Consider the following 103,325-nt stretch of genomic DNA (forward strand, 5'->3'; position numbering starts at 1 on the left):
ATTCAGCGTATTAATAACTTATATGAATCTAACGCCAGGTCTCATAATATATCAAGCGTCTACAAAGTAAAACAAATAAATAAACATGCACATTATTAAAATAAGCATTTAGTTTAAATCTCAATCTACAATAATATTAATCACTTCTTCACAAATTAAACCCGAATTGAGATTTAACATTCCACATTATTGTAATACGTTTTTCTAAAATAAGCCCCTAAGCTCTGGGGTAAAGGCACAAACTACAAAGAGGGATGACACTGATAGATCGGTGTGAAGCAACAGTTGCTCAAGTATGGACAAAACGGTCCGATTACCAAAACTTCCCCCAATTATCTCTAATTATATGGAGTGCTCTAGCCTCTTGTTGTTTCAATACTTAATCTCTACAAGACTTATTAGTGGAGTAATTACAAAATGCGATTTAAGAACGAAAAATTTCACCATTTTGTCAAAGCATAACTTTTGACAAGTTTGACAGGGCGTCTGTCCGTCCGGCTCACGGCTAATAAAAGCAGTGGACATTTTAAATTATACGATTAATTATTGTTACAAAATAAAAAGTGATTTTGTCAAATTTAATGGATAACCTCTTAAATTTTAGTGGTTTAGATCGTTAGTATTTAACTAGCTGTGTCCCGCGGTTTTACCTGCAGTGCTCTGCTCCTGTTAGTCTTAGCTTGACGATGCTTGATATATACCTTATAGCCTTCCTCGATAAACAGGCTATCTAACGCCGAAAGAATTTTTCAAATCGAATCAATAGTTCCTGAGATTAGCGCGTTCAAACAAATAAACTCTTCAATATAATAAGTATCTAAAGATACTCGTAGAACGTAAGAGTCAGCAGTTAAAATCGTTAGATCATACAGGTCAGATTTAGTTATTTGCTGAATTATAAAATACAAATGATGTCTTTAACTACCGTATCTACCATTTTCAGAATTACCAGAAGCCTAATAATAGTTAAATACAATTTACAGGCGTGAATTAATAAACCAAGAATTAATAAGCCAAATAGAGTAATCGAATAAGTGTGATTAAGTTTCCAATTTCCATACATTTTCGCAAAATCTCGTGTTTATTATACAAAATACTTAGGAGTTTCTTGTGCCTAAAGCGAGGGTTCAATACCATAATACTACATTTCAATATAAAGGTCACTGGATTTAGGTTTATTCAGACCTATGTACCTATTTATTAAATCTCAGCAGTAAGTTAATCAAAGGCAACATTAAATAGTATTCAATAAGACGAAAAAAGAAGGGTTATTTCACATGTATTTCCATATACTTACAATATGTTTACATTTCATCCATAATAATTATGTAGGTACTTACTAGATTTAAGTCCGCGGCTTCGACCGCGTTTTCAATGAAAAACCCGCATAGTTTCAGTTCCTGTGGGATTTCCGGGATTGTAAGTAACCTATGTCTTATTATGGGTCTTGAGCTACCTAAATACCAAATTTCATTGTAATCGGTTCAGTATTTTTTACATGAAAGAATAACAAACATCGATCCTCACAAACTTTCGCATGTAATGATAAGTAGGTAGGTATGTCTGCAGATTTATTTATTACCTACGTTTTTTAAGAGTAAATCACTAAACAACATTTTAACATAATTGATTTAAATCCAACACTTACAAGTATTAAACTGTTAGATAATTATAACGTAGATTCGATATAGTGATTAACGCCAAGCCATAAATTATTTCAAACTGGATATAAGTACGATAAACAAATTCGAACGCTATCATGGCAGAAATCGACGTAAATTCGTGTGGGTGATGTTATTTGAGCTCATGTATGTAAATCGATGTTAAAATAACGAAGATTCTAGACGCTACCACATCCAATAAACTCGCTTGCGATATTTTATTCCCGAATTTTACGTGATTCAAAAATGTTTCAAGTACACTGCTTGTTAGTTATGGTTATCTATACTGGTACTTGGTATATATGAAGCAATGTAATCTGACGAACGCGCAAAATACACGCTTTTCGGAGGACATACAATTTAACACGTGGTAGCTCGCGAAGACTCAATTTATTATAGTAATTTAATGTTTCAAAACGAAGTTGTTGTTCAAATAATACGATGAAGTATGGAAGCGTTGTGAGAGGCATAATTATTTATATGTAATAACCATATACGAGGAACGTTTCTGAGAAACATACGTAATACATTTCTTTATAATGGTTTTACTTTCATATACAACTGTGTACAAACATTAATTTTATTAAAATTCAAACAATTATTTTCTTTTTATGAAGTTCTTATGTGTATTAGATCGCCTCCTTGGTACAGTGGTTGACGCGTGAACGTCCGTCCGTAGAAACGTCCGTAGAACCGTCGGTTCGATTCCCAGTGGAGACGAAGAAAAAAAATGTCTCGGTCTGGCAGAACACAGAAGGCTGATAACCTTTTTTAGATCGATTTTCTTTAGGGACAAGTACCCTAAAGAAAATCGATCAGTGAAACAGATGTATGCATAATGCATCTGCCCTTTACCCCACTTGGGGACATGGGACTTCACTTTCACTTCACTTATTACCTACACATAAGAACCATAGCACAAAAGAAACAGCACGGAACACGGGAAATAAGGTTTTCGATTAATCAAACCACTCAGTGGCTACGTAGTTATGTGTCACATACTTAGATATTACAGGGCAGATTTATATCTCATGACAATCATTTAAAATTGTAGTTTTTCGTTGAATTCATCTCAAAAATAAATTAAAGCTCTCCAATACTGTATTATTATTGTTTATCAATTTCAATAAATAGACGATTTAAATAATTCATGATAATTACATTTTTGTTCCCAAGCCCTAAACTATAAGCGTGAAAATTAGCATTATTTTAGTACCGATAATACCTTCTTATTACATTCGTGTTTCGATCGACGATCTCTAGACAGACTAGACTTAAAATCATTTTAAACCGATCGTTGCTTAGAAAAGCTATACTTTTATTCTGTCTAGAACATATTTTATTTTTCTGCTTACAAATATATTTTATTATGTTGGAAATACTTTGTAAATATTCACAAAACTCAGGTTAACGTAGAATGTATTTTATGATTCGACACCCACCTTTGTGTAGCAGACAGGTCACTAGCCTTGTGCTTTTTGATACCAAATATTAAATTAAACTAGTATTTTTCAACTTTTAGCAACTTTGCGTGCTGATATTTTAATAAAATATTTCTGGTTGGCAGATTCAAAATAGTTATCAAAGGAATAATTTATGAATTAGATACTTAACTAGTTACAATAGTTTAGAAAATTTCGAACGATAAAAAAATATTTCTTCACTAGATTTCCGCCCGCGGCTTCGCCCGCGTTTGCAACGGAAAACCCGCATAGTTCCCGTTCCCGTGGGATTTCCGGGATAAAACCTATCCTATGTATTAATCCAAGTTACCCTCTATATGTGTGCTAAATTTCATTGTAATCGGTTCAGTAGTTTTTACGTGAAAGAGTAACAAACATCCATACAAACTTTCGCATTTATAATATTAGTAGGATGTACCTATGCTTGTATATTGTGAACGCAATTTATTGCAATGGAGCTTTTCTAAAGCTAAAATTTAAAAGTAAACTAAGTATTTCATAACCAAATCAAGTAGTAGGTACTTATAACTTTTTTTCTAATCTAGATAATACATTACCTAACAGTTGTCCTAAACAAACAAAGTTGAATACATAACATTATGTTTTGAAAATGAAGAATAATATAAAATAACGATCACAAATTTTCGCTGAAAATTGCAGCAGACTATTCAATACGCGTACATTCAATTAACCAGCTATCATAGAAATTGCCTGAACCTTAGCTCACCTCCGAACGTTTTGCGTAATTGCTCGTTCATTCATATCTGTACCTATACCTATCTACTTGATAATATTGATGCAGATTTTATACTAAACTATTACACGTCATGTTTAAAAGTTATTAGTTATTATTATGTACCTAATTTTTGATAGTGATTTTGCCAATTTATGTGTTGACTGTTGGTGTACATAATACTTATTACAAAATAACTACATACCTAATTACCTACCTAAAGAAATAATTAAATGAGCGTCTGAAAGAATAAAGTGCATGTTTTTAAAATACTGTATGCATGTGTATGCTATAAAAAGCATGCTTTTAATTAGTAAGTATGAAATAAATGATAAACTTTCCTACTACTTACTTAAGTATACAACATAATATCTTAGAAGTAAGCTTGCTTTAAATTTTTATCTCATTAGAGATGATTATTATCTATTTACCCGTTTATATTATAGCAAACGTCGGGAAACATTTCCCTAATCGATGTTTAATGATAAGGCTTCCAATACGCTCAAACGAAACGAAAATAAGCGCACAATAAAAGCTCATAGTAAAACAATAAATAACCAATAGAATTTCTCGAAACTAAAACAACTATGAAGTATGAAGTTTCATACTTTCTGTAAGTACGTAGTTCGTTCAACAATAAGGTTTCCAGTTGTGCATGTTATACTTATGTTATATGATTGGATGTAGGTATTTATCGGAACAATGGGCAAACTTTGCCTTTTACGAGAAGAATTTAAGTCGACAGTCGTAAATATAAGTAGTCCCAAACGGATTTAGTGGGCTCGAATTAATCATTGGACATTCTACTTTGATTTCCCTGATCGACTCTTCGATTAAATCGAATCAAGTGCATTATGGATTACCGGAAAAGGTAACATTAGATAACTGCTTATATCTGTAGCCTATGTCACTGCCACAATAATATTCTGTGAATTACAACTATGATTACAACCATCAGGGCGTATCTGTCGGAAAAACTGTCGTACTAATTTTTACAAAAAGTTTTAGCTGCTTTATTTATTTTTGTAGAAAGTAGATAGTAAAATTTATAGAAATATAATAACTTAGTAGGTACTTACTTAAAATCCCATTTTGTTATTCCCAAAAAAACATACTTAGTATAAAATCGCTATTCATATTATTATTCATATTATTAATAATAACATTACATTTGCCCCAAAGAAATAAATCCAATCAAATAAAGCAATCAAGAAAAGTAGTTCTTTTACAAAAACTGCCTAAAAATAAATGATGAAAAGGCAGATTATTATGTATTTTCTTTGCTTGCTCTTCAAAGATTTGTTATTATGAGGTATATTTCCATCGTCTCTACTAGATAGGTATCTCTACAAAGTTGCTTTATCTGTCCCTATATCCTATCTTTAAAACTGCGCAACGGATTGTGATTCGTTTTTTTTAATATTCAAGAGGCAGATAATAATAATTAGATTTCAGACAAAGCGGACGAAGCCACAGGAGGAAAGCTAGTATTATTAAAAATCTGTTTTTATTTCTGTGAACTTGCTAATCTCAGGAACGGATTGAAATTATATTTTTGTGTTGTTTGACCATTTATCGAGTTTATAGCATAGATTACTACTAGATACGTTCTATAACATTACGCGACAACAAACAGAAGCGGAGCAACAATGATAAATGCGGGTGTAACTTCGGCCCAAATTTAGATTTTAATAAAATATGTGTTCCATAGTAAGTATTTATGCACATGTTACACGTCACCTTTGTTTAATGTCCAATAGTATTTGGCTAGGGGATACTGCAACTTGCAATAAAGCCTACTCCAATCGATCTATTTCCCCAATCCATTTTAGAGTAAGCGGCTTACTCAATACTTTGTTTTGGCAATGATAGATCCCTAACATTTGTTAAGTGCTGCAAGAGGTAGATAAATGTTTAGCTTTTTGGTATATTAGCTTTAAGTAACTTTCGGCTGAAGGTTACTTTGCAGATTATGGTCTGTAACGATTATATACCTATCTTTTAAATATAAGAATTATATAGGTTACCAAATCCAAATTAAGCTAATATTATGGTTGTGTCAATAATCGTAATTATAAGTAGGTAGTAGTTTTTTTTTCTGTATCAATTTTTTTTTCTGTATTTTTCAGTCTAAATTTAATTCGTGAATGTGGTGTTTACCTATCTAATTGTACCTATCTAATCTAATTGTACACTTAAATAAATAAATAAATAATAATAACATGCAATATTTAATCGTTTGCTGTTGTACCTTCTAAGTACGATATAATTGAATGAATTCAAAACTAATCAAAGTTAAATCTGCCGAAGAAAGCAATTAATACTTATTAGGTTAAATCAAAAAGTAATAGCAAATAACTTTGCAGTAGCAAGAGGATGTCTCTACAAAGTTTTATTACTTCTAAACTCGGATCTTGTTAATGATGTCTGAAATATAAGAACTTGTAAAAATGTTAGCTGAAGTTAAAATAAAATAACTCGACTTGGAAAATTATTAAGATCAGACTGTCTATATAAATATTGTCGTAGGTCATTACGTTTATGATAAAGGTAGGTACATACCTACATGTAAATATTAGCTCCTATAGTACATGAAAGTAAATAGTCTAGAAAAAATAAAACTCGTTTTAATAATAGTTCGAACTTCATTTAATAATTATTATTCATTTTCTTTAATTTTTACTATCGCGATAAAATGCGCGTTAGTAGCCATAATAATTATAACTCTAATAAAAACTCATTGTGATTTATTCAGCGTTATGAATAATTAAGTGATAAGTTTTTATTTAGGTAAATGTAAGAGAAATATACAATGGTAACTAGATAAATGATGAAAAATATTTATTTTGAATTGGAATAAAAATGTTTCTGTACATTGCAGTAACCAGCAGTAACAAATATAAATTAAGCTTTCTTTACACTGCATAAATTAGCTAACCTACCTGCAAACAATCATCATTAGTTCTCACATATAATAATAAAGTCTGTAGTTCTCTCTGTAGGAGCAAATAGTGAATTAGTTAATTCACCAAGCCTTCTATTTGTGATAACACAAGTCTTCAAACACTTTAGTTTTACCATCTTCATCACAATATTTTGCTTCACCTATCGGATAAGTCAAATATAGACAGACAAACAACCCAAACTATCCTACAGAGTTCAATACGGTCTCGAACTCTGCCCGCCCTATAATCCGTAATCCCATTTGAAGTTGATAACACATTTACAACTTTGTACCTACGCTAATTCCTCGAACATTGTAGATGGAAGGAAACAGCTGTTCAACAGGTAATGTCAATCCGTTCAAATAATACCTATAACTAAGGTTTATTTTGTAAAGGTTATATTATAGCTTCTTTTTATGTGTATCGCTTTAGGCAGACGCGTGCTTGATTTAATAATTTTAAACCATTGAGCCCCGAGCGGCCCGATCGGACCACGACACAATACATTTTCTATTGTGTCTGTGATTCCGGGGGCTGAGTTACTAATAAACTAGACTAAAATTTCTACACTTGATTGTGTATAATCGCTACCTGAAAGTTTCAAAATTATGTACCCCACAATAGTGTTTGTCAAATTGATAAAAATATTGGTTTTAACTCTGACATTATATTGATGAAGGTAGACGTGTCTTTTAGTTCGGGTTCACTTTCATATCGGAAAATTGTGAACATCAGCAGTTGCGTGAATCGATATTACGGAGGTAATTTATTCCAAGGAGGTTGGAGGCAATATCGTCTTTAGTGCGATAGGCTCCTTACTAGCAATCATGAGCGAGGATAACAGCCTTCATATAGATTTCTTCCGAAGACTTTTATTTCATTTTGGGGTCGGAATTCTTGAGGTACCTAGTTACTAGTTATTAAATTTAATAATTATAAAGTCTATGCCAGTGTTTTTATAATACCTATCGTTTTTTTGTATCTAACTTACAACTTTATGCATTTACCTACATTAAAAGATATATTTAATTGGTACATACCTATATTAAAAGGGACTAAAGAAATTTATAAAAATTACACTCATTTAATTAAATATTCTATCCCACAACCCACTAACTGAAAAGTCGATTTTAAATTCAATACTAAACAGCAAATATTTAGTCGTCCTTAGAATACACTAGATCGTGGTTGTATTTCCAAATGTAAACAGACTATGCTCAAGTAGGTCGCGTAGATTAAAGCTTGACTTGATTGAAGATCACGGTACGCCTTATTCTCAGTATTTAATTAAGACTACCTATTTCAATTTTACGTATGGGACTTTAGTTTCCACCTCGGTGCTTCCTTAATAAATAACTCGAGGTATTTAAGGTGGGGTCATATTAGGTATTATAATGATAATTAAAAAATGTCGTCTGTAGATTACCTATCTACATCACTGATGTGCTGATTCTATGAGTCATTATAACACATTAGGGTCAGAATTAATTTTCGAAAAAACTCCATGTTCGTGCTGTTGATTGCGACATAGAGTAGGTATGTAATTAAACTGACTGCAATAGTAGATTTTATAGGAACGGCATTTCTCATGATTTGCCCATTGGCCTTTCTTAGGGAAATAATATTTACGAAATGTTTTAATAATAATATTATGTCCTCCTTCAAAATGTTTAGTTGTTACAGAGCAACAGCAACTATTTATATGTATCTATACTAATAATTACCTATATCTGTACGTGCGGGCATGTTAATGTTATCATATTATGTAGGTGTCAGCAGCAGCCTGAAGACGTCATCAAGATATGAACAACACACCTGTGCCACACTGTGCGCAAATCGCACTTAGGGAGCACCAAAATTGCACCTAATTTATCTTTAACTAAACGGTGTAAAACTCTCAGAACTAAACTGATCAGATTACCTTATTATGATACTGTTAAAGATGTTTAAATGCAGGTGCAACTCCAATTACATTCAGAACAATGGGACCATAAGTAGCCCTTAGATGTAGCCCGGATTCTGGAGTAAACACTGCTATTGGATATAAGACCGGATTTGGAAAGCGCTGTCTCTGCAATTCTGCAGATATCACGAAATTTCGCTTTGTTACACTACTGTTGCAGAAACGGTCCAATTATTTGTTTTATCTACTAATAATCTGGCTTAGTTGCTTTTAGCGACAGTTAAGTTTTAGAAATAGAAATCTTTTGGTTTCGATAAAAGCATAGGTAGGTAAAACTAGGATTTTATTGACATAATGTACCTAACAAGGCAATAGAAATTATATTGCTTATGCTGATAGATTGGCCGTACCTGAGTTATGAGATAAATCACGTGTATTGTCTTCAATTACTTCAATTTAATGCCCTCCTGGTCAGATTGCGGCCACAGCAATTAATCCTATAGGAGACTAAGTGCACACGAGATACAATGTAAAAGCATACATAGGTAGGTATAACATAGGGCAGGTGAGTCGGAATGTAAGCCCAGCTATTTGGCCAATATGAATCACATTTTTATCACAACGAATCGCATTGTTAAAATAATAAGTACTACAATTAGACTTCAGTGGCTCTTTATATAAGAAAGAAAATAAAAAACACTTTACCTATCGTGTTATTACGGTATCAAGGTTAAATGTGTAAATGCATATTATAGGTAACTATATAAGCTTCGTAGATTTATAGTCACTGTTACCAACATGGAGTAATTTAATCAAACATAACTAATATCCTAATATCACAACTTCATTGATATTTCAATAAGATAGAAGAGTTAAACACCTACGATTTAGCGACCATAACTGAAAGTTATAGATATTATGTGCCACTTATCGATTCAAAGCACGTCCGACTCAAATAAAAAGCCCAATAGACTTAATGCATCTAAATGTGTTCATTTTCGATTGGATCTGCGATTAAAGGTATAAGATCTTACTTATCTTACTTCTTTCTATGAAAGTCTTGATAGCAGATTAATTAAAACGTACATATTATAGGTGCCTATTTGTGTTGCTAGTAGCGTTAATTACGTGGTAATGCTACACGTATAATGCATCGCATAATGAGTAATATGATAGGTACTTAGATAAGCTGCATCAGCTTTAGGAACATAATTGATTTCTAGCCTCAGATAGTAACTAGTCTTCCTTCTCTTGATTCTCCATATATGATATTATACCCAATCTTTCAAGGGTAAAAGTTGAAATATAATTAGGTGCCAACGCGTTTACTGTATTCCTTGCTGGAAATCATATTATTAGCATAATATATTATAATATTAAGGGTGTTCATAATATGGATTGTTTACATTTCGCGTAGGTAGGTATACAGAGTTGTTCTCAGAACGAGTAATTTGTAAATACAAAGCTAGGTGACTTCGCTGAAGTGTTTGCAATTTATTCAGTATTGTTTACCATAACAAACGGCTTGAAAATATGAAATAAAACAAGTAAACTCTTTGAACAAATCCCTAAGCTTCAGTTATTTAAGCTCCTTCTGAAAAACCGGTCTGGGAGCAATGGTCTGCGTTTTTCTTTACACCTCCCTCAAATGCTTTAACTGCAGTTTAAATAGACGAACGATAAAGGATTTTCCGAGTAATTGTTTACCAGTTTTTGTCATCGTAAATCTTGGTACCTAAACACTGAGCTTCTAAAGACTTCTAGAATTTTCTAGAGCATGAATGTTTGGTAAGTATTACTTATGAATACTAATGATTCGCTAAGGTAAATATACCTACCTTCTTACAATAAACAATGGACAAAGGATTATACTAATAAGTCTGTATTAAAGGGACTGTTTGAACAAAGCTTTAATGCTACATATGTAGGTACCTACTTAATACATCGAAATAAATCTGGAAGCATATCTAAACAATACAATCTCAAATATACCTACACATTGTACGTCACCGCTTAATCTTTTTGCACAAAGAACTAAGCATACCTAAAGGGAATTGAAAAGGCTAAAATATATGGATAGCTCTTATATAAACATTGGGAGGCTTGACTTGCGTCTGACGAAGGCTTAAAAATACGAGCACTTTCAGCAATGAATTTTTCATCAACCTCGTTTCGGCATCAAACTAAATACTAAATTTTTCATTTGTTCTATTGATCTGTGGATGTAACATTCGATGATACGTAATGTCAGGCAATAGCGGATTTCAGATTTTCAACGGCGTAGGTACATTTAGTTAAATTAAAAGAATTAATTAATTGCCACTTTTCTTGTAAGCAAATACCTAAATATAGGTAGGTAAATACATCTCCCATACATACATTTCCCTGGGGTAGTTATAAAAAACAATTTTCCATGACACTAGCATTTAAAACGCCTACCTGCTTCCTACAGGATAACTACAAAGAAGTTTGGCACGTGTTTCCTACACGTGGAGAAACAAAAAGCTCTGTACCCATACTTTTTAGCTATATATGTATACCTACTTAGTTTTCAGCGTATATCTTTGTAAACGCAATAAAAATACAAATTGTATATTATTGTCACTATGTAGGTACCTACATTCTGTGTTTTTGTTAGATAGCACTTTTTCTATTTTATCAACATAAATTAATAACTCAGCCCCCGGAATCACAGACACAATAGAAAATCTATTGTGTCGTGGTCCAATCGGGCCTCAATAGGTTAATGACTGTCATCACAATTAACTTTGCGGTAGTAGAAATATTATAATACCTATTCTAGATTTATTATTATTATCTCTACCCAGGTCAAGCTTAAATAATTTCTCAATGATCTCACCCAAACTCCACACTACCCACCGTTGACCGTACGTAGCTACATTACCATACAATCTTATCAACAAAAACAACAACTAATCAACAAAAAAAAATAATTTTTAAGCCTTCTGCAAATAATCCAAAAAGTTAAAGAAATGATCGAGCCGCCAAGAAGGGCTAATTCATTATGCTAACGAGACATGCTGCTACCGACGGTGATGGATTAGCATTTTTCCCGCGCATAAACATAAGGACAACAGAAAAGAGAAAAAATGCTCCAAACCGCTGAAACGTTGATGGATACTTCCTTACCGAATTTAAGGAACAACGCTTAACTAAGACTGATGGAAAATTTGTTTCAGCGGAGCGGATATCGAAACTTGACAAATTCTGCATTACTAATCAACGACTGACGACATAATAGAGGTATACCTAGCGCACACTAAAAGTTTTGCGTTTCTGGCCACCCATAAAGGTTTGAATTTCGAATGTTATATTTTAAAAACAAATAAAGTCTCATAAGTTGAGGGAAAAAAATTTGGCGGGAAGCGCTTGTCAATTTTTTTTTTATCTCAAGTTGAAGTTCGTTGGCCGTAGCAAAAACGTAACTAGTACGAAACAATTTTAGGGCGATGATTTTTGATGATTTTAAAAGTTCGCTTTCTCCGAAAGCTTGCACTGCTCGCCTTTAAAATACTTTTGGGAGGGAAGCACCTTATTTGAGAACTGTAAGGCATTGATATGCTAAATTTCATCGCGTTCGTATTTCTCTCCATGATGAAATTTGTGAAAGTCGACCCTCAACTGCGATCACGGAGGAAAATATGGCTACCGTCGGACGACTAATTTAAGAAAATTGCCATTTCACTTATTAGGAGATTCGAGGACATTTGGAAATTGGTATGAGCCAAATTCAGAAAATTTTACATGAACATTTCAAAGTTAGGAAGCTTGGTTGCCGGTGGATTGCTACCAAACTCACTCCAGAACAAAAACGACATCGAGTAGATTGGTGTTAAGAAATGCTATTAAAGTACAATTACGGACATTCTAATGCCGTGTATAATATCGTGACAGGATGTGTAATATGAATACATGGTTATATTCCAAAAAGAAAACACCAATATTCTTTGTGGGTGTTTGATAGTGACAGCAAACCAACCAAATTGAGGCAGGCGATAAGGGTCGGCAAAAAATTAATTGCTTTATTTTTCTCTAAGACGAATCCTGTCTGCACTATCCCACTTGAGTAACAAAAGACTGTTAAAGCCGAGTGATACACCATTATTTGTTTGCCCAATGCCTTAGAAAAAATAAGAGAAAAGCGACCTAGAAGTCGCATCTTGTTGCACCATGACAGTGCTTCGGCGCACACCGCGAACAAAACAAAGTCATTTTTTGCTTCTGAAAACATAGAGCACGTGACCCATGCCGCACGCAGTCCCAACCTAGCACCTTGCGATTTCTTCCTTTTCCCAAAAATCTATGATTCAATGAGTGGTTCGATATTTACGTGGCCAGAAGAGGCCGTGGTTGCTTTCAAACAGCACGCAGAAAACATACCCTAGGACCAATGGTCCTCATGTTCCCAGAAATGGTTTGAACGGATGAAAAAGTGTTTTAAACGTAACGGAGAATACTTTAAAAAGTAGTAAATATAATATTAGACAAATAAATTGTTTTATATATTAGTTACGCAAAACTTTCAGTGTGGCCCACGTAATATAATATATCTACCTACGTAATTCATTTTTTTTTTTAATTAAGAAATTAGTTATTCCCTCTTTTTAAGATGGATCTGGGCAAAATAAATAATTCAAAATACTTTGAAACGTTAACGTGATTTTTTTTAAACTTTATCATTAAACACGACTGTTTGATACCAACAAGTGATAACTGCGTTAAAAACAACCGACTTCAAACTTGCACTTGCAAAATTTACAAATACCTACAGACAAAAATGCTCATAAAATAAAAACTACTGGGCCTATCCGAATAAAATTTTTATGGGAACAATTCGACACCATCCCGCATCGAACAAAAAAAGAATCACGTAAATCGGTTCAGAAACCTCGGAGTAATCGGTGTACATACATAAAAAAAAAAAAAATATACCGGCCGAATTGATAACCTCCTCCTTTTTTTTGAAGTCGGTTAAAAAGGTTGCATTCACCAATTAAAACAACACCAAATACTTCAACATTTTATTCTCCCCAACCCTTCCGCCTTAACCTGCAACTCTGTATGTTTCGCAGCATGCGCTTCCAATCTATATCGTTCGTTAAAGCTCTTATCACAATGCGAACATTTAAACTTCCTCACACCTGTGTGTATAGTTGAATGCCGTCTTAGCTGTACTGACGTCGTAAAAGACCGAATACACTTCGAACACTTGAACCTATAAATTCCCAAATGCTTCAATTTATGGCTATTCAAACTGCTTTTCGTTTTATACTTCAAACCACAGACATCGCACTCGAACGGTTTCTCTCCAGTGTGAAAGAATAAATGATTTTTCAAACTTGAGGGTAGACTGAAACGCTTGGAGCATATTTCGCAAATGTACGGTTTGTCCCTTGTCACTTCTTTCATGTGGACATCCAAGCTCTCTTGGTTCTTGTATGTTTTATCACAGTGGCCACATTTTACGGGGACGCTTGAACGGTGTATATTATTTTGGTGGCTCTAAAATATTAAAAATATATAAAATATTCCGAAGCTGACAGTATCTTTACCTAGCATGTACCCACATATTTGAATTAAATCTTTTTAAAACTGAAAAGACATGTAACCTCACTTCTGTTATAGATCAACACCCACACCAAATGTGAAAATAGTATTTTTTTACATTTTGTCTTTAATCCGAAAGAACTAAAAAATCAGCCAGCATAACATAAACATCAAGTACATTAAAACCACTTTGCATAATGAATGGGAGCTTGCAACACTTAATGTAAATACGTCTCGCAATTTTCATTAAAAAGTTGTGCAAAGTAAACTTTATAGAAGAGAAATTCAAGTGTAATTGGAATATTTTATGCACACACTGAAATTGGTAAAACAAAACTCAGTCAGCGTTTGAAAACAAAGCTAGCGAAATATTCAATAAATGAGAGTTGTTGCGGCGCCAAACTACACCCTGATAATGCTTAATTAAAAATACCAACTTATTTTCGTATTAATGCTTCAAACAAGTTTGTGTGCTAATGATAGGTATTAATTTAAATTATTAGCTGAAATGAATATTTATTTCTCGTTTGCATTGTTCTTTGTATTTTTTATTCATAATGTGATTATTTTTTTACGAAATAATTTCAGACATTTAAACACTTAAATAAAGTAGATAATTAATTACGTTAAATATTAAACTCACCTTTAAATTAAACTTCTTTCGAAAACCTTTTCCGCAAGTTTCACAAACATATTGACTTTTCCGTAAATGGTGTATTATGTGCTCTTCTATTTGGTATTTATACAAGAACCTGTAATATTTTCTTCATCAGTCTGGATTTTATAAAAAGTACATAAAAAAGGAATAAAAATACACTAAGCAAAAAAGAGTCGTTATAATTTTAAACTGCATAATATTCTACTAATAATTATTCATATAGACCTAAAATTTTACTCTCAACGGGCCTAAAGAAGTTTCACTTCAAAAAAGAGCGTGTATCTCGAGCACAAGAGTCAGAAGTGAAACTTCTTTGGCAACATTCAAAGATGCAAAATTCGTCGCCTTACTCCAAGACGTGACGGTATTGCCATGACGCGACCTTGAAATTTTTGTAAGAAAATTCAATAGCTAAGTAACTACCTTTTTCCACAATAATCACACACTAACAGTGTCTTAATTGGTTTATGTGCTAGCATATGTCGTCGCCAAGTGATAAAAATCTCAAAGGACCTCCCACACTCCCTGCACCACCCTCCAGCCTTATTTAAATGTGTGTGCCTAAAATGGAACTCTAGAGAGAGAATGCTCCCTTTCCTCACTTTACAAAGGAAACAAGAAAATACTTTGCTCGGCTCGTGTTTGTACCTAAAACAATTTTAAGTATATCAACATAATATTATCTATACTTGAACATAAAACCAATGTTCATATTATACAGAGGAAATATTTATTTTATTTGTGGGTAAAACCATAAACTCTAATTGATTAAGTAAATATTGTTACTTAATAAAAGTAACAGTAGAATTAGTCAAAATTATGCTGAGTGACGTTTCATTTTTAAAGTTTTTTTTTACTAGAGTCAGGTGAATCAGTAATTAAAATGAATTATTTCTGTAAATAATAATTATAGAAGATTATCTTGTACCAACAAAGTTTGTATTTATCAGTTTAAAATATATGATGTAAATGCTCACCTATGTGTTGCCAGATCAGCAAAGTCCTGTCCTAAATAATCACATATTTGACATTTTAAATTACCTTCAACCATGTGTTCGTTTAAATGAGAATTTAAATCTTTAGAATTTGAACATGAAATATCACATAAACCTACAAAGAAACAATAAAAACTATATTATTCTATTAAAAAATAATTTAACATATTGATTTAAAAGCATCTGAATTACCACAGGACGTATTTCTTTCTTGTTCCTTTAACGGCACTGTTTTTAATAAAGCTAAAATGAAAACAAACATACAATTAAGTATATGATTTAAAATATTTAGTAAAAAAATTTTTGGAATATAATAGATTAGACCTCACTTTTCTTATTGATTTTTAATTTGCCCAAACGTTTTTTACTAAATTTATTTTTAACTATAGCAACTTTTGACTGATTATAATCTGTAATACGCTCAGTGAATTTATTATCTGTATCCAAATCATTTCCATTATCACATGGCTCATAAAGAACAGATTCTATTTTCAAATCACATTCTTCAAATAAATTCTCTTCTGTTTTAATCCTATCATTTTGATCTTCATTTTTCTGAAATTTAAAATAAATTACAGCCACAGCAAATAATTAAACATTGATTATTGATAGAAAGTTATTGCAAGTTATTGAATTAAATTAAAGTGAGAATAGAACATTATTAAATAAGTGTGCGCAGACTTTTTGGTCGTAGTACAGATATTTTTATCTTAGGACCATCACACAAGCTTATTCATTCAGCTATGTTCATATTAACAGCAAAAAATATTGTACAAAAAAGATTGATTAAGCTTTACACATGCAACACTAGTTGATTTCTCACTTGATATAGAATTATGACACCTAACCGTCAAGAGAAACTTACAATATTATACTATTATTATATAACATTTTAATTTAAATGATAACTTATTATGTGTTAAAAAGGAAATAGTACAACATATAATTCATTTAATTTAATAAATATATAATTAAGCATGTACAGAACTAGGCTTTCTGTTAACAACTAAAATATTTATAAATTGGTTAAAGATATGACATACATAACAAAAAAAAAATTACCCTCCTTATTATTATAAATATAAAAATAATACTTAACAAATCTGGTTTATTCTATGTATGTACTTACTACTGTATCACAGTTTCTTAGAGATTCCCAAAACAATTCAGATTCTGCACATTTCCTCTTGAATTTTGCAAACCTTTGTAATTCCTCTAAACACATTTCACACAATAATCTGGGAGAACTTCTTCCAATCTATTGAAATTAATTATATTTAAAAGTTATTGGAGAAAACATTGAAGTAAAGTGACAAATTCTATTTCTCTCAATTTGTTAAGTTATTTGTTAGTTTAATCGTAGATTTCAAAGAGAGTTTAACAAGTGTTTTGGGTTGAAGTTATTCAAATTATATACTCACAGTAAGACCACTACAAAATTCAAACAATTGCAATAAATTAACATCTTCATCAAATGATTTTCCACCCACACAATTTTCAATTAAACAAATTCTACAAGACTGCAAATTATTCGGCGTCATAATTCACAATTAAGTGAATAAATGAGGATGTTAAGCTAGACTAAACGTGATACTGTTAATTATTTAAGTTCATATTTATTATCAAAATAAATCGCACGATACAAACAAACATTTCAATCGAATAAATGTCGAATAAATGGCAACTGTCAAGTGTCAACTGTCAGTTGCTACAGATCTAAGATCCGAGTCGTTCGAATACTTATTGCTCTGAGTAAGGCCGCTTGTCCACCTGCAAGTAGACTTGCAAGTTGCTGTCAGACAGACTGTCGGACATTTCTCGCGGAAGTTTTCTTGCAGGTGGAAACGCGGCCTTAGTATACCTTTTTAAGGCGCATATCCACTTGTCACGGATGAATTCTACCTATACCAGTGGCCCTGTCGTTGATGCGGCTTGACGGAACACAGTGGGGTTTTGGTCGGTAGAAATCCAACATAACCTGTGGACATGACATAACCCACGGCCTCTTCCCCGGAGGCAACTATGCAAGATTTCCCCACTTACTAAAAAAAAGGCGCATATCCACTTGAAGACTTTTGCCGTACCTTAGGGACTTTTACAGTGGAACACTTCTGAATTTTATGTGCATCAAACATACCTAATTTTCAGAAGCTTCATCAGCAATATATTATATAGAAAAAAGTTATGAGAGGTGTCAAGGGACACCCGGATGGAACGAAGTTACTGAAATTATAGGTGACTTGCTTTCCATGAGAGAGAGCGAGAAGGAGACAGAGAAACACGTGCACGTACCGTTCGGCGTGCACGTGCTTCTCTGTCTGTCTCAAAAAGTGTCACAACTTTTCGTGGGATTTTTTTTCCGTCTAGCCCCCTTTCACAACGCGCGATAAGGAACTTCGTTCCAATGTTCCAATATTTAACCTAATGCTTGTATTTATTTTGAGTACGTTAATTAAGTATTGCTGTTCAAATTAAAATTAAAATTGAAGGTCGTTTTATATCGGGATCCTATACTATTACAGGATTTCTTATTCTAGAGTCTAGATCATATCCTTTGATCTCTGTGCACAGGAAACTAAAAAGCTTAGCTGTCATAAAATATTTCCTAGAACGAACGTGACGTCATACGCATAATGGCAAGGAAAAAATTCCCAACACGTATAAAGTGTCCAGTAATACGTGCTTAACTATACTTCTTCGTGAACTATATTTCCTACGTACTTATATTTTCTTCGCAATAAGATGTATAGGTACTGATAATGTAATGTAACAGTTTAAAATAACACTTTTCATAATTACCTACAGCTATAACTTCAAAAATAAACAGGTAACTAGGTAGTGTACAGCCTACATTTGCAATCATAACATTAATTATTATTGACTTTCATACTCTATAGTCTCTATATCTCCATTTTATTATTTGGAAAGTATAGACTGTAGGTAGAGCTGACACGGGTCGGTGTATTAAAAAGTTTTTAATATAAAAATATTATATAATTTAAGGTTCAGTTCCACACTTCCTCCAGTCAACGTAAAGTATAAACCACACAGTGCCAAACTTCTCGACCAAACCATAAAACTAACTTCAGGGTGTTAAAATACGCTGAGTCATTGAATTGAGAAACAAACCAGAGGAAGAAAATTATATTATTTCCTTATAGATCACAAATTACAAAAATTACATTTGAACTAGGTAAATAGGTACAAATAATATCCAAGTGGTTCTGAGTAAAATATTTTTTTATAGCAAAAATCAATAGGTATTAATTACATAGTTAAGCTTTCCGTTAATAAAATGAGTCCGAAATTTTTTGTTCAACCTAAAACTTGATATTTCGTCGATATTAAGTTTCACAAAACCCACAACTATTGTTATTTTATGTATATAGAAGAAAAAGGAATTTAGCAAAGATGAATAATTAATTATTATAAAAATAAGGTCCTATGGTATGAATGGCGAGGATGAGGTGTGGCGAGGATGAGGAGGTCCTCCTCATCCTCGTCATACCTGGTCACGCGAAAATATTGCCCAAAACCCAGAATTTAAAGTTGCGTTAACCTGCATTGACTTTAATATATACTTCTACTGTACATAATTGGACAATTTACATGACGTAATACGTCGTAATACGTATATTGTGGCAACATTTTTATTAGAACAACTTGCGGCAAAGTACGGGAAGTTCTAAACAATGATGTCTGCTTCATCGCTCCTAAAAGTCATAAAGAATTCATAATCTGCCTGCCTGAGGCGTTCGTGGAAGCTTTGTGTTTGTGTGTATGTGATAAGCGCATCACACATTTCAATAAAATTAAGAGCATTTATCTTCTAAACGTTTATTCCGTTGGTTATTCAGACTTCATTCCAAGGATTTACTGGTATAAAAACATTATAGGTACGTAATACGATTATTTATACGATTTGGGTGCTAAATTTGAGGAAAACTGTTTGGTTGATTGATTATAATTTATAAATGAACTGATTTTGTAACCATCTCATTACAATAGCTAACCCATAATAAATATAATACCTAACAATAATTATGTTAAAAGCGCATCGAAATCTTAATAGGTACGAAAAAAATTTACGACTTTATAATATAAACTGTAGACCGAACGTAGGTATGTATGCAATTATTAGCATCAACTCCTATTTGATGGCTAACAGGGAAGCACTTGACCACAATCTCGCCTGATGTTTTTAAGCTAAGAAGTAAGAAGTGGTCTAAAGACTCTAAGATGGTACGCGCTTCACTAGAACGTTCCCGTTCACTTGAAGTTCGCTTGAAGACTATTGTTCTCGTCGTGGAACACAGATTCAAAAAGCATGTTCCAGTTCCTTGCGGTTCGGATAATTTTGTTTTCTGAATGATTGCTTTCTTGAAAACCGATTCTTTCTAGTTCTCTTCAAAGTATACTTTCTTGGTATTATTTCTTAGACCAGGATTTCTTTATAACGTAAGGAATTATAAGACCAAATACCAACTTGAGATTGGTCCATTTCTTATCACAATATAGCGGCTATTAAGTTCAGTTAATGACTATGAAACCAAATAAACGATACCCTTGTGGCGTTGATCAAGCGAGAAGTTAATTTTAACTCACGGTGGACGATCAAAGGACAAAGTATGGCCGTTGATTAACTGTCGTCACCTATAAACCTCACCTATTAACATGGAGCCTGTAACTTTTTGCAATTTCAAAAATAACCTGGAAAACTGAAAAAGCTGCCAGTAGAAGCTATCTTTCTCGTTATAACAATACAAAAAAAGCCATAATGTTAATAATTATATCTGTAGGTAAGTTACGATAAACAGATAATTATAATTATTAATCCTCCTTAAGATTTTCTAATACGCCAATTAGGTTTCCTACTAATTACTTGACTCGTGGAGAGATATTATTACAACCAAGCGAAGCATAGTAATATGTCGGTACATATTATTATCTTTTTAACTGAAGAACATAGGTAAATTATTAGGTACCATGCGTATTTAAATATTGATTATTATGTTACCATGTGGGATGTGGATATGGTATAAGTGAGTATATTTTTACAACCCCTAACGCCTACATTACCCTGACCTTTAAATGAGCGTAGGTAATCTATACTAATATAAAGCTGAAGATTTTTGTTTATTTGTCGCGCTAATCTCAGGAACTACTGGTCCAATTTCACAAATTCGGTGTTAATGTGTTAGAAAGACGAAGGAAGGCCCTTGTATGTATATGTGATATATAGCCTATAGGCTATATATTATCATCATGCTAAGATCAACAGGAGTGGAGCACTGCGGGTAAAACCGCAGGGCACAGCTAGTATTCGTATAAAATTTACTTAGAACCGTAGATAGTGCTTGAAGTGCAGTACACTACAGTACTACACAAATATTAAAATAATTATATTCACGGTTGAAAGTTACGGTATGTGTTCTAGACTCCTCCGTTGGTAAATTTATAGCAACATAGTTCAGAATAGTTCAAGATCGTTACACTATCTCACAAACTCCACACTCCTGAATTAGGCACTTGTTAAAAAATAACCACACCTCTCTTGATTGCAGTAGAGTTCGTCTTTTACATAAAATAATATTTTATTTACGATACGATATTTGATGAACAATTACGGTTTTTTTAATACATTTTTAGAAGCCACATTTTACTTTAAAATTGAGAATTACGTAAAATAAAGGAGGAAAAACTCAGACCGTGCCTTTAAAAAGATTTTTCGTACCTATGCATTCGAAAAATTGCAGCTATTGGTGAAGCTATTAAAATATGTGATTTATCACTTCAAAAATTTTGTATTTTAAACTTTAACATTTATCAATACCATCGTGTGCAAAATACACACGAATTTTATTTAAACCACACGTAAAAGTCTGACTTTTTGATGAAAAATATCGTTTTCATTGCTTGCTTCTACCGGAGAACGCACGAAATCAAATCAAATATTCATACAACTGAAAGTTTATAACCGTTTCAATTCAGTGATAAATTCAACTTTATTCATTGAATAAAACATTATCCCGATACTCGAATTTGAGACATTTGATACATTTCTAAAACTTTTCCAGTTGGTCACTCGATTTATTCGAACAAAATATAAGATCAAAATATGTTGACCTGTGAATTTGTGGAATGTAGAATAATTTTATAAGTAATCGCAGGATTTAATAAATAAATATAGTTTGAAAACCTAAAAAACACGCTTTCAAAATAGATAAGTAACTACTTACAACTAAAAATTAGAAAATAATTCTTAATCTAGGAATCAAGCAATAACCAATACATAGTATTTTTGTGAAAAAAAGCGTACAGTCAGAAGCATAAATATATTACTATTTGCAGATTAGCAAAAATATCTGTCACAAGAACGAGTTCAATAATATCTGTCTGCCCGTATACAGCAAAAATATCTGACATTAGTAGGCAGCATAATAAAGTGGCATCAAAATTATGTGACGAAAATGTACAGCAAATAATTGTGATAACCTCTCACAGCATAAATATGTGACATCAACTAGGACGCAATAATATCTGACATCAACTAGGAGGCAATTAATATCTGACAAAATTTCATATTTAAGTATTTTGCATTGATTCCTCACAAAAAGCATAAATATTTGACATCAACTAGGAAGCAATAATACCTGACATCAACTAGGAGGCAATAATATCTGACGCAATTTCATATTTCTGTATTTTGCATTGGTTCCTCACAAAAAGCATAAATATTTGACATCAACTAGAAAGCAATAATATCTGACATCAGCTAGGAGGCAATAATATCTGACACAATTTCATATTTCTGTATTTTGCATTGATTCCTTACAAAGAGCATAAATATGTGACATCAACTAGGTGGCAATAATATCTGGCGTCCATGACATGTTTGATAAATATTATAACATAGAGCGCCGGTATATGTCTAACGCGATCATTGAATGACGACATTCAATTGAATGACTAGGCCGAACGTTGATTTTGCAACCGTCACTCAACGTCCAACTAGTTAGCGGATTATAACATAGCCTAAGGGCTATGTTATAATCCGGATGTAAGGCTCGGATGTAAGGCTCGGCATATTGTTGAACTAGCTTCCGCCCGCGACTCCGTCCGCGCGGATGTCGGTCTTCGCGTGGATGGTTTATTTCTCCATTTTGAGTAACTCTGACAATGACATCTTATAAATATCTATTGGACCCAAATACGGCTAGGCCTATAATAATACGCAACGTGTGTTCGCGGTTCTACAGAACAACGTCTATGGATAAAACTGAAAAATTAAGATTAATTTTTTTCTGCGTATTTTTCCAGGATAAAAAGTATCCTATTTTACGCCCAGGATAATAAGGTATAATTATACCAAGTTTCATCGAAATTGAACCGTTAGTTTTCACGTGATGCCTGAACATACATACAGACAGACAGACAGACAGACAGACAGACAAAAATTTTTTTAATTACATATTTGGGTTTGGTATCGATCCAGTAACACCCCCTGCTATTTATTTTTTCAATATTTTCAATGTACAGAATGGACCCTTCTACAGATTTATTATATGTATAGATAGATGACTATTGCGTTCATTGAAAAACAAAAGTTGCTGAGAATTTACACTATCCACAAGAAGACGGTTGCGAGCAGCGCTGGCGCCTATTTCTGTGTATTTAAAAATTATATCGAACTCAACCACACCACCATATCCAGACCAACGACTACTGTGCTAAATGACGTTTAGAAATTGACGAGTTGTCCTTTAGTCATTAAATAAATGTCGCCATGAATGAAATGAACGCGCCAGTCATTCAATCAAATAGCACATTCTACCAGATGACTGCGACATAGGTATATAATTATTATGTCAAAAGCCGCTAACGTCAAACAAAACAAAATAAATTCGAAATGTGACATGCTAGCCGCGGATAGATCATAGAAAATATATCACTTAGTGAATATTTCAATTTAATCGTGATATAATATTATGATATATCTACACATAAATGTAGTATGCATACAATAAATAACGTAAATAATATTTATTTGTTTTGTAAATTTTAAATTCAACTGAAAATATAATCGTGTCAGATATTATTGCCTCCTAGGCGACGTCACATATTTATGCTGTGAGAGGTTATCACAATTATTTGCTGTACATTTTCGTCACATAATTTTGATGCCACTTTATTATGCTGCCTACTAATGTCAGATATTTTTGCTGTATACGGGCAGACAGATATTATTGAATTTGTTCTAGTGACAGATATTTTTGCACATCGCCCCCTAGGCATATATTATTGCTCGTGACTGTACCTATCTATTATACAATCAGCTCATGAAAAGCGCCCCACGCTTTTTTTGCAGACTGACATTGTCTGCATTACACCTTCACAGAGAGGAGACCTTTTTACAAAGTAAAGAAATGGTAAAGTATTAAGGGCCGATTTTTCAATGCCCAGATAAACAGCTAGATAGACTTTATTCTTCAGTTAACTAAATATTCAATTTTTCAATAGACGAATAGGACTTATCTATCGAATAACTACGTTATTTGTGGAATAAATCTATCTGCTGCTCCAACGGCCAGATAGCGTGCTATTCGACGATTAGACGTTTGAGTTGACAACTGACGCGTCAAATTTGGGATATTTTCGTATGTAATAACATAGAGCGTAGAATTTTTACAATAAAGCCTCTTTCTATAAAATAATTATCAATTACTTAAAATCATATTGAAATTGATGTTTTTGATAGTACTGATGATCATGCCATTGAAAATTTGCCGGACGCTGCCTTTATGTCGTTTCCATCGTAAAATATATAAATTTTAACACAAATTTAATCAAAACTCTTTACTCGAATCAAAACAATAATCAACAATCATAGAACACAAGATAAACTTAAAATGCACTCCTGACGTGAGTCATAATGACGGTTGTTGACATATTGCTAGTTGACTGTATCCCGCTCTAACCTGACTAATTTAATATGTTTGTTTCGCCACTCCAAGAGCAGAGCTGCCAATATGGAAATATTTGGTCAGATAGTTATTCATCAAATAAATCACGATTGAAAAATAGGCGAGCCGTTATGAGTTAGATAAGCAATTGAATAAATCTATTCGAGGGGTAGTTATTAGACTGTTTATCTGGGCATTGAAAAATCGGCCCTTAAACGTATGGATTTTATTCACTAACGCCCACTACACTAATATAATTTGATAGATAAAAATACCAAATTTATACCAATAACGAAGGCATTTATTAAAAGCCCATTATAGCGGAGGATGCTCTAGTACTAATTAAATATTAACGCTTAAAAACGTCTAAAAATAAATGCAATTTGTGCTCGAATGGATTTTCTCTGCGATTCATAAAACGCGCAGGCTTCAAAGTACTATGGATTACTTTCATTTTAAAGATATTTTGTTTGTGTAAAATTGAAATTAATTTAAACATGATTATTACCTTATAAAAATATTTATGTTCTTTACATAGTTACTAATAAATACTACAGTTTCAGATTTGGTGGGTAGTGCATTGGGGTTAGTGGCCCTGAATATAATTTGATAATTTTCGGAAGAATATTTTGTGATGAAAATTATTTGAAAATGTGAATTTTATTCGAATGTATAATAAATTGGGTTGTCAATGTTTAGTATGAAATTCTCGAGAAAAAAAATAACCGTACCTTAATATTGTGATATTTAAATAAGTACCTAACTACATCACTACATAGTTTAAAACAAAGTCGCTTTCTCTGTCCCTATGTCCCTTTGTATGCTTAAATCTTTGAAACTACGCAACGGATTTTGATGCGGTTTTTTTAATAGATAGAGTGATTCAAGAGGAACATTTAGTATTTAAGTTATTAGGTTTTAGACAAAGCGGGCGAAGCCGCGGGCGGTGAGCTAGTAAAATATAAATGACCCAGCAGATAACAATAATAACCTGATAGACAGAACACGTATACACTGATGGTCAGGCTGCATCACCTCCGAAAAGCACCCTGAACTTCCTAAAACCACATCAATATACATCATTTATATCAATACATTACAAAGATTATAAAACACTAAAGCGTGATTTAAAGCGGCCATTCAGCTGTAATTTCGAGAGGGTAATTGCCGGATGGGCAGTGCCATTACTGAACGTCAATTCCCAATGGGCTCGCTCTAGAAGCTGTCCGAGCTTACTTGTTGCTTGAACCTTTTCCCGAACATTCTGGTTCATTCTAGTTTGTGTGTAAGTTCGTTAACCTCATTAGATATTCTGGATAATGAATAACGCAGTTTTTGTAAATCTTATTAAATTACCTATAGCTTCTTTGTAAATTCGATGATCTAATTACTCTATGTTCCCTCGTCGAAGAAGGGTTGCTGACTCTGCGAGTGTCGAACCTACAATCTACGGAAAACCTGAAACAAAAAATAAAATAAAATATAGCCTCACTCACTCAGAAATGAATTATAGGATATCGGTGATTTTCTAATGTTTTTTTTTTGATCCAAAGCTTAATTAGTTAGTTTCCACTTGAAATTGGATCCAGAAGTTTACGGTTAAAATCTTACAAATCGCATATTATCCTCTTTTCCAAGAAATCACTTTGCTTGGCTAGTATTATTAGTATAGGTTATTTATTTATTTGGCTTGACGATGACGTTTTTCCATTAATTGTAAAGTGACCGAATTTTATGTTTTTTTTTTCATTTAATGAAATAATGTATAATATTTATTTGGTTATTATTTATGCCTCAATTAATAAGTTATTTATAAAAAGTTTATTAGGAGAGTTTATTAGATAAGTACATATTGTTACAAGGTTGGAAGTTTGTTTGATAGACAAATAAGAATATCAATTTAATAATATATTAATTACATTAAGGGCTGATTTTTCAATCCTTGGTTAAAACTGTGGTTAAAACTTATTCATCGAATAACATATTAAACTACCATTTCAAAAATGTATTCCAATTGTCCGTATTTGACGTAGTTTATAGGTGACATTTTAAAATGTTCGTGTAATACTTTATTGGACTGAAAAATCGGCACTAAGGGTATTATTTATAATAAGTGTCAAATAAGTTACCAAAGAACCACAAAATGTTGAAGTGTCTAAATAAATATAATAAGTAATTTAATTCGTCGTGAAATTTCAATATCAGTTAAAAATTGTTAAAAATGATTTTCATTAGTCTAATAATATTACGATGTCATTTTGCTCTACTTTTGTTTCCGTCAGAAGTTTTGTCCGAACAGTCTACCTATTTGTGGGAAAGTTTGATAATTAATTAAGTAACTTTGCTTTAACTTATATTACGTCAATAATAGTATCTATTTATAATGATAAATAATTACGTAGCTATCCAACTCCCTTACCGTCTTAGTTGGAGACAAATAAATGAATGATTAAAATGCAAATTAGTTCAACTATATTTTCAATTTGTAATAATAAATTATATTAGTTATGAAAAAATATATGATGGTACAATTTTCAGCTCGGCTCATACCGGGATCGGCTGGATCAACTTCACAAGACTATAACATTATGTATCTGTGTAGCACAGCCATAGCACATCTCGTCAAAACTATAGAGCACGCTTTCTATAATATTTTTTTAATGTAATTTCAAAACTCAAAACTCAAACATTTATTTTTTCAATTAGACTTTTTCGTCGTAATTCGATCGTAGTTTTCGCCCGAAAATCGTGAGTGTATTGCTTACCTACCTATAAAGTTTGTACATTGAAAAGTAGAGATACATATTTTATCCCACCACCAAGGAGGTGGGGTAATGTGAATAAATGTGTTTAACTTCGAGAGCACATAAAAGAACATTGACTTCTAAAGTCATTACACCTGTTAGAGTTAATATGTCTAGTCTTTGGCGTCAATGACTTCACAGGTGAGTACAGAAAACTGACAATTGTAAAACTTATTTATCAAAAAGTATCGATTTCACTGCTTGCTGTGAAATCGTGTGTCCTCTGGTAGGGTAAGGGGCAGATGCATTATGCATACATCTGTTTCACGGATCGATTTTCTCTTAGGTGATCAGTCTTCTGTATTCTGCCAGGCCGAGACATTTTTTTTTTTGGTCTCCACTGGGAATCGAACCGTGGACCCCTCGGTTCTACGCTAACGCGTCAACCTCTCGACCAAGGAGGCGGTTGCTGCTGATCGCTTGCTTATTTGAGTAATTTTGATTTAAATTTATATACATACATATACACATACATGGACTAAAAAGAACTTAACAAGAGGCTGAAACCGTAAACTTTATCCTACAAATTTCTTTTATACTTACTTCAAAATTTATCCCTTTTTTTGAATAGCCTACTACTTTAGAGTTACAATATCTATCGATTTGATTCGGTCTTTTAAAAGAATTTTATAGACAAATGAAATAAATAAAATAATAATATTATCAACCATCAGCATCAGATAAAAAAACACTGTTATTTCTTCTGTTTTTCCTTACTTTTTCCTCTTAAGAAAGATCAACCTCTTGACTTTTGAAGATTAACCTTGCTTATGGAAGTTGAATATTTTCTTTGACTCACTTGACTGGAAACGTGATAAATGTAATGTATAAACGGATAATTTGTGAAAATTCAAATGCACAATGTAGTAAAGTAATACAATAAAAATAGAATAAATATCGAGATTTTGTAACATAACTTGAAATAATTATCTAACTATAATTTGTCGCAATATTCACGTAACGATAAAGATATAACGTTACAATATCATACATAATAATATATGAAGTGCAGAAGGAAGTAAAATTCATGCATACTATTATTATGCTGTCGACTTATGAAGAAATTGTGGCACTGCAAGGGATTGAAAATATTATGTAGTATAAAATATTATCAAATATGTACGTGTGTGCAGTAAGAAGACGGTTTAACGGGTTTTTTTTTTTAAAGTTGTAGGTAGTTGTAGATAATATTATCACCCTTAAAATACGACGTTATTAAAATTCAGGTCCGACAATAGTATCTTTTTTACTATTTTTCATAAAATCCACCGAAAGCTCTTACTATAACCAAACATAAAATCTTTATTAGGGTATATTTCAGGGGCTACTATAAAAAGTTGTCGAGAAAGCGTTGCGTAAGCATAAAATTCAAGCGCTCGCTAAATAAACACAATTATTTCATACTTATCGGAAAGTGTACGAGGCGTGGTTCCGTCAAAACATTGCACAAATTGCATCGAGAACAAACAATGTAATGTTTATACATACGTCACCGTGGCAGGTGACCGCGACTATTTACCGTCCTACTTATTCAGGACTCGTACACTGGGCGGGAGTCGCGAACACCCTTATAGATCGCAGGGCGCGCGATCAGTTCGAACCGACGTGCCGGCTTGGGCGGACGCCTGTACTACCCTCCACGAGGGCAAAGCGAGATAGTCATATACTCACCCACGCGATAAAGCGAGACAGCACTAGCGAGCTTTCAACAGGTCGTTATTGTTATTTCCACTAAATGGTGATACCGTGAAATAATTCACACTTCAGTTTTACTTTCTTTTATCGCTCGCTGTGAGTTTTATTATTTTCACTTTACAACGAGGTTATAACTTTTCAGAGACGATGTATCACTGATGTGTGAGCGAAACTTTACGCTAGTGATGTAACAGTTAAAACAAGTGAGTGCAAATTTTCTTATCATTACTGTTTTGGTACCTTTCGATGAATAATGTTATAATTTGTTTCATAAACAGCTGTATTTCAGTATTTGTATTATTATTTAAGCGTGTAATGTATAGGAGGCAGTAGATATTTCAAGCAATAATATAGAAAATTAATAAATTAATATTAAATTACCTGAAATAAACATTTAAAGTAAATATAAACAAAACAGATGACCTTCCGTATTGATTTCTAAACAACATTTGAGGGAGCTTTAATAGTGTTGAGTAAATTAAATTAGCCAAAGTAATTAATTATAACAGAATGACACTTGAATTAAAAAATTATATCGAGGACCAGGTAATTGAGTTGTCAGAAATAATCAGTCTCCTGTCGCGATTCGCTTCCAAGAGTCACGCAATCTTCCGCTGAAGAAACCATACCATTATATTATTATTATGAAAGATGCCGGGCGTTAAGGATTTTTAAGGCTAACATTATTCGGACATTAGGTATTGTTATAATTTATATGAATATTTTTCAACAGGTATCTGCTATCTAGTTCTTAGTATAATTGATTCTCTACATTCACTGGCTGCCCAATTATTTCTTTAGTCTTAGATCATATTTTGTTTACACTTAACAATTGATTATTTAGCGATCTCGTTATATACTTTATCTTATTAGGCTTTTCAAGGAAAAAGATTATACATATTGTGTAGAGTTTTAGCGACGATTAATTATGCTTTATTTTGTAATTAGACAAATTCTCATACCATTGAAAATTATTTGGTTAGATTTTCAGAGTTTCGATAATATTATGTTGTCAATTCTGTTCAGTATTGTATTTATGTCTTAACAATTTAAGCTGCGTCTTCTAGTGTAGGTACCTTCTACTTTCAGTATAAGAAGTTTGCTTTATCATATGACATATAAATAAGATGCCATAATATATCATATTCGTGTTCGTGAAAACGAATATATCATTTGATGAACAAGAATTATTATCAACACTAATTCCGTTGACAACTTCGTCACTACTCACTACGCTGTATTACCTATTCATTGGGCTGTACGATGAATTCTTGGAGATATAATTACTTTCACTCGTATAGTAGGTACAAATAAAAAGCAAGGTAAGTTTATAGAAGAAAGAGAAATAGCTAGATTTCCCTATATACGTTCATAAAGTTTCACATGCCCTTCAAATATTATTGTTAATGTTTGAGACAAATTGTCAATACAACTGTTAACAAGAATGGAAACTTTCCAATTTTTTTGACAAAACCATGTTCCTATTACCTTCTTCAATATTTTTGCACGATAGTATAAAGACCTTAGCACTAGAAAACACATTTTCACCACAAAATAATTTTCCATTATGAGATAATCGTTCACAATAGAGCAATAAACCAGCTAACCAACGTCAATCTTGTCAATGATTTACTCAGGAATAAGTGGTTCTTGTAATTGGATTTCAATGAAACGTTATCACAGTGTATTTGTTTAACACAAATTGTAGGACAGATGCATTCACCACTGTTTCAGATCGATGTTCAGGGCAAATAGGTCACCATCTGCGACCTGTCATTTTGAGGCTTCCTTATTGCTGGAGCAGCGGGTGTAATCCTGCCTTTTAAATTACATTTAGGATAAAATTTAAATAAAATAGCATTTGTTGACACTTTTTTATGAATATTTTATATCAATTCATATTATATTCACCAGTTTAAATAAATAAATCATTTAGGGCTGATTATTGAAAAATCGGCCCTTATTGATATTATGACAAGTTCAAACGAAGTAGGCACTTTTCTCGTTAATATTTTTTGTATGGAGACTATGATCAAGATCAGAGATTGATTACATTTGTAACGATGGCAATCTTCAAGAAATAATAATATGTCGTTTAAGTAATTGACAATTTCTTAGAAATAACATTACTGTTCTTTACAGAATTAGAACAATCAGAAACAATCATAATTATTTTCCGGAAAACTATGAATTTTTCCGCTATTAATTTAATTCACTTTCCCCGATTTACTATATCGACATAGCAACAAAAATTTATGAAGAATCATTGATTTCATAATAAATGTATATTGTATTATTGTTTTATTGTTTTATTGTGACTCGAGTTCGTAGCATCTGCGTAAAAGTCGAATGTATGTCACATACTATGAAAACTTGGATGATTACAAACTTTGGCTATGAAAGTTGAGACTGTTATGAATAATAAGCGTATGAGTCGAAGTTTGTAATGATTTACTGTTTTTAGAGTTAATAACTTTCCTGCATAAATAGACATGCGCTGACTTAATAATGTATGAAAATTTTCCATGATTCCAAGAAATTTTGCGCTCATTTAAACATATTTGTACTGTTGTGTCCGTGTTTAACATTTGTATTAAGAATAATAAAATGCATTAATACTTGAATACGTAATTTGGCATTATGTTAATACCTAATAAGTACCTCTACGATTCAGTTTTGTTTCCAAATATTAACTGTAATCCTTAAGAAAGTTGGTTTAGTAGTTGATGCATTTATAAAGATCTTATATTAGACACAAAAAATATAATTTTAGATACTTCATAAGTTTAGCATTATCTCATAGGCGAGAATAGTCGGCACGACACGATATATTTTATCACATAATTTATTTTTCATACCTACGCAATAAAAACGTTTCAGCATTGATTGCTTTTATAATAACTTTTCTTCTTTCACAATAAAGCTTTTAAATTAAATAAAAATCCGATAATGTTCTTTTTCTTTCCGAGAGTTTATAGTTATTTACTACTCTGAATAACTAGTTAAGACCTTAGATTACAAAATAAAAGACAGATGGAGCGTTGCCGAACTAAACCGAATAATTTATCGTCATTTTCAATAAAGCTATGTGTGCTGTCATTTCGCCGCTGCACTGTACGTACACGGTGCTTCTGTGTGCGTGTAATGTTGCCAGATATTGAAAAATTTCCCAAATTTTTCCCCGACTACGGAAAAAAGAGGGTTATGTTTTTCGAGTTTATGTATGTATGTATAATATTTCTTTGACACGCCCTGCAGTATAAACCGTTGGACCGATTTTGAGTTGAAGGTTTCATTGCAATGATCTGAATTATTATGTTAGTGGCGGTAGTGACGTAGGCTATATACATAAATGAGAAGTCAAGTTTTAATTTTTATTTAAATTCTTTTATTACATAAAGACGTACCTGCCTACTAAAGTTATATATGGACAAAATAATTGTATTCAATTTTTTATTAAATAAATTACATAAAAAAAAGTTTCAATATTAACTATAATAATTATACTATTTTTTATTTTTCATAATATATGAATACGAATAGCGGTAGTTTTTTGTCGAGAATACGGGACATTTTATTTTCATCATATCCATAATGGAGTTCACATAAATTAAATCGCTAGCGAAAACGACTATGACGTTTCTAAGCTTTATAAAAGTAACAAAATAATGTATTATGCTTATTTAAATAATCTAATAATTATCATGAACCTTTAGTGCACTATACAAATAATCACATTCACGATCGAAAAATCCAACAGCATTACCCTGAAGATCTTTTAACCATTTTACCGTTTTACCAATAAAAATGGCAAATTCATTTTCAAAATACTGGCAACATACGTTGAAGTTTTGTATTCCTTCATATCTGTAAAATTATTATTCGTATTAAAGAAATAAATCAGCCAAATTATCTACAGAAAACCTGTGAAACGATGTTTTATCTTTTTGTTTGTTTTCGGGAACAAATTTTACAGCGTTTTATTATCACAAGACAGCATTTTTTTACTAAAATTGCAAACCCTTTTGACGTATTGCATGACACTATATGCGCTATAGCACCGGTGCAGCGACGTATTTGTTTTTGATTTCGTATTTTCTTTGACAAGGGCGACGGGCGGTTGTCATGCTCCATCTGTACTTTATTTTGTAATCTAAGGTTAAGACCATTAAACCTTCACAAAGTTAAACAAAAGCTAAATTAAATTCCAAAACAATGGGATAAATATATTTCCAACTAGCTTTCAGTGGGCGGCTTCGCCTACATTATCAAAAACTTAACAAATTACTTCCTTCGATTAGAACCACGCTATCCATTGGTGAAAACAGAACCAAATCGGTGCATCATTTTTCATTTCACAAGAACGTACAGACAGATAGACGTGGCACAGGTTTTAGTTTTATAATAAGTAATAATAAAATTTAATATCGTATCTGCATAAAGGAGAATGGCGAACTCCCATAGGACTTTGGGCCTGATCGTTACACTGATGATTTATGTGGGGTTAAATAGATAAAAATATACAGATTCTATAAATATAACAATTAAAGATCTGTTCTATGGGATAGCAGAGATATTGAGCATGTAACGTCACTAAAATTGAGGTTAGGTTTGCTCGAGTTCAATGAATAGCTTTGTTTCTTTCTAAGTAGAGGTAAGTTTATATCCTATAATATAAATTATTTAGATAAAGAGTGTAATGCCTCCTCCACATTACTCGCGAAGTTGAACGAGGTTAGACGAATAGAATAATGTAGAGAGGCACTTCGGCTTACTTCGTCCAACTTTACCTCGCCTCGGCCGACTTCCGTTTGTTGTCGGTTTTTGCGCCCGAGTCAAAGGGCACGAAGTTACCTGAAGTTCGTTCTGAATATGATCGTATGCGCTCCTCGCGAAGTTGAACGAGTGTGTAGTGTAGCACCGCGGACTTCAGTCAACTTCGGCCGAGTACTTCGCCGAGGAACTTCGCGAGTAGTGTGGAGGAGGCATAACAGAAGAACAGTTAGGTAATAGAGATATTGGATCGAACTTTTATTCTTTTAAAGTACCTACCAAAACATCGTAGGTACTTATATATAAAATAAAACACGTTTTTTCATAAATCGTTTATTCATCATTATCATCATAAACAATTAACACATCATCCAAAAACTGTGCTGGCGGCATTAAATCTGGTTGATAACTTGCCCAGCTAAGGTACCATATTATGGACATAACGTGACAGCAGCAACCTACAGTTCTTCTTCCTACTAAACAATTACAATAATAAACTGTTATTGCTTCCCTTCCTATGAGAGCACTGTCGACTAAAATATAAGTAAAATAAGTTTTACTACTTCTATGCCTGGATTGAATGCGACCTCTTAAAAGCCATGTAGTACTTGAGTCGACAGTGCTCTCTGTAGGTCGCTGTCTGATTCACGGCACACTTCTATAACATATTTGCCATCGTTTCTTATGTGCTCACCATAATAGGACCTTGCTTGCTTAATTTGATATGAACCTAAGGAAACCAACTGCATTGTCATCTTCATGATTTTCATTCCTCAAAGAATCATTTGCAAGTTTCCAGCATGCATCACATATTATGTGATCAGAGTGAGTGATCTACAAATAAAGAATTAATATTACAATTGGACAAAAGAAAGTGAATATATATTATAAATCTCGTGTCACAATGTTTGTCCTCAATGGACTCCTAAACCACTTAACCGATTATAATAAAATTCGCACACCATGTGGAGTTCGATCCAACTTGAGAGATAGGATAGTTTAAACATGTAGGTACCACGGGCGAAGCCGGGGTGGACCGCTAGTATATATATAAAACAATGTGTGTTTACATTTTTGTTTGATTTCAATAGCTAGTACTAAATACCTTAGATAATACTAATCCACTAACCGTTAGAGGAGCAGCCCACCCTTGTATAATTGATATTATTGCGTTATCTTGTAACAAATGCATACGTATAGCATTGTTACGATTAGCATTGATACCACAGTTGATGCAGTTCATATTTGTAAATGAAAAATCGGATGCAAAGTCGGTGTCCAGGTAGGGTAGCAGTAGTGAGTCGTAAAGGCAGGTAATCAAAGTCCGGTGTGCAAGCGTTGGTTGGTAGTAATAACAGAGATCGTCAGTGTCCGTAATACGTAGCGAAAGTCGATAAAGATGAAGAAAATAAGTTAACCACAAGCACAAAGTCGAATGTAACGTAACGAAAAACCTCAATCAAATGTCAAAAGTCAAACGACAAACATGACATTGTAATTAAAATTGAAGCGGCCAGCTACATTTCAGAAATATTCTTACAAAGTGCGGCCGCCATGAGTAAAAATGTATAGAATTACGGATTACCTAAATAAATAGCGTGCTAAAAAGTTAAAAATAAAATATGTAACGCAGTTAACATATATTTCTAATTCATAAAGCATTTGAATTTTGTATAAAACTAAAAATGAAAATAAATATTCATTCGTTTTAATCGATATATCGACTATTTTACTCCTGACAGCACTGACAATCTCTGCTTGATAAGACCGGTAGTCATAGAAATCTAAATAACAATGCCGTTAGTGAACACATTATCTTTTTTTTCAAACATTTGTTTTCCCATAGAATCAGAAGTCAATATTTTACCAAGAATTATTAAAAATAACATAATGAATTTTAAATTTATTATCATTTCTGTAAGGCCTTACTTATGTTAGGCCCAGTTTCGCCATTCTCCTTTATTGAATGTGTTTAAAAAACATTCTTCGTCGCGATAAAAAATGCATTCAAGGGATGGACGAACAAATAACTAAAAACCCATTCCACTATGAGCTAGACTTAGGTTCTACAAACGCACGGAAGAGGCCTCAATTGCCACTTGGGCACGGGTGTCTGCCTCTCGAGACTGTAGCGTGTAACGCGGATTTGAAAACCATTTTCGAGTGAAATATTATGTTTTTATGTGTAAAATGTTTTATTGGAAATTAAACTTATAAAAAGTAGCTCTAATAGTTTATTATTATTTTTGGTCTAGAATAGTATTTTTCAATATTTAACACGATAAAATAATTAATGTCTTATTTATTAACTCTCTTCAGTAGTTATTATTGTAATCGTAACTTCTAAAAAATTATGATAATAATCTATTAAGCATTTTTTATATTATGTACCTACCTACTTGTTTTGTACGAAGAAATAATTTCATCAATAAATGCAGCAAATGAAATTAAATTGTATCTACATTATTGCACAAGGCTTTGTTTAACTATTAATTTCTAAGGAAATACAATGTTATTAAATTAGCAACTCAAGTTATTAGATGCAACCACGCAACTAATACAAGGAGCTTTGATTCCTAACAACTTGACGCATTATATAAGACTAGCTGCTCCGCGCGGTTTCACCCCCGGGTCTCCACTCCTGTTGGTCGTAGCTTGATGAATATATCCTATAGCCTAACTCGATAAATGAGCTATCTAACACCGAAATAATTTTTCAAATCGGACCAGTAGTTCCCGAGATTAGCGTGTTCAAACAAATAAACCAACTCTTCAGCTTTGTAATATTAGTAGGTATCTATGTATTAAATATAGTTACGTAAGTAGTTAAATTCGAAAATAATAAAAATGAAAATTTTATTTTTGTTAAAATATGTGAACCATGTTTTTCAAAACTGGCCGTAGTTTATAAAAATATGTATGTTATAACGAAAGTGAATTCCATATAAACAAAAACATAACTATCAACGTTATTCGGTAACCAACGAGCTATTAATAACATGCAATCGCAAAGCTCGTATAACGCTCGCTTTATTAAAACTTTTGTATCCACTAATTTCTTAGTTGCCTCCACTGTAAACAGTTCAAGTTTGTATGTAACTTAAGAGTACAAGTTGCTCCGTGTTCAAGCCACGATGTGAGTTCAAGAAATCTGTTTTATATGATGCAACTTTGAACATGTGTAAGGTCACAGTTCGGGAAGACTATTTACTCGAGAGTGTATGGTGACAAATTGAGCGTCTTCTAGCATTCTTCTATTTCTCTGTTTAAAAGCATCAATATAACCAATAATTTAGGTTACAAAAAAGTTTAAATTGTGTGCTAAACCAGTGTTTACAACGAGACTACCGCTTTCAAAATTTCTCTTCATTTTTGCCAGATTGTTTACTGTGTATTGGTTTTTGGCCGTGATAACGGTGTGAATTTAAAAATATTTTGTTTAGGTTTTTCAATCTTTGGTTAAAACTTATTCATCGAATAATGTATTAAACAGTAAACTACCATTTCAAAAATGTATTCTAATTGTCCGTATTTGACAGTTTACAGGTGACATTTTAAAATGTTCGCGTAATACTTTATTGGACGGATAAATTTTAACCAAGGATTGAAAAATCGACCCTTAGATAGTAAATTACTACTATTCATAATTTTGGCAATATCATTAATACATAAAGATGTTAATCTAAGATACAACTTCCTAATTATTATGGTTATTACGACGGATGACCCATCGTATCTCGATTGGAACTGGTATGAGTTTAGCTGATTATTTTGATCTGGTTTTTATACTTTTCTTAATATCGAATTTATTTTTATTGTTTAGCATTTTTGGCATTTTCTTTGTCAATAAATGCCGCATTATTGAAAACTATCCCTTGCTATTATCTATACTAATATTACAAAGAGGAAAGGTTTGTTATTTTATGTGTGTATGTATGTATGGTTATCACGCATAAACTTCGGAACCGATTTTGATGAAATTTCGCACAGACAATATTTAGACCCTGAGAAAGAACATAAGATACCTTTTATTGCGAAATATGTACCATGGGCGAAGCCGGGGCAGTCCGCTAGTCCCATAATATAGAGATAGCAATAACAGTCTAGATGCTCCAAACTAAACGCGACAAAGGCGGACTAATCAGACCTTTTGATTAAAAGAAATGAGGTCACAGATTTCACACTTGTAGCTTATGGACTAGTTTTTGTTCTCGTGGTTCCCTTTTGTTATATGCCGTATTTGAAAACTAACCTTAAATCTATAAGGCATACGAAATAATGTTAAAAACTAGCCTCTACTCACAAATAGTAGATAGGAAACAAAGTTGTCAATCTATTCTTTTCTACTAACGTCTAGACCTAGAGTGTAAAATTTTACAGAATATGTAAGTACACTGTACCATACTAATATTTTATCCAAAAGACATTAAACAATACTGAAAAGAAAATAATCTTAATACATATAAATCTCGTGTCACAATGTTTGTCCTCAATGGACTCCTAAACCATTTAACCGATTATAATAAAATTCGCACACCATGTGCAGTTCGATTCAACTTGAGAGATAGGATAGTTTAAATCTCAAATCGTCTTAGAGATACAACTTCAAGAGAAAGCGGGCGAAGCCGCGGGCGGTAAGCTAGTTAGAATATAATATTACAGTTTATGCATGTTAAAAACGTAATATTATGCTATGTTTCGACCATGCAAAGTCAGGGCGGAACGCTACTATTCAATATTTTCTTACCCGTTTCTGAAGTAAAAGTTTGCAAGTAATACTAATTACGGTTAATTTTTAACGTCAAAGTTAGTATACTTTTAAAAAATCTTGTCGCTTCGCAAACTTTTTCAGAATTTTTAATACTGGTAATTATTTTACCATTATCTTACAATTTAGTTATGAAGTTGTTTTCCATTTTCTTGAAACGAGCATCTCCAGTCATCATTCTTTAAGTCACAAAAATTACCATCACCACAGTTATACAATGTTGTTTCGCATTAAGATTTGATTAAACAACAACCAATTGTACATTCTCATTTCCCTTGTACACGAGTTCTTTGTTGAATTTCTTTTGTAGCGTATTAAGGATCAACATTTTATACAACCCCATTATTTCCTCCGCGAAACAAAAGTAGTATGTCATCAACTTGTTGCTCGACCTACATCGGCCCACACCCTGAAACGTTGACACGGAATATTGGGCCAACATTAGCTTCATTACGTTGATATTGTTTACAAAACTCTCCATTGCCCATCATAGCCTATCGACGTTGTAAATAATTGAGAAGGTCGGAATAGATCAAGCTTCTATGACAAGCCACATAGAAACAGTAATTAAGAAATATTGTAAACAATTTTGTTATTGTTATTATATAAAACAAGTACCTATATTGTTATTAATTAACATTTAAGGCTACGTTTCAATGTTCTTGTATTATTATTATTCAGTAGCTGTTTTACATAAGAAAGTTTGAAAGCAGAATTCGATAAGAGTCGGAACCCAATGGTTGAAAGAACATCATATTTTATATAATAATTTATATATAAATTGTAAAGGTAATTTTATTAAACTAACGGTTTCATAAAATCTTTATTAAATGCACATCTAATAAAAATGAGTTCGCACTCCAAACTTCTATTAAAATTGATAAATTATATGAACTTCACCATTCTCCACCGTATAAACGCGCTGCGCGTGGAACCTCGGTTAACAAATGACCAATTCAAAGAGTTATTGGAACGAAACGTGTAGAATGTTCTAGATGAAATAATTTGTCACGAACTCTTAAGTTGAACGTTGAACGCTGGGTGCATCAATATTGGTTAGTACTGACGGGAGCACACTGCCCGCGCGGCTTGTTTTTATTTCACACTGTTTTAAACTTTGATTACTTTGCAACTGGTTTAAAGCTCACCCTCTTAGAAGGCTTTTTAAAAGTTTGGAACGATTCTATTCGAGTATAAAAGTGGCAATATTTTGTCATAATATTTAAAGTTCTTTGTGATGTTTAAATTTGATTGTGCTGATATTTTTAAGGGATCGTTCTGGAAGTCAGCTCGCATGTTGGAGTAGTTCTTTGTTTTCGGTATTTTCTCTTACAAAAAAATGATTCACTCACCTACAGCAGCCGCTAAAGCATCTTTGTTTCTGGATTGTTCTTGTATCAGACACTATAACATTTCTCGAAAACAATTCAGAACGACAAATTATATTCCGACAATAATAGACCTAAATGCTCATATCAAATTATCCCCTAAGGACAAACGCTGTATAAACATTTTTATTTCAAGAACAATAAATTAGATTCATATTACTGTTCCTTTGGTTTAAACATTACTATTTATATGGATGACAAGCAGCTGTCAGTCTCCAGGCTTACCTTAATGTAGTCGGAAATATCAAATAAAGCCTTTGACCCTTGCAATATAATAATATTATAATCCAAGTTAGAACCGATACCGGATCATCAAAGTTTTATAAGAGTATTTCTGCAGTGAGATGGACGTTTTAATTTTACTATTACTAGCCTTGCTATTTAGATTTCAATGACTATATGACTGTATAAAAATCCTTATATTTAAATATTGAATTTCCTATTCCTATACAAGTGAAGTAAATCTAACATAACAAACATTTATTGGGATATAGAATAGAATACAAAAAAATACTGTGTTCCTTAATACCGTAAAAATAACTGTATACTATAATATACAAAATAATGTAATCAGGCTCAAGAAGCCGCAGGAAAATTCAATTTCGGTTAGGTTAGGTTTCAGTAAAATCAAAATTACTTACTTAGGTATATAAAGATATTTTATTATGAACAAAGAAAAACATTTCTTTCGACTCTACCAGATATTTCTAATAATATTATAATAACATACACATGTTTTAAAAGTAATTATTATCTTAACCAATATTAACATTTGTATGTTTAATACAATATGTCAAATAACTGCGTTAAAAACAACCGACTTCAAACTTTACAAACACAGACAAAAATGCTCATAAAATAAAAACTACTGGGCTTATCCGAATAAAATTTTTATGGGACCAATTCGATACCATCCCGCATCGAACAAAAAAAGAATCACGTAAATCGGTTCAGAAACCTCGGAGTAATCGGTGTACATACATTAAAAAAAAACATACCGGCCGAATTGATAACCTCCTCCTTTTTTTGAAGTCGGTTAAAAATGTTATAGGTATAGAAATAGGAGTCTCCGATCTCTTTATATCACGATTTAAGTTTAGAGACATTTATTTCAAAGAATTTTTAAAAATATATGGAAACTTAGTGCAATTTTGTGATAAATCTTGAAATTTATATTGATAGCATTTAGTAAACTTAAATATACCGTTGTAAACGCTATGTTATATAAATTCTCGGGTAACCGACGAAACAAAACATAATAAGATGTTTTCAATTCCTCATTCATCTCTGCAATTATTTATGAAGTCTATTTTGTCTGTATCTTTTCATAATATAAAAAATAAAGTGTTCTTTTAACATGCATCTCATATGTTTTTTGTTACTTCAATAATTAATTACTGTTATCAGATACTACTGGTCGTTGAAGTCTTTCCAAAATCATACTTAGGCCCCGTTTCCACCTGCAAGTAAACTTCTGCAAGAACTGTCCGACAGTCTGTCTGACAGCAGCTTGCATGTGTAAACTCGGCGTTTCCACCTGCAAGTAGACTTGCAAATTGCTGTCAGACAGACTGTCGGACACTTCTCGCGGAAGTTTTCTTGCAGGTGGAAACGCGGCCTTACGCGGTACACACTATTATTGATTACGTCTTCTTCGAAGATACTTCATACGGTGTGCAGTCTCAAGTATTACATTAAGAATATTGTTATGCACAGTTAACCTCAAGTTAAACAATCTATTATAGCTTTCAACGGCTTAACACAATATCTGGGGCACATTTATGAAGATTTACTAAAGCACGGTGACAAATTGCCCTCGCGACGGCGCTGCAAGCTTTAATTAAAACTATGCGACTTTCTTCAAATTAATTTTCAAGAATTTAGCTCAAAAATTCTATTGTTATTAAATTAGTTTAGATATATTGGTTCGTATAAATCATATTCCGCAGTTAGATACAGCTTGTGGGTGCAATTAAGGGGATTATATTACAGTTCTTGTATTTAGTTATGACGTTAATAAATTGTTATTTCCTTCTTAGTTACATACTCGTACTATTAATTTTACTATAAGCTTTTGAATCGTGATTAAGTAGAGTTGGTAAGTTCTATCCGAATGTACCTTACTGACTTATAAGAATCAAATGTGTGGCAATATTGTTAGATAATCAAAGTCAACATACCAGTGATTCGAATTAGCATGCTTTTTCACACTATAATGATGACACTTACTTAATTTTAACGTTGAATCCGGTCCTAATGTTAGTTTTCTTTAATTATTCAGGTAGATAGTAACCTTAAATTTAATTCAATTAAAAAATAACAATACTAAGTTAGAATTTAAATACTGATAAGGCTTTATAACTTGTTAATATAATCCTGTTTTTATTCATAGTTATAAAGAAATTGGCGGCGGCAATAGGCTTATCTTTGATTGAGGATTTCGAAAATCCCTTCCAAGATTTACCCTTAATAAAGTCAACTTTGCGCTAAGGCAATTTTAATAACACTGGTATATAAAACTTCGCAATATTCTTGTGAAATATTCATTCATTTTTTGTGAATTGAATTGTTGCTTTCAAAAATAGAAAAAAGAAAAGAATATTATATAAATATCTGAAGTTATGTTTTACTTGTGTTTAGAAAATCGGCAATGTCATTTAAATTAAGGGCACCGTTAGAACTTATTATGTTAATGATTCTCTATTTGTTTTTCTTATAAAGGTAAAAAGCTTTTTATTTCGATCAATTAAAAACATGTAAGTACAGAATTTGAAAATGTAGGGACCTTTTGTAAATTTCTAATAAGAATTAACATTTCTGTGTCCCTGGGAACAATTTTCGATATCTTATTAAAGATCTGATGTTATTTTTTTTGTTAACAACGAAACTAATGAGAGATAAATTATTGAACCGTGTTATTTAATATTTAAATTCTTGGCAATGAATAGTTTTTATAATATAGTTTATATTAATAGGTAGTAAATTAAAAATAACTGATTAAATATACATTAAAGACAACATATTTATTGGCCATGGGCAACATCACTTTATACGATTACTGAAATGTGTTCCTATTATCTGGGCCACATATAAGCCGTCTTATATAACAATATGAAGCTCAAATAAATGTATTAAAACGAGCAGTATCCAGGAATGCAAATATTAAATTCCAATGCAACTACATCTATGATTACTTGGGATTACTGCCTCATCACGATTCTCATAACATACATTTTCATAGCCCTAGCCTATAGGCATTGCAAGAATTGTTTCTCGTTATATCTATGTAGTATTATTTGATATAGTTGTACGACAGTGATATAGGTTTGTTTCTGGTTGTCTGTTAAAGATCGCGTAGTAATTATTAAGCATAATACCTACTTACTGTCATGTCTTCATGTTCAGGCTTATAGGCTACATAATTAATTAATATCATCACGCTAAGAATGCTGGTAAACGAGTAAAGTGTAGCAAAACATCATCAATTATCATATTATGTGAAACATCTCCAAAAATATTAAACTGTTGTTGATAAGTAGGTAATTAATATCATCACGCTAAGAATGCTGGTAAACGAGTAAAGTGTAGCAAAACATCATCAATTATCATATTATGTGAAACATCTCCAAAAATATTAAACTGTTGTTGATAAGTAGGTAATTAATATCATCACGCTAAGAATGCTGGTAAACGAGTAAAGTGTAGCAAAACATCATCAATTATCATATTATGTGAAACATCTTCAAAAATATTAAACTGTTGTTGATAAGACACAAAAAGTGTCCCATTTTTTACAAGAACTATAAAACCAGTGTATTATAGCGGTGAAGAATTGTTTTGAAAATATGCATGAAATACGTATGCGTATTGTTCCAAGCTTCTATTTTAAAACAATAACTTTTAAAATGAGAATAATTAACAAAAGTTATATGAAACGGATTGCATTTTTTATCATGCAGATAGACCTGCATAATCAAAATATAATTTTTATTTTCCGTTCCAACGTTAATCTTTTTATTGTACTAATCAAATTATAAGTTGTCGGTTGTAAAATTTACATTTTACATCGCATAAATCGAATCGAATAGAACAAAATTTTGTTCGAGTGACGAATAAAAAGTAAAACAATACAATTATCATTTTTCACATTGTACACCGCTGCAAAAAGAGCACATATGAAAAATTCGGTGTCCAAACAATGCAGATATTTCAATGCGCCGCCAAAAAACAATTTGAAATCGAAAATTGTCAAGCTTAACTTTAAACCCGCGGAAAATATTTCTGAATTTTCGTGCGCAGAAAATTAATATGGCGAATTTTCTGGAGCTCCTTTGACCTTTGCTCGCTTGAAAATTTTATTAGAGATTAAAAGCAAAACACGTGATAGTGGCTTGAGGTCTTTCTGAGTGGGATGATAAAGCTCAGTCCATTAGCATAACAATGCTCGCTAGCAGCCTGTGACCGCAATCCTGCAACTGCATCCCTAATAGATAAGTGGGACTGGGCTCCCTCTAATAGAAATTTATTGATATGGTTTGAACTGTATGGGGCTAGTATTGATGTAGATTGGAATACACCTAGTAGTTAATTAAGATTTATATTAATGTACCTAGTCGTTATTGCATTAACATCTTCCTGATTTTTAGAATATAAGTTTATTGATATTATAGTATTTTACGATGACACGATTTAAACGTACCGCTCGCTCGTTAAAACGCAAATTACTTTTCGTTTGAAAACGCTTGTTTAGGTACTAATTCTGGTAATTAATAAAATTATTTTAGATGTAAGTAGTCAATTCAACAGCTGTTATATCATGTGGATAAACCTTAGATAAACATACATCGTTCCAACCATTTAATTTATTTTCATCAGGATGAAAATATCTCTAATTGCATTGTATTACTATAACATACGTACCAATCTAAAGGTACCTGTGATTTCTGTTGCTTATCAATTAGCTAACGCGACATCTTCAAGAACAGCAGCTAATTAAATAAATCGGTTATAAGACATATTATTATAGCAAAGCACTTACATAACAGCCCCTAAGAGCTCAAGCCTCATTCTAGTGAGTGCATCTAATAGATCGACGTTCAATTAATTAAAATCCACTAGCCACTTCGTTCTTACCGACTTTTATACGATTTAAAGAATCGGAAATTTAGTAATTCTCGAATTAGTTTCCATTTTGCACTGACGAAACTTTTTCACGCTCGACACGTTGAATGTTTTAACGAAGTTTTAAAGTGCAATTTTTCGTTCTAAAATTGCCAAAAAATTTAATGAAACATATTTTAAAGATAAATATTAAATTCACTCAACATAAAAAGTGTCTCCTCCACAGCCCTTTCTATTGTAATATAGTCGGTCAGGTAGGATTACGTTTGAGGTAGGAAAATAGTACCTACCTAATAAATAAAATAAAATATAATAGAGTAAAAAAAGTACCTATATCTGACGCAGGCAGGTATATAAATTATTCAATGTTATGAAAAGTATTAAAGTTTAGTAAGAAGTCGATTGGCATGTAGGTAGATGTAGGTACCTATAGAAAAAACAAATTATATAACCTTCGAATAATAAATATTTAATTAATAATATTCCTACAATTTAATCATACACATAACACATGTCATAACATTATATTTAACATGTTCACCTTTACGTTATTAAATATTGGAAACACGTAGAAAAATGTTAATAATCCAGCATCATAAGACGTGACTGAACCACAATGTAAATATGATTTCACGGAATACTGACAGACCTCTGGTAATATGCAAATTGATAAACCCGACGATCTGATAAAATAACAATTAAAATATAATAATGTTGCCATTATGAAGAAGGGAAGAACGCCACTTAACAATTTTTAAGGCGGTTAATGACTCATTGATACCCTTTTCAGTAATGATTTTCCGATAATGAAAAAAAGTCACGTTCTTTCGAGACGTAATTTTTTATCGTTCGATATTCTTCGTAGTAATTAGAATTTTTAATTCTTGCTTTTTGTGCATTTTGATTGTATTGAATTTTTATAAGGTTCTACTTTTTCCATTTTAATTGCATAACAGCCTTTTGATTAGGATTTGTATGCAATCTATCTTGTAAGTCGTATTATTCTTGTTTTTCACATTTGTTTTTATACCTCTTAAATATTTATGGATATTCAGGAGTGACCCAGTGTGATTTTTGAATTGAAAAACATTATAATTCAAGCCTAATGAATAATTTAAACGAATTTATCTTATTATCTTTGTTTCAGATCGCGATGTGCTTCTTCAGTATAATAGTGATAATATTTGACTGCCACCGCCTGTGAATCAACATGAAAACGTCCAAAATGTACTCAAGTGTTGTGAAATGGTTGCTGCTCTTATGTGGTATTATATCAGGTATGTACTTTATTTATTTCATAATAGTTTAATAAAATTAATAATAGTGAAACTAAATAGACAAACAATTATGTACTTATACAAGAAAGTTTGATCTAGTTTATTAAGTTACATAACATACACCGACTCCTTGGTACAGTGGTTGACGCGCGAGCGTAGAACCGAAGGGTCCTGGGTTGGATTCCCGGTGGAGACGAAGAAAAAAAAATGTCTCGATCTGGCAGGACACAGAAGGCTGATCACCTACTTGTCCCTAAAGAAAATTGATCAGTGAAACAGATGTATGCATCATGCATCTGCCCCTTACCCCACTACGGGGACACGGGACTTCACTTTATAACATATACTAATTAATGTTAGTGTGTAGACTGTAGATAGGTAAGCTGCATTTTTTGTGAGATTTAATTTTAACTTTAATATTAAAGATCTAGTCATTTTACTATTACATAATTATAACTTTTACATACATGAAACCGTAAATTGACAAGCATCCGTTTACTCCTTTACAATTTATTTATCACTAAACAATAAGAGAACCCAGAAACTTGTGGTAAAAGGGGAAATATTTTTCTGTGAGCTTCACAAAGAACGTTCTCAAATTTGCGTTTACACAACGGAATACTTACAGAGTATAAAAACAGAGAGAACTTGATTTGATATTTCCAGTCTTTGGTTATTTTAGTGAAAAATCAGTTGATTTAATTTAACGTTGAAATTAACCTTGGTGAATCATTCGACGAAAAGGAGAATGACCATGAAAGTATGGACCACAGTATAGTGTTGCGTCAATGCCAGAGTGGTTTTGAAGGGTTCTTCGATATTCAACAGATTTTTACCAATTGATTTTTTTGTGATAAAAACAGGGGTTTTCAAGATATTGAGAAAAATGTGAATTAACCTCAAAACTAATATAAACCCGATTTAGTTAGGTTTATGTGTGATTTAGGTAGTATTTTATCGTCTGAAGGTTATTTTTCGTTTAACATATTTAATCTATGCATAGAGCTTATGCTTTCAGACAAAGTCTATCTGTTCATCGGCTAGTGTAGGTAGGCACCAGAAATCTTCCGGGACGGATTTCAAGAAAACCTAAGTATATATTTAAAAAATGCCAATAAAGTTTTTATTCGGTTTACATATTGTTGTTGTTGTTTGAATCATTTTTTCACTACACATTCAAAGAAAGAAACAAATAAGAAATAACTGGTTACCTAACAAGTTATGTCATAATAATATTTTTTTATATAATATATTTATATTATTTTATTTCACTATCTATATTAAAACAACCTACAGTGTATAAACAATACCTAACAGAGTGATTTTATGTTAATTGACTTTTTTGTAATTCAATGAAAACAATAATCGATATTAATACATTTAGCTATTTACCATAGTAAATGTCATAATAGTTACCGCTTGGTTACCGTGGTAACCGGTAATGGATACTAAATCTATGGTAACGGATCTAAACAATTACATGTCTTATTAGATTTTAAAAAACATTTCCTGATCAAAATATATTTTCCGATAGTAAGAAGGCCTCTAAATTGCCGAGATTTTTTTAAATAGTATTGTTATCTTGATGTATGAGAAAAACCTGTACCAAAAATGTAAACGGTAATGGACACTAAATCTATAGTTAAACGGATCTAAACAATTACATGTCTTATTAGATTTTACAAAACATTCCCTGTTCAAAATATATTTTCCGATGGTAAGAAGTCCTCTAAATTGCCAAGATTTTTTTAATAGTATTGTTGTCTTGATGCATGAGAAAAACCAGTACCAAAAATGGGCATTCTCCTTTAAATCTTCAACCCAATAATATGATAACTTAATAAAGAGAAAACTGAAAGTCGTAACTTACTTACAATTTCGTTATTATTTTGTTTCGGATTTTCTTTGTGAAAAAGTATGACATAAATTTTGATAATGGAGTTACGTCTCATACTGTCTAGAAATTGTTTATGAAACCCTTTGTGAAACTGAATGCAGTAAGGGGCGGATGCATTTCAATAATGATTTTGGCTGTGGATGACATGGATCGAACTCTGGCATTCTAAATTTAACGCAACCGTAACCCCTAAACTCAAGTTGACATATACATTTTTATATGACCCCCTTGTCACGACGAATTGTAGCACCCTTGAGCATTTTAAGATTCCGAGGTAATCCCGTAAGCATAGTTAAGTTAGGTTTAACGTAATAATATAATTCATAAACTTAGTTTCCTGGTTGATAAATAGTCAAATATTTAATTGTGAACAAAACTGTATTGAATATGTCCATGTTTATGTCTATGAAAGAATAAGAAATAAACGATATATATATATTATTATTTGCTTAGTACTTTTACAATGATCAGCATAATCTGTAATTGTTTTAAACTGTATATAAAAATCATAACAGAATAAAAGTAATTTCCTTTGTGTATATAGTTTTCTAAGCGGTCCTCATGTGACTATATTATTTAGGTCCTAAATACATTATAATTTCCTATAGTCATTATTCCGATACACGTCACAATCTACGTCACTGTCAACAAATCTGTTACAAGCCTATTATGCCGCTCATTAGCGTAATGGATTCTATCAAGTGGATGATGTGGCGCATTAAATCTATTGTAATTAAGGTTGAGTATTCAATTATTAATGAAAAATTAATTTGCGAAAAATGTATAAGTTACCTGTTTATAAATGACATAATACATCGGCATCTTGCGATTCAATGCAAAACTATTAGGCTGGTTGCAGAGCTTGACCGACCGTCAGTGCGTACCGTCGGTCCTGACGATACGCATCAACAATTGTATGACTATGACACTAATGCGCATGACAATACGCGTGCGTATGGTCGGTCTAGCTATGACAGGTTTTATGAATTTCCATACATATGACAAGCGCGACTGACGTACGCACTGACGGTCGGTCAAGCTCTGCAACCAGCCTTAAATTAAATCGAAAGGTGTGACGGAGGTGGAAGACTCTTCTCGTGTTGTCAATTTTGTACAGAAAATAATCTTTTACTTTACTAATTATATAAATCGAAATCAAAAATTATACAGTCCTTTAATACCTATCCAGATGTAAAAAAGTATTCGGAGAGATTTGTCCTAAACCTCTTAATTATTTCGTCTACTCTGTAATTATTTCGAATAAAACGCCTGAAATAGAACTATTTAAAGCTCATCTGTATCAATTAATTTATCGTATTTATCGTGAAGCTGCTCTAATTCCCACTTTATCATTTGCTAAAATCAATGTTCCCAATGATTAAATGCTTTCATCTGGTAGAAGAAAAATATATATGCAATTTGTTTTGAAGTAGGTACCGAAGTTTTTGAGTTGCTTCATTATGTTGTATTGTAAAAGAGTGGCAATTAGGTAGATTAAGGGAGAAGTAACTTGTTGAGTTCAGAGGATAATAATGGTTGGAACGTACTAACAAATTTCGTTAGTCCCAAAGAAAACTTTGTATACGTGAGTGGAGAGTTAGGAGTCTCCAAATGCAATTTGTACATGTTTTTCCAAATTCCCTTTAGTCTTGTAATATATTTAGGAAATAATGAAATACTATTTGTAAGCCCTAAGGCGCCTTTCAAGTATTTATGTGTCTTTTTGGATTGATTTTCTTTACGTTTAGGATAGTAGTTGGTGAATAAACGTTGTAGTTTGTTTTGCAATAGGTACCTCTTTTAAATATCGATAAAAGATTTATGAACTCATAAAATATTAGCAATATTTTTCATAAAAATAGAAGGAAAATAAATCAGTTATTCAGTAAGCTGCTCAATAGTTATATCGTTGTTGTTTTTTAATTCATTATATGAACGTTGAAAGAACGCGTTTAACCGGTGTATTCTGCGAAGGATAATCTCTTTGAATGCTTTTTTAAAGCCGGGATTATTGTATACATTTTGCAAATTGATTGTAACTTGGAAGCCTGGAGCAAGTATTTTTATTATTGCTGTATGATATTATGCTTTATGATATTACTAGCTTACCGCCCGCCGCATCGCCCGCTTTGTCTAAAACCTAATAAATTATATACTAAAACCTTCCTCTTGGATCACTCTATCTATTAATATCGGATCAAAATCGGTTGCGTAGTAGTATTTAATCATACAAAGGGACATAGGGACACAGAAAGCGACTTTGTTTTATACTATGTACTATGTAGTGATGTTCTAGGTTTTGAGATGATATTTTTTATACGTAATATTATTACTAATTTACCGTTTATTTCGATGATGAGCTTTTTTCGATAAATATTATTACAATCACAACATTTTTATTTGATCGATTGAAACAATAATTTAGTATAATAATAAAATACTCTTTCAATTGTGTATTTTATGTGTTAGGTATTTAGTCTATAAAACAACAGTACAAAAACTCGCGTTCTATTTGCATTTAGGTCGATTGAAAAGCGTTTGTTTACTATTCAGCAGTTTACACACGAATGTGAATAAGTTTCTGCATCAAATATCGCGAACGCATGTAATGTGTAATTGCCGACCGTGTTTTGGGAAAATTGCTTGATTACGTAAGCGGTATCTAGCTCAGAATTGGTTTAGTATTGGAAGTGACAGTTACTGGCAATTACAGATTTACCTGCGTTCATATCGAAACGGTTAAGGCAAACCCATGCTTGTTATAATTATCTACGAGATTTGCAATAGACTTATAATGTGAAGATTCGGTGTATCATCTTCAAGTATGATATTGCTCTAACTGCGTATTACATTAGCAGCCATACTAAAAATTTAATACACTAAACGTGTATTAATGAATATATTTTTTTTTATTGCAATTCGTCTTGAATAAACTTTTATCATTCGAATTGATACTATTTTTAAATGCTCAGTAAACTCAGAAGTTCGTTTGTGAGAATAGTAAATACATAAACCATTTTCTCTCCTCACAGATAAGTAAGAAAAACTGCTCGCTCAAGTGCATCACTTAAGTATCCTGTTTGTTTAAAGAGAGAAATATTGAGACTAATCGATGTGAAAATTTGTCAGGCTTCAAGGAAAAATTGCTTCTAAGAAATGCCTACTAAATATGCGAAGAATGTTATTTTTGTATCCAAACTTGATCAAGACAATTTCTGGTTGGTCTTGTCTTAAATTCTTTGAATTAATGAACGATTATGGACAGTGATTTGAATAATTTTCTTAACTAAGTTTTACTTGACCTGTCTTTAAAACTTTTTGTGGTAGTTTCAGCACATTATGACTCCTCCTAGGTATAATTTTAATCATTTAAAATTTTAATTTTATGAAAAAACAAAACTTGGATTGAAGAAGTATGCCATGTAAATTATTAGTAGAAACGTTTTCCGTAAATTGACCTCACTGGTGGTTACAAAATTTTGTTACGAGTAAAAGATCCCAAGAGCGGTCAATCTATTGATCGGTGATCGTTTACGTTTATTTTCTTTTCCCTGCTATGAAAACCAAATCTAATATCAGCTCTGAAAATGTTTAGACAGCAGTTGTAACATCAATCCAAAAGCTTTTGGGCAACTTGATGAAAACTGACAACGGGTTGGATAACCGAAGTATATAGACAGATTCATTTATAAAGGTAAGGGAATTAATGTAAACAATTTTAATATTAACTAACTGTTAATACAGTATTTCTATACCTAGTATATTTTGGTCACATAGGCACTTATTGCAACTTAAAAATTATTGATGTAATATTAGTAAGGTACCTTTATCGATAGATGCCTACATATTTCTAGACATGTTTATACAGTAAATATTTTGACAAACTTTGGACAATTTCTATCATATCTAAGTATATCGAATAAATAAGTGAGTGGCCCTATAAAAATAATATAACAAAGTATCTGTCGTGCCTGTATATCGCTATCTATTCGTCACACGAGCACTTTACACCTGAGCACACATAAAAAGGGAATTTCACTCGAAAACAACTCGGCTTCACCCATTTTATTACAAGAAACAATAAACCTAGCGTTCCTCAGCATGCAAACATCTCCCCACACCCGCCCACTCAAAGTTTTTCACGGAAAGGTTCGGTGATAAAATTACTCTCAATTTATTTCCCTGGTTGGCCGTTTGCTACACCGGCCACCTTTCAAGATTGTACTTGAATCATTCTTTACCTTAAATAGAACTGATTGAATACATTAGACGCTACTTAAGACAATGCTTTACAATTAGGTATCTGCTATATATTTGAATTAAGGATTTGTTAAGCATAAATATAATTTATTACAATTTATGCGACATTACCTTGAATAAATACATCGTATAGGTAAAAATAGTTTACCAATATTCAATACACATACACGTAAAAAGGTAATCAAGTAACTTTATGATCGAGGTGCTTTTAAAATGCATCATTATGTAGAGTCTAGTTGCATGCTAAATTGCCTGATATAAACTTGAACAAAAAAAATAATACAGTTTAAGTGACTTTATTAGATCTTAATTATTTTAAAAGGGTTGTGGATCGTCATAAAACATCTAATCGTTTGAGTACCACATAAAACTTCGTAAGTTATACCTTGCCATAAAAATCATGACGTGTTAACACGTAACAATTCTTAGAACAAAAAGCTTTAATCTAAAACTACTTAAATACATAATTATATCAAGTTACATTTCGAATTTCAATCACATCTATTTATAAATACAATCAGTAATTACCCGTCATTACGATCTATTACATTTCGATTAGTCGAAAGACGTTTTATTTGTAACAACAATGATACGGAAATTTAGATGAATAGCATTACAGGAGGCACGTACTAACGCGATGTTTTGCGAACTTTCTCATCGCTTTGTCCGCAAAGGGTCGACGTATCCTTTCAGGTTGGGAATGATAAATGAACCTTGATTATAGCATGTTGTGTGAGCGATAGTTAACGTTGGATATCAGCCTATTTACATGCTCCTTTGGTTAAGCCGGCCGTCGTAATCTGCGAATAATAGCAGTGTTGTTTACATCGTGGTAAAATATCGATGTTGAGGTTTTATTGAACAATATGCCAATGTTATATTTGTGTGAATCTCATATCACTACACTTATAATTGGTACCTAATTCAATGCGCGTGTGAATGATAATGGATTATTTTATCGAATAGTTTTACATAATATTCAAAAGATATAATAAGTTTAATTATATATTAAGAAAAAAAATATTGCAAGAAATAACCAGAGCTGTGCTCCACCGTTTATTGATTATCATTTACATAACAGATGTATGTTCTAGTATTCCTACCACATATCAGATTTATCACCGAATGTATGTTCCAACTTTCTGTGAACGCAAGTTAGAATCGCTAGAGCGGAAAGGTCAAATTATTAGAACGAAGCGATCTAGTCTATGTAAATATTCATATCGACCTAGATAGTACAGTTACATGAGCGATTACCATTAAAATAATGTCGTTATATTCGACTATTAGATATTTCATTTTGACTTATAATTTAGGTTAGAAATTCACAGGTTCATAGGTAATCAGAATCACATCAAAGACATTATTTACTCAACTAGTCTTCTTTTAAAAGCGACCGCGAATCATCATTGTAACAATTTTTTACCATTGTTTTGGAAAGCAAAAAATATGCTCAAATCTATAGTTTAGTTAATTAATTTCTACTTTCAACTCAGAAGCTTTCGAGTATTTTATCAATAAGTGGTAATATTCGTAAATTATACAGGGTAATGTTAAGTATTAACATTATGAACTGGATTATCCGGCATTTAGAAAGAATACGAGATGCTTTCAGTAACGTAAATATTTTTATTACTACATTTTCTCAACTTTCCTGTTATCTGTTCGATTTACCGCTGAACGACTTTGGTATGTTTTTTCTAATAACATCGACAAACTTCCCATCTTTTTTATATTTTACTAGAGGTCCGCCCCGGCTTCGCCCGTGGTACATATTTACGTTTTCTCTACATAAGAACCATTTTCATACTTTAAGGAATATGAAAGCTTGAAATTCCAAATAAAATGTTTAAAACGTATTTTTTTAGCTTGAGGTTATTGATGTTTTTTTTATAGAGCATTGAACATAATGTTAATAGAGAGACGAGGTCAATACCCTTGTTCACAGACTGTGTATTCGTTTTAATATTTCATATTATAATAACAATACACACAATTCAGTTGGTACATAATATCAAGAAGCTACGTACAAAACTTACTAAATCAATAAATACAATTTTAAAATTAAAATACAATTTAAATACAATTATAATTGATAAATTTTAACTCAATAACAAGCGACTGAATTCAGTTTGTATATATTTAAGTACAATATAACAAACAAGGTTTATTAAAAAAAACACTAGATTAAAAAAATACTATTATTAAAATTATGATGACAATTTATATGCAATTTAAGTTCAAATAGTTATTCACCGAAACGCTTTTGAACTCTTCAATTATACGGCTCTCTAAAATGTGTTATTGAAAGCTACGAGAGACTACATTTAATTGGTCCGCTTTATATTCTGTTCATGTGAATTATATTTTTATTATTTTCACAATTTAAGTCGATAATAATATCATAATAATTTGAATTTGCTCACAGCTTCGTTTGGTTGTTTTTAATACAATATGACTATGTAATTCCTTGTCTCTCGACTCTTTTATAACTGTAACTCAAAGCCCCTAAAATACATATAAATCGTTTGACATTTTACAGAGAAGACATACACATTGTTAATATAAGTATATGGAGTTATATTAATATTGCTCATCGTATTGATGTATCTTCCCGCTCACACAAAAACCAAATCCTATGGCAAAAACAACACTTTTTCTCATTTTAAATAGATATTAATGACGTTGAACTTGAAAGTATGGATTACTATGACTATGAGTAGGTACTAGCCTTAGGTACTAGCTATATATATCTAATTGATAAAATTATACCAGTATTAACATCACTGTAGAATGTTCTGGATCTGTAAAAATGTGCCCCGGATAAAAGAAGGATTCAACCCAAGTATAAATAGAATTACCACAATCAAGAGAAAACTTCACAGAACTTGCAACTCAAGGAATTTTCCCGTCCCTGATGTAAAAAATATTCTCCCGCAGAAATATATAATTATAAAATCACACAAGGACAAACAGATTCAAAAAATGATATAATACAATAGAAATAGAAAAAAAATGTAAAATATGTTCCTGTAGAAAAATGTATTATGGGAGACATGCATAGAGTATATATATATATATCATATTGTGTACAAGCCGGCGCATTCTTTTTCATAATCAGAGCGCATTCTAAATTTCAATTTCAAAATTAGAATTCTGATTGGTTTTGTTTTTGGTCGATTTTTGTATAAATACGGGTAGGTATTGTGGGCAAATAAAATTATTACGATCCAAATCGTTTTTGAGTACTCAACCCCTCTACAGTATTATGGCAATTTTACTCATTAGGTTAAGTACTTTCGATATCAGTTCAAAGTTTTTTGATATTATCTGTAGGTAATAGATACGGAATAATCGCCTGTGCACACTTAACGATTACACCCTGTATTATATAATATGTAATTTATGGTGATAAATTGCAAATGCAGAAGTTAGATGGATTTTGACGATTTTTTCTTCATAAATAAATTAATACATAAATAGCTTACGCCATGAATTAGCATACATACCCATGCGAAGCTAAGCCTAGCTTGCAGTTTCAACGGTCGGTTATGAACATATATTTCATGTCAGTAATTAACTCTGGGCTTTTTATGTTGTAAATTTTAATTACAGCTCTCTAAAATTTGCGTGCAGACTCGCGAAATTAATAAACGCGTTTAGTTTACTGATAATGGTTAGTTATGGTTTGTTGTTGATCAAATTTATGGCTTAAAACGGTGTATGTATGTGTTTCTTTTTTTTCAAATGAACATAATATAGTATGTTGAAAAATAATTTGAAAATATTGCGCGATAGTTTACTTAGATTTCTTAGTTTTAATGTTGATCTAACAGGTATTCTTGATTTTTGTGATATGCTGATATATATTTTTAAAATTTGCTATAAACTAGGTTTAATTTTGAACATAATGATATTATATACAGATTATGTAAGATTGGCATAATAAAAGAGCAACTACCTATAGAGTTGCTTATTAACCCTTAAATTATTGTCACCCCTAGATAACTTGTGTTTATAATGTCCAAATTTAAAGGATGTATTGGAATTAGGATAGAAAAGAGGAAAATGAAAAAAAAAATTAAAAATTTTAATTTTTTCTATTGTTTTCACTATGTCACATAAAACGGACATTGCCAATTATATGTACATGTTCGAACCGTCACATAAAACGGACATTGCACATTATTCCTGCAACCGTGGTACATGAATACAATGCACTTTTTCAACTATGTAATTCAAAATTATTATCAAATTATAATTATGGACGATCTAGAATATGCTTTTCAAACATTTGTCTTAAAATGTTGGTTAAAACTTTAACGATATCGTTAAAAAATAATGGATTTTAAAAAACGACACTACTAAAAATCACAGCCTAAGAATATGCTTAGAATTGGAATAGGAATAGTATTACATAGCCTGAGAACTTATCTAATACACCAAGAAAGTCCTCTTCCCATTTCTTATATTGTACAGATTGAACTGTGTTTGCTTCATCGTATGCAAAGAAGTCGTATACCATGCCTGAAGTACCAAAACTAACAGGAAATTTTTGGATTCTTTGGCATATATTATATCCATTTTCTGCCAGTTTTTTAATTTGTAAGGTATTATTATTTAAATTTTCAAACATTGGGTAGTATTTCTGGTAAGTAACATGATGCTGTGGCTGAAGAACTACTGAGAAGTACGGAAGATTCATCTCGCACCTCATGTAATGGCTGTAATTCTGCAGCAATAATATTTTGTTGATGGTAAAAATTCTGACTTTTTGGGTCTTCATTGTGTCTCAAATCAATATATCGTATAATTCCGAAGGTATGGTGCTGGGGGTAAATGATTGACACTGTTATCATAGTGAAATCACTCCTGTAGGTCTACATTTCCTTCGAAATCGACATCTCAACTCAACACTAGACTCTTCAGCTTCCGCCAGAGGTAGCGAGGGAATTTTTTATTGATTGCCAAGTCATGCTCCTGTAAAATATAATAAAAATAGAGAAAAATATATCAAAATGATTCCGTTAAAAATGGAGGGCCTTATTGGCAACGTCCGTTTCATAGGACATGTGAAGAATACCCTAGTATATACTCCAAGTTGTCAACGTCCGTTTTATGGGACATCGTATATAAACTAATATTTGTATACCAAATATTGTAAAATATGTAAAAATTATGTCAAAATACTATACTTACAATTGAGTCGATACATATCAAACTCCGGTAAGTCCATTCTAACAGAAATGTGGGAATCGAGGTATTTTTAATAACTTAAAAAAACAATATGTTTGGAGCTTTATAATTTATGACGGATATAATATAATACATTAGAATTATTTTTACGAAGAAAAAGAAATGTATTACTTGATGATTATGCCACAAAATTAGATTTAAATCTGGACATACAGGCGTTTGATAAATACCAGCAAAACTTACCGGGTTTTGAAAAACATCGTCTTGGACTTACAGGAATTTGAAAAATCTCTAATGGACTTACAGGGATTTGATAGAACTCAGTTTTGGGACGTACTGAGGTGGTGGAAATGGGTAAATAGTTTGTCGCGTTGTAAGTATAGGACATTAAAATAAAATATGTAAATTAAAAGATACAAATTATTATTATTATTAACCTTTATCATCCCACTGCTGGGCAAAGAGAGGGGTCAATAAATCAAAACGGTTGAAAAATTCTCAGTACGGCCCTGGGCTTCATGGCTGGAAATAACTACTGTGCGTGTGCTGTGCGTCAGTTTCATTTATCTTTTAGCTGTTTTCTGAGCCTTGTCTGTTTTAGCTATTGGTATTGTTTTTTTCCTTGCTTTGTCTAGAACCACCACCTCTATAGTAAAACTGTTTTCTTCCATCATTTATCAATTAAAACGATTTCTAAGCATTGGTCACACATGTTAGCTTCAACAAATTTGAGAGAAATGGCAGCCATTTTAGTGCCATACTGCGCTGTGATTGGTCGAAATGGACTTACCTGAGTTTGATAAACCACTGTCGATGGACATACCGGAGTTTGAAAAAAAATATTAACTTTAAACCTTATTTTAATAAAGATACGATTGACTTACCTAACTTTGAAAAGTACAGACTGGTTTAGTTTTACAATTCAAAATTGGCGCCATTGTTATCTCAATTTTGGCGGGGAGTGGACTTACCGGAGTTTGATATGTATCGACTCAATTGTATTCTAACTAATAATATAAAATTATAATCAAAATAGCCAAAATACTTACAGTTTTTATCAATTTTATCAGAAGAGTCAAGAGATCCGTTTTTTGCAATTTTCAAATGGTCACCATTCGCGACTGTACATGGCTTTGGTAAAAAAACCTGCATGTACGCGAAGGACATAGCTAGTCCCTTCCCAATATACCGATTAGCGAAGCTTAGGTCTGCCATAACAGCGCCAGCATGTGTGTAAATACTATGCCCTTTAAAACGGACGAAATCAATTTAAGGGTTAACTCTTCTCCGTAGAAACTGCTTTCCAAAACAGCAGTGAATGGTACAGCTTCGCTACGACGATACAAAAGTGCTTCTAAAAGAAGTATAATTCAATAAATGTTTGAGTTTCAACATACTTACCACATTACCTAGGTAATCCAATAACAAGCACATAATATAAGAGTGCCACTGAAATGCATACAATAAAATCTACTTACATCACGAACTATTATCTCGCTTGTATGAGATCAAATGAAATGTCGATTGTGGAAACACTTTATTCACTGCTCACGTAAACGTCAAGCGCATTTCTAGAACAATCCCTGCTCGTACAACGTCTTAAAGCAGTAATATTGTCATTGTGGGAAAGAGACAGCGCTATACAGGTTATCTAGCGCCTTCACTTTCCCACACTGGTAGTAATACTGCTTTAAGACATAGTAACCTGAAGTCACTTTGCATTTTACTACGGAATTATTTATTTACTCTGTATCGTTTCAAAATGACAGAGCATTATTCTGAGTTATCTGGGACGTGATTTAGCGTTGTTATTGTATTCCCGATAGGATTTGTTTATTATTAGGGATAAAGTAAGACAGATGTTGGATAGGAGATAGAACTCTAGTTTTTCTTTGTCCTTGTGAAGAACTACGACTGTATCAGAGCAGACAGGATTTACTAAGGTAGGTAGAATATTTAATAGTATTAATTAAGTAATGCACAAAGAAAAGGGTTTATAGACAAATGCACAAAAATAAAAAATTGGTTGTCTGTAAAGTCGGTTTACTGACGATAGTTGAACGTGACAACGTCCGATTGTGCTTCTTTGTCGCTCGTTCCACGCTCTCGTTCGCACTTCAAGCCTTACATGGAACGCCTCAGATGAGTCAGAGCGAGGTAACGCCGCATGAGTCATGTTTTTTCGTGCGTGCAGCCGGCTTTATCGAATTATAAGACATTGTCACGTCAAAAAAGATTATTCTTATTTGGAATCAACAAGGTAGATTGTAATCAAATACGAATACAATTAATATAACATAAGTAACAAATCTAAAACAAAAGGCTATTTTCAGAGTTGTTCAAGCTAAATTAGACGAAAAAATCTTAAATATCCTATAAGTAGTTAGAACAGCCCTTGGCCTTTTAATTGACGCTCATACTTGGAGCCCTTCCTTTGTGGAGATTACCGCTTGTAATTACATTTCAGGCTTACTTTTACTGCCTTTGAAGTTTTTTTATAAATTAAACCGAAAGGACACTGACAAAACTTGCCGGAGTAAATTAATGGAGAATATTTTTAAAGCGGTTGACGTCACTGAAAATGTACGGGGTGAAAATTATTTTATGATAATGTCGTGTGTGCAAAATCAGTGTGAATATATTGAATAAGTTCCCATTAAATTAATAAAATCGAAAATTATTCGATATTGAAAATTTAAAATCATTAAATTACGCGGAACTCGAGGAAAATTATTTTACACTGAAGTACAAATTAAACGTAAATTTACTTTTATATTCTATCTCTGCTTTTCATTACATGCGCTTGATTTAATAAAATATCATCATTAAGTTTATAATAAAAATTATCTCTCTTGATTATTCGTGTTTAAAAATTTTGACTTCATTCGAAATAAAGATATGATATCACATTCCAAGATATTTGTCGTTCAAAAACAAGCATCAACCTTATATTAGCTTTTTATTTCCTCGAAAACGCTCCCAGCTCCATAAGCGCTTAAACATGAAGTATAATGCATATTAAATTTACATAAAGCCCAAGTCGAAGGCCTTAAATACTGATAAGATTTCATATCACCCATTCAACAGCATGTTACGGCAGCGTAATGTACACCGCACACGCAATAAATAGCTATACATACTTACTCGTACAAATATCGGTGAACAAAAATAGACCATAACGAATTTTCGATAAGCGTTATAATCCCTTGCTGTTACCTAATTCAAAGTAACACACTGAACAGACAACTCCAGTTAGTTTTATTGTTGTTGTTCTTAGAAGTGTTTACAAACAGCGCATTTTATTCGTACCTGCGAATTTATTGGTAAGAAACATAACATCTTATTACTGAGCGCGTGTGTTTTGTAAAAATTCATTTAATTTTATACGTAAAAATGTTCAGAACGTATAGGTACCTTCAAACTTCAGTTTGTCTGCAAAGTTAGACTGTTAGGTTTAGACTCAGAAGCGACGATGATTGATTGATACATTCATTAAACCTGCCTTTATGAGACAAAGATTTCAACAAATCTCATCAGAAGATCAATATTTAAAAGTTATTAATTTTGAATTGACACAATCTTAATTACATTTTTATTTATTTTAACACCTAGCTTGAATTATGATTGATGCAGTTTGATATTTATGTTAACTAAAAGATCATATTTTATTGTTCTTGTTTATGAGATAAATAAAGTTCCTTAAACCGAAACCGAAACCGAAATCTGTAGCTATATTTGGAAATCCAATAGGATACCTAATGTTATATAACTACAAGATAATAAATTATACTAAAATTATACGAATTACCAATACTTATAATCTTCCCTCTTTCATCGGCATGAATAGAAGATTGACAATCCTTTTGCAAAAAATATTTAATAATATGTAACACTCGAATACTTTTGTCTCATACGAGAATTTAATCCGGCGCCTTTTTACACAAGCAGTAAATACATATTTCACGTATATTTTATGAAGATTGCATTCTAAGATTTAAAAAAAACGCTGCAATTGGCACCGACACTCGATATTACCTGTCGTTCCAGCCAACCTCATTTCCTCAATCTCATTTTCTTTTTCCATCTATTTGCTCTTTTTATTATGGCTTTCATAAAAGTACAATGATATTCTGTTAGCCGGAGAAATATTTTATTGTCGCGATTACCTTGATTGGATTTTTTCTTCTAGTAATTGGGGTGTATTGTCAAATTATATGAGACTCTATAACACGATAATTAGGAAGATAACACATATGACATAACACGAAGCATTAAATAAAGATTTTTTTTTAATTAAATAATATCTTTATCTTAACATTTATCTCAAAAACATCTATGATTGTGTGTATATTTTGTTAATAATAAAGAAGTCTAGCCTTTTAAAATATATACTGTAGTCTGTACAAGTTCTATATACATAAAAATGATATGTTCTGGCTTATTGTCTAATCCACCATCATATAATTGCATTTTATTAATCACTCACAAATTAGCTCCAGTATACTCAATCTGAGAATTGATTGAATCGTGTTCAAAAATTTCACCCAAACATATAAAAACCAAAGTATCACCTGTAAAATTGAGGTAAAATGTTACGAATATAAGAGCGATGTATGAACTCAGAGTTCTTGAAAAAGGTTTAAGTACCCTCATGTAAAAAGTTTTCACGAACACTGAACCAGCGAAGCTTACTGAAGCGATGTCTCAGAAGGTTTGAAATTCTATGTTAAAGACTGGGTTCCATTGATTTTAAGGAAAGATTTTTTATTTTTACTAATAATATTATCGTCTTTCTTTCTTTTGATTTGGTTACGTTGGAGTACGCTATTAGTGCATAGTGTTTGTTTAAGGAGAAAGAAGAAGTAAACCGATAGAGATGTAAATTCGAACCGACCATGCTCCGCTTCGTCCTTACTTTGAATACAGGGCTGTATTTAAATTCTTTGGGCCCCGTTTTGTAATGGAAAATGTTGCCAATAATACATATTTTGTTTAAGAAGTTCGTTTTTTGTTAATGTATATGAAATTTACTTGCTCTAATGACCAAGTTGTATTACCGTATTGTAAACTATATTATCGATAACAATAAGGTATGATAAATTAATTATTGTGTAATGCCTACAAAAACCGTACCTAATAAGAAAATATATCCGTAAATTATTATGTTTATTGGAACTTTTCAAATCTGCTCAGTACCTACAGACCATATCGAAATATTCATAATATTATAACCTTCCGTACAATGTAATATTATAAAATATTATTTGTTATTGAATGGGGCCCCAAAAGCACAAGTACAAATCTGATAAACAGATAAGAATCAGATCCGACTCACGGAAACGGAAATTGCTTCAGGACAACCGTAGTTTATTTTTAACGTTGGGAATTCAAAATGGACTCATTTTAAAATAAATTCTAGTAACGTGGTCCACGTAATACTTGTTTGTAAGATAACATAAAATTGAACGAATGAAGTCACGTCTTGGAAAAATCCTAAACGTTTTGTATTCAATTATAAATAACGACATTAAATAAGTAGATATTAATTTCTAGAATGGCTTGTGCTTGAAAGTGGCAATATTAAAGAATATAATATTGTAATGTGCAAATTGTAAAAAAGTAAGTACTTAGTAAAAAAAAATAAGGAAGGGACGTAAACTTGAAGCCAAATTAATTTTATGAATTATTTAAAGCCGCTCTCACTACAAACACAAACATCGTATACAAAATAAGCTAAATGAAAAACAGAAAAATTCCTGCATTATTGAATATACTTACATATTTTTATTTGATTCCTGCAAATAAAATGATACAAAATTCAGTTCCGGAATATCGCCTTGAGAGGTTCTTGACAGGAATTAATATATTCAATTTGGGATCAACTCAGAGACTTAATTAAATCTGTATGTAAAAGACGTTTTACATTAATTGTTCAATTATCCGCTTGGAATCAGCTTTTGGTAATTTCTTGAGCGACGTTTATTTGAATCATTTTATCCTTGCTTATTCAATAAATGTTTGTCAAATCATAATGGATCAAATCAAAAGGCTGTTGAAATAGTTGTAATTTATTAAATTATAACTTGTGGATGCTGAATAGTAACTCATTATTTGATATTTTATAGTAAGCTACATTATGCATGATATTGCACAAAACAGACAGGAAGAGGGCAAAGACAATCCTTTTTTTTATTATAGATAGTACACAGATTATAATATAACAGTTAACTATAACTAAAATAATATGATAAATGACCGCCTCCTTAGTACAGTGGTTGAGGCGTGAGCGTAGAACCAAGGGGTCCTGGGTTCGATTCCCGGCGGAGACGAAGAAAAAATAATGTCTAGATCTGACAGGACACAGAAGGTATCACCTACTTGTCCCTAAAGAAAATCGATCAGTGAAACAGATGTATGCATAATGCATCTGCCCCTTACCCCACTTGGGGACACGTAACTTCACTTTTATTACTAAAATGCAGATAATACTATTTGCCTGTTACAACGAATTTTATTCCTTGTTCCATATGTAAGTTTGCCACATAAACTTGTCAAAGCTATTAGCCGGGACAATGTTAATATTTATCCCGAGTCACTCGAGACGGCAGTACCTAGTTGCTATATGAAGTAATCTTCGCGGTTGTAATAACTTTGAGGTGATATGAGACGGTCTAGACCAGCTGAAGCTTAATTCTTGCCATGTCAACGCTATTCTTCACTTCCCTTGCTCATATATTTTGCAGAAACTTTTCCTTATTCTTTATCATTTTACTTTCATAACGTTGTTTTTAACTTCGAGAATTTACAGAGTGTTAATCTTTGATAAAAGCTTTAAATAAATTCGACTCCATAAGATTTGTTTCAATTGCTATGAAATTAATGTTATGTAGAGAAACCCTTATCTATTATCTATCGAATACAACTACGATCAACATGAAATAATAAATCTGCAATTTGAACAAAGGTGTGTTATCTAGTACGTTATATATGTTGTACATAATGCTCTGAAAAATGTACACGTTTCTACATTGGGAATTCACTTCCAGTCAAATTTAAAGACTTTCTAAATATAGTTTCCGAGTAGGTATAGCAAACTAGATAATAAGTCATAATTTTGCAGTAAAAATATAGCACTCCCTCCGAAACCACGGTTTAGCTAAATATAGTAAAATATAATAACAGCGTATACGTGAAATTACATTTGCTGCGATTAACTCCTGCATTGAGGTTTGTCGCGGCTCAACGTGTCTGTTTCGGATTTGCCTTAATTAATTTGGTCATAAATTAAATACGTGCTTGCTTCCTTTGCCTTTAGCGGTAAAACGTATAAAGCTTATTAAATTTTCCTTGTAAATTTTGCTGTGCATATACTAAAATTATTTTAAATGGTGAATTCAACTCACACCTATTCATTTGTGAACATTCAAGAAGATTACTTTCTTTACACTCTTTCATAGGACAAAAATATGAGGATATATAAAGTAGGTACCTACCTAAGTTTAACAACATCTTGTTTTTAACCCACGCTAAAAGGATGAATAAAAGTTTATCTAATGAGCTAAACAGTATATAACATTAATATGTTTACAGGTAAGTAATACCAAAAACTCTTGATTAATACAAGTTTGATGGAAGTTGAAAGTCGACTAAATTTTGTAAGACTTAATCCTGAAATGTAAGCCGTAAGGAAGTGAAGTTTTAATTATAAGGTAAGTTGGAAACACGTGAACGGCATGTTCAAATATAAGATAAAAGTCAAAGTACTACTGGAGTTCTGAATATGTTGCGAATTGTTTGTTTTCTACAGGTTTCTAGGAACCTCTAAAGGTTAAAGGAACCTATCGCTATCGGAAATCAGTAGGTATCTTTATTCGATGCATACCTTTCAAACTGAATGACATGTGAAGTTTTTAGCTGATTTTTGCGGCCTGAAAAACTATATAAAATAGTTTTATCTACGAAATAACTCTATTTTAACTGACGATTAATTTAGAATACATAAAAATGGATTATGGACATCTTTAAAAATTACTGTATTGCATAAAAATGTAAGACAATATATTCGCTTTTTTTCGCGTTCCACTGTCATTCAATATAATATTATAACAATCGTATTTATCGAGTCCCATTTATCATGAGACATTCTGGTACCTAACATACGTTAAAACCTAAACAAATAATAGACGAAGAGCAACAGACTAATAAAATAGCAAACATTTTGGATAAACAAGGACTTTGCGATGAATACAATATAGTAACCTACTTACAGAAAATAAATAAACAACAATATTATTCATTCTACTGAAGAATGTTGCTTACAACAATATCAATTCTTCTGGTGTATCAATTCTTTAAATAAATCAGGAAATCCTTGTTAAGAAAAAATACTAATATTCATGTTAAAAATAATAAAAACTTTGTACCTACCTCTGTACATACCTACCTACACGGCGTAATCAAATATTAAATACCCTTAGCATTTTGTCATTACTCAATGAGTATATAGAAATGTTTGTAACGTCAAAGAAATTAAATGTAATATTGAATTCACATAAATGTGTCATAATAAATTTTATACAAAAGATTTCGTTTTCCGGATAATTTAATTAATCCATGCGTATTGGGTTATTTGAAATCGGGACTTTATTGTCCTTTGCTTGTTTAGGGACTGTAATAATATGTGTCTTATCTCTCAATTTATGGCAACCCTAAACCATTAGGGCCTTGTCTCATCCCTTCTTATTCTGCTAAGTGTACACCATTTATCGTTTATGTCTTTACTTAAATTGTTTTCCTCTGTTTAATGTGTGGTGTTCCTTAATTATACTGATGGTCAAGGTGAATTTCTTAGTGGAATAGATAAATCTTTTAGAGATTTAGTTCTTGGAATAGTTGCTCAGGATAGTTTCTTCATTGAGAATATAAACCTTGACCCAAGATTTAAGATACAATTCAGAGAAAGCGTGGGGCACTCCCCACGCTTTCTCTCAATCCACTGATTGCGGGTAAAGTTTTTGTGACAATTTGGAAGTTGTTACCATAACAAACAGAAAATCGATAAACATGATGTCGTTTGTTTATATTATAGAATTCGAAGTAAAGTGCTCTATGTTTTTTTAGGTTACAATGTAGCTTTTAGTGAAACAGTCAAGTACCTGTTGATATTGTTTTAGACTAGATACATATTCACTTTGTCTTTCATAAGATAATTGCGCGGTAACAAAGCACCGAAAATTCATTTGAGTCGTACAAATTTTCGCTCAAACCAAAAGATGGTATAATTAAAGTATCAGAATTGCTCCTAATAATTTCCCGCAAATACTGTTGAAAATCTTAGCTCATTGTAATAACAAGAAAGGGGGAGACGCCTGGAATGTTCTAGATCTGAGCTGAACAAAGGCTCGTTAAAGAAAAGTAGACTTTGACGGCGCAATGAATAAATAATAGTGCGTTGAATAAGCGGCAAATTGTTTGCGCTGTTGCAATTGTCGGCTGTTAGCATTTAATTGTAAGGAGCAAACCTGGGATGTATCTGCTTTGATATTACTTTGCGTTATTGCTTTTGTTGTTGGGAACATAACAATGCTTGTAAGAAATATAAATTGTTTTATTGTAAAGCTTAAGTATACAATTTTATTAAAACAATTTACAAATACTTACAAGTTAAGGTTTGATGTAATATTTTTTTTTACTTTTTAATTAACTTCAGAAACTTGAGACATTTAAAGTACTGTTTAATTTTTATTAACTCACATAATCGAGTAAAGAAATTACTTTTAAATGTTTTTAAAGTAATTTCTTTATAAATTAATTTATAACATGAATATCCACTGATTGTAAGAAAAAACAATAGAAAGAAAGTCCATAATATTATTATGGGCATGTTGAATCACCTATTAGCCTTAAAAATATCTTTCAGTTATAATGCCTCAAAAATACGCTACAAAAGTACAATTCACTCTGTTCACCTCCCATTAGAAAATATGAATTATTAACAACGGATTTAGAGCACCTATTCCCTATGGAATTTTCTCTAATTCTTCCGAAGAGCAATCGCCGTAAATACGTAACGAGATAACGCGTACGTGAGCTTTTAGATGCTCCCATTTACTTATTACAGCCCTTAGTACTTATTGAAGCGGTTACTGTAAATGCGCATCTTGTTTCAGTATGAACTCATCACTTAGAAAAGATTATTATTATATTCTATACTAATATTATAAAGCTGAAGAGTTTGTTTGTTTGTTTGAACGCGCTAATCACAGGAACTACTTGTTCGATTTGAAAAATTATTTCGGTGTTAGATAGTCCATTTATTGAGTAAGGATATCATCATGTATATCATCACGCGACCAACAAGAACGGAGCAATGCCGGTGAAACCGCGGGGCACAGCTAGTGTTTTATAATTCGAGTTTGGATCTAGCCCTAGGTTTATTGTTGTTACCTGTCAAATAGAATTTCACAATTAGTTCATTGTTATATTATTAACGAGAGGTTTAAAGAAAATTTCCAAGTAAAAAATAAAACAAAACTAGTCCAAACACCCTCTTGAATTTAGGGATTTGTAAAACGTTCATTATTTTTCATCCATCTATTAATTATTATTATGGAAAATACATTTGAATACAGTACAATAAATTTGTTCTGGTTTATATGCACTAATAAAAAAAATTCTGGCGTAGCAAAAATACAAAATCAATCATAGAAAAACGTTCTTAAACTAGTTCAATATATTATATCGACGCGGTGTGAAATATTATGGGTTGTTTATTAGGTACACTATTCGAGGTAAAAATGTTATACATTTTGTCTTATTTATCAGCTTCATATATAAACACTTTAACACACTCACGGAGATGAGGAAAAAAGACGCAAAGTAAATCGTATAACCTCATTCTGAGTGGGCCTTAAATATTTAAATATATTGAGTGGTTTTTGTAAATTTGAAAAGGGTATCAACATAACAGTCATCTTAGATGTATAGATAAAATAAGGTTAAAATTTATTAAATACTAGAGTTCCGCCCCGGCTTCGCCCGTGGTACATATTTCGCAATAAAAGCCGCCTATGTCCTTTCTCGGGTATCAAAATATCTCCATACCAAATTTCATGCAAATTGGTTCAGCAGTTAAGGCGTGATTGAGTAACAGACAGACAGATAGAGTTATTTTCGCATTTATAATATTAGTACGGATTGAAGTATTTTCATAAGTTCATAGTTAGGCATAACAATGAATTGTAATTGTAATTAATGATAAACAATTAATTTCGAAATGCTATCTTGAAATATCATGACGATAATAATTATTCAGGTCATAGAAATAACATTTGGGATAAAAGTAATAAAACTGTATAAATAAACCAACATCCATAACACCTGTATCCTTCCTGTATCACATAAATCACAATTTCAGTACACGGCAAGTAAACCGGGTTTTAACGGAATTAATCCATAAATTCGAACCACTTCTAATTTATGGTGAGCCGATACACAAACCGTGGAACTGAAGTAGGGTAATGTTCAAACTATTCGTTTAACCACTGATTGCTTTGCCATAACTTAGTACGAGTTGCTCTTATGTGCTTTTAACCTATGTAGTCCTACACCTGAACTATATTTTGCTAAATTCCCAATACTTTAACATATAGGCGATTCATTACTCTTCATAAGATTTAATAATGGATACAAAGCGTGGAAAGGGTTTTATTGTTTTCGGATAATAAATCTAAATGTCTTACTTAATAGAGTGCATAGAGTAGATACATCATCTGTTTTTAAAGAAAGATCTTTAAACTATACTTTTTGTGATAATTCTTTGTCCCTTACAAAAATCACCTACCTGACAAGTGGCAGGATAAGCCTAAGGTTTAGGTTCTTCACATATACCTATGTTGTCCGTAAAAATATCGATCAGATCCCCATACACATCACTTTTTTTTATTACTTTACTATTTTAAAACTTCATCATATTTATTATGTGTTCGCGGATATCTTCGTCTATGAATCAATTTCGATAATTCTTTTTATTTTCGCAGTATCAAGCATGTCAGATGTGTGGGTGGACCTCCGAGCCCCACGGTTCGTGGTACACGGCCACAGTGCAGTACTTCGCTGCGAGCATAATGTAGATCCTGGAACTATTTACAAGGTAAAGTTGTGCAATAATTAACAGTAGATGTGTAGCTCCTTAACGTCGTAGGTATTATGTTTGCGTAATTCAACGCGTGATAATTAGACTTGAACATGTTCTAGGAGAATAATGTTTTCTTTGGGGTTTTAGTTTATATTTATGTGGATTTTTCAGCTTTTGTTTCATCATTAAAACACTCGCTGTATTATCGATTTACTAAAGAACGTAGAATAAAAAATATAAATTATATGGTTGTTACAACTAACAATAATTATTGTAGTCTGTCTATAAATAGTCTTATAATAATTGTAGGTAGTAATAGTTCCATCAGTTGTTATTTGACACACACACCGAAAAAAAAATCGATACAGTTTCAAATTTCAATGCATTGTTAAAAACATGTAAATCTATTAATATCAACCTGTGATATCAACTATTATCGCACATTATAACACATTATTACATGCATTCTGCTTTGATATTAATAAAATATTGTACTATCTATTCTACGTCTACAATAAGTCATTGATTTTCACTTTGAAACGCCCAAAATTACTCTGCGTTCGATGTTACAATGAATATAGCTTCCATTTTAGTTTGCGTTTTAACATTTGCTAAATGTTACGAATGTTTCATTATACTATACTGTTTGCATTCCTCCTGCAATCTACTTAATTCACAACTACTTCACTATGTTTATTCGGTAAATTCATTTACATTAAAATAATATTCATTATACTGCGAGTATAATTTAGAACAATTATGCTTTATTTGTTTATTTAAATATTACGATTCAGTCAAATTGTTTGTTTGAGTACTTACTTACTCACTTTAAACGGTGCAACGACTCAAACAGGATCTTGGCCTCCGACACCAATAATAATAATTATTCACAGTGAAAAACTAAATTGTCTTTTATGTACCTAGATATTGATATCATTTTATGATACCTTTATTTTAATGTAGGTATACAATTCAATATTGCCGCCTCCTTGGTACAGTGGTTGACGCGTGAGCGTAGTACCGAGGGGTCCTGGGTTCGATTCCGAAAAAAAATGTCTCGGTCTGGTAGGACACAGAAGGCTGATCACCTACTTGTCCCTAAAGAAAATCGACCAGTGAAACAGATGTATAATGCATCTGCCCCTTACCCCACTAGGGGACATGGGACTTTTTATACAATTCAAGAACAATTATTGAAACAATAGGTGCTCTGTTATATTGTCCCGTGAATTAATCACTACACATTACACAATTTAACTGCATTTTCATAATCAAAGAAAGCTAAGGATCCATTATATAAGGTTTTAACTGGAGTTTTGTTTAAGCTTTAGTGATAAATTATTACAAATGTACTGCTATTTCTGAAATGCACTGCTTTAATTTATTAAGATAAATGCTGGCGTTGCATGTACAGAGATGAAGCTGACTATAGTTTATGTTTCTGTGAAAAATATCTAAAATATTATATGAAAGTTACAAACAAATTTTCAGTAAAACTTTCTATGTACAGTGCTTAACAGTATATGTATTATGTAGTTTAAGTAGTATCTATGTAGGCATTTTTATTTTTTTATATTCTTTCTTTTATTTCTTTTTTGCGCTATCCTTATTCTTCTCACATTTCCTTTCCTACCAGGTTGCCAGGAAGAGATTGCTGTGTAGCAATAAGGCCGCCTATTGTGCAAAATTGTTGTACCTTATTAGTTTGTACTAAATTTCTTAAAATAATTCCACTGTCTATTATATTATGCAGACTTACAAGGATGTCTAGATTATTTTATGAGGTGCAAAAACGATTTAAATGGAGTAAAAAAAACTTCAATTATTAATATGCTAGATGGCATAATATACGTTCAGAACTTTGTTGTATTCAATTGAATGTCGTGAAAGGCTTTGCTAAGTACTAGGTTATTCACGTTTCTATAAATCGAATAGGTAGTATATAGAGAGCCAATCTCAAATCTATATTCAACTTAGCTTCTAGAAATGCTTTTTGAATCGATGTATTGAAATGGGTTTTAAAAATAAATTATTAAAAATGGTCACAAAAAAAACTAAACATTCATAAACATATTTGCATTATTTGGGACGTTGCATCTCTGTGCGTATTCTACCGCCTCTACAATGGGGAGTGTTCCGAGGAACTTTTTGGCTTAATACCGGCTGCCAAATTCCACAATCGCACTGCACGACACAAGCTCAAGTACCATCCGCACCACCTGGATGAGTGGCTATCAACAACTGTGCGTTTTTCACGGCATTTTCTGCCCCGAACAACAAAATTGTGGAACAGCTTGCCTTCTTCGGTGTTTCCATCTACCTACGATATGGATGCCTTCAAAAAAAGAGCCTACGCGTCCCTCAAAGGCCGGCAAAACAATCGCAAGGTTACCTAACGTTGCAATTGCTATGGGCGGCGGTGATCATCATTCCTTTGAAACCATTCTGAGCATGTTATTATTTCATCCATATAGAAGAGTCTGTATATAGTTTAAGAAAATTAAGTTAATATTATATGCGACTGTTTAAGATAAATGTCCAAAGCCGACTATCGTTTTTATAAGAAGTAATACTACTCATATTAAAAAAGCATTAATTAGCTTTAAAAACACTCATTATTCACATCAAAATTCATATAAGATTTTAACAAATTTTACAAAATATAAAAGAGTTGTTATTCAAAATATGTTTATTTTCCATTATGGCTTTTATTCTCGTTTACGTAAAGGCGGGATACTCTGTTACATTATCGAACATGTTTTGCTAATATTCAAAGCAACGTTAAAAATTAAATTTTCATTTTGGTGACTTGCGTAGGTTTTTTACAAAATGTAAAAAAAATGTCAAATTCAATATTGTTAATTATATTACGATTTTTTTAATATGGAGATTTAATAATGAGATAAAAAAATATAATAGTCTATACTCTATACTAAAAGAAGCGTGTGCACCGAACGCACGTGTCGAAAGTGAAATTTCTTTGACAAGATTCAAAAATACCAAAATGACGTGACGGTATTGCCATGACGCGACATACTCTCAACCAACTCTCAACGCACCTAAAGAAGTTACACTTCAAAAAAGTAGCTTTATCCATGAAAAATTTTCACATCTATCACCTGCCAAATTCACGCCTCCATACCGTATATTAAATTTCAATTTTCCATACAGGTGGTCTTCTTCAAGAATAGCCAGAGAATTATGCAGTACGTCCGCGGGAGGGACCCGCCGTACGAGTTTTATAATTTCACCGGAGCCGACATTAACGTGAGTTAAGTCTTGAAAATACTTGAAAAGATTCGCAGAACTTCTGTGCGAAATATCTAGTTTTAGGTTACTTTAATTAAATTTTTCTGCGACTTTCAACTTTGTTGCTACGGCACGTAAATGTTGATGTTTTTTCTCTTGGATTTCATTTAGTTATTGTGTTTGTTCATTTTGTGTAAGTTGTAGAGTTTATTTTGTATTTTAGATCGTCTACTTGCAAATTGGTTGAAATATTTACATTGTTTAAGTTACACGTTTAACATGGTTGTTTATTATCTTGCTTACCTCTTTGACTAAATCAACGACTCTTTCTATTTTTCTTTACCTATTTCAATTTATCTTACTTTATCCCCTAAAATTAATCACTTTTAAAATATTATAACAACGATTGTCATCCTTTAAAGCGTCTATACCATAAAATGCCATTTAAAAAGATAGTAACGGTTTCTATTAGAAGTTTCGATAAGCGTATCGGATATTTTCGGTCATGAAATGTATAACCTGCGCCGTAATCCGCGACCCAATATCCGATCTAAGGTTACCCATTGTGCACACGCTACCTCCAGACGGGACAATCTTATTATATATCTTAAGCATGAAGAGCATTTTTCATTTTCATGTAGAGAATATGTAACGTTATTTTAAATATATTTGGATTTCGAGTATATAATGAAATGTTTTAGATATAGGTAAACCAGAATCTGATGGCAATTATGGAAATCAAAATTTTGAGTGTGCAACCCTAGGGAAAATGGACTGAATGATCTTGATACTGCTTATTTTTTATTTTGTCCTCAATATCATTAGTCACATTACATAAGTGGACAATACTGTACTTAATAATGAGATATCCACTTAATATTATGTAGGTATATACTTACATGTATAATATAGGTACAATTATACATATTACTTTTATACAGGTAATACATATTATTATTTACATATACCTATATCTGTATATTCATTACGAGTATGCCATGTGAAAATATCGATATTATAATGATAATGTAGATCAAAACTGCTCATAATTTTTTATTAAATAAAATAAAAATGTTTATTTTCGTAAGTATTAAGAGATACACACATTATAAAATTGACTTGGACAGCTTGGACTTGAAGAATAGCCGTATTGGAAACTCCTGTAATAAGTTTTCATAAAATTATATTCTTATCAACAAACAATATTATAGTTACCTACATATAATACTTTTTAATCTATAGTATCAAAATGGGTAAGTCCAATTTACCCATTAAATTTTCAAAATTGAAAATTGTGATGTGTTGGACCCTTCTTCATCAAATGTTTTTCTATACACATTATAAACAACACCTCTTGCTTGTGATCGCAGCGGCTTTTTCAACATTTTCGAAGATTTTTTAGACAAAATCCTAAAAATTATTCATCAACTGCAAAAAAGACAAATAATTTGACAACCAATTTGATAGTTGTCAAATAAGTTGCCACATGAAAATCTTTTATTTCTTAAATATAAATATGCCATCAGATTCTGGTAGACCTATACGTGACAGATAGAGAATAAGTATTATTATTAAATTGCGAAAAAATATGTATAAGTATAACTTGCAGAAAAAAAGCATAAGTATTGTATTTCGATACTTATGCTTTTTCAATTACCACCTTATTTAAAAATCTGTGCTTGTATACGACAGTTTTGATAGATACTTCCTTAGATAGAGATGAACTTAAACAGAGACGATCAATGGAAACGCTTATTTGCGTAATATAATAGAATTATACTCCGATTAATAAGATTATTACCAATATGAAATTATTTTCTAACTTTAGAATATTAATAATATTTATTACATTAAAAAATATCGCGTTTAAAAAAGCCTTTAACATAATTAGAGAAATCTCTAAAGAGAGTTACATAAATTGAAAACTTAGTACTTTCTTGAAAGACACACCACAGTTGTAAACTTTAGTGCACTTGTTGGAAAGATAAAGAGCATTGTCCCACGTAAATACTTAGAAAATTCTAGAGTATCCATCTTGTTAAGTTCCACGAAAATTGGTTTGTGAACGTCTAGCTATATTGTATACTTACTTATTTAAATCTAAAATAATAATTCTAATAAATTATTACAAATACAATTCTCTTTTTTTGTATTGTTTTAGTAACAGATTAAAAAATATTTGATGCGACTAATTAATATCTGTGAACGTTTAAGAATCTATTATAAATTATCAAATAAAATAATGGAGATGTTTTGTAAAAAATGTGTGAGGTTGGAAAAGGCAAGTCGAGCGATAAATATGAAGTTACTAGCTTACCGCCCGCGGCTTCTCCTGCTCTCTATCTAAAACCTAATATATTATATACTAAAACCTTCCTCTTGAATCACTCTATCTATTAAAAAAAACCGCATCAAAATCCGTTCCGTAGTTTAAAAGATTTATGCATACAAATGGACATAAGGACAGAGAAAGCGACTTTGTTTTATACTATGTAGTGATTTTCTACGGAATTTTTGTATTCATTTCAACTCTAAATTTTGTGGTGGTTTACAGAATAGCTTGAGTTGTAATTACTACAATTTTAAAGGACTATTTGTGGATAGTATCACAATCGATAGCGCTTGGACGTAGGTAGATGATTAAACATTCGGTAGCACGCAGTTATGCGGCTATTACGAACACGCAATTAAAACTCCACTATGAAGATATTACGACTTTTTAAGTCAAAAAAAAAGCAACAAACATAACATTGATTAAATTGGAGGCTTATTTAAGCACAAAAATCCCTAATCTGAATTCGTTATTTTATGCTTTATATTATTTTTCGTTAAAAAAATGAAAAAGAGGTAGGAAAATGTAATAACTGCTTTTAAGGTAACGGGGAAAGTTCACATCATACATTCTGGAGTTGTAAGTGGCTAGTTTATTGTTATTTGAATACATACCTTCATCTTCATAATAAATCAGTGGCTCCTTGCTTTTTTTAGATTGTCTATATTTTTTATCTGGAAAAAATAATCATAATATTATAAAAAATATATGACTTTTTATAATACTTACCACACAGACTTACCATTATTTTTCGGGATGAAAACTAGATTAATTTATCACTTTCGAAAGCTTTCCATCATACTACGTCAAAATTTAACGCGCTGTCACATTAGGCGGCGCTCCATAGCTAGACTATGTAGTCTCCATTTTTAGGCACGCTCAAATATTATAAATAATTAAATACGCAGAATAAATGTATAGCCGAGGATACACGTGAATTGGAACTGAATGAACTTTGACCTTTAAATAATTATGTAACTATAAACTACCTAGTCAAAAAAATCCTTCATACTTTGTAAAAGTTTTTAAGTGATTTAAAATTTATAGTATTATACAAAGTTATGATACTGAAACGGATTTTTAACAGCTTATAAGGCAGCGCTTCTTGTTGACCTTTAGCTTTCAACAATCCACGAAAATCGATGTGTTTCAAAAATAAATAAATATATTCTGATGTAACGTAACATGCCAACAAGTATATGACACAAACGATTACATTCACACTGTTAGTTGACACTTTGATTAATAGAGAAAGAAAGTACGTCACGTAGATAGCACCCACGCTCCAAGTCGACAAACGAAAATGTACTGATCAAGTTGAATTATTTATTAGCGACGTGAATGTTGAATACTTTTCAAAGAAAAACGCTCAAGGATTATGTAAACACTCGATACAAAGATCTGATAACACGTATATTCATTTAGAATAACAATTAAAAACCAGCTTTGGTCCTATAAAGAGTTTAAGCTAATTTAGTTTTGATTTTTACGATTTATTCGATTACTTACTTGATTGAAAGGGTAAAGAAGAAAATTATACACATTAGGCGCCAGAAACATTACATAGCCGCCTTTAATAGGCTATATAACGATGCTGTAAGTTTGAAGCTTATAAAAATGTAAATACGAATATTTTTCTTGCATATACTGCAGCTCATATTACCATTTAAGTGCACTATGAATATACTTATGTGGTTTAGCACCTAGAAAATACTTGGTGTGTGGTGTAATCATATTCGTCGGTTTGGTCGCAATAAAAAAGAAATTGCTTTGATGAAGAAATTATGCGTTCTATAAAAGGAATTAAACATTTTATGACCACATAAATAACTAGTTCCTAAGTGACATCCGTTACTTTTTTTTATAAAGAATGGATTGAAATCTATCAGAATACAAACAATATAATATTATACCAACCTTGAAAAATAATGTGGTGCCACAGATAATAAACTACACTAGTAGCACAGAATATATTATAATCTAGTAGCTAGTAGTAGTGTTATGCCATCCATTGCCTAAAGCATAAACACAGCACACAAACTTTTTATTATCTACATTTTATATAAAGTTATGATTTCAATGTATAATATATAATAATCCAACATTGATGCCTGTTATTCGAGTAATATGGCAAATATCTAATTATTTTCAACCACCATTCAAACCAAATGTAACTCGCTAAATTAAATTTTCGTTGCATTATCGTTTCAACTACTAATTACGTTCAAATTGCCTAATTGTATGCGGCATTACGTGGTTACAATTGCGTTTCTGACTTCACACTGAGACAATTTACATAATACAAGCCTTGCTTTGATGTACGGAGAATAAGAAACAGACTTGGTAGGTTCACCTTAACGATCATTATTAGTACATTGAAAGTCGCCGTAATGTGGTTTGAAGCGTCATGACCGGGAAATCTTCTGTTTCCTGAAAAAAAAATGAGATTATTTTCTAAAAAGTCACTAAAGAGCGAAAGGTGTTCAAAAGTTTATTTACAATACTGGTACTTAATTTTTTTTTCATTAGTCTAACAAGACAATATAACTTAATATTTTTTTTTTGTGAGGTTGTTTGGTAAATGAAATAATAATCTTGGAAATCAATTCGAGTACGTAGTTTATTAAAACATACACATATTCCATTGTACCGAGTAATAACGGGATTTTCATTAAGAAACAGTTCCCTCATATCCTTTGAAGCTTGAAACGCATTGTTCGAAGAATTGTATTGGACGGAATAACACTAACAAGATAGGAAGTGCATTTCTCTGTAGGTATATCAAAGATTAGATAGTAGCTTGCAATATGGTCGTATTATATTACTTGTAGATAACTTATGAAAATTCGAACTCTTAGTGGATGTATGCGGATTTTATTTATGTTGCTTTGTAGAATTTATCTTTTATTTTGTTCATTTGATTTGTCTATTTTGTATATGTCTATTATATTGTTGGATGCTAGATCGGTTCTGTTCGTTACATTTTAACTGCAATCGTTTTGAATTTGAATACATAGGTGAATCAAATCAGGATAAGATCTATTGTATAGAGGTATGTTATGCCACCACAGTATACGAGTAGCATAATATTAGATCTCAAAATTACTATCTTTTCAGTAGCACAATAAAAAAATCTTTTATTATTAAATTGTACTATCACAAATTATTCTCGTGAAAGTTCACTATTAACTGTGTAACAATATATTCACATATACCTATAACATGCGAAACAGTAATAAATTTAAAAGAAATTATATATTTATAGACCAGCTATTTATATAATATTATGTTGGCACTAAAGTAAAACTAAATACGTAGGTACGTATTTTTTACTCGCGCGTGCATCACGTAACTCAGTTGGTTTATGTGAAGCGTTTCATTCTATTTTAAATACCACGATAACAATCCATTAAAGGTTTTAAAATCATTTTCTAAATTAAAACTTTTAGAAACGTAACCGTAATCTTCAAACCTTAATTTTATAATCTAACAGGGTTTTATTTTTTTTGTTTGAGCGGGTAAATGGCTGATATACTGAAAAATATTAAATGTTAAACACAAAAATCATGAAATACTTATCTAATTTAAATTTTAATGGAACTTTAAAGTCCATTTTTATACATTGAACTTACGGCGTAGCACTATAACAACAACTATTTTTAGTTTACAAGCTAGTTTTATTTGTAAAAAGATTGAAAAAGGGCAACAATACCTACAGATGTTACAAATAATGTTTATCATATTATTAATATGATTTTATGTTTCTTACAAATTATATAATAAAGAATATAAGGAATATCTACTAAGAACTTGAATTGCTACGGCGTAGCACTTATAAGCATGAGAGGTAAAGGCTGCGCTTTGATAAATCCTATTTATTATTCATTAACAGGCTTCAAGTTTCCATACTAATTTTAATATCATAGATTTTTAAATTAACGCCGATGATTTGGAAAGATTACAAAATATAGCATTGTAGTAAAAATTCAAAAATTGATGAATCTTTACAACAATAATTAATAGAATTCACTGTAATAATAATTTCCAATACTGTAACAAAATATCTCAAAGAAGTCTAAGAAAGTTAGAATTACTTAGCAAGGTCATAAGTTGAGCTCAGTCTTTAAAGCCTCGTCTAGCCCGCAGGTACCCTCCAGGCACCGTCTGGCCTCTCACCTTAAAGCCAGATAAATTCATGTTACAAAAATCATAAGACTTATACTTCTAATAGCCTCAAATCCCGGTCAAGATAAATATTGGTAGCTTTGTGGATTATAGTTTTTGTATCAAAGGAGTCATTACTTCTTGGAGCATTAGGAAAGCCTTTTTGTTACATATATTTTGTAGGTTATTGGTCTCGGCAGACTCGGCTTAAGGATATTGGAATAAACGTTACAAACATGAAGATCTATAGAATGGTAATAAAATGGGTTGTAGTATTATTGAATACCATTGAACGCAATATATTGTCCTATTTCCTACCAAAAGGTCTTTCATAGTTTTTCTACTCGATGTATGTATGTACTTCAACATATTTTTGATGTTTGACCACAAAATACTTCGAACAATAACTATCCAATCGCACAAGGAATACCATACAATGGTTTTTGTAAGTATTTGTTGTTGTTTTGCTATAGGCTCTTGTTATTTTTTGTATTGCAGTTGATAAAAGTGACGCCCACCTCCATAACTATGGACAGAATGGATTTCAGCGCAGCTGGAACGTACGCGTGTGAAATTGCTATGGAGATACCGTTGTATTCGAAGCCTTCGAAAATACACGAGCTGAACGTTATAGGTAAGATTTATTTCTCTATCTTGATTCTTGCACTTTTAGGGTGCTTTTCCACCAATAGTGTGCGTGGATGTGTAGCGAGGAATGTGTTTGTAAAAACCACTCATATCGCTTCATTTAGTTTTTTTTTATTTATTAAAAAGGTTCATCACCAGTTGTTACATATGTATCATTCTCGTAAAACAGTAACAATAGGATTTACACATTATTATGCACAACTATTGTAGATGAACACTACATTCACAGAAATTAATAAATTAGGCGATATCTATACAATTATACAAAAAAGAAATGTGTGTAGTTTTAAGCGTTTAGCGTTTGAAGCGATACTATTGGTTAATTAGAAAAACGTTCCTTGCTACACATCTTCCTACATTGGTGGAAAAGCCCCCTTAAAGTGGCACTCTACCTTTTATAAAATATAATAAGACTATCCTTCAAATATTCTGTGGGTTGAAAGAACTTATACACAATTTAAAACTAGCACAATAACGCCTAGATTTAAATTGTAGAAACAAAATATTATTAACAATTATAGTGACAGTTAAATTTAAACACATTGTTTGCATGTGTTTTTTCGTATTGTCTCCTTGTTTTGGTACAAATAAAGTATTTTCATTCATTCATTCATTCATTTATTCATTCATTCATTCATTTATTCATTCATTCATTCATTCATAGTGACAGTTAAGTGTTATTTTGATTCCCATCATTTTTACATGAAATGGAAACTTTGCCATCATAGTTGTAAAATATATAAAAAATACGGGCTTTCGAGCTCTAGTTGCTTAAAATAATATGATTAAGTTTTTGTAAAAAAGCTAATCCGCCAACAAAACGCAGCGCTTACGGCTAAGAGCTCCTTGCATCTTAGCGGCCATTTTTATTCGCTCTACAATAATATAATAATTTAAAATTCCTTTTAACATTTACTTTTATGATTTCTCTTTGTGAGTAGACTTTTGCATTATTTAGTATAAAATTATCATCAAAATTACATTGAAAGTTTTTTATCATTAAGAGATGAAAGGAAAAATTCATTCGCGGAAGTAATATTATGTTCATTTTTATAGTAATGTGATACAATGTAGGTAATAAAATAGTGTTGAGAATTTTTGTAATTTAGTAAGACATTAGTGTATTTATCTTAGTTTTATTTTTGCTGTTCTTGATATATGATAAAATAAAATCTAACTCAATTTTCACACTTTTCTAGCTGCGAAGTTTCAATACTTGGCGACAAATAATACTATAATTATATTCTAATTTTATAGAATAAGATAATAAGTTAAATAGCTGTTTACGTTAATTAGTTTGTTTGAAACATCTTAAAATTACCAAGTACTATAAATATAAAACGTAATTAACTTACCCACCGTACTTGTGTTACTTAATATTTAATTTTATAGACAGTAATTTCGTTATAAGATACCTAAGCTCAGCTATTATAATGGTGAGCCTATAATTATATTGAATTACCTTATAATATAATAATTTCTACATAATATTGAGACGAGGATTCATTTACGACCTCGTTATTTATTTAAACTCACACTATCTCGATGGTTTGAAGTATGTAAGGTTAAGGTTTTCGACAAACTTTCTTCTTGATTTATTCGTTTTATTCTCTGTTTCTTATTGAGGTCAAGCAATGACGTCAATCTAAATATCTTACTTTTATCGATCTAGCATTTGTAACTTTGTGTTCGTGTAAGTATGTAATTTTGTTTGGTTTAAATGAAAATTTTTTTTTTTTTTTTTTTTTTTTTTTTTTAATTAAATAAGGTTGCTAATTAAAATAGCACCTTATACAAATTACAATCTAGCCTACAAGACTAATAAGTAATTTTATGTTAACCTAAATTTCTAAATAACTTATTCTAAGAGAGTGTCCATTGTCACTTGCTTAGTGTCTGTTAAGGGGAAGTAAGTCACTTTGCTCGTGTGCTTTGGTATACAGATAATTGTCACTGTTCACTTTTCACTTATCACTACACTAACTCAAAAGGTTTAGTCCTTTTTAGTCTTCGCACTAGGTCCGTGGTGTCAAGGAGCTGGATAGCCTCAACATTCACGTGATGATGAAGTCGATGTTGATGAGCTTCTGCATGTTTTTGAACAATTTTGTCCACGGTGTCCACTTTTAGGTCACGGTGGAGGTCACCATTACGGATGTACCATGGAGCATTTACAATGTCTCTCAGTACTTTATTTTGGAAACGTTGTATAATGTCAATGTTGCTTTTTTTGGTACAGCCCCACAGCTGAATACCATACGTCCATACTGGCATTAGGACTTGTTTATATATGAGTAGCTTATTATGTATCGACAACTGGGAGTATCTTCCAAGAAGCCAATACAATTTCTTATAGCGCAAGCCTAATTCTTCTCGCTTCTTCTTGACGTGAGCCTTCCAGCGTAGCTTAGCGTCAAGCGTCATACCGAGGTATTTCGCCGTGTTAGCATAAGGTATTTGTTGGCCATTAAGGAGTATCGGGACAATCTGTGTTCTTTTGTTTGTAAAATTTATGTGAACGGATTTGGATTCGTTCAATCTTATCCGCCATTTCCGAGTCCATTCGTAGACCTGGTTCACAGCTTCTTGAACTTTATCTCCTGCTTCCTGGTAAGTGATGCCTGTGGCCATGATAGCAGTGTCGTCGGCAAATGTTGCAGTAATGTTTTTTTCTAATACTGGGATGTCACACGTATACAAAAGGTATAGGATGGGACCCAAAACACTTCCTTGTGGTACACCAGCTCGTATTTCCTTGAGGTCCGAGTAGGCATCGTCTTGTCGAACTCTAAATACTCGATTGGTTATATACGATTCTAAGATATCTGAAATTTGTTTTGGTAGCATTGTTCTTATTTTATGAATGAGACCTTTGTGCCAAACCTTATCAAAAGCCTGAGCGACATCTAAAAACACTGCTGAACAGACTTTCTTTTCTTCAAACGCTTTTTCGATGACATTTGTTAATCTGTGAACTTGATCTATTGTGGAGTGTTTCTTTCTAAATCCAAATTGGTGTTCTGGAATTATTTTCTTCTCATCAAGTATTGGCATGATCCGTATAATATGACCTTTTTTTAATTAAATTTTCCAGCGAGTGTTAAACGTAAGGGACAACGTTACTTTGGTTTATACTAAATGGAAAAAAATGAAAGTACAGAATGAAAAGTTGAAATTTACAACCCCAATCTAATTTATATCTACAGTTACTTTGGTTTATACTAAATGGAAAAAAAAACTATCGAAATACCTGATTCTTTTATTTATAAAGTTACAATGTAAATAATACCCCAATAATGTCCGTATATAATTCTATTAGGTACAATTGTGTACATAAATCAATAAGGCAGAATAGTATGAAAGCGACCCCAAATTCAGGAGAGCCCAATCATTGTTATTCTCAGTCGATAATCCAATTATCTGTGGACAGGAATCGTATTGAATCTTACACTTGGCTGAATGCAAATTTGAGATTAGGGTTTAATGGTAAATCTGTTTTTATCAATACGGCTTAAATTATGTGAGAGAAATGTCTTTATTTGTGCAATACGATATAAGCATATAGTAAAAGCATACTCAATACTTTTTAGTATTAATATCGTTTTCTAAATTTTAAAACACATACTAATTGTATTATGATCTTAAATTTGAAATAATATAATGGATAGAGACTATTTGGCTATATTAAGTTTCTGCTCGAAAATGTGTGTGAGGTATAAATAAAGCGATAATCAAAGAACTTTTCTTCCCATTCCACCTTCCAACAACCCAGTAACATCAACACGTATATCGTATAACGAGTTACATTATCTCCCTTGAAACATATAATAAATTCCCGTCACACTGAAACAAAATACACGCCATTACGTACGTATGATAATAATATTAATAAAATTTCACGTCGAACCTTTTGTATTAGTTTTGATTCCAAGTTATTCGATACCTGTATATTAGATATCAATATGCCAACACCATTATCATATAAAGGGTATGGATACATGATATTTTGATTGTTAAGAATTTTTGTGTTATTATTCCTTATTTCTATCCGTGAGGGGTTTTCGTGTAGAGTATTTTTACACCTTGTTTACATGCGATTTATTCATTAATATTTAACCCGCAAGGTACTGTTTACACAAATAAACATGCTCGTTATTGTAGGTGCTAATAATAAAGTTTTTAATATAATAAGAAGGTTTCACCACAGTTAATATTATAATACGTACTATCGATTTACTGCCTATGTTTTGATGTTATTGTGTGAGCCAGTCAGTGTTATTTCAATTTTATTATTAATTCTATTGCTATTATAAACTAAATAAATTATTTTTCTTTTAATCTAGTTCGCCAGAAACACCGTCCAAAAATAAAGATAAAGCATCAGAAGTTGTCACCAAATGGAGACTTAGAAGCCACGTGCCACAGCGCACCCGCGTACCCAGCACCCTACCTCACTTGGCTGATCAATAACGAAAAGGTAATAAATAGTAATTCGTAATAAATTATCATCATAACCATCATATTGTCATCAATCATTTTCACCAATTCTGTTTTTTTCTGTCTTCTGTCTTCTCTAATAAATCTATCTATACTAATATTATAAAGCTGAAGAGTTTGTTTGTTTGCACGCGCTAATCTCAAGAATTCCAATTTGTTCCAAGTCCAATTTGAAAAATTATTTCGATGTTGGATAGCCAATTTATCGAGGAATACTCTAGGCTATCACTCTAAGACCAACAGAAGCGGAGCCATGTGAGTGAATCCGCGGAGCGCAGCTAGTATAGTATATAATACTCTAAATAAAAGTGTAAAAGAAGCTTTTACACATTTGTGTTTATGTTTATACACAAAAATGTACATATTTGTGTTTAGCGGCTTGTAGATATTTATATAGGTATATTTCATGTTTTTTTTATTTAAATTTATTAATGAAGTTTATAAAATCTCATAAGATATGCATTTCTTATTCTGATAGTAGTAATACGAAATTTCTAAGCATAATATTATTATGAAAACAAATGTGTTGCCACTGTGAGGGATGAAAGGTGATATTCTTAGAGCGTAAGGGCAGGATTGTCGGCCAGTCCTCTTCAATCGGCCCTTGGACCTCGATATATTCTATTCGGTAGTTGAATATATTATTTTGTGCGAGGAATGAATTTCGATTCCGTGATAAAGGGGCTTCTATAAAACATTATTATTTTCTACTCGGTTTAAAAAATACTAGTTGAGGCTTTTGGATATTATTGCTGTTTAAAAGTTAATTTTATCTTGCAAAAATATAAAAAAAGCTTTTGTTATGGTAAATTTTTTAATGTTTCCAAATCTGGTTTGATTTTTTTGAAAAGTCTTTACCAGTCTTTTTTCTGACCAGTAATTTCATCTTAAATAAAGTGTGTTTTTGGTACTTTCTCAACTATAGGTACGTTCACGTAGACCGTATTGCTATGCGCGCCAATTGTTTCGCGAGGTTACGCGTTCTGTTGGGACCCGCCGAGTGAATAATAGAACTTTGATTGACAACCATAATTGCCCTTAACCTATTTAACTCCACACATTAGTCATCTCCCTCATCTATAATGTGTCATATTGTATAATGATCAGAATAACAAAACCATATGATCCCAGTATAATCCGGGTGTATTAAAGCAATCCATCAATTACGTCAACTGTTCATAAATAAACTATGCGAATTTGAAATTCAGTTACGGCTATTTTAGCTATGTTAGGATTTGGGCCGTTTAATCAGTTCGCACGACAGCTCATGTTTTCATTTGATTCGGATACGTTCACAGTTCGTCACCGATGTGTGCCATAATACATGTTTGAATAATGTTCGTCTGTTTTGACGTGGAATTGGGATTTGCTTCATAATTGAATAGTCCGGAAGAGATGGGGACTGACATTACAATTAACGCACTTTTTATCTATCCTATAGGCTATCGAGTAACATAAGTCGCTTCTATGGTGTATTCTTCATCAGGATATATTCAGTAATGCAATCTTGTTCCAAGGTGTGCTACAGTTACTGGTTCGCAGATTCTTTTATGAAATAAACTTTTTGAGACCGTGGATTCTCATCTTCTCTTAGCTCGTTTTGAAAACCTAAAAATAAATTTTCTTAGTTTAACGTGTTTATATTTGTGACATCATTACTTCCAAAGATGGCCTGATTTGCCTCCAGTTTTAGAACATCTTGATTGTCAAGATGCTTCTTACATTTATTTGTTGAAAATATACCTTGACCTTTCGTATTCAGCTTTTTGGCACCACTGAACTTTTATAATATGGTTTGATGTAGGTAGGTACTTTTTTACCGACTTCAAAAAAAAAGAGGAGGTTGAATTTGAATTTATATTTTTGGTTTTATGGCATTCAAAAGCTTTATAAATATAAATTTATAAAGAATAGAAAAAATTCGATCTCGAGGTGGGACTCGAACCCGATTTCTGAACCGATTTACGTGATTCTTTTTTTGTTCGATGCGTGATGGTGTCGAATTTTTATTCGGATAGGCCCAGTAGTTTTTATTTTAAAAGCATTTTTGTCTGTATTTGTAAATGTTGCAAGTGCAAGTTTGAAGTCGGTTGTTTTTAACGCAGTTATGTCTTGTTAAGGTAAAAGCACCTAATACGGAGGTATTTCGCAACATTTGAAAGTAAGTATCAAAAATAAGCATTTGTAAGTCTTTCTAAAGGTGCCAAACCACTTTATCGTTAAAAGTGGAACTTAAATTTTGTATTGCTGTTGAGTCTATGTTTATTTTCATGATATTTCTCATTTTAAAAAAATATTTAAATAGTCATGTCGATTTTCCCTAATACGGAGGTATGATTTTGGTCAGAGCCTAATACTGCGGTAGGCGGCTCCTAATACGGAGGGTCAGATATTATATACATTGAAGTTCCGTACAAATAATATTTGTTAAATATTTGTTAAATAATGTCAGTAAAGTAAATTGTAAGTTTTTTATTCATTAACCATTGGTTTGATTACGTTGATTCACTTTTAATGTGTTTCATTTATGCTTTTAGTTTTATCGAAAAAAAAACACGCATATCAAATAAGAATCCACAAAAAAAGACACAAAACTTCTTATTTATTTACGCAACCCTAAATCTGATAATTTTAAGTTCTATGAAATAGGGCCGTAATAGGAGATCATATATAACCTAATACAGAGTTACCTGGAAATATCTACCACCGTAATAGGAAAACTACTCGTGTTTTTAATAATCCTAATTCCGACCCATCAAAAATTCGATAAACAAGAGAATGTAAATGCTTAATCAAATGATAACAGTTTTTTGGCTCAGATGTGTAAAACTCAAATCAACAGTTATACAAAATAAATAATTTGTGATACATTAAAATACACCTTCCTATTTTTACCCCTTTTAAGAAACAAACATTTTGTACTCAACCATTTTCATATTTAACTGGATTTCTAATTAAGAAAACATACCGCAGAATATGGTTTCTAATTTATCAGATTAATAATTATTCCAACTAATCTTGGAATTAATTCAATAAGTAAATAAAATGAAAGTTATAAACAATTAAACATGCCCAGTATTTTTCCTATTTCGGAGTTATGCCACCGTATTAGGATTAGTCTATAAAATTTGTATCGTATTACGGCGGTATTTTATTTCTTATTTTTTGGGTAGAAAATGACTTACAAATATGAAACAAGCTATTTAAATAGTGAGTGTAATAGTAGGAAAATGCAATAAACAATACATATACAAACTTGAACGGCTTTTTAATACGAAAAACTTAGTTTATAAATATTAGTGTACTTACTTTTGTTGTTTCGCGTTTGTATGGAAACACCTCTCATGTCGATGCCGTTACACAGATTGATTGATCTTGTTGTGTTGTCTATGTGCTATACTTGCAAACGTTAGTTAAGTCATGGAGTAATAAATTTGGAATAAATAGCTTACGTTTTGGTGTACTTAAAATTTATAAAACAGGAATAAAACTCGAAAATAGAAATACCACCGTATTAGGAAGCGATTTTGACTACCGCCGTATTAGGAGCCTTTACCTTAGTATCTTCTATGCCACTTCTTCTGGATAGTTATTTATAGGTATAGTAAGGTCTTTATTTACATTAAAATGCCTTTCACTATAACCATAATATACTTTTAAAGATAATTAATGCCAATATTGAGTGTCGATCGAAAGAAACTTAATATAAATAAAAAAATCTAGATACTTTATAGCATCTTTATTTAAATCTGTCCGTAGCTTTTATAAGTATTCTTGTTGTAATAATGTTGTTATGCTAAATAGGATCCTCTCGAGAAAAAGTCTTTCGACGAGTACAATACATTGTGTTCACGATTAGATGAATACGACCAGACCATTAGATAAATGGCTGAGGAGAATATACTTACTTACTTTGATTGAAAGTTATATGAGTGTTGGTATATAATAATAATACCTAATATTATTTTAGCCTCTTACTTTCAATTGCTAGTCTGTCTAATAAAAAGAACTCATTATTATTCAGTAGGCTCTGAAATGTCTGAAGAACATAACTAATAATTCCTAATAAAATATAACGATTTAAACGAAAGATTTCGCAAATCTTTCAAACCACGACTGAAATATTAAATTAATAATCTTATAATATAATCACTGAATAGCGAGCTAGCTTAATTTTAATAACTAAATAATCCTGATGTTTTCTCATAATTTCATTATACAATATTCCATTATCAAGGTCGCTGCCAAAACTCTTTGGCCAATTATAATCTGTACTGTTTATTAAATAAATCCTTTAATACACGGCAGTTGCGGCGAACCTTTTCATAAACAAAGCAGGAAGTTATTAAATTTTTATATCCAGTCGTTTTACGCAGACTTGGGGATTCAAAACCACGCTATATCAGCATGCTATAAACATTATATTGTTTGTGGTTACACCTTTTTTAAATTATATAGCGGGAGTTTACTCCTTTTTTTGACCTACAAATTGTGTGTTTCTACATCGTACTGTTTATTAATTATTCTTACTGATTTATTCAAATCTTGAGAAGTCAGGTATCGTATTCTATTTTAGTAAATAGTAGGCGTCGCTATCAAATCATTCAGTGTGGAGTAAAATAATTATATGTGTTACATTATAGATTTCATATACTATTAAGTCTTTATAGTACAGTAAGCTAATATTTATAATAATATACTACCACTTATAGCTTTCCCAATACCATTTAGAAATAGATGTAATAGGCCGTAATCTTAAACATGTTTACTAAAAGGTCCTATACGTTAACAATAGTACATTCATCTTAATACCAGTATGCTGCTATATTTAGTATTCATCGGAAAGTTATCGTCATAACTAATTCAAAGGAATTACAGTATCCCGGTTTAATCGAGATCGATGGTCCTGAAGGAATGATCGGGGCAAATAAGTAATGGTTAGGGACGGTGCTTGCAACGTACTCTGTATAACTGATGCAAAATGATTTAATAATACAGATATTAACTACTGCTTCATCATCATCATCATCAGCCCATATACGTTCCCACTGCTGGGACACGGGCCTCCTATGAGGGTACAGGCCATAATCCACCACGCTGGCCAAGTGCGGGTTGGCGGATGACACATGTCGTCGAACTTTTTTTTTTTTTAATTCTTCGACATGTCGGTTTCCTCACGATGTTTTCCTTCACCGTTCGAGCAGTGGTGATGTTACAACATGCGCAGATAAATTGAAAATTCAAATTATTTCCTGCGCGCTCGCCTGGTCTCGAACCTCGGACTTTATCGATTCGAAGTCCGAGGTCTCACCACTGAGCCACCACTGCTTTTAACTACTGCTTACTAATGCTATAACTTTTGAATCATTTTAAAGGGTTTATGAGAGGTGGATCTGCTTTTTGAAAACGCATCTTTCGCGAAGGTTTCCAACACCCAATCTGACATAGCAATATTATTTATTCTAATATTAGCAGACGTGTATTAGCGTTCAATAGAGCATTCATTATTTCCAATAGTTATAGACTTATACCTAGATTAAAAACCATAATATACTTATATAAACGCCACATAATTATATTTATTTGAATCTGTATCTTTATGAGCGCATCTAATTTGTAATAATATAAATGTTTTCTTTATCTTATATTGATTTTGGTATAGGTGGACGAAAGGTTGACGATCCCGCACGGCACGGTGAACGTGCACCGTCACCACCACGGGATGCCGCTATCTCTCACCAACTCCTCTCTCCGCTTTCCCCTCTCGAGCCTGCAGCTGTTCCCGAACCAGACGGTTGACATCACCTGCCTGAGTACCATCCCTAGCTATCCCACTATTGGAGAAGGTTACGCTGACGTCCAGAATCAAACGATTACTGGTAAGAATTTTATTGTAATAGTAGTTATTAGGCGATTTACGACCGGTTACATAGCTTCATAATATAATCTGCATAGTTTGTATGCCAGTTAAATTCAATGGTTAAAATCACAAATATTGTAAGAAAATCTACGTCAAAAAGTGTTGAATAGGCTATGAGGCATTTTTAAGCAAACTAAGGAAACCAGCCCTTAGGTACTGTGCTTGCATAACTTCACACGATAGATATAGGACTCTAGAAACTGTAAATTTTTGGTATATTATCGATACTGATAACGATTGGAGCAAAAGTAATAATATAAATAAAATGTAAATAGGACTGACAAATATCTATTTCAGTTTATCGAGCGCTGACCTGAACTGCTTTATCACATACGTAAATCTTAATAGGGCTGCAAAAATAATCTATTAAGAATATAGATTTTCTTTGATTTTATTTGAATCACATTTTAATTAAAATAAAGATGCAAGCCGTGTTAACTGCTGAACTAGTGTGAGTGATTGACGTAGTCTGTTTTAAACGTTGGTTTAAATAATAAATCCGCTACGAAGTTCTTCCGAAAGCCATTTATAATCACTAATAACATTATTTTTGTTCCAGTAAATGTCGTTCGCCTGGAGCCGACGCCGCCTCAACTCCCGGTCAAAATAATGAGTTCGACGCTAAATAAAACCGAACGCTCCAAAATACATTACTCCCTAATTGTCCTAATTATTGTTGGATACGATGTATTTTTAACAATATTTTAATGTAACTACTATTTAACATTGTTGTACTATAAATAAAAATTGTATACTGAAAAAACAACTCCGAATTCGATGCGTTCATTACAACAAACTTTTGTTGATTATAAATTTCGTAAGTCATTCGTGCCGTAATGATTTTAGTCAGACTTCTCGATAAATTAACTTTTAACAATGTTTATACATACTTGAGTTCGTGGTAAAGCGTAATTTATTTAAGCAACTTTGTAAGATAATAATATTGTTATCGAGTTTCTTAAATAGTTAAAAGTTTGCAAATTATGTCGTAAATCTTTCAACTTTGACAAGCGGTAAATATGATGTATTTTAATTGTTTTCTAACTCTTATTAACAGTGAAAGTATGCTTCTTATCTATGGAATATATCAATTACTTAAGTGTCTTTTTGAATACTTTTTTAAATATATTTGCAGCATTTCAAAAAATGACTCGCAGAACATTATATAGCAATTTAAAAATGCATGTATACGCAAGCAGCGAAATTCAAGATTTATATTTTCATTCGCGAACATAAAAGTCTTAGAGGGAAATTGAATTTTTCATTTATAATATATCTAAAAATAGTGCAGCGCTTCTTTATACTCTTTGTAACATTTACAAACTTACGTATGCGCAAATATGAGACTGAGTAAAAATTAGAATTATGCTTGTCCTAATATTGCTCTAGTTTTGCCGCTATTTTTAAAGCAAGAAATTCCCTGTCCATTATGTAAATAAACCCTTAATTATAATATAATTTCACGTCGTAATTCTCGTCGTGTTCGACTGCTTTCTCTTCGTGACATCGATTTTATTAACTTTTGTTTTTAATAAAAGCTTACTTTGTTATATTTTGCCTAGTAAATATTGTTTTGTAAAACTAGAATTACTTTGTCCAAGGCTTCATAATAACATAGCTACCGCCGAACTACATGAAAATATGATCGATAATTATTAGAAATTCTTGGTTATTATTTTAACAGTTTCAACCTTAAAATGCGTCATCGTAGAAATTTTCTAATATATAAGTAAATGGATTATTTATTCTATATAAAAATCGTTTTACATGCGTCGTATGTAATAACGGGTAAAATATCAAATCTTATTAAAAATTAGAGCATGATTATAGAGGCTAAATGCCCAGTACAGCCTAAAATATTAGTATTGCCTGACAGCGGTCTAATAAAAAGTTTCCTTTTATCCCAGTTATCTTAAATTGCAAATTACAAATACGACCACGACCGTGTTAAAGTAAAATGTTGTATCCCTCATATTATCTCTATTTTCCTTCACATTCAGTTCCACTATTCCATACACATAACCTGTAAATAAGTACTTAGGATGCGGAGTAATAAAACTCCACTGTATCCGTCGTAGTTCTAGTTTGCATAATAATAAGAATATATGGGAAGGCAAAAGTGCGCAAGTTTGAAGGAACAACTGGGTAACAAAACATATCATGTTAGGGAGTGAGTTTATATTTATATAAATGTTGTGCATAGTCGATGGTTGTAACGCTGGAAGCATGTGTTTTGCTTTTGACGTTTAGTATTAAGATGTGCCATGGATAAAGTTATGTTTGTGTGCGAATTTTGAATATGTTACGATTCACCAATCTGTTAGTAATTATTTAAAAACATTGCAATTATTCAACTGTGAAAAAAAGAGTACTAGTTGCGCTTTGAAAAAATACATATTATTTAAAAAAAAATGGTCAAAATTATATGAATAAAGTGTCATATAATTTACTTCACAATTTTAATTTAAATTTAAACCGTTATTTGGTTGCAATCGGGTCTTGTAGATTAAACTCGCTTTGAGGCAAATGAAGCATTTCAACTAATACTTGGTTTGCTTTATAGTTTACAAAATGTCAGTAAAACGTTTTGCATTTCTCTTTGAAATGTTTATAAAATACAAGAGTAAATAAGTTGAACAGTGATTAAAATAACAACTATTGTTCATTTTAAATGATAGTGGAGACCTTTGGAAGATAAATAAGAGATACTTCGCAATTTTACACATTATTAGCTTCTTATTTTTATTTTGTAAAACATTATTAGCTTCTTTTTTTATTTTATAAAACATGTATCCCACTTAGAAATCCCGCTTCTAGAAAATAACTTAGAAAATTTAGACGTTTTTATATGTTTCCCCAAAATACGAAATACATATATTTTATATATAATTATTATGTTCCAATTATGAATTGATTTATATAAGTAGTATAGTAGTCTCTCATCTCTGTTTAATACCATTTCTTAGCGATTGTAAAATGTGCTCTAATTTAAAAGTTTGTGATAGTAGAGTGGTATAATAATATTAAAATTATTCATAAATAATCAAACCATAATATAACGAAAGGCAAAAGAAAAAATCTTCATAGGATTATGAGATTGATTTAAACTTAATTGGAAGTCACTAAACACCGAGCAAAAAACAATACAAACGACCTCAATTTAGTTCAATAATTCTTATAATGTCTATAAATAAATTGGCATAAATAATTTAAGAGCTAATATCAAATTTAGCAATAGGTATTCAGTTAATATTCAGTTTTTGTTCAATAACATTAACATAGAGTATTTGAGGATATGGCTCTAACATCGGCATCGTATAAATAGTTCTAACAAAACTTGTTTAAAACTTATATTCACATATCGCATACAAGCTATCGAAAACTTAAAAACTGGTGTCCAAAATATAGTTCACATTTTCCTAAACAAAATGTTCTAATACCACTCTACTATATCATAAATTGTACCCAAATAATCGACATTTATATTTGTAAAAAAAACCCTGAGCGTTAAACTAAGATATTTTCTATCGATAAAAAATCATGCAGGCTATCGATGTCTTCCTTATTGCTATACACTCTTTTATAAACTAAGTGTATAATAGGTTATAATATATATAAACATAAGTCAATGTAAACTGTGGATTTTTTCATTGCTTCATAGATGTGATCGATGTTAAGACTATTTGGTGTTGTCAATTACGCATAAAACAATAGTAATTGTTTCCAAAAGTTTCCAAAATATAGTGATTTCCAAATAACTTACGAAAAAGTATCTAATAAAACACTTTGCGTTTCTTTGTATGTTTTTTCGCTGAATAAACGTATGTTATTGAAATCAATTTCTTGAAATTTTATTTAATTTCTCTATTAAATAAGGTATGTATTATTACTTATTGAAATTTATAGTCTGTGAAAATAAGCGATCTTTAAACTTTTCTTTTAATTTAGTATCTTATTATTAAACATTAGCTCGACTATATTTTGGAAACAAAACTTCTCCTATTTAAAAAGTAGACGAAAACTTAAATATTAAACGACTTCATAATGTAAAAAGGCTCTTAATGTAATATTCTAAACTAGGTAGAGGCATAATTCAAACTGTCTGAATATTTATGTCTATTTTGTTTTTGTTAAACAACCGTTAGCTATTAATTTTGTTTTTGCTATCAAAAGTTCTTTTATACTTTGCTATTTACATATTTTATAGCATATGTTAAACCTATTAATATATCAACAACAAAAAGTTTATCATTATTTTATAACTTTGTTGTATTTTCAGGGAAAATTTCATTTATTAATAATACTATTTTTGTATTTTATTCGTACAATGACGTGATATTTTTTATTTAAGTCTAAGTAAGTTTCTGAGACCAGTTAATTTACTAGAAATTATTCAAACATCCTTGTACCATATCACTGATCTCATTTCATTATTTTTTGTTTAAACCTAGGAAAATTATTCTCATTCTATGAAAAATCTAGTCAAATAAACAATTTTACAACTAGGCAATTTGTTGAATTCAAAATTATATTTATTAGAATGATGTATTTGTCGGATCAATCACATTATGTTAAAAATGTTATATTAATTAGTGGAAATTTACAATGTGTTTCTTACCTTTATCAAGGTTACAAAATTCTACATGATGCGTTGGTATTTCAAGACAATTGTTTATAAATTATATATTTTTTCATGTAAAAATATTACACGGAAAGTCTAACTAAATTATATTAAAAAATTAGCAGAGCTATAGATAAAATAAATGTTGGTAAGCATGTTTAATGTGCGCGGCTACAGTGCTGAATTTGTATTGAAAATGTCTAATATTTACAAAAATGTGAAATTTTATCTCTTTATAATATAAATGTATTACACGTTCAATTTACACGACATTGTTGTTTTATTTACCTTCAATCCATTTCTTAATTGATTTCCTTTATGTAACAATAAAGCCTCAATTAGACTTCGGAAACTATCAAGACTGTTTGAATGTTAAATGCAATAAAGATATGCTTGAGTGTGTGTAAGTAAGCGTGTCTGTCTATGGATGTGTTCATTTATCTAATGTATGTGTGTGTTTGATACATGTAAATACATAGAATAACAATATAGAGACTAGTTTATCTAGTGCTCACACGACGTGTACATAGTACTCAGAGCGTTTGTCAATATGACCAAATGTACTGTATAAATGGTTATATTTGATTAGTTGGATACACAAACCATATGCAATTTACAATTTTGGATGGATACGGACTTGAATAAGATATTCATTGACTTTACGTACGTATAAAATTATATTGATATGTCAATTTGATGTAGAGAAACTTTGCCTTGATAGAATATAGCAAATAGCAATTGATGAGGTTTTAGAACCTTCGGTAACCTTTGTAAGGATCCCTATTGAATACCACAGACATCCATTATATGAAATCAGTTTCAATAACAGCACTAATAATGCTTTATACCAACGAAAAATATAATATTGTATTTTACTAAGTTTCGAGGGCATTTAGCGATTTTTCACAAAATTTGCAGAAAAATATCAATTTTCGTCATCAACAGACCTTTCCAAAACACCGACAGTTTTAATTCGCAGTGCAGTTTTCACCACACGATTAGATGTCAAGAAAATCTGTGAACACATTTCTAAACATTTTCTCACTCACAAATCAAACGCTGAAGTGTTAAAATCCAAGCAAATTCCCCTTCAACTGAACCAAGTCCTCGAGCTAAATTCTTTGAACACGAGTTGATATTTTAGCTTCAAATCTTGCGAGCGAGAAGTTTCTAGCGGCAAATTACTAACAAACAAGTCTTTGTCAAGAACATCATTGTGTGAACTGTCCCAGTCGTAGTTAAATTTGTAACTAGATACTTGACTCGGTGCTTGACTCGCTTTAGTAAGTAAATACGGTGTCAAACACTAGCGACTCGGCAGACTCTCAAGATGGACGCTACTGGACAGCGCTACGTGTAGAAAAGTAGTTGCTTTAAATAGTGAGACTCATTTTCTAGAACCGTCTATTAGAGTAGAGACAGTCACATCATCTTTTTACTTATCAAGTACTAGCTTTCCGCCCGCGGCTTCGCCCGCGTTTTCTAAGAAAAACCCGTTTCCGTAGGATTTCAGATAAAACCTACCCTATGTCCTTTCTCGGGTATCAAAATATCTCTATACCAAAATTTATGCAAATTGGTTCAGTAGTTAAGGCGTGATTGAGTAACAAACAGACAGAGTTACTTTCTTTTTGTAGATGTTATACTTAATGTTGGTCAAAAACGTTTAATACTGTTCTAAACTAGTTACTGAAACTCTTATCATTTATGTAATAAGATAGTAATTATTTTATAAAGAAAGCCAAGCAAACCTACGCATCATCATCATAGCCACAGATAATATAAGTTATAACGACCTATTACGGGTGCGTTGGCAATGTAGCAATCCAAATATTTACTTGAAGTTAGGATCTGAATTGAGAACTAGATTCCCAAGAATACTATAACTATGCATGTGCAGTATTTAGTACTGAAGAGATACTATCGATTAGCTTATATTCTACACTTATTACGTAATTAATATTAATTATTAATTAATAATATTATAAAGCTGAAGCGCTAATCCCAGGAAATACTGCTTCGATTTTATAAATTCTATTGGTGTTAGATAGCCCATTTATCGAAAAAGGCTACCTATATAGGCTATATTATATCACCACGATAAGACCAACAGGAGCGAAGCCACGCGGGTGAAACCACGAGACGCAGCTAGTATTAAGAGTCTAAAAAGAGGTACAGGTAGATAGGTTAATAAACAATATAAAAAAATAAACACCTGAAATTTTAAGAAAACAACCTGAATACATGATATTAAATAAATCAATTAAAAAACATATCCATTTCCTGCTGATAACTTCGTATATTTTAAAATCTCGAATATATTTTCCTGAAAATCGTCAAAGGGTGTAGATGCGGAAGCAACAATAGCATAGTAAATACCACACAATATTTATTTGGACAATAACAAATGGCAGCGGTCCGGCCGCCGACCACTATTTTATTTTCAAATTGATTGTTATACAGTGCCGAGGCGGAAGGGATTCATCAAAACTTTATGGTCCCGACGAAGGATTGCATTTTTTCTCGTGTATTTTTTATTTCGTACAAGCATCATGAACGAGAGCTTACTGGCAGATTCTTTTTCATATTTTTATATGTAGTTTTAGCGCTATAAAGTGTTATGATTTCATGATATTTTATGCACGTATGCGTTTTATGCTAGTTGCAGGCTTATTATCAAAACAGACGGGAATTCATAAGCTTATGGCTTCTTAATTATAAAAGTAGAGTTTCACTTTATATAATAAAATCATGGAAATGAACAGATACGCTTTTCTATTTTATTTTATTCGAAAACAAACACTTATTCTATTTCCATCTTTTTTTATAAATCTGTAGTATCTTAAACTTACGTATATTTGTATGTATTAATCTCATAACATGTATTGAATTATCCTAATCTATTAAGCCTTTACCTACTCACATATTCAATCGTATCTTTATCCACACTCTAAACAAACATTACAATCTCCATTGCATTATCAGAACGCGTTAAATAAGTAGTATTTCGTTCTGGGTCTTGCAAAGATAGCCGAAGGATCAGAGGAACGCACCCGAAAGGTTAAATGACCCTTTCGGCTCCATCCCGACCTCACAAAATCTTATTACTCCACTGTTTGTGATCACTAAATAAACACGCAGCGTAATTCTGTCTTTGATTTCTTTGGATATGTTTTCTGGTGTTTTTGACGAGGTTTTCTAACGATGCAACAACTTCACTTAAGTGTAGGTAATGCTTATGGTGATTTTCTTATGTTACAGTAATTGCGTAGAGTACATACTACTGGCTTCCCCAACTTAAGAATTATTTACTGCTCTCATTTTTTATCGCTTATCGAGTAATTACCTATACTTTTTAAGGTAAACGCAGCTATCAACGACCCATCGAAAATCTGAAGGTATTACCGACCTATAAAAGTAATTCGAAATTTAAACGTTTCCAGAACTATTCTAGCTATAGGTAGGCAAAGTTATACACGAATGTATTAATTGAGCATCGTATACTTTAACGTTAGAGTGAGTAACTGAGCAAAAAAGAGTTAAAATGCGTAAGTTGCTGCGGGGTAGCGTGGAAGCAGGACGTGTCGTACTGTTCCGTTGTTCCTTCGGGTAAGTACTGTGAGTATCTTTTTAAGACATTTACAAACAAATGACATCTATACTTTAATTTATATTACTAAATGTCAATGCATTTAAGTGTCAACTTTTCATTTCTTACAACATTTTATTAATAAAAAGTAATTTGAAACGATAAAACTTAAAATTAAAATGGGACGGTGTTAGCTTCACCAGTTTAAGTCGTGGCAGGTATCAACGACCCGTAAGTCGGCAATGGCAGCAACGTAACTTTTTGTTTTATTTTCTTTTATGTTATTATATCACACTAACACAAGTGGTCTTATGGACCAGTTTAAATCTAAGCTATGAGTCTTCATAAAAATCTATTAGCGACTAAACTTTTTTGTCTAGTGTTGTGTCTTTTAGCGTTGTCAATTTATACAAAGTTATGATATTTTCGAGGATCCCTATCGAATAGTTACAGTAGTAAATCATTGTTTTTTTTTGTTTAAACAATATGCATTTGTTCATATTTTGTATGACATTAATCAATTATAATCTATTTTATAGTCTGATGGTCAAATGAATTAAAATAACCATTTTTTTATGGGTCGGTAATACAATTTAGGTTTATACTTACATACTTTAATACCGACCCATGTGGGTCGGCAATAGCAACTATAGGAAGCTATTACCGATCGAATATAGATTGTTTAGTTTCTCATCTACAAATTCAAATTCAAATTGCTTTATTTGCAGAATGTAGAATAAAGATGTTTGTATATACAGATAATATTGATCCTTAAACATTCCGCTCGTAATTGAGCGTGCAAATATATTTTTATTACTTTTATGACATAATAGGTGCCTATTAAAAATTATATTTTTTTTAGGTTCAATTAACATAAAACATATAATTAGGTATATTTTTTCCAGAAATATGGAGCCACGAAAGCGGCGAAAAGTATTCAGTAAAACACAACTCGCCGAAGCAATCAATCAAATAGCATAACGAAATATCCTAGAGTTTGAAATCCTTAATTTAATATATGTACATATATTAATAGTATTATGTTGATTAATTTAAAAGTTTGTAATTATTTAGTTCATTACTAAAAAGTACTCATTTGTTTTATTAAAAATAACTACAATAAAAAAATACGAATATATTTGCATTTTTATTTCATTTTATTAAGATCGGTAATCATCATCATCACTAGCTTCTATACATTCCATTGCTGGAAAAAGGCTTCCTCTCACATACGATCGGGAATAGCTGCATAAAAATCGTTAATAGCTTCACAGCCGTTTTTATGGGTCGGTAATAGCAACAATCGACTAAGTCACATTGTAAATTATTTTTTACAAGATAATCCTTTATTAGAATGTATTTGCTTCAATAAATACATTTTTTATACATAACACTAGCATATAAAATGAAATTATAAATCTTTAGAAGAACCAGTATACTTAAAAAATATGGTTGATTTTGAAATTGCCTTAGAGGGGTCGTTAATACCTGCGTTTACCCTATATGAGTTATATAGTAAAATAAAAAAATTTACAGCTGTTTTCATGAAATTCTATTAGTTTTTTTTTTTATTATTTCTTCAATAATAAATACGAAATTATTACAGAAAATAAACAAATATTTTATAATAATTTCGTCTCTTCGTTTACAGTTTTCCTTATTCTCAGTTCAATATGTTTATCAATATTCTTGCTTTTTTGTCTGCCGAACAAAAAATTATGGAAGGTTATGTTCTTAAGAAATAGATTGAGATATTTTTTATGACAGAGAGATAAGTTCAAGTGAAAATAGTTTGTAATTAATGAATGCTATAAAGATTTTCGTATCATTATTATCTGTTTCATCTCAATATTATTTAAAATTATTATCATTCAGGGCTGTTAATTAGAAAATAATGATCATATCTAGCCTCAGGGTTTGCGTAGGCTCACCCTTTAAATGTGATTCCAGCCTCCATTGCTTTAATAACAATTTTGATATTATGGAAGAAGAATATTCTTTATTTTTCTTTAAGTATAAAGAAATATATATAATGAAATAACAAAGAGAGTATTATACAGGGTGTCTCTAAAGAAAGTTTATATTTTGTGGATGAATAAAAAAAAAGTAAGCGGTGTATTGAAAAAATGTTTATTAATTATTAAAGTGCAAAATATGGGAATTTATTTCTTAAAAATAATATCGTCCAAATGCAGTCCATTGCGTTCACGACACTCATTTAATCGAACACTAAAATTATTTATGACAGCTCCGCAGGTAGACACAGTGATGGCTGCCATTTCGTGTCGGATATTTTCTTTTAAATGCACTAGAGAAGTTGGTTTTTTGGCAAACACTTTAGATTTAAGATTCCCCCACAAGAAAAAGTCCATGGGAGTTAAATCAGGGCTGCGTGGAGGCCAATTTATATCACCTCTCCTAGAGATCGATTTTCCCGGAAAAATTTCATGAATTTGAGGTAAAGACATATTGGATGTGTGTGATATAGCTCCGTCTTGCTGCAACCATGTTCTCTGGTTATAGCCAGGAAAGTTTTGCAGTGCAGGCACTAAAAACTCGTCTACCATCGCTCTGAATTTAGTGTAACTGCACGCCCCCTTTCGCCTTCAAAAAAGTAAGGGCCAATAATTCCTCGCTAATTTCTGTTCTTGACAGTTTCTTGTGGGGGGTATCTTAAATCTAAAGTGTATGCCAACAAACCAACTTCTCTAGAGCATTTAAAAGAAAATATCCAGCACGAAATGGCAGCCATCACTGTGTCTACCTGCCGAGCTGTCATAAATACTGTAATTTTACTGTTCGATTAAATGAGTGCCATGAACGCAATGGACTGCATTTGGACGATATTATTTTTAAGAAATAAATTCCCATATTATGCACTTAAATAATTAATAAACATTTTTTAACCGACTTCAAAAAAAGGAGGAGGTTATCAATTCGGCCGGTATATATTTTTTTTTATGTATGTACACCGATTACTCCGAGGTTTCTGAACCGATTTACGTGATTCTTTTTTTGTTCGATGCGGGATGGTGTCGAATTGGTCCCATAAAAATTTTATTCGGATAGGCCCAGTACTTTTTATTTTATGAGCATTTTTGTCTGTAGGTATTTGTAAATTTTGCAAGTGCAAGTTTGAAGTCGGTTGTTTTTAACGCAGTTATCACTTGTTCAATACACCGCTTACTTTTTTTTTATTCATCCACAAAATATAAACTTTCTTTTGAGACACCGATTACGTCACAATCATACAATTCACATTCAACTAAAATGCCATAGCAATAAATAATTTATACATAATATGTAATATGTATATAAGATGCATTTAACTTAATAATATTCATCGTTCAGTTAAACGTCACACTACTAATCGCTCCAATATTTGATAAAATATTCGACAGCTATTTAACCATTTCAACATTCATTAAAAATAGTCACATAAACATACAAATCTTAAAAATATCACAGGTTAAACTTTAAAAAATATATTTCCTACACCTTTGACAAGAACTGAAAAACAATAATGTTTTCTCAACACTAGAATACACATCAATACGTAATCATATAAATTCTTACAAAGATCCCGTTTTATCCCTACAAGTCCTGGGATAAAGGTGATATCCACATTGATAGCGCAATCACTCGAAATGAGGTCGAATCGGCGAATTCATTTCCTGCCGCTTGCAATCTCTACACCGGCGAAACAAACAGTCTTTGACATCAGACAATAGTGTAGGTATATATGTTGCTTTTGTGGCTCGGCTGATTGGGTTTTTACTGTCGAGTGTTAACGAGTTACAGATGGTATGGAGCATGTTCGAATGTAGAGAGATTTAGGGATTATAGCTAAACGTTAAATCCAAACACTACCGCGTATTAAACACATGTTAAATACGCGGTAGTGTTTGGATTTCCAATTTAAAATATTGACAACAGTATCGTTTTTGGTTTGATGTTCGAGTCTATACCTACTCTATTTAGCCTCAACTCAACTGTGATCTTTCATAAAAAAATACAAAAACATATTCAAATGCAATACTTTATGAACGTTATGTCAAGGATTGTGGCTAATAATAATCAGAGTGATAGATTGAATTTCCT

At 31.7% G+C, this 103,325-nt stretch overlaps 2 protein-coding genes across 2 annotated transcripts; one reads left to right on the forward strand and one right to left on the reverse strand.

The window, feature by feature from the left end:
* Positions 1-9,941: 9,941 nt before the first annotated feature.
* Positions 9,942-17,577, reverse strand: LOC123693710 (zinc finger protein OZF-like). The gene is made up of 9 exons (XM_045638907.1): positions 17,348-17,577; positions 17,056-17,184; positions 16,256-16,481; positions 16,119-16,169; positions 15,909-16,041; positions 15,355-15,579; positions 14,917-15,025; positions 14,066-14,228; positions 9,942-10,045 (listed from the first exon to the last, which is right to left on the reverse strand). Exons 1-9 carry the CDS (start codon positions 17,465-17,467, stop codon positions 9,942-9,944), a joined length of 1,260 nt encoding a protein of 419 aa, XP_045494863.1. The 5' UTR covers positions 17,468-17,577.
* An 11,871-nt stretch (positions 17,578-29,448) lies between these two features.
* On the forward strand, positions 29,449-91,722 carry LOC123693711. The gene is made up of 8 exons (XM_045638909.1): positions 29,449-29,591; positions 46,586-46,715; positions 70,107-70,219; positions 73,376-73,471; positions 80,448-80,583; positions 84,941-85,074; positions 90,757-90,973; positions 91,574-91,722. Exons 2-8 carry the CDS (start codon positions 46,649-46,651, stop codon positions 91,720-91,722), a joined length of 912 nt encoding a protein of 303 aa, XP_045494865.1. The 5' UTR covers positions 29,449-29,591; positions 46,586-46,648.
* The last annotated feature ends 11,603 nt before the right edge of the window (positions 91,723-103,325 follow it).

This window comes from Colias croceus, chromosome 8 (assembly GCF_905220415.1).
Source record: "Colias croceus chromosome 8, ilColCroc2.1".
NCBI lineage: Eukaryota > Metazoa > Arthropoda > Insecta > Lepidoptera > Pieridae > Colias > Colias croceus.

Bases quoted from the DNA above. Each gene is read 5' to 3' on its own strand.
- LOC123693710 (XM_045638907.1), bottom strand. From the start codon at position 17,467: ATGACGCCGAATAATTTGCAGTCTTGTAGAATTTGTTTAATTGAAAAT. The intron at 17,185-17,347 runs GTGAGTATATAA...TAATTTCAATAG, and splicing joins AATTTTGTAGTGGTCTTACT to ATTGGAAGAAGTTCTCCCAG. The intron at 10,046-14,065 runs GTTTGAAAAATC...TATGATTTCCAG, and splicing joins GCGTTTCAGTCTACCCTCAA to CAAGGAATACAGTAAACGCG.
- LOC123693711 (XM_045638909.1), top strand. From the start codon at position 46,649: ATGAAAACGTCCAAAATGTACTCAAGTGTTGTGAAATGGTTGCTGCTC. The intron at 46,716-70,106 runs GTATGTACTTTA...TTATTTTCGCAG, and splicing joins CTTATGTGGTATTATATCAG to TATCAAGCATGTCAGATGTG. The intron at 70,220-73,375 runs GTAAAGTTGTGC...TTTTCCATACAG, and splicing joins ATCCTGGAACTATTTACAAG to GTGGTCTTCTTCAAGAATAG.